We start from the raw sequence: 144179 nt of genomic DNA, 5'->3' as shown, positions 1-144179 counted from the left end.
TGTCTATTCCACACTACTCAAGTTGATTTCTTAGGTTACATCATTTCAAACCATGGATTTATGATGGATCTTAAGAAAATTTAAATTATTATAGATTGGAAGATCCCAAAAATGATAAGATATGTCCAATGCTTTTTGGGATTTGCCAACTACTATCGGATCTTTATCAAGGACTTCTCTCGAATTATAGCTCCACTTACACGCTTGACTTGTAAAGACAAACTCCAATGGAATCAAGAAGCGGAAGTTGCTTTTGAATCTTTGAAGATAGCGTTTGTTTCTGCACCAATCTTGGATCGCGTTGATTTTTCTAAAGCATTCTTTATGGAAACAAATGCATCAAACTTTGCTCTGGGTGCGGTTTTATGACAAATGGGAATAGATGATAAACTTCATGGAGTAGCCTTTCATTCAAGAAAATTCTCAACAGCAGAAATTAATTATGAGATCCACGACAAAAAACTTCTTGCAATCATGGATTCTTTTGAAGAATGGCGTCATTATCTAGAAGGTGCTTCCAGTCCATTCACAGTATATACGGATCATAAGAACCTCGAGTATTTTATGTCAATATGTGTATTAAATCGTTATCAAGCTCATTGGAGCATGTCTTTATCAAGATTCCAGTTCATCACCACTTATCGGCCAGGAAAATAATAAGATTTGTCCGATGCCTTGTCTAGACGTTCTTATCTTACACCAAAAGAAAGAAATGTATCTTTTGAGCAAGAAATAACGGTTCTATTGAAGCCGGAGCAATTTCATCTTTGAGCAATAAAATCAACATTGACAGTTGATTTAACTTTTTTCAAGCAAGTTTAGTTAAGTATGTCTTTAGACCCTCTTATTCATGATATAAAGAATAATTCTTCTAAATCTCATGATCCCTCTAAATTCGAGTTCAAGAACAACCTACTCTATTTCGAAGGATGCCTATATATTCACGAAGGGGAAGCACATTTACATGTTCTTTAAGCTCGTCATGACTTTCCAACAGCAGGATATTTTGGATACAATAAGACTTTAGAGCTGATATCTAGGGATTTTTGGTGGCCTCAAATGTAGAAGGCAGTCAAAGATTTTGTACAATCATGTGATGTTTGTTCCACATCAAAAACTCCTCGTCATCAACCTTTTGGACTTCTTCAACCATTACCTATTCTAGAACAACCATGGTCTTTTGTTTCTGTGGACTTCATCATGGATCTTCCAATCGCAGGTTCTATGACTCTATATTCGTAATAGTAGATCGTTTTATCAAGATGGCATATTTTGTACCATGTCCAAAATCTATCACAGGTGAAGAAACAGCTAAGCTCTTTCTTGACAATATCTATCGCTATCATGGATTATCCAAGGATATTATATCACATAAGGGAACTCAATTTGTATCAAGATTTTGGCGGACTCTTTTCAAGATTCTAAAAGTAGATATAAAACTATCTTCGGCATTCTATTCTAAAATGATGGACAAACGGAGTGTGTTAATCAAGTTTTGGAGCAATATTTAAGATGTACCATTAACTACCAACAAGATGATTGGACAACTCTTTTGCCATTGGCAAAGTTTGCTTACAATAACACAGTACATTCTTCTTTAAAACAAACACGTTTTTTTACTAATTATGATTATCATCCATGACTTGATACTTTTAACTTTTCAGAAGTTGATAATCCTACTACAAAAGATTTGACAATTCATTTTTCAGAGCTACATGCAACGATGAAGGTGCAGTTAAAAGAGGCTCAAGAACAACAAAAGGTCAATGCAGTTGTTTATCAAAAGAAACAACCACCATTTCTCTTAGGTGATAAGGTATGGCTACTTTGTCACAATATCAAGACCACTTGTCCTTATGACAAGTTGGACTATCGAAGGCTTAGACCATTTTCTATTTCTACACAAATCAATCCAGTTGCATATCGTTTACATCTACCGGAGTCAATAAAAATCCATCCAATATTCCACGTGTCTCTTCTTGAACCATACAAGACAGTGGACATACCAAGAAGACGACAAGTTCTACGTCCTTCTATAGAAGTGGACAATAATGAAGATTTTGAAGTAGAAGACGTCTTAGATTCAAGGCGACACCAAAATAAATTAGAATATCTTGTCCATTGGTATGGATATGATATTAGTGAACACACATGGGAGCCAATAAAGAATCTTGCAAATGCAGCAAAGGTGGTGGAGGCTTTTCATCGACGACATCCATCAAAATTAAGATGAAAACCTTCTTTATAAAAGAAACAAGATCCAGGCAAGATATCATTCTACTTTCAATCCTTGTTTGTAGCTTCTTTGTAGTTGTGATGCTCAGGAGATGGAGAACCAACAATCAGTGGATTCGACTCAAGAACCTTGATTTGTTGACTTGTCAGATAAGATATTACGATTATCACAACCTTCAAGATGACGCAATTGAGATGAAGATCTTCAAGAACGACATGTTCTTCCTCGAATAGATGGCAAGATACAACGCGTTTGGTATCACGATTTGGGAAGGGACTCCCGATGTTTGGTGATTTTTCTAGAGGAACAACTCCTGAAGGTATTCCAAATGTTCTATTTGAAGGAAGTTATGAAGGCCTCAACAATGATCAAATAACTGGGTGGTCTTCCCGCCTTAGTATGGGACACTATCAATGGTTGAGAGGCCCTATCAATCATCTTCAAAGAGAATAAAGATTAGAATATGTGGCAAATATAATTTGTCGCATCATAGATTTCTTCCACATATAATGACCGCTCCTCGTGGAACTTGTCCCTAGAAGGGGGGGAGTAATGTCATGGACATACTCATGTAAGCGTGTAATTACATATACAGATAGGTGGAAGTAAGTAAAAGTAGGTAAAAGTAAGTTAATTCAATAGTATTTAATATAAAAGCTTTCTAGAAGCTTCATAGATGCTGCTTTGACTTCATAGGTGTCTTTAATTGACTTTTTGGATTAGAAACGTGGTCAACAAGTTGGCCATGTGCCACACATGTTGTTAGCTTAAAGATCAAGCTAACTATGTGGCCCACACGTAGAAAAACTTGCCTTGTAAGTCAAAGCATGTCTCTTACAAAGTCAACACATATTGGAGGTCCTATAGAACGTCGCCATGTAGCCCTTAATTAGATAGTATATATAGAGACAAGAGTGAAGCTTTCTTCATTCTTGTCAAATTCTTTCTTGCTTCCAATCTAGTTTCAAGGGTCTCTAGTTTTCTTGTCTTTTGGCAATAGCCATTCCAGTTTTTCTTTCAATATACATACTTAGTTATTTATATTTTGTTACCTTTCTTTGAGTGAAGGCTCACTTGTCTGAATTGGTTTCTTTATCGAGTTCTTGTCCTTAATACTTCTTCACATTCATTCATGTTTATTCCAGTCTATTCATGATGCCAACATGTAGTGGCAGTGATGCTTGCTCATTCTCTTCCTCACATTCATTCTAATTTATCCAAAACCATTCGTGATGAAAGCATGCAGTCGTAGTGACGCTCGCTCACTCCCTTCTTCACATTTATTCATGTTTATTCGAGGCCATTCGGGATGGCAGTATGCAGTAGCAATGATGCTTGCTCACTCCCTTCTTCACATTCATTCTTATTTATCCAAAACTATTTGCGATGGAAGCATGCAATCGTAGTGACGCTCGCTCACTCCCTTCCTTATATTGATTCTTATTTAAGCAAAACTATTCGCGATTGAAGCATGCAATCACAATGATGCTTGCTCACTCCCTTCTTCACATTCATTCATGTTTATCCGAGGCCATTTGCGATGGCAGCATGCAGTAGCAGTGACGCTCGCTCACTCCGTTAGTCACATTCAATCTTATTTATCTGAAACTATTTACGATAGAAGCATGTAATCGCAATGATGCTCACTCACTCCCTTCTTCACATTCATTCATGTTTATCTAAAGCCATTTGCGATGCCAACATGTAGTGGCATTGATGCTCATTCATTCCGTTCCTCACATTCATTCTTATTTATTCAAGACAATTCACGATGAAAGCATGCAATCATAGTGATGCTCGCTCACTACCTTCCTGTGATTGCTCGTTTTACTTATTCCAAATTAATCTAATAGAAATAAATCCGTATAGGAAGATTCGAACATGGAAAATGACTAGTTGCTTAAGCGTTCACGTTAGGATCATACAATCAATTATCTCCTGAATGTATCATCTCTATTTGCAATATCTGAACACACAAGGAAACTATAATCTCCTCCTTCACCTTATCGGTCTCTTCCTTACAACAATTCAGTCATACCAATAACTGCTATTTCCACCAATATATTCATCCTTATAATCTCCAACTGTAATACTGCGCCCTCACAGCTTTCAGCACACAATTACCCTCATTCCAATCACTGGAATTCTTCACACAGAACTGCCATTCACATTACGATGTTTCACACAAACACAAACTCATTCTCTTTGCTGAACTATAATCAGATTTCAACATTCAATCTTTCTTTTTTTCAAATAATATCAATCACATTTCCATTCCATAATTCATTTCACAATATTCAAAAACTCTCAATCCTCTTATTCAAAGAAAATAACAAACAAAAGAAAAGAGGTAGCACCAAGCTTACCTCGGCTCACACTATCATAGAGATGGCCCTCGGCTCATGACTATCACAATCTGGCACCCTAGTTAACTTCTACAACTCCTATATACTTTCCCCTGACTCTCTAGATTCTAATCGTAATTCTGTAATTAATCGCTTTTAAGAACTACATCACTCATCTGTCCTCCTGAATTTCTAATTATATGGACTATTAATATATTTTACCAATATCTTTCAAAAATGAATTAATATCTATTCTACACTTCCTTACATTGATTCTTATTTATCCAAAATTATTTGCAATGGAAGCATACAATTGCAATGATGCTCGCTCACTCCCTTCTTCACATTCATTTATGTTTATTTAAGGCCATTCACGATGCTAGCATGCAGTGGCACTGACGCTCATTCACTCCGTTCCTCACATTCATTCTTATTTATTCAAAACCATTTGCGATGAAAGCATCCAATCGCAGTGACGTTCGCTCATGCCCTTCGTCACATTCATTCTTATTTATCCAAAACCATTCGCGATAGAAGCATGCAATCGTAATGATCCTCGCTCATTCTTTCTTTATATTCTTTCATATTTATTCGAGGCCATTCGTGATGGTAGCATGCACTACTACTGACGCTTGCTCAATCCGTTCCCACATTCATTCTTATTTATTTGAAACCAATCGTGATGAAAGCATCCAATAGCAATGACACTTTCTCACTCTCTTCTTCACATTCATTTTTATTTATCCAAAACCATTCGCGATCAAAGCATGCAAACGTAGTGATGCTCGCTCACTCCCTTCCTTACATTGATTCTTATTTATCTGAAACTATTTGCGATGGAAGCATGCAATCGTAGTGATACTTGCTCACTCCCTTCTTCACATTCATTCATGTTTGTTCGAAGCCATTCAGGATGGCAGCATGCAGTAGCAGTGATGCTTGTTCACTCCCTTCCTCACATTCATTCTTATTTATCCAAAACCATTCGCGATGAATGCATGTAATCGTAGTGACGCTCGCTCATCCCCTTCGTTACATTGATTCTTATTTATCTGAAACTTTTTATGATAGAAGCATGTAATTGCAGTGATGCTCGTTCATACCCTTCTTCACATTCATTCATGTTTATCCAAGGCCATTCACGATGCCAACATGCAGTCGCTGTAACGCTCGCTCACTTTGTTCCTCACATTCATTCTTATTTATTTGAAACCATTCACGGTGAAAGCATGCAATCGCACTGAAGCTCGCTCACTCCCTTCGTCACATTCATTCTTATTTATTCGAAACCATTTACAATCAAAGCATGCAATCGTAGTGATGCTCGGTCACTCCCTTTCTTACATTGATTCTCATTTATCCAAAACTATTCGCGATGGAAGCATGGAATCGCAGTGATGCTCACTCACTCCCTTCTTCACATTCATCCATGTTTATCCAAAGCCATTCGCAATGGCAGCATGCATTAGCAATGACGCTTGCTCACTCCCTTCCTCACATTCATTCTTATTTATTCAAAACCATTTGCGATGAAGGCATGCAATCGTAGTGACACCCGCTCAGTTCCTTCCTTATATTGTGTCTTATTTATCTGAAACTCTTTACGATGGAAACATGCAATCGCAGTGATGCTCACTCATACCCTTCTTTACATTCATTCATGTTTATCCAAGGCCATTCACAATGCCAGCATGTAGTGGCAGTGATGCTTGCTCACTCCCTTCCTCACATTCATTCTTATTTATTCGAAACCATTTGCAATGAAAGCTTGCAATCATAGTGACACTCGCTCACTCCCTTTCTTACATTGTTTCTTATTTATCTGAAACTATTTGCGATGGAAGCATGCAATCGCAGTGATGTTCACTCACTCTCTTCTTTACATTCATTCATGTTTATCCAAGGCCATTCGTGATGCCAACATGTAGTGGCAGTGACGCTCGCTGACTCCGTTCCTCATATTCATTCTTATTTGTTCAAAACCATTTGTGATGAAAGCATGCAATCGTAGTGACGCTTGCTCACTCCCTTCATCACATTCATTCTTATTTATTCGAAACCATTCATGATGAAAGCATGCAATCGTAGTCATGCTCGCTCACTCCCTTCTTTACATTGATTCTGATTTATCCAAAACTATTCACGATAGAAGCATACAATTGTAGTGATGATCACTCACTCCTTTCTACACATTCAATTATGTTTATCTGAGGCCATTCACGATGGCAGCATGCAGTAGCTGTGACACTTGCTCACTCCCTTCTTCATATTCATTCTTATTTATCTGAAACTATTAATGATGAAAGCATCCAATCGTAGTGACGCTCGCTCACTCCCTTCCTTACATTGATTTTAATTTATCCAAAACTATTTGCAGTAGAAGCATGCAATTGCAGTGATAATCGCTCACTCCCTTCTTCACATTCATTCATGTTTATCCGAGGCCATTCACGATGGCAGCAAATAGTAGCTGTGATGCTTGCTCACTTCCTTTTTCATATTCATTCTTATTTATCTGAAACCATTCACGATGAAAGCATCAAATCATAATAATGCTCGTTCACTCTCTTCTTTACATTGATTCATATATATCTGAAACTATTCCCGATGGAAGCATGTAATTATAGTGATGCTTACTCACTCCGTTCCTCATATTCATTCTTATTTATTTGAAACCATTCACGATGAAAGCATGCAATAACAGTGACGCTCATTCAATCCCTTCATCACATTCGTTCTTATTTATTTGAAACCATTCATGATGAAAGCATGCAATCGTAGTAACGCTCACTCACTCCCTTTCTTACATTAATTTTGATTTATCCGAAACTATTTGTGATAGAAGCATACAATCGTAGTGATGCTCGTTCACTCCCTTCTTCACATTCATTCATGTCTATCCAAGGCCATTCGCGATGGCAGCATACAGTAGCAATGATGCTTGCTCACTCCCTTCCTCACATTCATTCTTATTTATTCAAAACTATTTGAGATGAAAGCATGCAATCGTAGTCACATTCGCTCACTCCCTTCCTTATATTGTTTCATATTTATCTAAAACTCTTTACGATAGAAGCATGCAATCATAGTGTTGCTTGCTCATATCCTTCTTTACATTCATTCATAGTTATCCAAGGCCATTCACGATGCCAGCATGCAGTGGCAGTGACGCTCGCTCACTCCGTTCCTCACATTTATTCTTATTTATTCGAAACCATTCACGGTGAAAGCATCCAATTGCAGTGATGCTTGCTCATTTTCTTCATCATATTCATTCTTATTTATTCAAAACCATTCACAATAAAAGCATGCAATCGTAGTGGTGCTCGCTAATTCCCTTCCTTACATTGATTCTGATTTATCCAAAATTATTTGCGATGGAAGCATACAATTGCAATGGTGATCGCTTACTCCTTTCTTCACATTCATTCATGTTTATACGAGGCCATTCACGATGGCAGCATGTAGTAGTAGTGATGCTTGTTCACTACCTTCCTCACATTCATTCTTATTTATTCGAAACTATTCATAATAGAAGCATGCAATTGTAGTGACACTCGCTCACTCCCTTCCTTACATTGATTCTAATTTATTCGAAACTATTCACGATGGAAGCATGCAATTGTGGTGATGCTCGCTCACTCCCTTCTTCACATTCATTCATGTTTATCCGGGACCATTTGCGATGGCAGCATGTAGTAGCAGTGACCCTCGCTCACTCCCTTCCTCACATTCATTCTTATTTATCTAAAATTATTTGCAATGGAAGCATGCAGTCAAAGTGATGCTCAATCACTCCCTTCTTTACATTCATACATGTTTATTCAAGGCCATTCGCAATGGCACCATGTACTAGCAGTGACGCTCGCTCACTCCCTTCTTCACATTCATTCTTATTTCTCTGAAATCATTCATGATGGAAGCATGCAATCGTGGTGATGCTTGCTCACTCCCTTCTTCACATTCATTCATGTTTATCTGAGGCCATTCGTGATGGCAACATGCAGTAGCAGTGACGCTCGCTCACTCCCTTCCTCACATTCATTCTTATTTATCTAAAATTATTTGCAATGGAAGCATGCAGTCAAAGTGATGCTCAGTCACTCCCTTCTTTACATTCATACATGTTTATTCGAGGCCATTCGCGATGGCACGATGTAGTAGCAGTGACGCTCGCTCACTCCCTTCCTCACATTCATTCTTATTTATTCCAAACGATTTACAATCGAAGCATGTAATTGTAGTGACGCTCAATCATTGCCTTCTTGACATCCATTCATGTTTATCCCGATCCATTCGTGATGCCAGCATGTAGTCGCACTAACGCTTGCTTACTCCCTTCTTCACATTCATTCATGTTTATCCGAGACCATTTGCAATGGCAGCATGTAGTAGAAGTGACCCTCGCTCACTCCCTTCCTCACATTCATTCTTATTTATTTAAAATTATTTGCAATAGAAGCATGCAGTCAAAGTGATGCTCAGTCACTCTCTTCTTCATATTTATTCAGATTTATTCAAGGCAATTCGCGATGGAAGCATGCAATAGTAGTGACGCTCATTCATTTCCTTCCTCACATTCATTCTTATTTATCCGAAACTATTCGTGATGGAAGCATGCAATCATGGTAATGCTCGCTCACTCCTTTCTTTATATTCCTTCATGTTTATCCGAGGCCATTCATGATGCCAACATGCAGTGGCAGTGACGCTTGCTCACTCCCTTCTTTGCACTCATTCTTATTTATCCAAAACTATTTGCGATAGAAGCATGCAATCACAATGATGCTCGTAGACTCTCTTCTTAACATTCATTCATGTTTATTTGAGGCCATTCGTGATGGCAACATGCAGTAGCAGTGACGCTCGCTCACTCCCTTCTTCACATTCATTCTTATTTCTCCAAAATCATTCATGATGGAAGCATGCAATCGTGGTGATGCTTGCTCACTCCCTTCTTCACATTCATTCATGTTAATCCGAGGCCATTCATGATGGCAACATGCAGTAGGAGTGACGTTCGCTCACTCCCTTCCTCACATTCATTCTTATTTATCTAAAATTATTTGTGATGGAAGCATGCAGTCAAAGTGATGCTCAGTCACTCCCTTCTTTACATTCATACATGTTTATTCGAGGCCATTCGTGAGGGCACCATGTAGTAGCAGTGACGCTCACTCACTCCCTTCCTCACATTCATTCTTATTTATTCCAAACGATTTGCAATCGAAGCATGTAATTGTAGTGACGCTCGCTCACTCCTTTCTTCACATTCATTCTTATTTCTACGAAATCATTCATGATTGAAGCAAGCAATCATGGTGATGCTTGCTCACTCCCTTCTTCTCATTCATTCATGTTTATTCGAGGCTGTTTGCGATGGCAGCATGTAGTAGCAGTAACGATCGCTAACTCCCTTCCTCACATTCATTCTTATTTATCCAAAACTATTTGCGATGGAAGCATGCAATTGTAGTGATGCTCGTTCACTCTCTTCTTCATATTTATTCAGATTTATTCAAGGCAATTCGTGATGGAAGCAAGCAATAGTAGTGACGCTCATTCATTTCCTTCCTCACATTCATTCTTATTTATCCGAAACTATTCGTGATGGAAGCATGCAATCATGGTAATGCTCGCTCACTCCTTTCTTTATATTCCTTCATGTTTATCCGAGGCCATTCATGATGCCAACATGCAGTGGCAGTGACGCTTGCTCACTCCCTTCTTTGCACTCACTCTTATTTATCCAAAACTATTTGCGATAGAAGCATGCAATCACAATGATGCTCGTAGACTCTCTTCTTAACATTCATTCATGTTTATTTGAGGCCATTCGTGATGGCAACATGCAGTAGCAGTGACGCTCGCTCACTCCCTTCTTCACATTCATTCTTATTTCTCCAAAATCATTCATGATGGAAGCATGCAATCGTGGTGATGCTTGCTCACTCCCTTCTTCACATTCATTCATGTTAATCCGAGGCCATTCATGATGGCAACATGCAGTAGGAGTGACGTTCGCTCACTCCCTTCCTCACATTCATTCTTATTTATCTAAAATTATTTGTGATGGAAGCATGCAATCAAAGTGATGCTCAGTCACTCCCTTCTTTACATTCATACATGTTTATTCGAGGCCATTCGCGATGGCACCATGTAGTAGCAATGACACTCACTTACTCCCTTCCTCACATTCATTCTTATTTATTCCAAACGATTTGTAATCGAAGCATGTAATTATAGTGACGCTCGCTCATTGCCTTCTTCACATCCATTCATGTTTATCCCAGTCCATTCGTGATGCCAGCATGTAGCGGCAGTGATGCTTGCTTACTCCCTTCTTCACATTCATTCATGTTTATCCGAGACCATTTGCGATGGCAGCATGTAGTAGCAGTGACGCTCGCTAACTCCCTTCCTCACATTCATTCTTATTTATCCAAAACTATTTGTAATAGAAGCATGCAATTGTAGTGATGCTCGCTCACTCTCTTCTTCATATTTATTCAGATTTATTCAAGGCAATTCGCGATGGAAGCATGCAATAGTAGTGACGCTCATTCATTTCCTTCCTCACATTCATTCTTATTTATCCGAAACTATTCGTGATGGAAGCATGCAATCATGGTAATGCTCGCTCACTCCTTTCTTTATATTCCTTCATGTTTATCCGAGGCCATTCATGATGCCAACATGCAGTGGCAGTGACGCTTGCTCACTCCCTTCTTTGCACTCATTCTTATTTATCCAAAACTATTTGCGATAGAAGCATGCAATCACAATGATGCTCGTAGACTCTCTTCTTAACATTCATTCATGTTTATTTGGACCATTCGTGATGGCAACATACAGTAGCAGTGACGCTCGCTCACTCCCTTCTTCATATTCATTCTTATTTCTCCGAAATCATTCATGATGGAAGCATGCAATCGTGGTGATGCTTGCTCACTCCCTTCTTCACATTCATTCATGTTTATCCGAGGCCATTCGTGATGGCAACATGTAGTAGCAGTGACGCTCGCTCACTCTCTTCCTCACTTTCATTCTTATTTATCTAAAATTATTTGTGATGGAAGCATGCAATCAAAGTGATGCTCAGTCACTCCCTTCTTTACATTCATACATGTTTATTCGAGGCCATTCGCGATGGCACCATGTAGTAGCAGTGACGCTCGCTCACTCACTTCCTCACATTCATTCTTCTTTATTCAAAACGATTTACAATCGAAGCATGTAATTGTAGTGACTCTCGCTCATTGCCTTCTTAACATCCATTCATGTTTATTTCGGTCCATTCGTGATGCCAGCATGTAGTCGTAGTGACGCTTGCTTACTCCCTTCTTCACATTCATTCATGTTTATCCGAGACCATTTACGATGGCAGCATGTAGTAGCAGTGACGCTCGCTAACTTCCTTCCTCACATTCATTCTTATTTATCCAAAACTATTTGGGATGGAAGCATGCAATTGTAGTGATGCTCGTTCACTCTCTTCTTCATATTTATTCAGATTTATTCAAGGCAATTCACGATGGAAGCATGCAATAGTAGTGACGCTCATTCATTTCCTTCCTCACATTCATTCTTATTTATCCGAAACTATTCGTGATGGAAGCATGCAATCATGGTAATGCTCGCTCACTCCTTTCTTTATATTCCTTCATGTTTATCCGAGGCCATTCATGATGCCAACATGCAGTGGCAGTGACGCTTGCTCACTCCCTTCTTTGCACTCATTCTTATTTATCCAAAACTATTTGCGATAGAAGCATGCAATCACAATGATGCTCGTAGACTCTCTTCTTAACATTCATTCATGTTTATTTGAGGCCATTTGTGATGGCAACATGCAGTAGCAGTGACGCTCGCTCACTCCCTTCTTCACATTCATTCTTATTTCTCCAAAATCATTCATGATGGAAGCATGCAATCGTGGTGATGCTTGCTCACTCCCTTCTTCACATTCATTCATGTTAATCCGAGGCCATTCGTGATGGCAACATGCAGTAGGAGTGACGTTCGCTCACTCCCTTCCTCACATTCATTCTTATTTATCTAAAATTATTTGTGATGGAAGCATGCAATCAAAGTGATGCTCAGTCACTCCCTTCTTTACATTCATACATGTTTATTCGAGGCCATTCGCGATGGCACCATGTAGTAGCAGTGACGCTCGCTCACTCCCTTCCTCACATTCATTCTTATTTATTCAAAACGATTTACAATCGAAGCATGTAATTGTAGTGACTCTCGCTCATTGCCTTCTTGACATCCATTCATGTTTATCCCGATCCATTCGTGATGCCAGCATGTAGTCGCACTAACGCTTGCTTACTCCCTTCTTCACATTCATTCATGTTTATCCGAGACCATTTGCGATGGCAGCATGTAATAGCAGTGACGCTCGCTAACTTCCTTCCTCACATTCATTCTTATTTATCCAAAACTATTTGCGATGGAAGCATGCAATTGTAGAGATGCTCGCTCACTCTCTTCTTCATATTTATTCAGATTTATTCAAGGCAATTCGCGATGGAAGCATGCAATAGTAGTGACGCTCATTCATTTCCTTCCTCACATTCATTCTTATTTATCCGAAACTATTCGTGATGGAAGCATGCAATCATGGTAATGCTCGCTCACTCCTTTCTTTATATTCCTTCATGTTTATCCGAGGCCATTCATGATGCCAACATGCAGTGGCAGTGACGCTTGCTCACTCCCTTCTTTGCACTCATTCTTATTTATCCAAAACTATTTGCGATAGAAGCATGCAATCACAATGATGCTCGTAGACTCTCTTCTTAACATTCATTCATGTTTATTTGAGGCCATTCGTGATGGCAACATGCAGTAGCAGTGACGCTCGCTCACTCCCTTCTTCACATTCATTCTTATTTCTCCAAAATCATTCATGATGGAAGCATGCAATCGTGGTGATGCTTGCTCACTCCCTTCTTCACATTCATTCATGTTAATCCGAGGCCATTCATGATGGCAACATGCAGTAGGAGTGACGTTCGCTCACTCCCTTCCTCACATTCATTCTTATTTATCTAAAATTATTTGTGATGGAAGCATGCAATCAAAGTGATGCTCAGTCACTCCCTTCTTTACATTCATACATGTTTATTCGAGGCCATTCGCGATGGCACCATGTAGTAGCAATGACACTCACTCACTCCCTTCCTCACATTCATTCTTATTTATTCCAAACGATTTGTAATCGAAGCATGTAATTGTAGTGACGCTCGCTCATTGCCTTCTTCACATCCATTCATGTTTATCCCAGTCCATTCGTGATGCCAGCATGTAGCGGCAGTGATGCTTGCTTACTCCCTTCTTCACATTCATTCATGTTTATCCGAGACCATTTGCGATGGCAGCATGCAGTAGCAGTGACGCTCGCTAACTCCCTTCCTCACATTCATTCTTATTTATCCAATACTATTTGTAATAGAAGCATGCAATTGTAGTGATGCTCGCTCACTCTCTTCTTCATATTTATTCAGATTTATTCACGGCAATTCGCGATGGCAGCATGCAATAGTAGTGACGCTCGTTCATTTCCTTCCTCACATTCATTCTTATTTATCCGAAACTATTCGTGATGGAAGCATGCAATCATGGTGATGCTTGCTCACTCCCTTCTTCACATTCATTCATGTTTATCCAAGGCCATTCATGATGCCAACATGCAGTGGCAGTAACGCTCGCTCACTCTCTTCTTCACACTCATTCTTATTTATCCAAAACTATTCACGATGGAAGCATGCAATCACAATGATGCTCGTAGACTCTCTTCTTAACATTCATTCATGTTTATTTGAGGCCATTCGTGATGGCAACATGCAGTAGCAGTGACGCTCGCTCACTCCCTTCTTCACATTCATTCTTATTTCTCCAAAATCATTCATGATGGAAGCATGCAATCGTGGTGATGCTTGCTCACTCCCTTCTTCACATTCATTCATGTTAATCCGAGGCCATTCATGATGGCAACATGCAGTAGGAGTGACGTTCGCTCACTCCCTTCCTCACATTCATTCTTATTTATCTAAAATTATTTGTGATGGAAGCATGCAATCAAAGTGATGCTCAGTCACTCCCTTCTTTACATTCATACATGTTTATTCGAGGCCATTCGCGATGGCACCATGTAGTAGCAATGACACTCACTCACTCCCTTCCTCACATTCATTCTTATTTATTCCAAACGATTTGTAATCGAAGCATGTAATTGTAGTGACGCTCGCTCATTGCCTTCTTCACATCCATTCATGTTTATCCCAGTCCATTCGTGATGCCAGCATGTAGCGGCAGTGATGCTTGCTTACTCCCTTCTTCACATTCATTCATGTTTATCCGAGACCATTTGCGATGGCAGCATGTAGTAGCAGTGACGCTCGCTAACTCCCTTCCTCACATTCATTCTTATTTATCCAATACTATTTGTAATAGAAGCATGCAATTGTAGTGATGCTCGCTCACTCTCTTCTTCATATTTATTCAGATTTATTCACGACAATTCGCGATGGCAGCATGCAATAGTAGTGACGCTCGTTCATTTCCTTCCTCACATTCATTCTTATTTATCCGAAACTATTCGTGATGGAAGCATGCAATCATGGTGATGCTTGCTCACTCCCTTCTTCACATTCATTCATGTTTATCCAAGGCCATTCATGATGCCAACATGCAGTGGCAGTAACGCTCGCTCACTCTCTTCTTCACACTCATTCTTATTTATCCAAAACTATTCACGATGGAAGCATGCAATCACAATGATGCTCGTAGACTCTCTTCTTAACATTCATTCATGTTTATTTGAGGCCATTCGTGATGGCAACATGCAGTAGCAGTGACGCTCGCTCACTCCCTTCTTCACATTCATTCTTATTTCTCCAAAATCATTCATGATGGAAGCATGCAATCGTGGTGATGCTTGCTCACTCCCTTCTTCACATTCATTCATGTTTATCCGAGGCCATTCGTGATGGCAACATGCAGTAGCAGTGACGCTCGCTCACTCCCTTCCTCACATTCATTCTTATTTATCTAAAATTATTTGTGATGGAAGCATGCAATCAAAGTGATGCTCAGTCACTCCCTTCTTTACATTCATACATGTTTATTCGAGGCCATTTGCAATGGCACCATGTAGTAGCAGTGACGCTCACTCACCCTTCCTCACATTCATTCTTCTTTATTCCAAACGATTCACAATCGAAGCATGCAATTGTAGTGACGCTCGCTCACTGCCTTCTTCACATCCATTCATGTTTATTCCAGTCCATTCGTGATGCGAGCATGTAGTGGCAGTGACGCTTGCTTACTCCCTCCTTCTCATTCATTCATGTTTATCCGAGGCCATTTGTGATGGCAGCATGCAGTAGCAGTGACGCTCGCTAACTCCCTTCCTCACATTCATTCTTATTTATCCAAAACTATTCGCGATGGAAGCATGTAATTGTAGTGATGCTCGCTCATTCTCTTCTTTACATTCATTCAGGTTTATTCAAGGCCATTTGCGATGGCAGCATGTAGTAGTAGTGATGCTCGCTCACTCCCTTCCTCACATTCATTCTTATTTATCCGAAACTCTTTGCGATAGAAGCATGCAATCGTGGTGATGCTTACTCACTCTCTTCTTCACATTCATTCATGTTTATCTGAGGCCATTTGCGATGGCAACATGTAGTAGCAATGATGCTTGCTCACTCCCTTCCTCACATTCATTCTTATTTATCGAAAACCATTTGCGATAGAAGCATGCAATGGCAGTGATGCTCGCTCACTCCCTTCTTCACATTCATTTATGTTTTTCCGAGGCCATTTGCGATGGCAGTATGCAGTAGCAATGACTCTTGCTCACTCCCTTCCTCACATTCATTCTTATTTATCCGAAACCATTCGCAATGGAAGCATGCAATCGCAGTGACGCTCGCTTACTCCCTTCTACACATTCATTCATGTTTATCTGAGGCCATTCGTGATGGTAGTATGTAGTAGGAGTGACGCTCGCTCACTCCCTTCTTTACATTCATTCTTATTTATCTGAAACCATTCGTGATGAAAGCATGCAATCGTAGTGATGTTCGCTCACTTCTTTCTTCACATTCATTCATGTTTATTCGAGGCCATTCACGATTGCAATATGCAATAGCAGTGATGCTCGTTCACTTCCTTCTTCACATTCATTCTTGTTTATCCAAAACTACTTGCGATGGAAGCATGCAATTGCAGTGATGCTAGCTCACTCTCTTTTTCACATTCATTCATGTTTATTCGAGGCCATTTGCAATGGCATCATACAGTAGCAATGACGCTTGCTCACTCCCTTCTTCACATTCATTCTTATTTATCTGAAACCATTCACAATGAAAGCATGCAATCACAGTGACGCTCGTTCACTCCCTTCCTCACATTCATTCTTATTTATACGAAATTATTTGCGATGGAAGCATGCAATTGCAGTGATGCTCGCTCACTCCCTTCTTCACATTCATTCATGTTTATCTGAGGCCATTTGCAATGGCAGCATGCAGTAGGAGTGACGCTCGCTCACTCCCTTCCTCACATTCATTCTTATTCATCCGAAACCATTCGCAATGGAAGCATGCAATTGCAGTGATGCTCGCTCACTCCCTTCTTCACATTTATTTATGTTTATCTGAGGCTTGATCACTCCCTTCTTCACATTTATTCATGTTTATCTAAGGCCATTCGTGATGATAGCATGCAGTAGCAGTGACCCTCGCTCATTCCCTTCCTCACATTCATTCTTATTTATCTGAAATTATTCGCAATGGAAGCATGCAATAGTAGTGATGCTCACTCACTCCCTTCTTCACATTCATTCATGTTAATCAGAGGCCATTCGCTATGGCAGCATGCAGTAGCAGTGACTCTGCTCACTCCCTTCCTCACATTCATTCATGTTTATTCGAGGCCATTAGCAAATGGCAGCATGCATTTGCAATGGAATCCAAGCATTCTCAGTGGAGTTCCTGCCTGCCTTGGGACTGACTGACTGGACCAAGGGGGGCCTAAGGCTGCTCTCGCTCTTGGCCGTCTCGGCGACACCAAGCTTGGACCAAGAGTGTCTCGATGCCGGCGATTGGGACGATCTCGCTGCGCCTGGATTTCGGCGTTTGATCGGGAGTGATATGCTGGTAATGATTTCGGTTACTGTGTATGATTGTGCTCGAACATTTTCATGGCGAGCCTCTGTTGAACTATACTACTGTTACTCTGTTGGAAAGTGGCTGATTGCCGATTTCATTTCTTCTTCTTCTTCTGCTGCTGCTGCTGCTGCCTTTTATTTGATCTTGTCGTTTTCACGAACTTGTTAGGTTCTTTAAGATTTTCGATTGTCAATGTCGTTGGCGTTTCTGTTGAACAGGTGATTTACTGCTCTAAGGAAGTGCTGTCAGTTTGTCTCTCTGCTGTGGTTGCCGGTCTAGAGGAGGTTGCTGGCTGGATTGGTGAGGTGCTTTTACCGGTGGCAGCCCCCGTCTTATTGCAGTAGACTTTGAAACAGTGTGGAATATTCACTGCTGGACCGGCTACTGTGTGTCCCTTCAATGTCACGAGAAGATTAATTAATGTTGTGTTGTATGATCAGGTGAATGCCCTGCCGAGTTTAGGGCATTGTCAAGAAGATCTGTTCTCCTTGTTTGGCACTTCTGCACATGCTGCGGACTTCACTCACTCTTCATCGAGCAAGGGGATCGAATGAACTGGTGAGGCTCTCAGCTATGTCTGGTTCTACGTGCCAAAGTCACTTTTGCTGAACATTCTATTTTTAACTTGTCATAAACATCGAAAGCTTTGCGACTTACCTCTGTGTTTTTCTCCTTTTTCTTTCCCTCATATTTTTCTTCCAATAATGAGATATATTTTTTCTTCTGCAGGAGATTGAAACTCAGGAAGACTGAACGTGGGGGAAATCCTGATTCATTATGGAATGAATTAGAGTATGATTCACCCAATAGAAAGCAGCGAAAGATCCTTAGAGCCGGCAATGCTTTAAAATCAAAGAACCGCAGTCGACGAGCCCTGTAGTGCCCATGAGGTACTGCGCGGTGACAACCGATTGTTTGTAAAGCATTCACTGCATGTCAAGAACCTAATCACTCCACTATTGATATAATTTATCACGTCATGTATTCAGAAGAAGAGTTTTGTTGGAGTAAATTTGGGGCTGCACTTGACTAATTCTATTAATTGTTTTGTTTAGGCGCAGAAGAATCCTCCCCAACAATATGGACTTGAAAATTTTACCTCAAGATTTAATTAAGAGCTCAAGCAAGGAATCACAAGCTTGATGCTCCTGATTGTGAGTTAATAGCTATGGTCTCCAGCAATAGAGGGATTCAGCTATAACCAAGAAAACAATTACACATACAACCTATTCGTTACATGCCCAATTCCTGATTCTTGATTGAATTTATTTCTTTCTCTTGGTGGAATTGTCGAGCTGATCTCCCTGCATCTCTTACAGTCGTGTGATAGTTGATGCTTTTGTTAATGTGACACATGGGTTATGAATACACGGCACTCAATGTAACTCTTCACTTCTTTATGAGAGCTCTTGAGGAGTAGTAGAAGTACCTAGGAAAGTAATCATAGTTGGAGGAACATCATGATGTCTTCAGTTCATTGCGTAGATATTAGAGCACGAGGCAAGTTCATACACCTTGTATGTCTCATTACTATATTTCAATGCCACTGAGTGACACACAACGCATTTTTGTTGCATCTGTCGATGATAAAAGCACCTGATACGTCATGTTCAGGTTCTGCCGACTTGGCACCGAAGTGCAATAATCAGCATGGTTATTGTTTTACTTCGAAGCCTCATCATGGAAACAGTTAAAGCAACGGACAAAATACGTGAACTAGAAAGAATAATGAAGCAGAAAAGGGAAGTTGCACACTCGACACCGAATATACACAAGAGATGGTCCACAACATGGATACAGGAAACCAGCCAGCCTAAGCACGTCAGATGTGTTAACTTTCAGCAGAAACATCAACTCGTTCAGCAGCGGGGTCTTTGGGTTGAGAGTACAAATTCTCACTACTCAGATAAATGCCAAAAATCGAATCTGAAAAAAAAAAACAAAACAAAACAAAACCAAAACCAGAAAAATAATGTCACACAGCCAGCATTCTGTGGTCAGGCACAAAGCCACTGGGAAGCCCTAACAAGGTTGGGTTAACGATGCTCCCCTTTATTAACTGACCACACCTCAACCCTACTTCCTTGGTTTCAACTATCAAACTGTCTTAATTGATACTGGTTAATTCTAATGTTTGAAGCCTTACTGTCTGCGTGGCCCTATAGTCTTGCGGTCAGGACATTGAGGTTAGGGAGCAGTGATGCGAGAACGATCCCCACAGGGGCCTCGTCATCTTGTAGAGTTTTTAATTTTTTTAGGGGGTTTTTTTAAATCTTGGTCAGAATCCCTTGTGAGAATCATGCAACTTGCAAGGCAACTACGTAACCAATTCAGAAACTAATTAATTTCAAGCTTACCTTAATTTTATTGATTCTCTTTATACCACCAACTTTTATGATAAAACTAGTAAGATTTTGACTTTCTCATGTTTCTGTAGACATCGAAAAACCTTATCTCATACAATTCTAATTTATAGAATTAAATGATAAAATATTTATGTATTATCATATATTTTCATAGATTTCAATTGATATTTCTTCTATGGGTGAATCAACTTATTGAACAATCTAAATGTTTCAAGTAGAAATTTAGAAAGTTACCGACGGTGGAAAAATACTTTACTTTCTACCCAACACAAAGTTAAACAGTTTCTTTTTATTTTAATTTAGTTTGTACATGAGTGCATATATAGAATAGCATATAAAGGAATTTAATTTTTTATCATTCGTGAAAATGATTTCTTTATTATAGAGAATAAACTCTCTTTTCAGTAAAATACAAAAACATCGTGAAAATTAATTTTATATACATGAATGCATATATAGAAAAGCATATAAAGGAATTAAATGATAAAATATTTGTGAATCTGATATGTACATGTAATCCTTGTAGGATCAATATTTTGAAAGGATTTATTTGATTTGGTTCCTTTTTTCTTTTATTCCCTACAAAAAAATAAAAATTATAGAAAAAACATGAAGCTTTAATTACAAAATGACACACAATAAATACCACTCGACTTTTTTGGATGATTGATGTTCAAGATGTACATGTATCATGCATTTCAGGATTCCATGACAAAAATTGATGAGAATAATACTTATTCTACAATTTGCGCATATAAATAGTGAAAGTTTTAAGAATAAAATATTTCATTGCATTAAAGATAATAATACCCAAAAATACAATAATATCGTAATGTTTCTGAATATTTATAGTCTATTAATACAAAATTTGATTACAGAGACTTCAGATACAAAAATACATCTTTGTATTTTTAGAACATATGATTTTGATTTATGTTTAAACTACTTCCAATTAAATCCCTAATATTTTGAAAGGATAAAATAATTGAGATTGAGATGCTATTTATTGATTAAATATAAAATAGATTGACTTTACAAAATAAAATTATATGTGTTATGAAAATTTTGAACTCTTTGCAATTAAAATTGATAAAAAAATAAAAATAAAAAAATAAAAATAAATAAATAACTTTAAATTATTCTGCCAAGTATCTTACAAACTATTGGTTTTAAAGTAATGCAATAAAATTTGATGGTAATGATTTTTCAAAAAGACATCAAAGATGTCTATTTGAAGAAATTTGTAACAATTTTATGTAAGAGTGTGTGTGTGTGTGTATATATATAACCCATAAATGTTGGTATTTGAATGTTAAACAATATACAAGTCTTTGAAAGATCAATATCTAATTGGTGCATGTACACAAATTGATGTATAATATCATCAAATTGATGTATAATATGAAACATATAATGCAATTCATGTTTAGAATCTCTTAAAAAGCTCCAGGTTACTATAAAATTTTCAAAGCCTTTTTTTTCAATAATAAAAAATTAAAAAATTAAAAAACATTAATAAATAGTCAATATAACATATTATGAATAATCACTGCAATTCATTACTTTAAATACTTGATATCACCAATATAACATTTTAAATTTTGCATGATTATAATACATCCATTAACAACATATTAAAAACGCATCCTGGCCAATCATGACCTGTGTCTATTCCAATGTCACGTGCTTCATGCAAACCTCATTTTCCTTTGCATAATTGACATTCTCATCTTTGGAAAAAAGTATTAAACAAACAAATAAATAAATAAATAACACATGTTTTAACATAACACACTGACCGAAACCTTTCAAAAAAAAAAAACAAACAAAAACAAAAACAAAAACAAAACAAAAAAAACAAAACAAAACAAAACCCTAAAATTACACATAAAAACAAGAACTACACTCCAAAAAACTCCTTTTAAAAAGTAAAAGTCGGGACCTGAGTGAAAAGTGGACTACCCGGAAAAGCCGCCACCCCTACTCCCGTGCGGGGTTTTGGGTGCCGTTCGCAGATGAGAACAAGAGAAGGTACATGGGACGTGTATTTGGCCCAGGACATGGACCCGGTTCAGCGGGGGGCTGGGCTGGGCTAGGCCGAGCTGGGGGAATATTCCCCCTTTGTGAAGTGGACCCCCTCTTCATCCACTGAAACTTAAGGACCATGGATGAATGAATGACTCCATGAACGGACGAACGAACACATAAACGGACAGACAAATATATCATTCGTCTTCCCGTCCGTGTCATCCATCGGTCAGTCCATCCATCCATGCAAGGATGCAGATGCTTGGCTTGTCTTTTTCTTCCCCGAGATTCCTTCCTATTTCCTTTCCGTCTTTCCCCTTTTTGTCTTTTCCTTCTCAGTTGCTGTCTTTCTTGAAAGTGGGTCTGTTCCAAACTGTGTGCTGCGGTATAGAAACCAAATACCAAAGGGTTTCTCTCATCCATCCACCCATCCGTTGCTTCCGTTCTCATCCATGATTCTGTCCATCCCTTGCCTCCCGTTCAAGTCCAGGCTGGCCAGAGATTCACTCCAATGAGTATGTGAAACGTGTAGGATGCTTAATATGGGATATGATGTCGACGGTGTGAGTTTAACTGCAAGCATTTAGGTCGACGTCATCATAAGGTGGAATAAATCCATGCAAATAGTTAGTATGGTAATTAGTGTGTGTGTGTTATTATTACTATTCTTATTATTATTCCTGTTCATATTTTATTATTCCTACTATTGTGATTTAGCCTTTACTTTTTTTGAAGTTGGTGCCCCCTTGTAGGGTTTGGATTAGGTTGAGAGTCAAAATGAAGGTGGAAGTCTTGAACCCCCCTTACACAATCCAATACAAGCAAACCCATCACTCTCATCCACATATAATATACTATTATCAATACTATTTTTATTATATTTATTATCATTTGTACCATGTTAAGCTAGTAGCACACAAGTTTGTTTTGTTTCTTTTTGTTATGTAATGGTGTGTCGTTTGCTTAATATGCTTAGCATGTCTTTTATTACCTTGGCCTATATAGTTTACATGTCTTCATTTGTTTCATTACAAGTAATAGTTTATTTCAAAGTCATGCAATATATTCTTTTAAAGGTTAATAAAATAAATAAATAATGATGTTTTGTCTTAAAAAGAGAAGCATAGATCATAATTTTTAATACGTTTTTAATGTGTAGTCTTTGAGTTTGTGGATAATAAACCTCTGATTTGATATTAACTTGTTTTGTGAAAATGTTGTAAAATTTATTTACAGTTGAAAAAGAGAGTATAAAACTACTAAAATACAGTAGTGTTTTTAAAATAAAATATAAAAAAATAAAATTGAAATTGAAATTTTAATTTTTAAAAAGTAATTAAATTTAAATTAATTAGAATTTACGCCTACAGTTCAATAATTAAAACAATAAAATATTACATCATTTAAAATCAAGATATTTTTGCAAAAAATAATAATTTAAAGACAATGAAATGAGTTATACTTTTGATAATTTGATACTAACATCAAGTAAAATAGAAATGCACTTATTAGTTTTTAATCTATTAATTCGATTTTTTTATACAAAATATTACCAAAAAATTGAAATTATATTTTAAAAGTATGTTCTAAAAGTATGTTTTAAAATTTAGATGTATGCTAAAATAATATAATGTGTAATTAAAATTAATTATTAATAATTTGGTGTTTTTTACATGAAAAAATCTACACAATGTTTGTCTTCACTAGAGATTCATCCAAAATTTGACAGATATTATAAATATAATACCAATTAATCATATAGCTTTGATTCTTTTGTATATAAATAATTGTATGTGTGTATTGATACAAAATTTTAACAAGGCTAAATAATTTTAAAATTTATATGTGTGCTAAAATATTTTTGGAATCATAGACAATGTTTTTGAAATATATGAATGACTTAGACTGATTTTTGCATCACCTACACGCAAAGATAACAACAGAACTTGTTAAATACAAAATCAAGGAAAATATCTTTGATTCCAAAAACCATCATAAATGAATAAAATAAATATATCCATCATCATCATTTTGAATTGATCTCATAGTGGTATTATATTATTTAATTTTTTAAATGAACATGAATATCATTGCAGAGAATGAAATTGTTATTTAATGGAATATTTTATAGAGAAATTAAATTTTGGAATTGTTATTTAAGATACTTTATCTTTTTTCTAAGAATATATATATATATATATATATATAGATAGTTTCCTACACTGCAAACATGTTGGTTTATGATACAACTAGAAGGTTATATTTTTATATATATATATATATATATATACATGGTTGTTTTTTGCAACAAACAGTGAGTGATTATTCAACTGCTTTATTGTAAGATTTCAGCAATCTCTTTGTCATTGGTTCAAATTCTTTCAAAAGATAAATTTGGATAATTATTTTTTCTACTTGATTCTTAATATTAAATTTTGTAACGTAATTTTTTTTTCTAAAAATTGAAATTCATTTTACAGGAGGTTTGAAGCCAATGCTTTCTTATCTCTCTTTGTTAAAAGTCATTTTTAATATTTCATACCATTTGGTTTTGTGGTTTGGTAGATACAATAGTAAAATTGTGTCATAGTAGTGTTATTAGGCTTTGGATGATATCTAAATACTGATGACAAATATTATTTATCTTATTCATTACTACTAAAATAATATTATATATTTTTCTAAATATTTAATATTACATAAATAAATAAAAACTAAATGAACAAGACATGTAGGATTTGGCATTGTGCTTGAATTTTTGTAAGAGCCGTACACTAAAAGATACAATTGTGGCTTTGGCATCATTTTTTACTCAATAATGTTTTTTGAAAGACCTTATCATTGACCTAAGGATAGTACAGAATAATATGAATTCTTGAAAAACAATGTCTGATTGGAAATAATTCTTTGAAAAACAATGTCTTAGGAGGTAAACTTTCATGAAGCATAGCATCTAGAATTGTTTGTAGGCTTGGTCAAATTGTTGGAATTAGTTTTGCAAAATATTAGGACTCAAATTAATTTTTGAACATTGGATTCTGTGAATTTTAAAGTAAGTTTAGAAGAATCTTTGGTTTGAAGTTAATTGGGACAATTGGAAGTTAATTGTGGTGAATGGTGTGGATTCATTTGCAAAGTTTAAGCATAATACTTACTAAAGAGAATGCTAGTTACATTTTGAATATACTTCACATCCAAGGAACATGGTTGTTTTACAAAGGAAAGAGATTTGAAGTGGAAGGACATTATGCGTAAAAGCAAAACTTATGGATGACAATAATGTTGAAAACTTTATTTTATAGATATATTTAGAAGAATGATAAAGCAACCCAAATTTTTACTAAAGCAACCCATCCTTACAAAATCATCATTACACTTCCTATGCCTTGTCCATATTCCTATCATTTCCATATCTTGTTCTCCTATCTATTCTCTCATTTCCGAGTTAGTCCTCTCTGATCCAATTCCCAACCTCTTCTTCGGCACAATCAAACTTTGCCGCTCAAGGTGAGAGTTGAATCTTGAAGCTTTGAGTAATAAATTACTTACATGTTCTTTAGACTTGCATGTTTTAATGACGAGGGTCCAACCACATGCTCAACAAGCTCAAAACTAGTTATAGAAATATACCTTGAGCAAGCTGTGCTTGACTATAATCAAGACCTCATTGATGACTACTTAAAATATGGAGTCAACACAAACACAACAAGAAAATCTGAAAGACTAAGTATGCTCTATATTGCTATTATTGATGGCAACATGGATATAGTGAGGTTTTTAGTATCCCAAGGAATCAACTTTCATATCAAGCCTAGTGATGAGACTATCCTTACCACAAACAAGCTAACTGAGAGAAGTACAAATCATGCCAAAATAGCTTCTTTTTTTAAGATTCAATTGGTTTGTGATGAATCATACAATTATACTACGTCTAGAAAGTGAATATCTAATACAAATCAAAAGAGGTTCTCAAGGAAGGAAAGCTCTAATGTTGAATTCTAGGTGCCTTATATTGTTTTCTAGAAGCCTCATCTTCTTCATATAATAGATCTGATGTATGTGTAATTATTCTGAATAAAGATCTTTGACTTGATTATTTATTTATTTAGCTATTTTTATTTCTTTTGAGTGTAGATTGATGAGGTGATATCATCATCTAGTCAAAATAAAGGATTTTTTTGGAGAGTAAACAATACACTCATTAATGCAAAAGCAGTCAACTTGGACCAATCTCATGATTATAAAATAACAAAAAATCCTCGGCCAACAACTAAATACAAACCAAAATCCTTTAGATTGAGGCTTGAGATGGCATGACAATTAAAACTCTCTTTAGACTTCTCCATCTGCTGATAGAGATAAGAACAACTGATTGGAGAATGGAGTAGAGGAGGGTTGATTGGAGAAGGGGGTAGAACAAGGCTAATTGGAGAATGGGGTCAAGAAGGGTTGATTGAGGAATGGAGTTGAATAAGGGATGACTAAAAAAAATATTGTATTGTAATTATTTATAGTATATAAAAATTAACTAAAATAGATAATATATTTATAAGTATTGATGTACTTTAGAGTGGTTAGTAGATTATTTTAAGCGATTTGATTTAAGAAAATTTATTTTGAGGTTTACCTATGTTGTTTATAGTATTTAAAAAATATAAAATTTAAATATTTAGTATAAAATTTAAGGAGAAGTTTGAGACTCAATGATGAAGATCAAAACCTCTAAGAGGCTTATTTGGAGGGATGAAAGTAAGGTATGGATGGATGAAGACTAAAAGTAAAGATCTTTATCCTTATTTGCCGAAAGCCATGCCCAATAGGCATTCAACAGGCTATCTATGACCATAACAAGGATTTTAGCAACTTTAGAAGGAGCATTTGGAAATCAAAAGTAATGATTGTAAGGTTTAGGATTTGGACTACAATTTGTGTACAAATTTTAGAAGATTTGGAATTAAGATGATGAAGTTATAGTCATTTGAAGTTAAGATATCTTTTAAAGATATATTCTTGCTATTTTGAAGATACTAGGAGTTTTATGATAGATTTTGGAGATTAAAGAAGATGGCCATAAGGATGATTTCAAGATCTACATCTTTTGTGATCTTTTTTTTGTATTTGGAGTTTTTATGAAGAAGTTATAGAACGTTGAAGATAGCATATATAATTCAATGGCAATAAGTGAGTTTTTTTGTTGATAGTAATGGTTGAAGCCATACCTTGAGTTTCCAGGTGAATTTTTAGCTTAAAATTTTTAAAAATGTGTGTTATTAGGTTAAAAAGTTATATATCAAAATTTTATGGTGTTTGAATACTTATTTTGTGAGATATGAAGAAATTTGCACACAAGTGTAGATAAACAAGGATTTGAAGCTATTGTTAGGATTTTGGCAATATTTCAAGCTCTGTAACAAATTTACAATTGAAATTTATTACAGTAGTTTTTAAAAGTACATCAATACTTCATGTAAAATTTGGATTTGTTTGGACAATCCAATCGTGAGATATGAGCTGTTGAAGTTCAAGAAAAATTTACTTTAAAGATATATATGGTTTTATAATATTTTTATGACATTTTTGATGATCTTAGATACTTAGGACTTATGTATTGATGTAATTGCCTCTATATGGAAAATTTCATATATAAACTTGGTGTTTTTATTTTTTTTATTTTTTTATTTTTTATATCTTGAGGCTTGGTTGAACAATTAGTAACAACCAAAAGCCCAGTGCTCTCATAAGACAAATTCTCTCTACCCGGACAACGAGGTTGGGGAGGATTGACTAGAAATGGAATTGGAAAAGGCTGATTGGAGAATGGGATTAAGGAGGGCTAATCAAAGAATGGAATTAGAGAAGATTGACCACGGAATAAGAGGCTTGGTAGAAGAATGAGGTATGGAATTGGCAGAAATATGGACGAGACATAGGAAGTGTAATGATGGTTTTATAAGGATGGGTCACTTTAGTATAAAAATTGATTGACTTTATCATTCTCCTATATTTATGACCACAATTAATTAAGTTAATAGGATCTCTGATGTAAACAGTTTCAACCACATCTCTATGGCTTTATTAAAAAACCAGCTTACTATAAAGAAATCTCTCTCTCTCTTTCTTAACTCACATACATACAAATGACTATTTTGTTTTTGGATATATGTTCTTGCCTTCAAAGATGAGTTACATACATATATTAAAGAACATTTTTTTTTAGATATATATATATATATATATATATATGTGTGTGTGTGTGTGTGTGTGTGAGATTAAAAATATGATTAAAGAGCATTTTTTTACATATTTCAACATAAAAATTAATCCCATAAAATATATATATATATATATATATATATATATATATATTTCTCAATTGTATATAAATATTACTTCTAAATAATTAGAATGGTCTACTTCTTTAATCCATAAATTATTTTTTGGTCAAAACCAAAATCAAAAATTAAAAAAAGATATAGATGATTTATATAATAGATTCAGAATTTAGGGTTTAGTGATATTATATTAAAAAATTCTATTTTAAAAGTACTTTGGATCATATATGAGTATTTTCAGATATGAATGTTTAAAATAAATGCAAATTAATGACTTTCTTTTCTATTTTTTTGTAATAAAGTGTACAACTACATGTGTTAATATAAAGTAGTGATAGAAGCCATAAATAAATAAATATACGGAAAAAGTCTCTTTTGACACAGGTAAATATAATTTTAAAAATTCATTAATGACTGATTTTGTAAAAATGGGTTTGAAGATATTTGAAGATAAATTTTGGAATATATGTGGATTCAATAGTTTTTATAGAAATTATTAATGGATAATTTAATAAGGCCATAGTTTAAAAAAAATTATTAATAAAAATACATAATTTTATTATTTTTTATTTTCATATAAACAGCAGAAAAAAAATATAATGATTTTATTTTTTAAAATTTAGTTGATGATTAATAATTGTCTAACAAACATGATATAAAAGAATTGGGCAATGTTATTATAATATAAGTAAAATTTTATATTAAGTTAAGAATTTAAGTATAACTAAAATTTGAAAAATAAAGTTAATACTTTTTTAAAAAACCCCATAATACAAATATTTGCAAGTTATAATAAAATCAAAGTAGGTATTGCTAACTAATAAAAAAGAAGAGAGTTTTGAAGCATGATTAGGTTGTAAGAAAATAATTGATAAGGTTGAAGATGTTGCCTCAATGTTGCTTCTATAATTACTAGTTATCAAAAGATTTCTGTAGAATGTTCTCAAAAAATCATAATGATTGATGAAACTACGTGTTTATTTTTTATTTTAATTTTAGGAAATAATGATTATTTTTTTGTATCAAATAGGATTGTGTTGTAGAGATTAAATGCACAAAATTGAAGTTTTTAAATTTCCAAAAAAATTTAAAGATAGAAAGAAAAAAAAATCAGTGTAGCTAAATAATGTTGTTAACATCAACTTAAAATAAATAAATAAAAGCTGAGGATTCGGGTTTAAATTTCTATTTTAGACATTGAAGTAATAAAGATTTTGAACAATTCAAGAATTCATTTTAAAAAATTATTATGACTTTCTTTTTTGCTTCTCACTAGGAATATGCAGTAAACACATAATTTATTCACTTGAAAATAATAATGGACTTTCTGTAAACAAAGTGTTAAGGGTCTGATCAGAATGATATATTTAACATAGACAAAGATTATAGAAGTGATTTTTGTTGAATATAATATTAAATTTTTTCATTATGAAAATGGCAAAACATTGAAAATTTTCTGGATACCAAACAAAGCTGTGATGAATTGAATTTTGACTTATAAAAGTGAAAATTAAACTTATTTCCAAAAAAATCAACCTTATAGATAGGTAGAGTTTTGTTCAACTTACTTAGTCCAACCCCATAGCATAGAAATACAAGTCCAAGTGAAATGGTCTTATATTTCGATGTGAAATAACTATTTACTTGTTTAGTTCCACAAAGACTGAAAAAACACATTATCCTTGGAAATAGTTCATTCATGTGTGTTGCTCTTAATGAGGGGGATAAATCTGACTACTACTTATAATCTTTTAAACTAATTTTGAGCTGGGTGGAGTAATATCCTCACCTTCAAGCTGCAATGAATGGGATCTACTCTCTCCTCCAATATCTACATACATACATACATGATGGAGTCCGTCCATCTTAATCTTCTTTCCCACACCATAAATCCTTGAATATCAGTCCACTCGGACAATGCAAGCTCCAGAGAATCCAAAAAGAAGAAGAAGAAGAAGGGAATATATATATATATATATATATATATTGAGGTGAATGAGACACTAAGCCGTCTAATCATCCCCGAATACCACCCTCCACACACACAAATGGGCAGCAGCAGCAGGACTCTAAATAATAATGTTAATCATAATAATTATGTTTATTATTTATGATATCCGGTGCCGGGTGTTAGAGAGAGAGAGAGAGTGAGAATCTTCTAATCACATATCCAGGACCAGGTACATACACATACATATACATATATTGGGCCCGACTGACTGACTGACACCTGTCCGTTTCCGATGGAGAGATAACTGGCACCTGTGTGTCATCATGCTCTCCCCTCCCTCCCTCTCTCCCCGCTTCTTTAGGCCCACATGTGACAGCCTCCCTTCGCCTCCCTCTTGGTCTTGTCCACGTGGACCCCCTCCCCCCTACCCAACCCTGTTCACACCTGCACCTCTTCCCCAGGGGGGATGGATGATGAGAGGATGGATGATTAATCCACCGCCTTCGCGAAACTTGCACGCAGAGAGACTTGATCATGTGTACTCGGCCAACACGCCTCCGCACCTCAACTCTCCACGGTACACCCTCAGCTCTTCGCATTTGCACATCATGTCTGCCCGCATGCCTTTGCTTCGGGCTGGCGGGCGGGCAGGGGGGTGCTTGACCTCACTGCCGTCACTGTATTCTCATCCTCCTCCTCCTCCTAGCAAGCTCTCAAAAACAACGCCTGGATTTTCTGCAGGATTTCCACTCTCGTCACCACCACCACCACCCCCCGCAACTCTGTACCCTTCTTCTCAGCTATTGTTTTCAGATTCCACTTTGGGAAGCAAAAGCAAAACAAATAAGAAAGAAAACACATACCTTCACATTCAGACACCACCATGAATGGAATTGCTTTGCCTTCGATGTTGCCGCAGAAAACGATTCTGGAATCAATCTCCCTAAACTCTGCTGCATTTTTCTGAATTGGGATGGCGTGGGATTGTTCATTTCTTTATGGCTTTCTTTTTGTCTTTTTTCTTTTTTCCTTGAGGTTTTTTTGTTCTCATGAGGACATCTAGAAGAAACATGAGGTGATCTTTCCAGTGGTATGCTGACCCTGCCACCTACTGTATTACACAGCCTAATGTTGTGGTTTTGTGTGATTGATCCAGTCTTGAGAGAGCATTGGTAGGAGTCATTAGTTGCTCAATGATTTGCTACCCCCACATTGGGGCTCTCACATTCTATCTCTTTCTCTATCAGAAGAGTTGTGTTGTCTGATTGAGGTGTGTGCTATCCTGCAAGTTTTTTTATCATGTTTTCTTAGGTTCCCAGTCCAGGCCAAGTGAACTAGTATTGAACTCTTTTGTCCACCGCTACCCAGAACTTCATTTCCCACAAACTAGATGCCTCGTGTTAAGAAAAATAATACACAAAATGGATGAGAAAAAGCATTCACCCTTATTTTGTGCCATCTTCAATAGATGTCAGCAATTATTGCAAACCAAGATGAAATTTTTGGCAACATAATTTCTTATTTGATTAGGGTTGCTTCACAAGGTGGCCAAAGGAAGCTCCTAAACACAGTCACCAAAGGCTTGTGCAGCTACATTTGAGCAGCACATTCTCTTGGTTCTACTGAACAGCATCAGGTCATGGCCCCCATGTCCAAAGAGAATAAGAAAAAGGGGGTTGGGGATAATTTTGCATCCAGTTTTGATTGCTTGGCCAGCATCTGTTGGAAACAAGCAACACATCTTGCACCATTGCATGTGAGATTGTGACCATATTCACATTGTTCATGTTTTTTTTAACCCACCAGTCTTTGTCAATAACAAAACAATAACATCCATGCTGTGAATAAGAACCCTGATGCCAATACTTTGAGGCACTCACTCTCTGATAATAAGTTCTGAATATGGCATCTTCGAGAAGGCAAAAAAGGTCCATTGTTGCTTGAATATCAATGTAAACCTCACAAAGACTTATACTACTTTTTGACTCAAAAGAGAAGGAAAACTTTTGACTGAAAGATAGAGTGAAGACAAATTGCATACTAATGTGGGCAGGAATAACATCTTGTGGGCATGCAATTGTATTTGGCTTTCCCCAGCTTCTGTGAATGATCCAATGATGAAGCCTCCAGCCTCTAAGATTCATATGTTCCTTCCAAGCTTTTCTGGAATGCTTTTTTAGGTTACATTTGTAGAAAAATTTAAAATTGAAAATAAGTCAAATATATGGATGGTACTTTATGATTTATATTACTGTAGGCTTAGCATTTTTATACACATACATGTATTAATATTAGACATTTAAACACGAAAATTGGAATGAAAAGAACTTGAATATAGTACCATAGACAATCATACTAAAGTACACCAAAATTACATGGAAACACAGTCTAACTAAAAGAAGGGGGGGAAAAAAATTTGTTTGAAAGAAAAAGCATGTGTTTGTGAAATGAAAAGGACAGTAATTAGCCCATAACATTGCATGAAGATAATTCTACTTGTCTTGTTAAAAGGTTCTTGCTTGTTCACACACAACTCCCAACTTCCTCCACAACACAGTAAACTTACACATAGCCCCCAACAACAACGTGTAATTAAACAACAGGAACGTGGCAGAAGTTAATTAACCATGAAGTAATTCTCACAATTTCTTAGCGTGAGTGACAAAACAAGACTCCAATTTATGCACTGCCAAAGCAAAGCAAAGGCACCAAAAAGGGCAGGAAATGAACCCCACCAAATGGATGATGCTGCTGTATGAAGAATTACTAATAATCTACGTCACACATAGAGAGAGAGAGAGAGAGAGAGAGAGAGAGAGTGTGTGCGTGTGTATATCGCAAAGTGAAAAGAGTGGGTCTAGATAGCAACACCTCTCTCTCTCTCTCTCGCTCTCTCTCACTGCACAGCACAGCACAGCACAACATCATCTCAAAGATGCCATATTCAGAACTTATTATCAGAGAGTGAGTGCCTCAAAGTATTGGCATCAGGGTTCTTATTCACAGCATGGATGTTATTGTTTTGTTATTGACAAAGACTGGTGGGTTAAAAAAAACATGAACAATGTGAATATGGTCACAATCTCACATGCAATGGTGCAAGATGTGTTGCTTGTTTCCAACAGATGCTGGCCAAGCAATCAAAACTGGATGCAAAATTATCCCCAACCCCCTTTTTCTTATTCTCTTTGGACATGGGGGCCATGACCTGATGCTGTTCAGTAGAACCAAGAGAATGTGCTGCTCAAATGTAGCTGCACAAGCCTTTGGTGACTGTGTTTAGGAGCTTCCTTTGGCCACCTTGTGAAGCAACCCTAATCAAATAAGAAATTATGTTGCCAAAAATTTCATCTTGGTTTGCAATAATTGCTGACATCTATTGAAGATGGCACAAAATAAGGGTGAATGCTTTTTCTCATCCATTTTGTGTATTATTTTTCTTAACACGAGGCATCTAGTTTGTGGGAAATGAAGTTCTGGGTAGCGGTGGACAAAAGAGTTCAATACTAGTTCACTTGGCCTGGACTGGGAACCTAAGAAAACATGATAAAAAAACTTGCAGGATAGCACACACCTCAATCAGACAACACAACTCTTCTGATAGAGAAAGAGATAGAATGTGAGAGCCCCAATGTGGGGGTAGCAAATCATTGAGCAACTAATGACTCCTACCAATGCTCTCTCAAGACTGGATCAATCACACAAAACCACAACATTAGGCTGTGTAATACAGTAGGTGGCAGGGTCAGCATACCACTGGAAAGATCACCTCATGTTTCTTCTAGATGTCCTCATGAGAACAAAAAAACCTCAAGGAAAAAAGAAAAAAGACAAAAAGAAAGCCATAAAGAAATGAACAATCCCACGCCATCCCAATTCAGAAAAATGCAGCAGAGTTTAGGGAGATTGATTCCAGAATCGTTTTCTGCGGCAACATCGAAGGCAAAGCAATTCCATTCATGGTGGTGTCTGAATGTGAAGGTATGTGTTTTCTTTCTTATTTGTTTTGCTTTTGCTTCCCAAAGTGGAATCTGAAAACAATAGCTGAGAAGAAGGGTACAGAGTTGCGGGGGGTGGTGGTGGTGGTGACGAGAGTGGAAATCCTGCAGAAAATCCAGGCGTTGTTTTTGAGAGCTTGCTAGGAGGAGGAGGAGGATGAGAATACAGTGACGGCAGTGAGGTCAAGCACCCCCCTGCCCGCCCGCCAGCCCGAAGCAAAGGCATGCGGGCAGACATGATGTGCAAATGCGAAGAGCTGAGGGTGTACCGTGGAGAGTTGAGGTGCGGAGGCGTGTTGGCCGACACGACGGATTACTACTCCTCGAGCATCCCCTCTCCCTCGCTCTTATAATCTTCGCCACTCCCCCGAGGCTCTACGAATCTCTCTCCGTGTGTAAGTAAGTAAGTGTGTGTGCCTCTTTCATCGGAGCTTCTGGTGCTCACCGCTCCATCAGCCATTTGGTTTTCAGAGACCATGAGGGATCTATCTGTGGAAGCATCTCCTGGTTGGAAGAGCTAGACAAAGTCTAAGTCGATCAGGTTTTGAAGAGGGTGGGTTCCGAGTGATAGGATTAGAGTACCTGAGTCTGTGCAGCGGCCACGGATGATTGCTGCTGCTGCTGCTTCTGCTGCGGGTGGACGTTCTGGTTGTGATCCGTGTCTTTTCCAGGGTACACTTCCGCCATCTAGCTCTCTCTCTCTCTCTCGCTTGTGCCTGCTGTGGTTGTACATTACAATTTAATGTCATTTTGAGGAGTGTATCCGTTTCGCCTGATCACCTTGGTGGAGAGATATTTTCAACAAAGTCTGCGAATTTAGTGGTTCGGAGTTGAATCGGTTCTTTAGGAATTGGGTCGGTGAGCACTGTTATGGGTAAAAAATGAATGCATCGATCAGTCGCGGGGACGAACGAGAAGCGGGAAACTTTGGGTCTTGTTTCTGAGTTTGTGGTTTTTGTACATCTCTCAGATGTTTTACAAGGAGTTTGTCTCTGGAGTGTTCAGTACTAGTAAAGCTTTTTTCCAAATGCCCCTCAATATTTCGGGAGAAATATAACTTACGAGAAAATTCTACAAATTTCAAATATGCTAGAGGATTAGAAGCGTTCAGATCCGTAACTTCGCTACACCCTTGCCAGTCTCAGGCATTTTTGTAACCCTTAAATTTGCTGTTGTTTGCTTCGGCATGTGCGGTGGCTTGTTCAGCACTCAACTTGGGCTGAGAAATCCTCCTTTTGTCGGTTTCAATCTCACCCCCATCGATATTCTCTAGATTATGCAGAAGGTCGAAACATTCTATGCGTTACACTGCGGCAACCTTCTTAATGACACGCCTTTTGACGCGCTGCACTTCTGGTACAGCCTTGGGTGTTAAATCACCTCCAGTGGCTCGCCGGCCGCAGCTTGCCGAGTTCATCTTCATCAGACAGTTTTGATCTAAATGAGACTGTCTTGTCCTGAATTTTTGCCTAGTCATGATAGGATTTCTGTAATTTCGCTGAATCTACCGCCTATGATCCAGGGCGCCCAGATTCCACGCCTGTTCTATATATAGCTCTGACTTGGAATATGCTCTTGGGAACGATTCCAAAACGTATTGATTCCAATGTGTGAGAATAGAAGCTTCAATTGGAGTGGTATCTCGTGCTCCAATCACGTATTCTGGGAGCACGGGAAGAATTTTCAATTTACAGCGATGGGAAAAAGCTAAATAGTAAGATCGTACAGTATGAATGACACACCTTGTCACAGCCTTAGGGGACACATCCCATACCAATCTCTACCAAGTGAGAATGTCGCGGTGCTCGATGTAACTACGGTGGCACTTTAAAAGTAAGAACCAGCGGACGTGTTCAGATATAGAGTGTGAGGATTAGTGAGACTTCCGGAACCTGTATGCACAGTGAAACAATTTTTTTCACCTTACAAGATGCACATAAAACCTGACATGACTGAGACCTCAACGTGGCTCCGCGTTCCTTGTTTTGTTTTGTTTTGTTTTGATTTTTTTTTTTTTTTTTTTTTTTTTTTTCTCTCTCTCTCTCATGTCCCTCTGCCACAATATCCAAAGCTGTGCTTGCGGGCCATATGCCCAGCTCTCGTGCCAGCTTCTCTACTGGTGCACTGAGCTCTGGATCATGATTCAACTGGCAAAGAAACTGTCCTTCCCCTGCGCAGCCTTGGGAAGTGCTGCTGCCTAGTCTTGTGCTGTCCCACATCCAATTGTTCCCGTAGCACTCGAGCACCATACGGTGGATAGCATCTGCGCATGGAAGTGCTGCACCACATTCTCTAGGACGTGGTGGAGATTACTATGTACATGATATGATTGCTGACGTTTAGTAGCGTATGTTGTTGTATTGTTTGTCTATCTTGTTGCTGAAACTGCTGTCACCAGAGGTGGAACTTGCTATGCGAGGATCGCCATCCTGATGACATGTGCATATTCCATATCCTTCTGATCGGGCGTTTTTCTTGATGGTCATGATATTAAAGCTTGAAGCCTGTATGAAAGATTACGCATGTTGGGTATGGCGGTAACTCGTATAGGTTCTATTGAGACTTCTGGTGGTTGTAAAGCAAGGAACGTAGTTCTCCACCTGCATTCCTCGAAGGGTTCCAGCAGCAGTGCGGAGTGTGAGAGGAGGATGTGGCAGATCGAATGAGGAGGTGAGCGCATTTTATGACATTTACAATATAATTCCTAGTAAATTTTCGGTAGACGAGGAAATGTATCTACCCATCATTTGCTGAGTCACGTCACACTTGTACAGAATCTAAATCCTGTACAAGCATGAGGTTTATCTTACTGGTGTTTCGGTGTCTATGTTGAGTTGTCTGGGTTCTCTCGCGCAGTTTTAAAGTCGCATGTCACGGATGTACCCACTAACTGATGTATACCAGATCTAGTCATTGCTAAAGTGTGTTGGTTTGTCAACAGTGATTAGACAGCGGTCGAGATCGAGATATAGACAACGTTACATGAAAATAAATATTGATTGGTCTGTTGTTGTACAGTTGAGTTTGTTTTTTTTTTTTTTTTTTTTTGCGACACTTGGGATTACCTGGATCACGGAGCACTTTGACTATTCTCTCCGGATGTTAATCTCGAACTGCGGCAAACAATCGCAGCAGCTTTCGGCTGAATTGGTGGGGGTACACTTGAGATTATCGAAGTGTGCAAAATGTGACCACCGACCCGTGCGAGGCTCGGAGCACCACAGGAAGATTCGTATCATGCACATGATTTTCCATGTTGAAGGATAGCTTTCGGTTAATTACACTTGACATGCGAAAGTTTCCATGGTTCCGCGTTCGCCCTTCCAGCTTCCACGTTTGAACCCTCTTCTCCTCTTCCTATAAAGCACGTCCTAGAACTAGACTCCACCAATCATAACCCAGTTTCCAAGGTAGCAGCAAAAAGGTTGCCTGTCAATAGTTCCAGAATAAAGTTGTACTGATCAACTTTACGATCTACATGCGAACTCAAAGGCAATCTCTAGTGTTCAGGGATTAGGGAGCTTTTCTCATCATGCAGTTTTTACTTTTGGATTTACTGCTGGCCAACAGAAGGAACTCTGCACGAGGCTTGTCATCAAAGTGTCTGATATGTTTTGCGATAATTATAGTAGTACTCTATGATAACTTGGTGGGCTTCTGCAACCCCCGAGTATCTTCCGCTTCGGATCACTGACGTGGCTGCGGAGGGTAGGTGGTAAGAACAGCGTGTCTGTACAAATCCTTTCGATGTCTGCAGGATAAATAACTCCTCTTCTTCTTGAAGAAGCTTGATCGTGTGTCCCACAAACCTTGTGCAAGGGTGTTCGTTTCTGCAGCTTCATGTGAACTCATAGCAAACTGAGTAGGAGGTTTACCACCAAAGTACACCGATTCGATGGTTCTAGATCTTTTGGCACTATGATACGAATACGCATCGCATGTTTCTCTAGCTTGTGTCACTCTTCATCCTCGGGACCTCCGCTGGAAGAGAGTTTGTGGTCGGTAGCTGAATTCCCCAGACTTTCTGTTTTTTGCGCACGGTTTCCGAGAGGAATGCGTTGTTTTCGAGGTAGGAGTTGGTTCGTCGTTGGATACAACACATTGGATATTTTTAGTGTTCTGCACTCTTGTAGTTCCTATTGAATGGTGCGAGAGTGTGCGGATGGCATGCTGATGTGTTGTTGCGGTGTTGACTTGTGTAATTGTAAGCAGTGTAAGAGTAGTGATCCCTGCAAGATGAGCCGACTAGCTCCCAAAGTTCCAGTAGGTTTTAGATTCCACCCCACAGAAGAAGAGTTGGTGGGATATTACCTCCCTAAGAAGGTCAGTGACAGGAGGATCGACCTTGACCTCATTCGCGAATTGGATCTGTACAAGTTTGAGCCATGGGATCTTCATCGTGAGTGCAAACCATCACACTCTGATGCATCTGTTCTTGTGATAGATGCAGAGAATTCAGGATTGGATTTGGAAAATCAATAAGGGCTTTAAGCTACCATATTGTTTTAGATTTTATCGGTGTATACTATTGTGCACTAAGATTGCCGGGACTTGGCTTGACATGGTAATTGCTGTTGTGATTCAGAGCTATGCATGACTCAAGGTGGCTCAAACGAGAAGCAAATCGACTACTATTTCTTCAGCCGCAAGGGAAAGAAGTATCCCACCGGCACCCGAGCCAATCGCGCCACCACCATGGGTTTCTGGAAGGCAACTGGACGCGACAAACCCATTCACACTAAGCTAAACCAAACTCTGATCGGCATGCGCAAAACGCTCGTATTCTATCAAGGCCGTGCTCCACATGGCATCAAGACTGACTGGATTATGCACGAGTTTCGCCTTGACGACGGATCCGAACGACCAACCCATGTAAATTCCTGCTCACCTTTCAATTTCTGTACTTTTCTTACTGTTTTTTCCGTCTTTGTTTTTTATGACAAGTTTGCAGTTCGTATTCCAGGTTTTTGATAACCTATTAAATTATTCACTGGATTTTCAGGACGGTGGGTGGGTGGTCTGCCGTGTATTCAAGAAGAACAAAAACCTGATGATGGAAATGCAGCAAGAAAGAGCTATTTCTTACGAAGGGCAAATGGGTGCGCTGCCTCCAGAAGCGGCGGGCACTCCCAACGTACTACCTGGAGACGACCAGTTAACATTTCTTGAAAAATCTTCCGGAGTCAAGCGAGAAATCATTAGCCTTGACGACTATCAACTCCGTCAGTCTAACCAGTATCTGAACCAGCGGGAGCTAGGATACCCCTCAAGCTTGAATAGACCAGACGATGTCAACTATTTCATGAATTCGTATCAAGAAACGTCAAACTCGGGCTTGTGCGAGTTTAATGATCCCCAGACTTCTAGTGGCAGTGACGACACGGAGCTGAACCACGAAGAAACAATCTCGGGATCCTTCCACGACGTCGATTGGAGCGCTTTGTTACAGGACCCTGTGCGTCCAGCACCAGTGCTGAAAGCCTCGTTGCGGTGCCCTTCAATGACCAAGCTTGTCCACGACGACGTTACAGGTGTTCTCCCCCAGCTCAAGCGACAAAACTCAGACATCGTCTCCTCGCTTGATCTGTGGAATTACGCTCAGATCGCCCAGCCGATGTGATCTCCAGCGGTATGTGGGAATACATTACCAGTCTAGTCGCGGCAACATAGGGAACTTGGTGTTCAGCGCCTCACACATCCACCCCGTTATTGTACATGAAGGTCATCACACATTCCCGAGAGGAACATCAAGTTTGATCGATCGATGATCCCAAACAGATCCTTGAATTGCACCGACGCCATGCAAGCTGGATTTGATCTCAAGCAATGGTGAAGAGCTTGCAGCACCCTTTATACTGACTCTTGGTGCAGAAATGTTTTCTAATACGCAGAAGATAGATTCATGACTTGCAAGTCGCTAATTTACTTGCTTGGCATCTCTCTCTCTCTCTCTCTCTCTCTCTCTCTCTGATTCACATACGGTTATCCGCAAGCATGTATCTCTTTCTCTTGGTCTTACGTACTGAAAACGGCACACAAGCGGAGAAAATGGAGAGGGGAACAGAAAGCGGTGCAGTCCCAGTTGCATGTTGAAGCGTTGAGGGTAGGATTTCCTTGCATATAGTCACCAACTAACTTTTATCTTGGCCCTTGATAGAGAGAGCCCAGGTTTGGTTGCGTCGAAATCCAAGAGCAGTTAAGAAGTGGGAAGGAGATTGCGAGAAAGTTTGCATCAGTAGTTTACAGATAGAAATGTGAAATTGAATTGTACATACAGAAAAAATGACCAATATCCTCGTGGTGTGAGGATTGTTTACTACTAGCACACCTCCTGTCCACACATTGTGGATTGTCTAGATCCCTTGTATCAATACACCACCTGCATCATTGATTTTAAAACAGGGAGTGTCACAACACTCCATGTCTTCTTGCATTTGTGAATTCATGCTTTTGAAATGTATCTCACTGAAATTTTGGACGTTTTTATGTGGACCCATAAATGTATGGGACGGGAACCTGGAAATTTTGTTTGGTGTCCAGGTTTGCTAATTTGGTGCTCCTCAATATGTTATGATATCATATGTTGAATCCTCATATGAAAAACATTCCGAAAAGCTGAGAATTTGAAGTCCATCAGGGTAACGTTGAGAAAATCTTGATTTATAGTTGTGATTTTGCATGTAGCGATTTTGCATGCAGCAAGTGGATAATGATAGATATTCCATTTTGGGTGGTGTTTGCATCCTGCTGAGATATTTGACTTTTCCTTCTTCTTTCTTGCACTGCAACTTCTGTATGACGTATCAATATTTCCTGGCCAGCTCTCACACACTGAATTCGAACGGCATAGTGAAGGTCAATGAAAGTCTTGTGACGGACAGAAGAATTGTGGTAATGTCGGCATTTGGGCAATGATCTGCATTGCAAAAACTAAATATTTTTTTAGCTTTGGACAAAGTCTGCAGAGCTGCTACATCAGTGAAACAATGGTCAGTTAACAGTGTGTTCCTCATCTACCTTCATATAGCTCTCATGTATTCCAACTCACAATTTGCAGCACCTTATTCAACAAGTAGCAATAGTAGAAATTCCAATTGAAAACGGCACCATACTTGGAACACTTAAGGTTCAAAGAAATTGTTTGGTGCTTTGCAATGTGTGAGAAGTTAGTTTTTTTAAGCCAAGAAAGACTAATTCTTTAAATCTTAAAGATTTATATTGAGTTGGAAAGACATCTTCTATCTACTTGAATCTCTCATCTTCAACCTCACATTTATATTTTAGTGATTTTACATGAAATTGATCAATTATATATATATATATATATATATAATAATAAATTTTTTGTAGAACTAGCAACATCTAATATATATATATATATATAGTATATGATTAGATGTACAAATAATAAGTCATTATAGGAGTTGGTCATAATCAATATATATATTGGATGATGTTTTCTAATTTTTAAAAACAAAACAACAAGAATTATTTATTATAGTTGAGAATTTTATCACTAGATAATTGAATTAAAATAAAATTAATAAAGAAAAGAAGGTTTAGAATGTGTTTAAAAGAAGACATGGTACATGTTGAAAAGAATTCTATAATTTAAAAAATAGAACACATTGTTAAATTAATTGGTGGTTAGAAAATTATAAAATTAAAAGCTAACTAATTATATAGAACCAAGTTGATTGTAAATTAATTTAGAAATTAAATCAAAGAAGTGGTTAGTTTAAAAAATATTTAATTTTAGAATTTTAGTATTGGATATAAAGTTTTTGCAATTATTTTGTTTGGTGGTGTAGCATGAATGAATGTATACAATTTAATGAACTAAATTACCATAGAGTTTAGACAAGGATTGTGATGGTATCTTAAAATAATAAATTAGATTATATGATGTGGAATCTTCAAAGTCTTTTCGATTGAGATTTTAAACTTATAAAGATAGTAGTGCAAAATGGATGAGATGTTGGAGTTAGTACCAAGTAAAATATTAGAATAAATTGTTTTCAATACAAATTCTTTTATCAAGTTAAATCATATCATAACAAAAAAATGACATTCTTAAAAGTGATAGAGTAATTATTGATGTTATCAAGTAAAAAAATCTAAGATATTACTATTATTTTATCTTTTTGTGGAGTTTATACAATATTAGATTTTAAACAACTAGATGTTATATTGTAACAACTTATGTTTGAAATCTATTTTTTTAATTTGATTTAATTTTTATGTAAAATTGAAATGGCCTAATAGTATTAAAAGAATCAAATTAATTTAAATGTTTGACCTATATCTATATTTTATATTTTTTTGGTTATTATTTTTTAAATTGTTTCAATTATTATATCTACTTAATCTTAAACATGCTTTTAAAAAAGCACATATTAAAATTAAAATATCACAAAAAAATCAGATGAATGTTTTAATTGATACAACAGGTTTTATTGTATTTTACCATATAACAAGTTTTATTTACAATATGTTGTTGTGCACTTTGCTTTCAGAATTGCTTGTAATATTAAAGAAATAAAATAAATCTAGAATAATATTTAAAAGATGTAAAATTCTACAAATTTAAAATATATGATAAGACAACTTACAGTCTTTGAATTTAAGGTTTCTAACAATCATTTAACTACGAGATAAAAACAAATAAATTTGATTTTGAAACAAAATTATCATTTGTTTAAAAGTTTGTAATTTTTTTAATATTCTTTTAATATTCATTTGTTTAAAAGATTGTAATTTTTTTTTCATAAATTGTGTGAAAATAGACTAGAATTTCTTGAAAACTCATCAAGTGATTTGTTTAATGCTGTATATACATATACATTTTTCCAACAAAATGTGTTTTGCAATAGATATATATATATATACGATCCAGGATGGAAAGAAACAAGATAAGAAAACATGGTAAATTGTAAAATGATGCTAAAAAAGATAGTTGTTATTTATCTTTATTGTCATGAAATGTATTGAATGTTAAAAAGAATCTTGTGGGAGGCATAACTTTTGAAGCTAATCCAAGTAGGTTCGAAGGGTCTCCCCAAAAAACCACAATGGGTAAGATTTAATGGGATCTTGTTGCCACAACTGGACCATGAAACCTAGTTGAGTCCCAGAAGTGTGAAAGAAAAATGTTTGATGTGGGAATCTGCAGTCTTAATCTTCAATTTAACTGCGTTATCACATTCACCTAACAAACAAACAAAAGTGAAGCCTATTTTATAAGAGCAGATGCAAACGTGTTTAGAAACCTTTCAAAAAAAAATTGCATGTCACCACGCACAACAAGAACCTGTCCCCAACCTAGTGAAATGCAAAGAGTTGCATAGTATAATGACTCTGCCCACACATGACTTACACCACATCTCATTCCTTCCAAAAACTCTAGAGATGCAACAAAGTTAGGTTCAATATAAAGAAATCCTTTCAATCCTGGCAAATTCACCAAGCGTGAGCATCTAACACTGGACACAGTATACATTACCTTAAATCTCAGTTTTAACAGCACGAAATGAGAAAAACTAAAATGCCATGTTATCGATCCTTACTCTTTCTCCTCTCCATTTCTTCGATGTCAAACTTTTCCTCTACAGACCGCTCTCTGTGCTTGTGCTTACGGTGACTTCTGTGACGTTTGATTCCATCTTCTTCTGGGTATCCTTGGTCTCTGTCTCTATGTTGGTGTGTCGACTCACTGTGTCGATGCTTCTTTTCACTGTGTCTGCTGGGTTTCTTGTGATCACTCGGCTCCTCCCACCGATTTCTCGGCTCAAGATCTCGACCATGAGCATCCCAACGCTCGGTATCTCTTCTACTACGAGACTGCTCGGATTCTGCTTCTCTCCATTCAGATGACTTTTCTGAATGGTAATCTGAGCTCCGGTTCGTCTTCGCACGATATTGTGGGTCATATCTCCAACTTCTCTCCGCTGAGTGCTCCCTACTATCTTCTGCTTGCCGCCTTTTATTTTGTCTCCTTTCTTCCTCATACTCGTGCGATGCATGAGATGGCTCCCTTCTACGTTTCCGTTCAATCGCCTCTTCACCATAATGTGTATCCTCAGTTCTTTGGTCATCTCTAAACGTTTTAGGGTTTGATCTCTTGCTTTCGAACTCAAAACCTTCGTATTTAGACTCTCTTGGAATCTCCTCCTGGCCACGATCCTCAACCATAACCTTTCGGTAGCTACGAGACTGCTCTGCTTCATCATGGTCCCTGTGATCAACTCTCCGCCGCCTGTGCCAGTCTCTTTCTCTTGCTTCTCCAGATTCACTTCCATGGCCTTTATTGGACGCATGTTCATTGACCTCCCTACCGCCTACATCTTTTACGCGATGGTGTCTCAACTCACTAAATTTGGACCTATTGTCGTACTCACTGGTTGTGCTGTGCATTCGCTGTGGTAGAGGCGGAACCTACATGCACAGGAAAAAACTTACTAATAAGAAACCTAATATTCACACCACCATAAGACAGATGGCAGAACGCCTGAATACAGGTTTCAATTAGACCGTCCGCATATTCAATGGCTGGACTGAACTAAGCTTCATCTGAACAATACTTGGTACAATTTACTCACACGTAGGTGACCTAGTGATACTAGGACTGTTCGTGATAAATCTTTCATATGAAATCAACAGAACGAGACCTTTCAACTCCCATGACTTTAGCTCAAGGGCAAGTAGCCTTGAATTATACTCATTGCTTCACAACATACCATTTAGCAAGAGTACAGCATAATCATCGAGACACAGAAAGTATTGAAGAAAAAGATACCTGAAAGCGAGTCATGTAGTGGCCTTCAGGTGGAAGTGGAATACCCAACTTTTGAAGTTCCTCGTGTGGTATGGGTCGCCTGCAATGCCCAAACCACCTTCGTTATTCCAGTTGTATGATGCTAATAATGCTTCAGTAAGACATCATTTACAAAAAAATTAAAATTTTAAAAAAAACGTCCACAAATGTTGGTTCTAAGAGAAGGGCTCTTTGCCCGATGAAACCAGGCAGCAAGAAATAACTTCAAGAGCAGAATACTTTTATTTACAACCAAACGGACGGTGGAGGGAAGTACAATGGTGCCCTGAAAGGGCGATCTCGGCCACCAAATCTGAGCTGCCCTGATTCTTTTTTCCCTCCCAAACCTCCCCCTGCTCATACAACATCACAAATTTGAATCAACTCGTGGAGAGTATTGCAACCTATTTATTAATCGACACACTTCTACCTGAAAATATGTTTGCTTCGATGACAGCATACCTTCATCAAAACCGTGGACGAGATGAGAAAAGATACAGACTACTAAGGCTTAAAATGGTGAAGGACAAAAACGAAAGTTTGGAAGTAATTTTACTGATATACTCATGACGTAGATATAATGACTAATGCAACACAACAATCTCAACCATCAACATCAATGAATACCCACCAAGACGTCGAGGAATCCATCCCGGCATTAATTGTTGACGATTATAGTCCACAAGTATACTGGCTCCATCCAACTTAGAAAGATGTGCACCCTGCACTTACAAACATCAAATCCGACCGAAATCATAATCGTTTAAGTCATTAACAAGTTCTAATCTACAACTCTTGCAAATTCTGTGAGACTAGGTGGAACCACAAAAAAACTGTTGATCAGTGCACATTAATTGTTTGTTATGACAAATCAAGCCTATTGGTTACCCAAGCAGAACTGCTAACAGGCCAAAGTATGTGCAATCGATAGTATAGAAAAGCATACCTCATACGCCATATACATTTCTTTCTCTGTCTCAAACTCGACAAATGCATAGCCACAGGAAGCGCCTGTCACTGCCAAAATCGAGACACGATGTGAAAAATCAAACCAGCTAGGAATAACAAGCCATCGTGTTTTCAACCACTTACCACACCCAGTAAAATGAACCGAATATATTTATGAACATGACCAAAGATGGAAAAACGAAATCAAACCTAACAATGTAGACAAATTCAACTAACCTATGTGACGAACCAGTCGGAGGCTCTTGATTCTGCCAAATTTTGACATAGCCTGCAGTCCAGATCACCATAAAAGCGTCAGTCATAGTGAGGTCACAATTTTCTCACAGGTCATTTTACAAGAGACCAATCCTTGCTATTCCGTTGATATTCCTAGTATGATTCAATCCAATTCTGCTGTCGTATCACTCCTTGCAACTGGATATCAATACTCAATGGCAACGCAGCACATGGAAGTGATGTACGAGTGAGCATCTACATAAAAATTCATGAACTTAAAACAATTCAAAACTCCAACTCCAAAAACTTGTACCAGTGTATGATCTTGGCGAATAACTGAATACCATACCTTATGGAGTGACTTCTCATCAGTTTGGGTTGAAAGTCGGCCCACAAACAAAGAACAATATGGGTCTCCTTTTGCATTAGGATCTCCGAGAGGATCGTCTGTAGACCAAGAAAAACATCACAATAGCGATCCAGAAGTTGACTACTGGCAAGATGGATCTCATCATGTAGCTGTGACATCGTAAGCATGCTTCCCAGTATGTCATTGTGTCCACTTTTTCATTGAACACCAAATAAAGATGCGAACCATGATAGGTTACAGTTAGTCGGCAACTCATTTCAAAGACTAGATTGTGACAGATTCTGGCAGATCGCAGCTAACACCTAACTAAGTCTTGTAAACGAGTTTGGTATAACATATGCCCTAAGAAACTTTAAAACTGCAAAATGATTGCCAAAGATGAACAGGAATGTTTAAAATTACTCAAACATTGAGTTATTCGAGGCAGACATCAGATGACGTGAGAGTGGTAGTATTCTGTATTTGTAACCCTAGACGTGTTTCCAATTATCAATCAACCTGCCAATCCAGCCAAAACCATGGAGAAGAAAACTCACAGAGGCCAGTTGTGGATGCCAACAGTGCTCTATAAACTCCATTATCGTGCGCTGTGATGTCAGTGCCGTCAATGCTGCCGGCTTGAATTGGATGGTATGAAGTCGCATAAAACACTCCATTCACATTGTTCACCATCTCGACTAATTTCTTCCTGATATGCGCTTCACATTTCTGACAGTACTCTCACAAATTAACACAAACTCTGTTTCTCGGAATTTCGACTCCTGAACCAGCAAGCTTACAAAAAACCGAAGATAAATCAGATCAGGTGACTGCAAGAATCACGTATGACAAGGACAATATTGAGTGATCAGTACAACAACCCAACTTACCAAGGCCCGCAATATAGGGTTTGGCGACGACAAAAAGGCAAGATCCCATGAAAGCCTACATCAGCACAATGTTGGAGTGGTGATGGAGAGCTAGGTGGTTCTCAGGAGATAGTACATCAACTCTGACAACATTTTAGGGTTTTCCGACAGAACTAAAAGGATCCGTTATGAGTACCTGGGGGCTGTAGGCAAAGGCGACATACAGGCTAAAATCCGACACCAGAGCTACTCCAACAAGATTCCAAACGCGGCGTGATGCAAAAAAGTTCAATCACTTTCTGAACCCCTCGAATTGGTTTGAAGCCTTAATGTGGTTTCATCTGGGTATTGCAGTTTCCATGTTCTGCTACACGCTGGCTACAGATTTATGGAGCTAGCACGAATTGCACGAATGCTAAACCCTTTTCCATGTAAACTCAGCGGGGGAGACCTCGACCTATAAACCCATTACGGAAGCTCCACCCCACTGCACTCCATAGCAAGATTAGGGTTTCCAGTTTTCACCACGAAAGACGAACAGTGCTTGTGAAAACTGGCTATGGACGTCAACCCACTTCATTGGTTTGTTAGGGAGCTTCAAGGTCCATGAATTAGGGTTTTTAGTGCTGGGATTTCTTCATGGTGCTTGCGCTATGCAACCTGCTGTAATGTGAGAGCACTGTGTTAAAGAATGAGTGGATTATTACACATTTTGAATACTGTGATTGCAATAATCAATATAATAGTGTGTTGATTGTTTAGCATTTCACAAGTTCAACCAAACTTGCAAAAGTATTGACAAAGTAAGTAAAGAACAAGAAGGGATTTAGTCTCGCTCTAGTTTATGTTACTTCTAAAGGATTTTTTGAAAAGAAAAAAAGAAAAAACTTTTTGTCTAAGTTTGTGGGGACTTGTTGCACATATTATTAGTAGTAATTTTTAAATACATTTTTTTAAAGAAGATTTTAAAATAATCTAAAGGATTTTAATAAGAATGTAAAATAAAATAAAAATGTTTGTTTTATTTTATTATTAGATCTAACATTGTGATATATCCATTAGTAAGTAATTGTTTTAGATCACAAAAATGTCATTTAAAAAAAATCAGTACCCCAAGGTAAGTTTTGATTCCTCAAATGACTACATTTTTTAATTTTTTTGATAAGTGGTTAATATATAACACATTATGAATTTGAGCAATTTAATTAGACTTCTTGTAATGAACAAATATTGACATTCTTTTAATTTATCATACCATGCAAGAGGACATACATATATATATATATATATATATATATATCAGTTTGATTGTTATACAAACTCACCTCGTTTGGATCATATTTACAAATAAATTGAATAACATATAAAATTTTAAATAATTCTCCAACAAAACAACATACAGAACGTGTGCTATGTTTAACTGCAATCAGCGTCTTTTGTGTCTAGAATCAATCGGTGATATTTCTGTTTGAATCAGAATCATAATGAGGAGCTCATCGTGCAGAAACCAGTGGACGCAGTAATCCAAATGCCCCTCAATACGTACTCCGGCAACGTGCATAACCATTTTTTCTCTATCAAACTCTAGTAAAATCTATCTTTTCATATTTTCATTCTATCTTTGTGTTAACATTTCATAATGGTGTGTGTAGCTCTCAAGCATTGATATCACTGAAACATGCTCGGCAACGTTTGTCAGGGCTTCAGGTTTATGCAAACCAAGGTGCAGGTGTCGGAGGCGTAACCTTGCTTGTCCCAAGTTAAGCATTCACCAGTCAGAGGTTAATCATCGCTTCAGGTTGACTTGCGTAAAGGCTGCTGAGTGTCGTAGCAATTACGTGACGTCGCACCTAGAGAAATTGTGCAGAGATGTATGCAGTGGAAACCATTACCAGGCATATACTTCGACGAAAGGTTTGTCTCACGCTCGCCGTAACATGCGGGTCATCACCAACTTTTCCAGGGCACAATCCAAGGTCCTCGATGACATATCTATGAGAGTTCTGAGATACTTGAGTTCCCATACAATTGTAGAAAGATAATAATGAAAAAAAAAAAAAAAAAAAAAAAAAGGGGGAAAAAGGGGGAAAAAGGGGGAAAAAGGTCGGTAGTTCGCTATTTGAAGCAAATGCAAGCCCCCCTTCTAATCACACAGAACACCAGGCCAAGTTAGTTTAAAACTGTCGCATCCTTTTGTGATTTCTTCAACCTCACAGCTACCTCAGTGCCTCAAGTAGGCATTCACCAGACTTGATTCAAAGTCTGTGTTCAGGAGTTGTGTTACAGCTGGTGTTGCTGAAGTTGCCTTTGTTTCTATCTCGTTGTCAACACAATTTCAATTGGGTAATTGACCTGCTACATGCGTTGATGTGTGCAGAGAGGTGCTTTTTATTACAAGCATTAACTATTGATAATCATATGTGTTGCAGAAAATCATTGACGACATATTGGAGCCTTCACGCCTCGCCAAGCTCCTGACCTGGAGACAGTGACCAATGCATCTGAAGGTCATGTTACTGTAGCTCTTATCTCTGCAAAGTTTCTACATTACAAGTACGTCTAATGATAGTTGTTCATATTACGATATCATGAAAGTTGGGTATGTTGTTCACAGATTCTATTATCCGTGAAAAACGCACTTCACAACTGCATTCATGCGGTATGGGATCTTAAAGAATAAACTGTTCGTACCAGACAGACATTTACTTGACTTGGTAAGTGGACTCTGTTGTGTACAAAGTGACGTGGCGTCAACAAAAACGTTGATAATAAATGTATGATGTCTAAGATTGTGACGATATTTTTACTTGCATTAAAAATGATTTATGTCTTCGAGCTCTACCGTCTTTCATCAGACCCATACTAGTGTTATCATTTCAAAGCGATACATCATTCTGCTGAAGTGGTGACCAACCCCACTGAGCTCAACATGTTGCAGGACTTCCTAAGTGTTCAAGTATGCTCAAGCGGCTGCAATAAATAATGGATGATTCCAGCATTGGGATGCTAATTCGGAAGCTTCTCTACCACCGCAATCAACCTCCAAGCTCCAACCTAACAATGAGACCGAGGTTAATGTGTTCAAAGGTGCCTACAGTGAGTGAAGGAACATTCAGGCCTAATGGGATGGGATAGTGTGAATGGTACAATTCAAATACTAGGATAGTCTCTTTGCACTCGAAACCTGTCTCCACTTAGGTCTGTCCCTCTCGTATATTAAACTAAGTTGTTGCAGAGCCCATGATCCTCGGTCTGTTAGTCATCCTTTGACCAGAGCCTGGAGCTCTAAGCATTGTCCTTGCTGGCGATTAAGTCGATAGTTGAGCAACACGGGTCAAATCGCTACTGATGTTGGATTAGCTCCAGGAAATGGTTGTTGCTATTACCAGGCTTGCCACAAATTGCCATCATTATAACTTTATGGACTTGGTTGAAGTTCCTTTGCTCTCACTTCACAGTTTGCTGAGTGTGTTCTTCGTGAAGCTTATAATGGAGCGACAGTGGCCGTGGCAGACAGGACAATGTCAGTTGCACCAAGGCCAAATTCTGCTGCAGCTGTTACTGTTCCTCTCCAACCTCCTGATTATCTCACTGGCATGCGCCTCATCAATCTCCTTGAACATGGTAGATTCTTCTTCAAAGGGAGCACTGCTGACGAGCACAGACGTTGGCCTGGTGTTGCAGTGAAGAGGAGCAGCGTTGTGATAAACCTCTTTTACTTGAAGATTTTTTTGTGTTTTTCTACGGAGCAGTCTGCTACATATTGGGCTTGAAATTATATGTAGATCGTTGCAGCAGTGTAGAGAGGAGAAGAGAGCGGGGACAAGTGCCACCTAGTTCGCCATAGATGGGTGTGAATAGCTCAACCGAGCTAAGTCATATTTTTATCTGTTGTGTTCTCTATGTTTTGCTCCACTCTACGACAATCGCGTCCTAACACGTCTGTAGAGCGGACAAAGCGTGTCTTAGTATCCTTCCCGCATATCTATGGCAGGTACAGGAAAAGTAATTTCTGCTGCATCTGACAGAGCACCAGAAACTAAAACAATTTACAGGGAATGTAATGTTGACTGTCATTCCGATGTGACCGCATTAAATTTGTGCTTGTCTTTGGATTTTCTACCGTCCGTAAGAGTGGGATGTGACATCAAAATCAGCATCTCTACTAGATCAACAACGTGAGAAATTGAAGAATGCCTGGCAGAGTGGAAGTTACAGGAGCATGTAAGCTCAAAACTGGACTTCACTTAGAGGAGGGCCTTGCAGTGCATTATTACTTGCAGCAAAAGCTGGTAAAGCTTGAATGCAGAGTCCGTTTGCAGTGCAATCTCTGACAAGTATTTGTCCATGTAAAATAGTATTACATCTGTAGATGACTAGCCTTTCTGGACATATGGGGATATTGTGGTTTGTCCACCATCAGTAACTTAGATATGTGAATTTTTTTGTAATCTACACAAACTGATAAGTTGATCTCAGAGAATTTTGAGTTGTCTACTTAACAGTGCAGTGCCAGGTCTGTAACCTCTGTGCCAAACACACACACCCAAAATACCAGAAGCTGCAGGCTTGGGTAGTCAGTTCTAAGATGCAAGAAGATGTCCTGTGTCGTATTAACTGAAGTGCTCCAGGCAAGCATCATGTTGGCCCACATAATATCCAGCAGCCTGGTCATTAAGTAATCATTTTCAATATTTGCTGCAGATTCCTCTGCTTAGGTGCCTAAGGATTGAATTGCAATAGGACAAGCACTAACTTGTCTTCACACCCATGGAAAATTGTATAATTGTCAAACTTTCCTGGATCAAGTCTGCATACAAATGAGCAAGATAGGTAAGGATAATGATCGAATGTACTACCCTAATAGCCCCCTTCATGCATCCACTACACCCAAGTTCCTCCTCACCCAATCCATCTCTCTTCTGTTTTCAACTTTTTGGGGAAGTGGGTGAATCAGTGTATTATGTAAATTGAGCTACACACAGAAATTGCCCCCACTTTTATGTGCTAAGCTTACCTGCTCCTGCAATCCAGTGCTAGCCAACAGAACTTCAACAGGATTTTCTAAGAGTCCAATTTACAAGCCACAGAGGGTTTGCAATCATGTTGGATGTGATACAGGGTTAGCAAGCTTGGTGTTGTCATTATTGTACATTATAATACATCTCAGGGAAGAAATAGCTTACTCAACTCTCATGGTGAATTAGTTCCAGGACACTGGATAGTAAATTAATTTCCAAATTCCAAAAATCTACAGATTGTTCACTGAAGGCCATGGTAATCACTGTTAAGGTGAAGTAAGTCCAATGATCTGCTTCAACTAATGATGATGATGATGAGGAGGAGCAGGCTGCATGGTGGTTATTAACTGTTGTGGTTACATACTTATACCACAATTTAATGGAATTATTTTGATGTACACGCTTTTGTAGTCATGGATAATACAGTACTGTTTTGATAAAAACACTGCACATATCAACAGCACTTCCTGCTCCCACAAATGGACCCTCCTACACACTGGTACCTTTGATGCTCCTAGCTCTCTGTTATTTTTGTTAGATCAAGTAGATTGATTAGCTATGAGGGTACCTCAACAAGACATACTTGTTGGATACAGACACTCCTGCAGAGTATGAAGTAGAACTTGGTTACAAACACTCCTGTACAGTGTAAAGCTGTACTCTATTTCTTCAATTATCATGCATTTTTATGCTATTCTTTGATTATGTTATTTCATAGAAGTATAAACATTGTATTAACAACATGCCTTTGATGTTTTTTCTTTGCTCAATTGTAAGTAGTTCTTTTTGTGTTTGTTGACCTATCCTTTCATGAGACTCATTGTTCTTTACACTTTGATAATATTTGTTAGAAGCACCTGAGCCTTGTAGCAACAACATTTATCCAAGAATACTTTAGGGCCAAGTATTGCTCAAATAAACATTCCAAATTCCCCTTTCAACAAGTTCAATCATGTCATACAAAATATTAAAATTGAGATTTTTTTTTTTTACCTAAATTACAAACTACTGTGGATGACACCAAAATCTTCTTTCACCTTTTCAAATGTCGTGGTCTTGCAATCTAACAATTCAAGGATTTCAAAGCTTATTCCAACCTACTACTTTGTTGCAATACTTTGTTTGGTACCTTCCATCTATTGTGCTTTTAATTTCAAATTTTTGCAGCCTTGTTTATATCCAAATGACTTTGCTTAATAATTACAAAAAAATTGGATGGGTTTTGATAATAGAATCAAAACCTTTTTCTCACTATAATTACTTTATTTTCTAAATTAAGTTGCATAAATTTTATATGAAATTTGTGAAGGTATTCTTTTAATCCAAATTTTGTTCAAATGTAATTCGAGCACAAATTTTTACATCAAACATTATTGCTCATGTATCATTATTCTCACTTTGATAATTTAATTTATATATACAATAGCCAATTATTCTTGAATTTTAAGATTTTTTTCATAGAAATTCTTTAAAATCTACAATCAAGATATGTAATATTATAATGTGGATCCACATCTTTATCAAATTATTTTCTAATATCAAATACTAAGCTTGTTTCAATGACACCAACCTCATTGCTTCTTCCAATACAAAAGAAAGGGATACTAAAATAAATAATATTTATTTCTTCAATCTTAGTTTACATTTCAATTAAAGAGAGCATGTTAGATCAAATAAATTGATCAATCACAATAATATACCAAAGAAATGTACCCAAAGGTTTTGGATATTTGTTTGGAATGTAAAGTATTAGTCTCTTTACCCAATTAATAGATGTTGTTATACTATTCATTTATTCCATAGTAAGATTACATAGAACACACTTTTGAATGTATCATGTCTATTTCAATTACTAAACAATCAATGAAATGTGAGGCTTTTGCCATTTAGAGGATAGAAAACCTCCATTGTTCAATTCCAAGACCGTTGGAAAGAAAGAGGTGACACAATGATGCTTTAAAGGTTTTGGTTGCATAGGGAATGGGTGTCCTAAAAATAGTTTTGTATACATTATGTCTTTAGGTTATTGAGCATTCAATTGAAGTAGAAGAAAAAAGTAACAAAATCTTGCTCAATTCCTTACTATATTACTTGTTGTCGTGTTGTATTTGGCTACCATGTGAAAATAATATGCATATATATTTAATATATAATTTACTATATAATGTAGTGAGAGCTATGTTATTAGATTTTAATTGGTTACAAAATATGATTAGATTACTACTTTGAAGTAGTTAGTTTAAAAAGGCTATTACTGAGGTTGTTTTTATGTTGATATAGTTTTCATATATTTAGAGCCACCTTTATTAGACATTGATGATTCTTGAAACCTTGTTTTATTTCTTGTATTTGATATTTAAGGCACATGCCATGCAAAACTTATTAGAAAAAGAATTAAAGAAGGATTTTTGTATAAAAAAAGATAGTTAGACCAATCATATAGATGAATGGAGATGGATAATAAATTTTTTTTATTTTTATTGGCCAAAAGTCTTGTCCAATGGACTTCAAGGAGGCTACCCAAGGCCTTATTAGGAATTAAGGTTTCTCTTTTAATACCATTTAAACATCAGAGATTAAGATCGTAAAGTTTAGGATTTTAGATACAATTTTGGTAAAAAGTTTATATGATTTGGAGTTTTTATAAAAGAGATATAAGCGCTCAAAGTTAAAGTGTCGATTTTGTATCTATTGTCATTATTTGGGGTATAGCACATGCGTACAAAGGGCTTTGGAAGATTGGATTGTGCAATTAAAAAGTTGGTTTAAAAAACTACATTTTGCATGCAAAAAATAAATAATTTTGGAGTTGATTTAGAAGAGCAATTACTACTTGAAGACAATGCTTTTAATTTGAAGTTTGTCAATGAACCAATTTCATGAGATGTTTGGTTTTAGCCATATCTTAGGCATTTGGATGAATCTTTAGCTAAAATTTTTTACAAATGTGTATTATTATATTTTAAAGCTACACAACAAATTTTATAATATTTAAATTTTGGATTTTTGAGATATGAAGAAAATAGTATTTAAATGCTTCTAAATTAGGATTTAGAGTAGCTACTAAGGTTTCTAAGATGCCAAATAATTTATAGTAGCTTTATTTATTTATTTTTATTTTTTTTATAAAACTTAAGAATATAAACTATATTATCTAAAAATTTGAAAAAAATAAATAATTAAATTAAGAGATATGAAATTCTAAAGTTTAAAAAGGAAAATCCTTTGCAAGAAGAAAATATTTTGAAAGGATTTTATTATAATTTAGACATTTTATACAAAGTAAAAGAATTTTTGGCAGTCAAAATATATATATATATATATATATATATATAGAGAGAGAGAGAGAGAGAGAGAGAGAGAGAGAGAGAGCTATAATAAAATTATGATATAAATATGAATTTTTGAAAAGAGGTTATGGTTTTTCTTTGAGATTATTGAAAATCTAACTTACAAACAAATGATTAGCTATGATTGGGTATAGCAAAAGATGTTAGAAATTTTTTAGATTCTCTAAAAAATCTTATGTATCAATCTTCTTAAATATAAAATATTTTATTAATAGAATTTTTTTATATTACTATATTTATTTATCATCTATAATAAGAATAAATTATTTATTGGAGCTTGGTAAATAAATTAAAGCTAAATTCTCTATAGCTTGGTATCTAGTATATTTTTAGATAGAAAATCACACCATATAATAAAATTATTTGTAAAAAAAAAAGAATGATTGAAATGGAATTGTGATGTAATTAGATTTTATTTGAGTAAAAAATAATTAAGCTTATTACTATAGCAACACAACCATGCAAAGGTAGTAACAATATGATATTGTATGCAAATATATTCAAGTCCAAAATGGTCCACACTCAAGTGGTATCTATTTTATTAGAAGAAAGGAGGCGGATAGAATGAATGCAATAAGGTGATAGAATAGAATTGGAGTTGATAGCCTCCATAGACAACTTGGATAAATTTACACCTATTAATCCTACTTCCATGGTCCTAAGTGAGAAATTACTTGATGGCCTGACTAGAAGCAATATAAGGTTTTTATTAAATATATACATAATTAAAGTTAGATTAAACAAAAAAAATAAAATTTGAAATAAATTACTTATAAAGGTATATAATAATAGCATATTTTGAAGCAAGTTGATCTACCACAAAGTTCCAATAAGAATGGATTGGATTATTAAAAACAATGCCAAAAGAAGAGATGTAACTTAATTGGAACCTTGAATATAGGTTTTTTTAGGTAATAAAGAAAGATGAAGTAATGTTGCAAAACATCCTTATAAAAATCTTTCACATCTCATTGTGGAGTACTTACATTTTCTAGCTATGAATGGCAAAGTTCAATCCCAATCAACCTATTAATATGAATCAATACCAAATGAATTTGTAAACACTACATGTGACATTGTCCAAAACCTCAATATTGTAATAAGAAGGAATAAAAGTAACAAATACAAGGCAAACCAAAGGTTTTGTATTGCACTTATAAATGAAAGTTTATACAATTTTATTATAAGAGTATTTAATCCAATATCTAGAAAGATTGTCTACATACAAGTCGACTATGACAATCTTCTGATTACATGTAGGTATTATTTATCTATAGCACACTTAGTAAGAAAATGCTCAATAATTCATCAATAGAAACAAATAGTAGCAACAAACATGCAATCTCTAGCAACTCTATCTCTAAACTAGCAAAAAACCATAAAAAAGTCATGTATCTTAGGATAAGAGAACTAGGATAAAATGGGGATGTATGAAATCCTTCTATTACTTCATAAATAAAAAAAAATAGCCCCTCTACTTGAAATTTTGAATATGGAGTTTGTTGCAAGCATAGGCAGCTTAATGAGGAGTGGTAGTCAAAATCTTTTAAAAAATATAGGTCAAAATTTGACATAGTAAATAACAAAGATCTGTAGCAAAAGAGTTCAGAATGGATGACACAACTAAGCAAGAAAAAGAGTCAGAAGTAGAAATCTTCTCTTAATTTAAGCAAATTTTATAATATTAATGAGTTGAATGAAATAAAGAATGATTTGAATGGCAGAAAATGTAATGCATTGAATGATATAGCTATGACAATAGTATCACAATTGGAATAGGAATGACAAGGATCCATTGCTCTTTTGGTCAACTCTAAAACATAATGACTTGAAATTAAAAATGTAATAATTGAATTTAAGATGCAATCAATATAATATGACCAATATATTGTCATTAATACACAAATTAGTAGCATGCTAATGGAAGAATAGTATTAGCTAGTGACAATTAAAGACCTCCAATTCAACCTATAAATCACCTTGAGATAGATGGACTAGACAAAAGAAGCTTCAAGAATAGAAGAAGTTAGGGAGTTGAAAGAAGCAATATCAAAGCACATCTATCAAAAGACATGATGCCAGAACCGCCATTGGTACCTTTTGGCTTTAAGGCAATGCAAACATATATCAATCTCAATAAAAATTACATGTCTTGATTTATATCTATAGAAACTCAATAGGATAATAACATCCAATAAATTGATTCTAATTAATTAATGAACCAAGACACACTATTGTTTGATCAATTAATTAATGAAGCATCAAAAAAATTCTTCTAAAATTAGATGTTAAATAAATAATTACAAGAAATAATTAATGATTGAACTCTTTGAAGTACAATTACTCTCTTTAGCTCAATCAACAAAAAGAGATGGAAAAAGTTTAGAAGAAAAAAATAGATAGCAATCTTAGAGGTTAAGATATCTTCCTTCCTTTAAACTAATACATAAAAATTATATTATTGATTCAAAATATACAAAGATTAAATGATATATATCAAGAAAAAAGAATTAAAAAAATATTTTTGACAATACATGGCAAAGACAACTGTCATATGCAAAAAAGAGCATAAGCTGCATGGTACTAAATTAATTTAGACTCAAAACATGTTATGGTTGAGAGTTAATTTCTTCTACAAAAAAATCAATGTTACCTATAATCATATGAATAATGAAGTAGGTGTGGAAAGCAAGGAAATAAAAATATTTATTTATCCATTTATATTACAACTTGTCACATTGTTTGGCTACTTCTAATTGGATCCAATACAATTAGTGTGCTTGTAAGAAGTGATTGAGCTTGATATTTCAGTTATAAATATATACATATATATATATATATATATATATATATATATCTACTCCTAACTTCCCATAAGAATTGAGTGAATTATAAAACAAACTTTTGGATAGTCTTATCACAAACTATATGTGAATTATGATATACAATTGAAACTTCGTAAAGAAAAATTGATATAAGTCTATTATACAAGGATGGATAATCACAAGGATAAAAAAATAACTATTTAATATATTGAAGGTATTTTTGCAAGTTGTAGATAACTTTTTGGCATTTCATATACTGCAATTTAGTTAAGACAGCAAGAGGTAGAATAAAACCCACATGCTAGCTTAACTGGACTATGTATATATGTATGTATTGATTAGAAAAACTTAGCTAGTACAAATCATATTAGGTTGGATGACAATATGTATTTGGATTAATTGGCAGTAATGCCCCAACTATACTTACAATCTAAAAATAAGATAAAGTCCATATATGTGATGAGTTCATAATTCCTCATAGATTTGTGGATATAAAAAGAGATAAGAAAAATTCAAACATCACATCCAATGTATCAAGAATATGAAACTTGAAGAAGAAAATCTCAATACATTCTTGTGTCACTCAAAAAGACTAAAAAATCACTCTAAGATGATATAATATTAAACTAGAATGGCTATTATTAAAGAAAAAAAGATTAGAAAATCTTGAAATAAGACTAAAAACTAAAAAAGAATTGATAATTATAAAAAAGGCTTTATTCTTATCTCCAAATATATTTTTAACTAGGAGCTAGGTTATAATGTCCTATAAGACCTCCAAAACATATTGACTTTGCAAGACACATATTTTAATTTGCAAGGCAAGTTTTTTATATGTGCATTATATAATTAGCTTGTTTTGTAAGCTATCAACACATTCTTAATTTTTTGACTAAGTTTCTAACCTATTAATCAACTACAAATATATGTAAATTCAAAATAGTATCATTAGAAAATATTATAAAATAAGTTTATTTTTATTTACCTCTATTTAATTATATAGGTAAATATTAGAGTAAATATATATATATCTATGGCATTCTTCTCTTTCTAGAAATAAATTTTATAAAGAGCAATCATCATCTTTCTCGGATCTTGTAATTCTTCATCTTGATTTTGATGGATGTTATTCATAAAAAGCCTCAAGTATCACGGATATACATTCATATGCTAAAAAGTATCTATATAATTAGGTAAACATAAGTAAAAATAGATAAAAATAAATTTATTTCATAATATTATTTAGAAATGCTTCTTAAAAGCTTCATAGATGCTACTTTGACTTTATATGTGTTTATAATTGATTGATAGGTTAAAAACTTGATCAACAAATTAACCACGTATTTTTAACTTATAGAACAAGTTAACTATGTGGCTCACATAAAGAAAACTTGCCTTGCAAGTTAAGATTTGTGTCTTGCAAAGTCAACACATTTTGGAGGTCTTATAGGATATTGTTACATAGCTCCAAGTTAAGAATATATATAGAGGCAAGAGTGAAGCCTTCTTCACTCTTTTTAATATCTTTTTAATCCATAGTCTTATTTCAAGACTTTTTAGTTTTTTAGTTTTTAGCAATAGCCATTCTGGTTCAATATTATATCATCTTTGAGTGACTTTCTAATTCTTTTTAATGATATAAGAGTGTATTAAGGATTTCTTTCTTTGAGATTCATGTCCTTGATAGTTTGACAAAAATTTTAACTTAATATTTTTGTCTTATTTTAGAAATGAGTGGATTATCTTACTTTTCTTATTATATTTTGAAGATTATAAATTACTGATCTTTAAACAAATAATCTTATTTTCTAATAGTAATATTTTCTAAAAAAAAAGTAGATTATCTTTCTTTGTAGAAATATTCATTTGATATTAGAGATTTCAAATTATCTTCTTTTAATTTAACTTTTTGAATTTATTTGAGTCGACTATAGAAGGAAAGATTATGGATACTAATCTCAACGGAAGTAAGAATAGTTTTACAACTATCAGAAATCTTCATGAGCTTATCAATCTTCTAAGAATAGAAATTTTATATATTTTTAATATGAATAATAGAGGTACTATTTGTATGCTTATGGAAGAAGTTCAGAGTTTGTGGTAAGAAGTTATGCAAATGAAGGAAGCAAATAGATTATCCTCACAACCAAATCCAAGGAATTTTGCTTATATAAGTATGGCAGGAACAAGGATTGATATTTCTGAGAAGTTTGATGGAACAGGATCAAAATTTTGTAGATTTTTGTAACAAGTTAAGCTCTATCTAAGATTGTATCCTTTCTAATATCTTAATGGATTTACTCAAGTCAGATTTATAAGGATGCTTCCATTAAGAAGTGCTCTTTTTTCCTTTATTTTTTTAATGAAAAAAGATTCACCACTCTTTTATCATTTGAATTCATTCCTAGAAGTGAATATAGCTATATTTAGAAAAAATAATAAAAAAATAATGGCAAAGATCAAGCTCTTATTTTTTCAATAAGGATCATGATTAGCCACCATATATGCTGTTGAATTCCAAAACCTTATTTGGGAAGTGGATTGAAATAACAAAGTCCTTATCAATCAATTTTGATATGAATTGAAGGATAATGTCAAAGATTTGTTATTGACAATGCTGAAGGACAAATCTTTGAAATAATTTATTATTCAAGCTATTATATGTAATAAATGATTATTTAAAAGACATTAAAAATAAAGACTTGATTGAAGAGAAATAAGTCAAATAATAATGGCAGCTCTCAAGTTTTCAAAAACTTATTTATCATGGCCAAAACTATTACAAATTGTTATGTTATATTTTAAATTTTTCACAAAATAGAAAAAGTCTCAATGATATTAAGAAGGCTTATGCTTATATTATGGAGAAGCTAAACACACTACTCAATATTGTCTAAAGAAACAATGCAATGATAAAATAAGAAGCATGGTTGCGAAAGAAGACAATGTATCAAAAAATAAGTTTTTCCAATTATAATAAAGACCATATGGCTGGAATCTTATATAACTCCTAATAAAGGTCTTATTTTTTCTACAAATCCCTTATCTTATTTTATAATAAAATTTTATTTAGAACAAAAAAAAAATCACAAAGTCTTAACCTTTTTAGATTCAAAAGCTTCTTTCTATTTTATAAACAAAGATTTTGTCAAAAAACAAGAAAAATTGTTAGTCAAGAAAATTAAACCTATATATGTAGAAGTCATAGATGGTTGTTTGCTATCTTTTGAAGATTTTACACATGATATTATTCTTTTAGATGTAGAAATTAAAGATCATAATAGCTTAGTAATATTTAATATAATAAGATCTCTATTCAATCTAATTATTTTAAAATTATCTTGATTAAGAAAATATAATCCTTAGATAGATTATATTTCTTATAACCTTAATTTTTTTGATAATTTAATCTAAAATCTCATTAGTCAAATAAAAATATATAAGTCTAATATATCCAAATCCTTACTGATAGGTGCGAGAGCTTTCATGTATGTTGCAAAAGAAGGAATACCTTTTGCTATATATATCACATCTATTTTTGATAGTGAAAAGCCATCAAGTAATATTCCTAGCCAATATCAAGATTCTTAAGATATTTTTGAAATAAAAAATATAGATATTCTTCTAAAATATTGTTTTTATGATTGATCCATCAATCTTCACAAAAGAACTTAACCACTCTTTGAACCAATCTATAACTTATCATAAAATAAGTTGATTACATTCAAGGAGTATATTAAGAAGAACTTGACTAAAAACTTCATACACCATTCTAAATCTCTAGTTAAGACTCATATATTATTTGTGAAGAAAAAGGATGGATCTCTATGGATGTATGTGAACTATTAAGGACTCAGTAAGATTACCATCAAAATTAGGTATTTTCTACCTTTGATTTCAAGACTTCTTGATCAATTCAATCAAATAAAGATTTGTACAAAATAGATCTATAAGGAGCATGTAATTTGGTACATATTAAAAAAGAGATGAATGAAAAATTATGTTTTGAATTAGGTGTGGGTATTTTGAATATAATGTCATGCCTTTTGGACTCACAAATATATTGACTGCTTTTCAATATGTAATAAATGAAATTATCTTAAGTTTCTTGATGATTTTATAATCTATTATTTAGGTGATATTTTAATCTATTCTAAGAATATAAAAGAGCATGAAGTTCATGTTTGTTGTGTATTACAAAAACTTAGAGATACAGGATTATATGCTAAATTAAAAAAGTATATATTCCATATTATTTAAGTTAACTTCCTAAAATACATCATTTCCAACAAAGGACTAATGATGGATCCAAAGAAGATTCAAACTAACATGGATTGGAAGATTCTAAGAACAGTAAAAGACATGCAATGTCTTTTGAACTTTACCAATTACTATCAAATCTTTATCAAGAATTTTTCTTAAGTTGTATCTTCACTTATACGTTTGATTTGTAAAGACAAACTTAAGTGGAGTAAAGTAGCTAAAACATCATTTGATGCTTTAAAAAAGAAATTTACTTTTGGACCAATCTTATACTGTATTGACTTTTTCAAAGCATTTTTCATGGAAATAGATGCATCAAACTTTGCCTTGGATGTAGTATTATTACAAATAGGAGCTAATGACAAATTTCATCTAATAGATTTTTATTCCAAAAAAAATTCAACAACTAAGATTAATTATGAGATTCACAACAAAGAGCTCCTTGTAATTATAAATTCATTTCAAGAATAGCATCATTATTTAAAAGACACCTTGAGTCCGATCACCATATATATATAGATCACAAAAGTCTAAAATACTTCATGTGAGTATATGTTTTGAATAGTTACCAAGCTCTTTGAAGTATATCTTTATCAAGATTTGATATTAAGATCATTTATCAACTTGGAAAACAATACGGTTTGTTGGATGTACTTTCTAGACATTCCTATCTTGTACCAAAAAAATATATATCTTTTAATCAATAAAGAATGATTTTCTTGAAGTTGGAGCATTTTTATCTTTGAGCAATAAAATCAACATTGATTATTGATTCAATATTTATGAAGCAAATTCAATAAAGTATGTCTTTTGATCTTTTTGTTCATGATATCAAGAATAATTCTTCTTAGTTTCATGATACTTCTATGTTCAAATTCAAGAATAATCTATTATATTTCAAGAAACAATTATATATTCTAAAAGGTAGGCCAAAATTATGTATTCTTTAAACTTGTCATGATTTTTTAATAGTCAAACATTTTAGATACAACAAGACTTTGGAGCTAATATCGAAAGATTTTTAGTAGTGTCAAATATGAAAGGCACTCAAAGACTTTTTATAATCATGTAAAATTTATTCAAGATCCAAAATTCCTTGCCATTGACCTCATAGACTTTTTTCAGCCATTACTTATTTTCAAACAACCATGGTCTTCTATTTCTATGGATTTTATCATAGATCTTTTAGTCTCAAGTCCATATGTTTCTACATTCTTGGTAGAAGATTGTTTTATTAAGATGGCATATTTGAACCATACACAAAATCTATCATAGGTGAAGAAATGGCTAAGCTTTTTTTTAACATGTATTGCTATCACAAATTAACTAAAGATTCTATATTGGATAAAGGGACTAAATTTATATTAAGATTTTAAAGAATCTTTCTTAAGATTTTAAAAGTAGATATAAAGCTTACTTTGACTTTTCATCCTCAAATTGATGGACAAATAAAATGGGTGAACCAAATTTTAGAGCAATACTTGAGGTATACAATCAATTATCATTAAGATGATTGGACAATTTTTTTATCATTAGTAGAGTTTGTATATAATAATTTAATATATTTTTCTATTCAATAAATATCTTTTTTTGTCAATTATGGTTATCATCCACAACTTGATACTTTTGATTTTTTAAAAGTTGATAATCCTACGGCATAAGATTTAGCAAACTGTTTGACAAAGCTACATGCAACAATGAAGGAGCAATTAAAAGGAGCTTAAGAATGACAAAAGATTAATGCAAATGCTTATTATAAGAAATATCTATAATTTAATGTGTATGATAAAATATGGTTACTTCATTGCAATATCAAGACTACTCGTCTTTGTAACAAGTTGGACTATTATAGACTTGAACCTTTTTTTATTTGTGGACAAGTCAATCATATGGCTTATTGATTATATCTATCGGAGTCTATGAAGATCCACCTTGTATTTCACGTATCTTTTTTTGAGCCATATAATATAATAAATATCTCAAAAGAAGATAAATACCACTTCTTCTTATAAAAATGGATAATAATCAAGAATTAGAGGTTGAAGAAGTCTTAGATTCAAGATGGTGCCAAAAAAGATTGGAATATCTTATTCATTGATGCAGATATAATATTAATAAATATACATGGAAATAAGTAAAGAATCTTACAAATATAATAAAGAAAGTTAAGGCTTTTTTATTGATTACATCCATTAAAACTAAGATGAAGAAGAATAAATCTTTGATATAAAAGAAACAAGATCCAAAGAAGATAATATTTGACCTTCTATCCTTCTTTGTAATTTATGTATATTTGTGACCCTAAAGAGATGGAGAACCAATAACTAGTAGTTTAAACTTAAGAGCTTTTACTTATTGACTTATCAGATGAAACATTGCGATTATGAGAACTTTTAAGACAGCATAATCAAGATGAAGATCTTCAAGAATGACATGTATTTCTTCTAATAGATGGCAAGATATAATGTATTTGATATTATGACCTTGGAAGAGACTCCTAATATTTGGTGATCTTATTAGAAATGGTGTAGAATAGATATTAATTCGTTTTTGAAAGATATTGATAAAATATATTAATAGTCCATATAATAGGAAATTCAGGAGGACGGATGAGTGATTTAGTTATTAAAAGTAGTTAATTATAGAATTATGGTTAGAATATGGAGAATCAGAGAAAAGTATATAAGAGTTGTAGAAGTTAATTAGGATACCAGACTATGAGAGTCGTAAGCCAAGGGCCAAACTGTGAGAGTCGTAAGCCGAGGGCCAGACTGTGATAGTCATAAGCCGAGGGCCAGACTGTGATAGTCATGAGCCCAGGGCTATTGCTGTGATAGTGTGAGCCGGGGTAAGCTTGGTGCTACCTCTTTTCTTTTGTTTGTTATTTTCTTTGAATAAGAGGATTGAGAGTTTTTGAATATTGTGAAGTGAATTATGGAATGGAAATGTGATTGGTATTATTTGAGAAGAAGAAAGATTGAATACTAAAATCTGATTGTAGTTCAGCAGAGAGAATGAGTCTGTGTTTGTGTGAAATACCATAATATGAATGGCAATTCTCTGTGAAGAATTCCAGTGATTGGAACGAGGGTAATTATGTGCTGAAAGTTGTGAGGGCACAGTATTACAGTTGGAGATTATGAGGGTGAATATTTTGGTGGAAATAGTAGTTATTGGTATGACTGAATTGCTGTAAGGAAGAGACCGATAAGGTGAAGGAGGAGATTATAGTTTCCTTGTGTATTCAAATATTGGAAATAGAGACAATACATTCAGGAGGTAATTGATTGTCTGACCCTAACGTGAACGCTTAAGCAACTAGTCATTTCCTGTGTTCGAATCTCCTTATACGGGTTTATGCTGGGAGGTTTCTTCTGGAATAAGTAAAACGAGCAATCACAAATGAGAACAACTCTTAACAATGTTCCAAATATTTTATTTGAAGGAAATTTCAAAAGCCTCAATAACAATCAAATAACAAAGTGGTCTTCCTATCCTAATATGAGACACTATTAACCATCTTTGAAGAGAACAAAGGTTAGAGTATGTGGCAAATATAATTTGTGGCATTTAAAATTTTATCAATACATAATAATCATTCCTAATAGAACTTGTTCCTATAAAAGGAAGTAATGTCAGAGATATACATATATATTTTAATAAATATCTATATGATTAGATAGAAGTAGATAAAAGTAAATAAAAGTAGATTAATTTCATAATATCTTTTAGGAAAGCTTCTTAGAAGCTTCATAGATGCTACTTTGACTTAATATATATTTATAATTGATTAGTAGGTTAGAAATTTAATCAACAAGTTAACCACATATTGATAACTTATAAAATAAGCTAATTATTTGGCACGCATATAAAAAACTTGCCTTATAAGTTAAGTTATGTATCTTACAAAGTCAATATGATTTAGAGATCCTATAAGACATAGCCATGTAGCTCCTAGTTAAGAGTATATATGAAGGTAAGAGTGAAGCCTTCTTCACTCTTGTCAATGCCTTTTTAGTCATTAGTCTTGTTCCAAGATTTTTTAATTTTTTAATTTTTAGCAATAGCCATTCTAATTCAATATTATATCATCTTTAACTAACTTTTTATTTATTTTCAATGACACAAGAATGTATTGATGATTTCTTTCTTTGAGATTTATGTCCTTGACATCAATTCTCTTTGCTGCATTTGTAAGATTCTTTGTTTGCTCCTATATGCATTTATTAATATCATATCCGTACCATTGAATAAGATATTTTAATCCATTTTGGCTTTGCCTTAAATCTAAAACTTCTTCCACCTTGAATTCTTGATTATTATCTACTTTTATAAGAGGAAGTAGTATTTTTCTTCTTCTGAAGATATTCACTATCTTATATGGATCAAAAAGAGACACATAGAATATGGGATGGATCTTCATAGACTCAAATAGTTGTATTGATAAGCAATAGGATTGACTTGTTTACAAATAAGAAAAGACTTAAACCTATGATAGTCCAACTTATCATAAAGACAAGTAGTCTTAATATTAAATGAAATAACTATACCTTATTATCCACATTGAATTATGGTTGTTTCTTGCAATAGACATTTGTATTGATTTTTTGTCATTCTTGAGCTTTCTTTAATTATGCCATCATTGTTGTATGTAGCTTTGACAAATGATTTTCTAAATCTTCTATTGCAAGATTATGAACCTTTGAAAAGTCAAAAGTATCAAATTATAGATGATAATTATAATTGGTAAAGAAAGGTATTTTTTGAGTAAAAAAATATAGCAAATTATTACACGCAAACTCTGCTAGTGATAAAAGAATTGTCAAATCATCTTAATAATAATTGATGGTAGAGCTCAAATATTACTCTACAATTTGATTCTTTTATTTTTTTTGCTCATCAATTTGAGAATGAAAATTCAAAGAAAGCTTTATATCCACCTTCAAAATCTTAAAAAAGGTTCTCCAAAATCTTGATATTAATTGAGTCCTCTTATCTAATATAATATACTTGAGCAATCAATGATAGCAATAGATGTTGTCAAGAAAAAACTTAGCAATTTTTTTACTTATGATATATTTTATATAAATTATAAAATATACCATCTTAGTAAAATGATCTATTATTATGAATATAAAATCATACAAATCTAAGATTAAAAGATTCGTAATAAAATCCATAGAAACAAAAGACCATGGTTGTTCTAAAATAAGTAATGGTTAAAGAAGTCCATAAGATTGATAATAAAGAGTTTTGGATCTTGAACAAATATCATATGATTGTATAAAATCTTTAACTTCTTTCTACATTTGAGGCCACCAAAAATCCCTCAATATTAGCTCCAAAGTCTTATTATATCCAAAATGTCTAGTTGTTGAAAAATACACATTCTGAAATTTAAACTAAAAAGTATCATGAAACTTAGAATAATTATTCTTATTATCATGAATAAGAAAATTAGAAGACATACTTAATTGAATTTACTTAATAAAGGTTGAATCAACAATCAATGTTGATTTTATTGTTTGAATATGAAAATGCTCCAACTTGAAGATAATCATTCTTGGTTGATTAAAGATACATCTCCTTCTTTTGATACAAGATAAGAACGTCTAGAAAGGACATCTAATAAACCTTGTTTTTTTTTAATTCTATAAATGATCTTAAAATCAAATCTTAATAAAAACATACTCCAATAAGCTTAGCAACAATTCAAAACATGTGCTCACATGAAGTACTTAAGGTTCTTGTGATCCATATATACAATAATTAGAGTAGAAGTATCTTCTAGATAATGACACCATTCTTGAAATGAATCTATAATTGTAAGTTCTTTATTATAGATCTCGTAGTTAAACTTGATTACTAAAAAAATTCTAGAATAAAAAGCTATCAAATGGAGCTTATCATATGCTCTCATTTGTGATAAAATAACATCTATAGCAAAGTCTAATACATTTTTTTCTATAAAGAACACGTCAAAAAAATCAACACCATACAAAATTAGTGCAAAAATAAATTTTGTATTCAAGGCTTCAAAAGTTATTTTAGCTTTTTTGTTCTACTCAAGTTTGTTTTTATATGTCAGACATATAAAAAGAGCTACAACTTGAAAAAAGATTCTTGATAAAGATTCAATAATAATTCATAAATTCCAAAAAAAACTTTATATATCTTTGATTGTTTTTGAAACCTTTTAATCCATGATAGTTTGGACCTTCTTAGGATCTATCATTAATCTTTCATTGGAAATGATGTATCGTAAGAAAACAACTTGAGTAGTGTAGAATACATACTTTTCTATCTTAGCATATAATCTTGCATCTCTAAGTTTTTTTAATATATAACAAACATAAAATTCATGTTCTTCTATGTTCTTATAATAGATTAGAATATTGTTTAAATAATAAATAAAAAAATCATCAAGAAATTCACAAAAGACATCATTCATGAGATATTAAAAAGTAGCTGGTACATTCGAGAGTCCAAAAGATATGACATTATATTCAAAATGTCCATACATACTTTGAAAAGCAATCTTCTACTCATGTCCTTCTTTGATGCGGACCAGGCTGTATGTTCCTTGTAGATCTATTTTTGTGAAGATCTTTGCTTGATTAAATTGATTAAGAAGTCTTGAAATCATAGGTAGAAGATACTTATTCTTGATGGTGATCTTATTAAGTCCTTGATAGTGTATGCATATCTGCAAAGATTCAACTTTTTTCTTCGCAAATAAGATAGAAGCTCTTGCTGGAGATTTTGAATGATGTATGAAGTTTTTAACTACGTTCTTGTCAATATACTCCTTTAATGCAGCCAACCATTTTTGCGATAAGCTATAAATTGGGCTAAATGGTGGTTGATCTCTTTCTTGTAGATCAATTGAATAATCAAGAAATTAATGCTTTAAAAAAATATTTGCATTCTTCTTTTCAAAAATGTCTTCAAAAACTTGATACTATGTAGGAATACTACTTGACATCTTTCTACCATCAAAAATGGATGTGGTATATATAGCAAAAGATGATCCTTCATTTGCTACATGCATGAAAGCTCTTGTACCTACTAGTATGGATTTGGATGTACTAAGCTTATCTATTTCTACTTCACTATCAAAATTTTGGATTAAACTATAAGAAAAATTAAGATTATAAGAAATCTAATCTATTTGATGATTATATTTTTTTAACTATAATAATCCTAAAATAACTAAATTAGAGGAAGATTTTATCATATTAAATATTACCACACTATTATAATCTTTAATTTTTATATCTAAAGAAATAGTCTTATGAATAATATCTCTAGAAGGCAACAAACCATCTATGATATCTATGTATATTGATTTATTTTTCTTGACTAAAGATATTTTTATTTTTTGACAAAGTCTTTGTCTATAAAACAGACTAAGACTCTTGAATCTAACAATGCAAAGACTTTGTAAATTTTAGGTCCTAAATATACATCTATTATAAAACAAGGTGAAGAATTTGAAGAGAAAATATGACATTTATTAGGTATTGCACATGATTCTAGCTGCACAATTCCTATTGTAATTAGAGAAACTTATTTTTTGACACATTATTTTTTTTGGCAATTGTGCTCATCATTTTGTGCTTGCATTGCTTCTTTGGATAATATTGAGTAGTACTTAGCTTCTCCACAATATAAGCACAAACCTTCTTAACAACATCAAGACATTCTTTCTCAATGAGAGATTTAAAATATATTGTATCAATTTGCATTGGTTCTAGCTTTAATGAATAAGTTTCTAAATACTTAGAAGGTATTGTCATTACTTAGCTTGTTTCTCTCAAGCCAAGTCTTTGTTCTTGACATCTTTAAAATAATTGATTATTACATATAATGGCTTGAGCAATAAATTATTCCAAAGGTTTTTCTTTTGACATTATCAATAATAAATCTTTGACATTATCTTTCAATCGATATCAAAATTGATTGATGAGGGCTTTATCATTCTAGTCCATGTTGCAAGCAAGGTTTTGGAATTTGACAACATATATGATAGTTGATTGTGATCCTTATTGTAAAGATAAGAGCTTAGTCTCTAGTATTCTTTTTCAATCAATAACTTTGAATATAATCATAAATACTTCTAAAAATGAATTTAAATTATAAAAGAGTCATGAATCTTTTTCCATTAATGATGCAAACTAAAAGAGTGCACTTCTAGATAGAAGTGTGTCTATGAATCCAACTTGAATAAATCCATAAGGATATCAGAAGAAATGCAACCTTAGATAGAGCTAGATTTATTACAAAAATCCTTAAAATTTTGATCTTGTTACACCAAACTTATTGAGCATATTAATTCGTGTTCCTATTGGACTTGTAGAAGCAAAACTTCTTGAATTTGGTTGTAAGGCCAATCTACTTACTTCTTTCAATTGCATAACTTCTTGATATAGATTTTGAATTTCTTCTATAGGTATAGGATTAGTATTTGCATGGTTGGTATTGGTGATGCATGAAATTTCTACTCTGAGAGTATTGACAAGTTTGTGAAGATCTATAATAGTTGCAAATCTATTTTCACTTTGACCAAGTATAGCTTTCATGATTTTTTCTTCTATTTCAAACAACTTACAAATCTACAAGACAAATTAGAGGAAGATCATGAGCAACCACAATTATTGAATGAAAATTTCTACAAAGAGGGATAATCTACTTTTTTTGAGGAAAAAATTAGTGTTAAAAAACTAAACAACTAATTTGAAGGTGGATAATCCACAATCTTCAAAATACAACAATAGAAGTAGGATAATTCTAACCTATCACTTCTTAAATAAGATTACTCACTTCTAAAATAAGATAAGAATAATAAGTTAGCACTATTGTCAAATTATCAAGGACATAAATCTTGAAGAAAAAAAACTTCAATATATTCTTATGTCATTTAAAAAGATTAAAAAATCATTCAAAGATGATATAATATTAAATTAGAATGGTTATTATCAAAGACAAGAGGACTAAAAAAGTATTGACAAGAGTGAAGAAGGCTTCACTCTTACCTCCATATATATTCTTAACTTGGAGCTATGTGGCAATGCACTATAGGACCTTCTAAATGTGTTGATTTTGTAAGATACATATCTTAATTTGCAAGGCAAGTTTTTTATATGTATGCCACATAGTTAATTTTTTCTGTAAGCTAAAAATATGTGGTTAATTTATTGATAAATTTTCTAACCTATCAATAAATTATAAATACATATAAAGTCAAAATAGCATCTATGAAGCTTTTAAGAAGCATCTCTAGATAATATTATGAAATAAATCTATTTTTTCTTATTTCTACTTAATCATATAAGTCTACTTAATATTAAAGTATGTATATATGTTTGTGACATAATGTTATCATTCTTTAATAAACTAAAAATGTATATGCTCTTTTATTGTGCCTTCTCCAATAGCAAAGCAATTGTAAGGACATAAGAAGGAGAAGCCTCGTATTAACAACTCACAAAAGCCATTGACAAGCTATAGAATAATTTCATGAACAAGCAATAGTAGGTGCAATTAGCAAATTGTGTTGTTCAATTGTAACATTTTGAAGCCACAAAGACTGCCACTCAAGACTTGAGGACTAGATTGAAATGAAAGATGAAAGAATACAAGTATATAAGGGCCTTTTTTTTTTTGCCCATAGAGAAAACTAAGGCTTCACAAATCACAAAACTAACGAACATGTAAGGACAAATGCATTGCGATCTGTATGTAATGATTCATATTTGACAATCTATCTATAGCAACCTATACAAAATCCATCCTAATATATCTATTATAAAAAGAGCCAAATACTAAGTATTTATAAGCATAGAAGACCAATTAAGCACAAAAGAGAGAATATAATTAAAGAGGCCTATATCACTAAAAAATGCTTGTAATAATTATGCAAAAAATGAAAAGATGTAAATTTCTTAATCTAAATGGTGTCATCTTAGAATTCTATGAATAATTTTGGGATATATTGGGACTGATTTATTTAGTGATGATATAAGAAAGTATTCAAATAAGAAGACTTCTATGAAGAGTAATCTAATAATTAATAGCATTGTTGTATAAAAGAAGGATAAGGCATGATTTATTAAATTAGAGACCAATTATTCTTCTTAATATTGGATACAAAATGTATACAAAGCCATGCAACTAAGACTTCAATCCGTACTTATGAATATTATTGGTATAGATCAATATACTTTCTTACTTAGTTGATCCATCCTAGATAACATATTATTGACATATGAGACTATGGTATGGACAAAAAAATCAAATATATTACTTTTTTTTCTAAAAATAATTTTTTTAAAGACATATGATGTGATAGAATAGAAATTTTTCTTTCATATTATAGTGGCAATTGTATTACTAATTGAATTTATTTACATGGTGAAGCTATTATTTAATTATGTAAAGATATGTATAAAGATTAATGGGTCTTTTTTTGAACCTTTAAAAATTAAAAGAGGAATAAGACAAGGTTACTCACTTGTATCTTATCTATTTATTATGGTGGTGGAAGATTTTAATACAATAATAATAAAAGAAGCAAGATTGGGATTAATCAAAGGAATACAATTGCCAATAGATTGGAGGCAACAAATTATGGTACAATATACAAATGACAAATTCTTGACTTTAGGAAAGAAGACAATAATATACAACATGTTAACTATACATTGAAAATCTATTATATGAGATTGGGCCTTATCTTGAATTGAAATAAATCAAGTGATTATTAAAAAAGTGTATATGGTCCTACTTTTCTTTTATAGACCAATAATTTAGGTATTACATGGATAGATAGAAATGAAATAAGTGAATTATTGGATACTCCATTTGAACTTTCTTTAATATCAATTGATGATGACATCTTTCTACAACAAAGAATTAAAAAAGAATTAAACTATTGGAATTCAATGATAGTTAATACTATCAAAAAAGGGATTATTGTCAAAAATATATTATTATCTACAAAAAAAAAAAAATTACTTCTATATGGAGATGAACTAAAAAGATATATTTAAGATTAAAGCACCATAAAGTAATTATCTTATATGCAAAACAATACAAAGAGCTCGTACTAAGGTAACATGGCCATAATATTGCCAATCATTCCAAAAAGATATCATTAACGTCATCAACTCATCAGATGCGATCATTGCACTAATGGTCAAATGGATTGTTAAAGCATTAGAACCATCTGGCTTTAATCTGTACAAGATGCTAAGATATCAATTCAACCAATTCCAATCTTACTCAAAAAGAAGGTGGCAATCAAGTCGTGAATTCTTCAAACATGTCAAGCATTAGAATAAAAAAAAGATCAAAGGTACAAAATAAGATAGCAATGGTATGGAAAGTCCTACTCCTAAAAGTGATATACTCCCTTTCAACATGTCATTAGGAGTGGATCAATTGTAATATTTGGCAAAGTCAAGAAATTAATAGCATTGGCTTTGGATTCTTCAAAACAAGAACAACAACATTATACAAGCAAAGTTTACAAAAGTATGATGATATATGGGAGAATGATAATTTTTAAACTTCTCAACTCTACAACAACTGTATAGATTAAAACAACAAGAAGAGGGAGCATGGGAGGTACTATCTAACAAGTTAGCTCAACAAAGGCTTCGCCTAATCCCAAACTTATCCCAAAGGCTAAGAGAAGGGGAGTGGGTGGGAGTGTTTCCTGATGAGGTAACGGTCGACCTTCTCTCCAATGAATTTTTGATCCCTCATCAGACCCAACTATATAAAGGAAGGGGGTGACAAACTCTGTGGGTGGTCACACAAGAACCAAGGCCGACATTGCACAGGGAGACAGAGGACGGGACATCAAAGGGCTCACATGTTGTGGGCAGCCCTAAACGGATCAGAGTCATCACCATGGTGAAAGGGCAGAAAAAGAAAACTACTTACCTCCGCCGAGAGAATCGACCGATTGGTGTGAGACCCTGGAAGGTATCAATGGACGGGATAAGTCCCGTTCATGCAACACACAGCCCGGTTGGGACGAAAACTGCTTAAGCAACGGCATATCATTCTGAATGTCATCTCGCAAAAGTGGAGTGGTATCCTCCCGTCTAACTATAAGCTTAAATGGGCTAGTATGTGCGATGCAGAGAGAGCTCGGAAGGAGGCGGGCCTTTTGTGGCTCACGTGGCACAGAGCGATTGCAGTAAACTCTTGGAGAAGAAGAATTAGCAACGCAATCGACCAGGGCTGCCCAGTTTACATGACGGGTGCACGCGAAACGGTGCTCCACAGGGCATAGGAGTGCAACTCCGCAGTGAGAACGTGGAGATGGGGGATACGTCTCCTTCAGCTCCTCACCCCTAACTCGGAACAAAATGCGAGGCCAAGACATGCGCTCAGCATCCATGCACACGATGCGAACCACAGCGAGATTGGGCACAGGGCACAATCGGGCACTGCGGACGGTACTAATCAAGGATTAAGGCTCACACGATTTGCTCCATCGTGGAAACATTGTGTCATCGCATATAGGATCCCAGGAAGATTTAAGAGTTCTGTCGCATCTGGTTACTGATGCGAGGGATTATCATGTGGGTGCTGTGGATTGAGAGGAATGACGCAGCATTTAACGGGATTTTCTGGGAACAGGAGCAAGTGTTTCATAGGATGTGGTTGCAACTAGTAGATTATGGGAGGAATGCCTGGTTTAAGACACAGGAAAGAGTGAAAAGTAAACCGCGCCAAGCAGCAGAATACGTTGAGCAGTTTCGTCAGACATGGTGTATGAACTACGCCCTTTCTGTATGGCGGACTAACCATCCAGGGTGGTAGTTATCATACCCGAAAAGTAACTAATAGGTAATTCTAACATGTAACTTTCTTCCCTGACCAGACCTGGTTGGGGGTATGTAACCTATCTTACTCGCAATAGAGAAAACTCTATTTGTGTGAAAAAAAAAAAAAAAAAAAAAAAAAAACTCCAAGGCCGTTGTGACTTGAATTGCAGTGCTATACCAAGCCACGCGTGTAACATTTTTTTAAAAAACACCACCATGGAACAAGCACATTAGATCCACTTCCACAGATGTATGTATGTATGTGTACATATATATATATATATATATATATAATTTTGTTTGCAAAATTCTTTTTTGGTTTCAGCTTTTTTACACGCATTTGATCATTCAAGAGTGTGCTTACACTGTGCAAAGTGGGTGGCAGAGCAGTAGATATCGTCTGCACAAGGACACTGCTGAGTAAACAATGGATAGTTTGAGCTGGAAGTGATATCGCTCCCAGTGCACTAAGCTGCTGTAGAGAGTGAAAACTAGACAGGAAGTGATTGCAGCTCTGGAGTTTCTAAGGTTTTGCACTGTGGGTCTGAAAGATGACACTGACGACCTGTTTGAGTGGTCATTGTTTAGATTTAGCTAAGTTGGGAGAGTCTTGTTGTCTAACCAGCCAGCTGGTGTGCTGCGGGAAACAGAGAGCACATGAGGTTTGTGATTACCACGGCAGCTAGGGTGCACAGAAGAGGAAGTTGAGGGACTTACTGGCATTTTATTGTGAAATGGAGAGGCTGAGCGTCAGCATTGAAGCAGGCAAGCTTGGAGAATAGGGGCTGCGTAAGGGTTGTGAGGTTGTCCGTTCATTCAAGAGTACAGTCTGCGTGATTGATGAAGTGATCAAAGAAGCTCCTATCAAGCTATGTCCAAGACCAAGCTTTAGCAGCGTACGTCGCGATTCAAGTATTTTGCTTTCAACTGCACTGAAACGACCATAACTTTTCTTCTCAGCATCTCTTGCCAAGTTGCTGGAATATAATTCACTCTTTGAGTCTGTTTGTAACTAATTGGCGCACTTTTTCCTAAGCTCTTGTAGCAGGCCTCGTCTGATTGAGTTAGTGCACCATTGTCCAAGTTGGTGTCAGAACGGGGGCCTTCAGTTTGTCTAGGAGAGGGCTGCAGCTGGACTAAAACCTATGGTTTAATGGGAGTGTTCCCTCGAGTTTGTTGTGGCCTCTGACGTTTGCGTCTATTTCACTAGGAAAGTTCTTGCATGATTTGCGTAAAACGTTCACACATATTTGAGAAGACTTATGGGCTTAAGCATTTGGAGAATGTTTGGGTTCTTCGGAAACTTTTTTTTTTTTTTGCGCTCTCCCTGTTTACAGCGCAGAACGTGTCTTTCAATGTCAACCGTGTGTCAAAAGCTTCTTCATTTTTGTGCTTAAGACTTCCGATTCCTAGGAGTGACAGAGGCATTGTGGTTTGAATCAAAGTGAGTTCGCATTCTGTTCAATCGGTGCTTAGGACGTTGATTGCTCTTCCAAAGTCCGAGGTGTTCCATATCTTTTATTTTATTTCAAAGTTTTTGCCTGAAGTCGTCGCGCCATAACAAACTGCAGTAATCACTCATCTTTTGGGGGATCACGACTTTTATTCATGGTGGGTGGTGAGTACTCTACTGCACTTCGGCAGATTGGTTCGTTCTTGTCTAAATAGTCTATCTCGCACATGCTATGATAGGGAGTTAGAGACCCAGAATCTTACCCAGAGCTTTCTTGGAGATCATATAATGTACATTATAGAGTGAGGGATTATGATGCGCTTGATCTGTAAAAGATTTAAAGAGACTGGGCTACTTTTGTGGAATAAAAATCTAAATAGAAGATCTAGAAAGGTTTTTTCAATCTTCCATCCGGGAAACCAAAAAATAGCTGTCATATTACAACTCGAGAATACAGCTGATCCAGATATATGAATCTACGAAATTACTCCGAAATTTTGTTAATAATCAACAAAGTTTTGCGAACGTTAAATCTTGTAATATTCCAAGACCAAACCTGCGGGGTTGTTTTTCTCGTGAAGTATAGATAACTATCGTTGCTCGGTGCTCAAATCCTAAATACATTCGTCAAGTTCACCGATATTGTATGAGTAGAACAATCACTAGTGGATGTCTTTGTATTTACTGGCCAATGCATCACTTCATTTTGACGTTCTGTTGTGACACTGGTTTATTTTCTGAAGCAGCTTAATGAAGCTAGCCGTCCTCATAAACTCTGAATTGGAGGACAATCTGTTAAAAAGAGAAACTCTTGGTAAGATGCTTGTCATTGATCTGAATTATCAAAGCTGATTTATGGTGAGTAGATTGCTGTCGTCATACAATGTTCATCTCCAGAAATCGAATATTAAAATAGCTTTAATCAGAAACCAAAAATATAAACTTTCAGTATCAGAAAGACTAAGAATTTGATTTTGGCATTGAAGCGAAATTTTTGGATACTTCATTGTGCAGGAGGTTGATTGTAGCCGAAAATTGAAGCTGAGAAAAGAGTGCAATGGGGAGATCAAACAAGACTACGGAGTGGTTCAAAGCTGTGAAAAAGGTTTTTCGTTCACCCTCCAAGGAGAGGCCTTCCGTTCCAGAGGATTTGGTAAGATAAAGGTGCACCTATGTACATTTCTTCGATTGCCCAGTTGGCAAAGGAATCACACTCACAGTTAACAGTACAAAAGTGTCGGGTAATAAGCACTCCAGTGTCGAGGACATAATCAAGCTCAGTGAAGTTTCTTCTCTTGTCATGCAGAAGGTCGATGAAGACGAAAAACCATTTGCAAAGCATGACCTCTCATCAATATCTCAAAAGGCGCAGACACCTCATTCTGTCCCACCAGCTGAAATTACCACACATGATGAGGTCGAGTCTGAACACATTCGAGAGCAGCCCATGGTTACATCAGAGGTGGTTGGTCAAGCCATTTCTCCATTGGTTTCCCACAAGGAGAACAAAGTAACAGAAGAGGATAATTCAAGCAGTACCGTCGCTCATGAGTTGCTGCAGCACCAATTTGACGACGACGACGACGACGACGAGAGTACCGTGAGTGAAGAAGATGAGGCAGCTGTGAGGATCCAGCAACGATTTAATGACCCCGCGGTATTACACAATATTGTACACTCCATGATGATTACTTTAAACAGGAATTAAGAGTGATAGAATAGACAATTTATTATATCCTTTCTACTGCTTGTGTAAAAGTGGAATTATACATAATGGTATTAATGGTTATTTGTTTCGGTAGGCCTCGATAGGATTGGTAAGACTTCAAGCATTGGTTCGAGGGCATCAAGTACGAAGGCAAGCTGCTACAACTTTACGCACAATGGAAGGAATTGTTCGTGTACAAGCTGTCTTTCGAGGACGTTGTGTTCGGAAGTCGAAGGTTGGGAAGGCTGTGCGTAGCAGAATAGCATGCACTCGAAGGCTAAGTTCTCGAGGTGGAAAGCTTGGTGTAAGTTGCTCATATTTCTTGCAATTGTTTCGCTCCTGTATCCTCTGAACAATCCTAAGCTTACAGCAAACATCAACCAAAACCTGATGGAGAGTATACGGTTACCTTTAGAAGTGATATAGCAGTTCTTATACATATTATCACTCTGTTTCTGGTGATCACTGCTCAGGATGCTAAAAGGAGTGACAAACAGGACAATGAACCTGAATCAAATGGAGGTGAAGGCAAACCAGACAATCGTAAACGAGCGGTGCCATATCTCTTGACTCAGCAGGTATTTTGTATTCTTATGTCCCTTGTCAGTACAGTCAGGATTGTAGTTAATTTGACTTAGTATTGGTAGAGGGGTAGTACCTAATGATGCTCTCTAATTGGTGTTCCTCATCGTAATTCAGATACTGTTTACTCTGTACTACTGTTTTATTCTCAATTCCATGTCCTTTCCAAATTTATGCATGAATCTTACAGAATTTTGAACTTTGTCACAGTTAAAGAAAAACGCACCAAAGAGGAGGTCGCACCAGTTACTCGTTGACTATGACCCAGATCAACCTCATAGTGGTTGGGCATGGCTCGAACTATGGACAAATGCCAGGCCTTGGGAAAACCGAAAAGCTCAGGACCCATTAGTCCACAGCAATGAAACGATCTCGTCACGAAGGAACTCCGAATACGCCACTAAGGAAGTTGATGTCAACACTCTAAAGGTGAAGTACTACGAAGACTCCTTGTCTAATCCGACTCCTGCAAAGCCCTTCGGTTCAAGCACATTGAGTGACCAGAAGGAAACGCCTGAGTGGGTTGCACTAACGTCTTCACCTGCTCCAGCACATGCTCCTCCATCAAGGACGACCGCATACAGCCACCGCGCCCATTCAAAACAAGCACCCATTGATTTTCTTGTTCATCCAGGTGAAGAAGAAGATGAAACTTCGCAGTTGAAGCAAAGAATTCAAGAGGTCCAGATATCGCTGGGTCATGCGAAGACGACGTCCGCATGTCCTGCAGGCTCAGAGGATTCAAATCCCATACCATCATCGCCGCAAACTTCAGATACATGGCTTCCTGAGCTGGAAACGCCTCCAGGACTGGATGGTTCATCGGAGGCCATGCAGCAGTTGGTGTTGCCTGAAGCGCACAGATCAAAGGAAGGAGATAAGAATGGAGCTTTACTGAGTGATAGTTCCAGTTTGGCGCCCTCAGCCAATCGTGAGCATCAATCTGAAGATGTAAGCACACCAAATGGCAAGGACTCAGGCTCAGGTAATCAATCCCACACCGACTGTAGTTGCAACGAGGTCCTGTTTGTGCTCGTGTAGTAGTGCAAATGGGTGCAAGCCTTCTTCTAAGAAGTGCTGTTGCTTTGCATCATGAAGCTATTGAAACTTGCCCACTTACACTCAAGGTTGTTTCTGTCTAGAGGTGGCCAACGGACATACAAGCAACGTTCACCAGGAAAATGGTGACAAGAGAGCCACACCTGTCGAGAAAGCTGGAGAAAACGGAGATAGTCCCATCGCAAGCAAGAGAACCACATGCCGCTACATGACCGCCACAAAGTCAGCCGTGGCCAAGTTTCGATCAGCTAGCAATCCCAAGACAAGGGCTCCTGACACACCCGAATCACCTGCCGGTGTACAGAAACGGTATTCTTTTGGGGGTGCAACGTCTGCCAAGGCAGCGGAGAATTCTGCCAAGGGCACCAGTGGCACCAGAAAGTCCAGTTCCTTTCAGGTACTCCCCACAAATCCCGCAGCATTTCAACACCATGCGATAGTTCTGAACCTAAAACTAACATCATCGAACAACAATGAACAGTGACGCCTACGTTAGTGACAGTTTCAGTTTTCAAGATAACAACCGCCTCAAGTGATCTGCAGAACCGACGAAGTCCAAGTCCAAAGACAGAGAAACCTCCGAGTGCCGAGGCGGTGGCTGCATCACCTGCACGTCGAAATTCGTTAGGAAGTGCGGAAGGCAAGAGGTGGAGAACCTGAAAAGCAGGACCCAGCAGCCCATCCCACGTATTTTCAGTACTTGGGGTCCACTGCTCACATGCACCAACATCGTTTCCAGTTGATGCAACTGCACTCAGATCTTTGATCATTTTGGAGGAAGTCATGTCACATTGCGTTTTTTCTACACCAAGTGGACTTTCTGTGGAGTAGATAGTTGTATCATAAATCATCGGTTGGTGACATCGTAGTGTTGTTGGATTTTGCTCGAACACTGGCGATGGTTGTGTGGAACTCTGATCTTCAATTTCACGAATGTCTGCTAACGACTTCATTAATCCTGGTGAGTGGAAATGATTTTCACCTGTTATCTCTCTTGCTCTCTCATCACTAGTTGTTTTCTTCCTTTTTTATTTTGGTTTTTGATTGTTGGGGAGTTCTATTTCGTGTACAGCCCTTTGTGAGGGAGTTCAATTTTGGCCACTGAAACAACTCATGTTGCTGATTATCGTGACAACTGGAATTGATTAGTGACTCATACATGGACTTTGTCATACTCGGATCTTCCTCGAACTCACATCTTTGGGTACTTTATACCCTGTGTTGAATCTCCGCTCTAGACACCTCTGCGTTAATATTCTTGATCTTTTTAGAAAATGTTTTGGTGGCTTTGTGAGTTTAATCCACCTTTAAAGGACTCTGTATGTTTGTGTATTGTGGTTTTTGTTTTCATTTTACATCCAGTTTTTTATTCGCTATATTACATGAAGTGAGTAGTTTCAAAGCTGCAAGTGATTTTCACATTTACACTTCATTGGCATTGTATCTTTCTTTGGATTTCTCACTGAGAGATGGCCTAAAGTCATGAAATTGAAGAGAGTTCTGATTATGAATTTTAAAATCTGAAAATGATCATATGCCTTCGTATCAATCTGATCAGATAATGTGATCATATTATGATACAATTTAGATGAATTTGTTTAGATGTTTTGATTGGAACAAAGGCTTGGTTGATTGAAACAATGAACGCAACAAATATTTTCATTGAATTTTCTTACGTATCATGCATTTTACTTACTCCTGTAATACTTGGCGTATATTGCAATCTCTACATGTGAACGTTTTATTTAGAAAGTTTTGATTTCAAAAATAAATTACAAAAATTACAACTATTTTAAAATTTAAGTTAAAAAAAAAAAAAAAACCAAAAAACCAAAAAAACCAAAAAAAAAAACCAAAAGCTCGTTATTTAGCTTTTATAATCCTGCATCTCAATTTGCTAATTTTGATAGTACTACATTTTATTAAATATTGATGCACTCAATCCTAATAAGACAACACCTTTAAAGTGATAATTCAACACCTTTAAAGTATCTTTTTATTACAACATGAAATTTTAATACATAAATTAATACAAAATAAAATCAATAAATACTTTTAATTAGAAAATAAAAACAGTCTACAATAAATTATATAACTTTGCATGCATGTACTTTGATTGGACTTTTGCATAAAGATGCTTGTGTATTTATTCAAAATTATGGTAGCAAATTAATTTTATCATAACAATAAATTATACAGCTTATCTACATGAAGATGTTGTTTTCACTAGATTTTGTTATATATATAAAAAATATATATATATATATAAATGCATTGACATTGTTTTGTGCATTCTATATTGGAAGTTGGAAACTAAGTCTCTTTAAATAGAAATTAATACAACTAATATTTTGATATCTTAACATGATTAATATCATATTTTTGTGATGTAATAGGGGGGTTCAAACATGGCACTTGTGCAAAACCAAATAATTGATGGAAACTGCAGTGTACAAAGAGCACATCAAAAAAACTTCTTACCAAACCCCTTTGAAGTGCTCAGTAGCATCTGTAACAAAACTAAGACTGCTGGGAAGGAGGATGTAGCAAATGACACGCAGAAATTTTTGGGAATTTGTGTTTTAAATTTCAGGAATAATGAATAGGCTTTTAATAATCCACATTCTGACTCTTGAGATAAGTATAATCGTCCACAGTTTTATAAAATTGTAACATGGTTGGTTTGGGACCCTAAGCAACCCTCAAATAAAGGTACATTTTTCAGCTTCAAAACGTCTCACAAGGAATGTCGCAATTCCCAGAAAGTAATAGCTTTCAGACACAAATACTATAGCAAAGCTTTAAAGCACTGGTCGATGCACTAGAAACAAATAGTAAGCCCCTTGACCCTAATGGCAAGCAGAAGCCATATAGGTTTTGACTTCCACCCAGGTTTCAGATTGACAAAAACATATATCTGAATATGAAATACCAAAATAATGACTAAACTAGTCTATCTGAGATGTATTTGTAACAAAACTGCACCACGATTGCCTAGCTGAGCCATTCAAAGAGATTACAATAATGACTTGTTGATACTTAAATAACAATTAACTCCATCACATGAAATTGTAGTCATCTATTGCATCATATGAAGCGCCACCCAATTCAGCATCGTCATCAGGCTTATCAACAATAAGTTACTTCTTTTTTGCGCCTGTAAGATCCAAACCAAGAGTTAACAAATGTGCATCCGAAATCTGCCACATCGACACAGAAGACATTGCAACTCAAGCACTAAGGACAGTAACGCACATACGTGAAATGCAGAGACACATGATAATTTGCATCACGAATCAAACCCATTTCCTCTGATGCAAATCTTCAAATAACTCCTACAACAGCATCGCCTTTAAGGACACAAACATGCAGTTACATACCTGTCTTCTTGTTTCCTGCAGTAGTGTCTCTCTCAGGCTTCAACTTCTCATTAGCGATGACAGTCATACTTGATGCAACCTCCTTGGCATCAGAGGCTTTCATGTTTGCAACTGACAGTCTCATAATTGCTCTAAGGAGAGTCATGTAATGAAAACTTTTCTGTTAACATTGTACACAACATATAAGAATGAATGTGACAATCTGACTAAAACATTGGCATAACCTACGGAAAGTACTAAACAGTCCACTTCAAATTCTTATCAAATTCGCTAATAAGTTCTAAACCCAGACAAAATAGCACAACAGAGTTAAGGACATTAAAAATTTGTAAGCTACAATCAACAAAACAAGAAGACTAAAATTCCTAGGAAGTGTAACAAAATCTTTCAAAACCAGACTTTAACTAAAAATGTAAAAATTCAAGTAACCTCAAGTAGGTGAGACTGCAAATATTCTACCTCAAATGGTCTTATCTTCTGCGCAAGTAGTTCAGCATACTCCAGAAAATCATCTTCGGACGTTGGAATAAAGTCCTCAAAACTAGGACCTCCTTTTAGCTTGCCTCCAAAAAGCTCCGATGTGTTCTGAAAATCAGCTTCCTCAACCAGCCTGTTGCACACCGCAGTAGCTTAGTCAGCACACTGGCACAAATTTAAAACTTTATGTATGTTTCATGCCGTGCTTAAAAATATGAGGCGGAATCAAACAAGACAAAAGTTCACAGATTCGCACTGTTTGAATAAGCCCAAGTGAGTATGCACAGCACCTCACTACCAAAGGAAAAAGCTAAACGAACAACTGTCTCAACATAAAGTATATATCTTTGTTGTCGCAGCTTCTCAGCCAACGGGTCGGAAAGCACCCCATCATTGTCATCTACCTTCTTGGACTTCTCCTTATTCTTCTCAGTCTTGGGTTTGAGTGCAGCCGCCTGAGGCAATGGTAACCAAACAACATTTTTATGCCAATTATGCTTGCAACATCACCTGAAATATTCAAAAAGTACTCGGTTCCAATCAAAAAGCTAGATAATCTGAATATTTGGGGCGTTATTTCTAGGCAAATATATACCTTCAATCCCTGCTACGCTCATTTTCTACAACCTGTAATATAGATCTCAATCCCATGTTTCACAGTTTTAGGAGACCACGTACAGGCTTAGGTTTCTCCTCTTCCTTCAGCTGCTCCTCTGCATCTTCATCATCCCATGGATTCTTCACTACAGGTACCTCCTTGGCCAACACTGGTGGCAAGGGAACAAAATCATCGGCACCTGCAAATACAAGCAGACGACGTGCCAGATCTGAGTTCCCGTGTTCCGACACGAACAAATAAAAATGAATATCTTTTTGTGCTTCTATGCAAAGCCACATGAACAACCACGAGAGAGGAAAAAAGTTAAGGCTCCTACCCTAATCATCATCCATGATGCCTGAAGCTCCTCGAGAAAAAAGTTTGAAAAGCCTTTAGATACTTCAAAAACTTACGGAACTAAAAACTTAAAGAGCGCTTAAAGACCGAGATGTATTTCACGCTCCCGAGGAACAACCCTTTAATAAAAAATAAAAAAATAAAAAATAAAAAATAAAAAATAAAATTGCCGACTCCTCAAAAGTCTCAAATTTCACCTGTCAGTGCAAGAAAGTTCATCACAAATGTGTACATGCATGAAAATAGTGTTGGTAACCTAAAACCCTAAACCTTGCCACCAAACAACACTGATTCCAAATAGATTGGGTGAACAGTTTCTGGTTGGAGAAAATCTGCTCGGAAACTGCTCCAATGCCAAATGCAAAATCTGGTCATTTAAATAGGACATTCGAAATTCGTACGCAACTGTCTGTATACTAATGTCTAGGCTCTTATCGCCATCAACCACAAAAAGAAAGAGTAACAAGCTTCCTGAAATATACATATCTGGATTCTACTCGTTTAAAAAAATCTAATAGCAACCTCAGGAAACCCAGAATTAAATCATGTAGTAGTGGCCTTCCGACAATGCGATTGTGGGTGACGTATACGTGATGATAATGCAGAACATGACATACAAGCTGAAAAGGACGAATAATGCCACAACGAAAAAACGAAACGGTGTCCTAGAAGCAACCACTGCAAGACGGTCAGAATCGCTAACAACACAACAATAAACGAGGAATTGGCACCTAATAAACATGTTGACAGATGAACACCAATTGAAAATGCGAATGGTAGGTGGGAAAACAAAATAATCATAATCCGAACCTCGTAGACATGTGTCCTAAAAGATGAACTCCTATGTAGTTAGAGAAATGCAAAAAAGTAGCTCACCCTAATCCAAGTCTACAATTACAAGAGAAATAGGTTAAAGTATCAGCTTTCCACAGAGATACAAAACAAAATATTTAGAAAGCTCACGGAGGCTGAGAAAACAGAGAAGAGCATCCCACGGAAATGACTTTGACAACCATTTGTCAACAACAGTGTTTCGAATAGAAGTTCAAAGGCCAAGATTAATAAACAATACGGGAATAGCTCCTAAACCAATGTGATTAAAAACGTAACAAATCAACCAAGCCTAATCATGATCATGCCCCAAGTCGTTAAACAGTGATCCGACAAGCCACCAAAGGACTTACAAAGACCAACATAACGTCAATTCACACTGTGTAAGATGGAATTCCAAACACGAGCCAAAAAAACAAAATGCGAAGCACTCACCAGGCGATTGGACAGCTTCTCTCCAGCAAAGGAAACTCGTACCGCAAACTGGGACGGACCGACTGACCAAAAACTCGCCAGTATGTCAACCTTACAACAAAATTAACGTGACAAAAACGAGAAGTGACAAGCAGGGAAGTGGCCACTACGAAAGGGCAAAATGCGAGGAAGGTGCAGCGACAGCGATACCAGGGCAGCAACACACGGCACGGCACCAAAGGCGAACGAGGCAAGCTACAGAAAATGTCTACAACAAAGGCAAAAATCTCATTTCCCTGGACCTTATTAAGATGAGCCTCCTCATATTCTGTATGAGAAAGAACACCTTGAGAGTGAGAGAGAGAAGATGGTATGGAGTTGGATCTTGTGTGAAAAAGTGTCTCGATGATTGGGTAAATCCCATTACATGGACGCACCCGGCGGCACCGTTATTCTGACAATTGCCATTTGGGAGGGAGGAAAGGAAAGGGACCCCTCCCTTACAATTTACTTGTTTGGAAGCATGGAGGGCATCCGATGCCCACCTACATTCGCCACCCGGCGCAAATTCTCAGTCTCACCGACACTCACAGTCTCTCTCTTACATGCACACACACACACACACACACACCGACAGACAGACAGACAGACAGGGTGCCGCTCCTTCACAGTTCTATGGACAAATGAGGTCATTCATCTCCCCATATTTGGATGGGCTCTGTTTCCGCGGATGAATGAATGGATGGATACAATCTCGTCACCGAGTTCCACGTTTGGATGAAAAAACATGTCATGGGTTTGACATCGGTGATTAGGATTCCCACGTAGATTTCAGAGCTTATTTTTATTATGTTTTGTATTTACTGTTATTGCCTCTTGATTCGTATTAGCGCTAGAAAATTACTGCAGGAATTTTTCTAAACTGCAGGAAATCAATGTTTGAAACGACTTTATTTTCTTGCCTTTGAGATTTGTAAGCATTGGAGTTGAAAAAGGCGACATATATCTAGGATTATTTGTTAGAGATAAAAATTAGTTTAATTAAATATTAATAGCTCAGGATATGATATTTAAAATTTTAAAAATAATATAAAAAACTCACAATTACATTTTCTTGGATAAAAACTTATATAAATAAATAAATTATTCAAGAATTTCGTTTTTTATGTTAATGCCTTAAAAAGTATAATTTTAAAAAGTTTTGATAATCACAAGTAATATTACAATCATATACTACAGTTGTTTCAACCAATGTATTTTATTTTTTTATTTAAATTTTACACTCAAGTGATTTTTTATAAGTATAAGATATTAATCATAATAGATAAATCTATATACATATAAGTTTTATTTCAATTAAAACTAATAAATTTTTTAGAGATAAATATATGTGTATATATACTAGCAAAAACTCATGTCATTGAGCACCAAACTAAAAGCTATTTGGAGTGGTCTCTTCTAGACTATGGGCCTTGGAAAGCCCAACGTTCATGTGCTCCTACATTCTTCAAGTTTCCTTGTACCCACATTTCTTGAGTTTCCAATATTCATGTGTTTCCTTCTTTACAACCAATAAGCTGGCTTTTATTTCTCTCCATGTTATGTCTAAGTTTTTTTGCAAAATAGATACACATATTAAATTTAGGAAATTTTTATATTATCTTCTTAATTCTATTGAAATTTTAATCTTAAGAAAATAATGATACTGAAATTTCTTATTTACTAAATTTTAAACTTGTAAACACACATGTAAAATTTATATTTTTAGGAATTAATTTAATAATAAAATAAATTATCAAACTGTATTTTCTAAAAAATTAACAAAACTTAAAATATAAAGAAAAATCAAAAATTAAAAAGTTTAATAAGTCATTTCTTTTAATTTTACAATGAAATTGATAATTGGAATTTGAAAAAAAAAGTAAAAAATATAGATTTCTAAAAATAATAAAAATAATAAAAATAATACAATTATAGATTTCTAAAGAAGTTTGCAATAAGAGGATAAGTTAGGCTAGTTATATCAAATTTTGGGACATGCATTCTTAACTAAATTCTGTAATTAAACAATTAAAGATAATTATGACATCATATATTTTTCATTTATTTATTTTAAGGTAGGATATATTAGAGTAAAAAGGAATACATTTTATCCAAGGCATGATTCAATGGTCTTCTTGATACAAACATTAATATCTTTTATTATTTTAATAAAACCATATACATATATAATTAAGAATTATGAAACAATTTTAAAAAATATCAAATTCTAAATAAGATATAATATAGAAGAATCATACTTATATCTATGGTTTTCAAGAGCTATGTGATATTTTGGTGAGTAATATTGGACAAACAATACTAATTCAAGTGGATTTTTAACATATATATAGAAAAATGTTAAATAGATTCAGGCTTTTATTGAATTAATCCACTCATCATGAAAAAAATAAAATGACATCTAGATCATTTTTCCATTATAGGTTCCAAAATCAATGAAAATCAACCATATTTATCATAATCACCATATTTGTTTATCATGGATAGGTCGATTTAATAAAATCTTGGGTCTATTTAACATTCTCCTAGATATATGTATATATATATATATATATATATATATTCTAGAAATATTCTTTAGTTTCACAAGAGATATTATAGATTAGTTTAAAAAATATATAATGATGCTACTCAAAGAATTTTAAAGCTTGCATTTATTATTATTCACTACTAATGAAACTCTTGATTTTTTATCATGAATGTATTTAAGTGTGTTCAAGAAATAATATGGTCTACATTTTTATTTGAGAGCAATCAATGAGTTGTGTTTATTTAAAAATGGTATTTTAATCAAAATAAAGTTTAAATATTATATAAAGAAAGTAATATAAGAAAAGATTAAATTTACATCTTTAAAATTTTGTATATGAAAAAAAATATGAACCATAATGTGGACAATTTTTTTTATTATTATTGTATGGATATCCTCCTACATATGCACCTCCACAAAAAATAACTAGTTTTGATTTTAAATTATGATTAATAATACATTTATTACTTCAATAAAAAAATTTCATATATCCTTATCTATTTGTATTCTATAGTTCTATATTATCTTTGTCTTCAATTATTTTTTATTTTTAAAATATTTATAAAAAATACTTTTTGAATAATAAAAATATAGAATGATATATATTTTATTATTATTATTATTATTATTATTACTATTATTAATTTTTAAAATATATTTGTGGAGGTATAAATGCAAGATGGAGGAGTGTCCATTTAATGATTGTAAAATAATAATGGTGTCAATATTTATTAATTGATTAGATATCGTTTTATTTATTCAGTAGAAGAATTATAAAATAAGATGTATACATGTGAATAAAACATTATTTTATAACATATCAATAAATAAATATAAATTTATATATATATCATATATTTATATTAATTCAATATTATTTTTACCAAATTATATAAATTAATTAAATAATAATCAAGTAAATTACAATTATAAGTAACATACAATATAAGTGAACTCACACCATTGCTTTATCTAAGTTTTCTTTAACTATGTTAAAAAAAAAAATACAATATTACACTTGTATAGAGAAGTCAACACAAATATTGCTATTTTACTAAAATTATATCCAATATGTGCAATTGGGATCCTACTAAGGTAAACACCAAACATGCTAAAATTCCCATAGATTGTCAAAAGTTATCCTAAATTCCATAAAAAAAAGGGTGTACATCATAATGCAAACAACTTACCATTTTTTTCTTAAAAAATCTTTACAAAGACACTTATTAATAGTAAACAAATCTACCAATATTATAAGGCATAACCAAAAAAAATTGATCTATAAAAACTATAAAATTAAAATCAAATAATTTTGAAGCCAATTTCTAATATTTGATGATAAAAAATAAAATCAAATATTTTAATTAAATTTTATAGTTTTAAATTAATTTATATATATACAAATAATATTTTCAAATGTTCATAAGAAATTTTAAGTGCACATTAATGTTGGTGACGATTGGAAAAGTATTGTGTGTATAGAAAATATATTATAATGTATACATTTTGAATAAGATAAAAAAAAATTGGAGAATGATAATCTTGCTGTAATAATAATATTTAAGGAAACATCCAACACTCTAAAGCCTTATAATGTTCTAAAATATTTAGAAGAAACCTTAAAATAAAACTAAAATTTTAAGAACTACATTGGATATATGTTATATGTCCAATTAAAAGTATTAGTCTCTCTTTAAACAAAATTTGATGATTAATTTTTTTTTTATCCTTAAAGTGTGTAGTTTGATTTAATTTTAGAAAAAATAATATTTTTTATTATTAAAAATAACATAATTTCTAAATAATCATAAAACTATTAGAAGATTTCCTTTTCTAAACAATATTTTAAGTTTGAATGTAAATAGAAGTTTGCACCCTATCAAATTTAATTTTTAATAAAAAATTATTATAATTTTCAAACCAAAATTTTCAATAAAATAAAATAAATTAAATTATAAAAACTTTGTTATTGCATTAAAAAAATACTTAAATTGATTATTTTTTATTATAATATCAAAGTGCAATAGCAAATGAATAATATTTATATTTCAATTATTTACATAAAAAATCAAGATTTTTTTAATATATTATAAAACATATATCCTATATAGAAAATTACAAAACATATGTTATTAGATGAAGAAAATACCATTGATAAAATAAATATAAAACATGCATTTTTATCAAAATGTGATATTAAAGTAAAATTTAGAATTCTCAAAACATACAAGAATATTTATTTTATGACCTTCATAATAATAGTTATTGCGTAATATTTACAATAAAATTAAGAACAGTAATTTCTAATGATAACGATTATATTGAGCATAATATCAATGATGTTATAAAGAGTTATTTTTTGTTTTGATTGGTCCATTTATAAATTCTGAAATAAAATACATTGTCATGGATATACATATTTAAATTAAAATAACATCTAAAAGATTTTTTATAATTTTTTTAAAATTAATATATATATATATATATATATATATATATATAATTTTAATAGTAAGAGATGCACTAGATTTTTGGTTGGTCAATCTTATTATTGTTGTAATTTTATTTTTATTTTTATTGATATTCAGAAATTTTATTTTTATTTTTATTGGTATTCAGAAATTTTATTTTTATTTTAAAATAAGCAATAGAAAGTATATATTTTACATTACTTAATTTCTAATCATTTATTAATTTTTCAAAATGAATAAAATTTATTTTATAAAATAATTAAATTAAAAATTATTTAGACATTTTACACTCGAGCCATGCAATTTAATTGTAGAACCATTTTTATTTTATTATATTGATTTTTAAAAATTCAGTATACTCATAGATTGAATTAATATTTTTAATATTTAGTTTTATTCTAAACTATATATTTTATCTTATACAAATATTAAAACACCAAAAACTAAAAAGAACAAGCATCAAATTGTGTTACTACTTAAATCATTTTGACATAGTTTACATCTCAATTTTATTTTTGGTAAAAAAATATTTGTTTGTATTTTTTAAATTAATTAAGTTTAATGTAAATTTTTTAATTTTTTAATTTTTTTATTAAATTGACATTATGTATACAAATATAAAACATGAAGTTGTAAAAACAAATTAAATGAAAGTTTTTGAATTATTATAATAGAATTGCTATTCTATTTTACATAAATGTTAAGAATAATTATCAAAATAGAACAATAGTAAAAATTATCTTTTTATTTTTACTTATAATATTTTAAATTATTATTAAATAAAAATTACAATCATTGAGTTAAATGTATATGATATATATATATATATATGTTTTTAAATTTTATTTTTTTTATAAATTTTATTTATATTAATCAATAAAAGACACATCAACAATAACAATCAACATCTAAAAATTTGTATTACCAAAACAAATAATAACCATCTATTTAAAACTAAAACATCTAATTCTATTTTCTTATGAAGTTTGAATAATAAATCTTTAGTTTCTAGGATAATTTGAAGTAGAAAAATAAAGAAAAAAATGGACAATTAATTAGATGTCTTTTAAAATAAGAGATATTATTAACACTTTAAAATAAAATAAAATAAATTTAAATTTATTAACTTTCTAAATTTAAAATATGACGAACTTATTTTAGAATAAAATACTTAAGAGTTAATTTATTAATAGTATTATTTTATTAATTTTCTAATTTTATTATTAAAATAGATTTTAAAAAATACTTATAATTTTAAATCTTATCAAGATATTTAAAGAAGATAATTTTATTTTTTTATTATTTATTAAATACATTGCTGAAATAATTGTTATATAGAAGTACAATATTTTTGGTACTTTGAGAATAATTTTGCATGATCTCATGATATTTTTGAATATTTTATAGATTTTAGAACTTTTATATACTATAGAAGTTAATTTATAGAAGATTTTATTAAAATTTGATTTTATGTATGTACATATGAAGGACATGAATCTTGAAAAATTGAAAGATGAAGATACTCTTGTGTCACTCAAAAAGATTAAAAAATCACTCAAAGATGATATAGTATTAAACTGGAATGGCTATTGCTAAAGACAAAAAGAGTAGAAAGTCTTGAAACAAGACCAAGGAATAGAAAGGCATTGACAAGAGTGAAGAAGGCTTTATTCTTACCTCCATATATACTATCTAATTAGGAGCTATGTGGTGATATTCAATAAAACCTCTAACATACGTTGACTTTGCAAGACACATATCTTAACTTGCAAAACAAGTTTTCTATATGTATGCCACATAGTTAGCTTTTTTTACAAGCTACCAACACGTGTGATACATGATTAATTTGCTGAACAAGTTTCTAACCTATCAATCAACTATAAACACGTGTAAAGTCAAAATCACATCTATAAAGCTTCTAAGAAGCTTTTCCAAAAGATATTATGAAATTAAACTAGTTTTACTTACTTCTACCTAATCATATAAATAATTATTGGAATAAATATGTATATCCTTGATAGTACATTTACTTTAGAATCTTTTTTGAACTTATAGGTAATTACAAAATTAGCTTTGTGGTTTTTTTAGTATGGTATATAAATGATATCAAGGAATCATGATTATTTACTTATATATCTAGAATAAATAACTATATCAATAATTATTTAAATAAATAAAATTCTATTTTAGTATTAGTTTAATACATGATTTAAAATATATTGTACTTCAAGTCATATTATGGATAGTTACTTATAAATTAACTTTAAGTAATATGATTTTTTAACCAACATAATAGTCACAGTTGACATCTTTTAAATTTTGGTCTAACATGTATTTTGTAAATTATAAATGAAAAAGATAATATAATACAATATAATTTTTTATTAAATAAATAAATATTATATTTTAAAAATTATTAAAATTTAATTTCATCCTTCAATTAATTTAATTTAATTTATTAAATAATATAAATATTTCTATTGGATATTGTTTTATTTTAAAATTTAAAATTTATATTGATAACATAAATACATGTTAGATTAAATTACTTAAATTGATTATTTAAGCTTATAAACCTTCAATAATCTTCTAAAAATTTTATACAAAAGTTTATTTGAACTTCTAAAGAATTATAAAGTTCTTAGAACATCTTATGTAAGTTTTGTTTGAGTCAGTTGCCATAGTATAAATAATAGAGCAAGATAAGTAATACCTCAATCTTGTCTTAAATTTTTTTTGAAATAATTTAATTTAATTATTATTTTCCAATCTTACTTCTAATATAACATAGTATTTTTTTCATATTTCTTAATACTTTGTGTTTGTGTCCTTGACAAAATTTAAGAACTAGCCACAATTTTCATATTTTTATATTTCTTTTCAAATTCATGTATAACTTTACTTAAATAGAGATTGTAGGTGATTTAAAATTTATCAATTTTATAGTTACAGTATAAAAAAATTACCAATTATATTATTTATATCACATTTCATAATATTATTAAAAAAACACTTGTCATTTTGAAAATCAACCACCTCAAATATACATTGTTCCAAACACAAGGATATTAATTTAAACAATATTGAGTTGAAGGGTACCTTAAAATCAATTTTACATACATAAAATAAATAAACAAATAAAGACATTGTTTTGATATTCTTGAAAACTCATATTACATTGTGTTGGTCAGAGGTTGATTCTTAATGCGGATTAGTGGATATTATAAAATTTTATAAGATTTTAATATAATATTTTGACCAATTTTGCTGCATTATAATATTTGAGTAGTATGAACGTACTTGGCACGAATTAATTAATTTTGTTGTGATTATGCATTCCAACAAAGAAGATAGTAAGTAGTCAGTCAGTTAGTCAGTCACCAAGCCAGGTAGGGTGGGTCTGGGACTCCTTTCTCGTCCTCCTCTACGCGTCTCAAAACCCTATTCCATGCCGCAAGGCTCCCGCCGCCGCCGTCCTTGTCCACTAATGTACCGAAAAATCCACCCGAAATGCAGATCTTTTAATCCAAATCAACGTAGATCTACCCGTACTGTTACAATCGTCAAATTCCTAGATATAAGGATTTGGCTGCGTAGTGATGTTGACAGGGACGCGGCAGCGGGAGCACTTCCACGCGAACAAGCTTTATACGCTGGGGTTTAAGATTGCCCGACTTTCTTGTTGATAATGGGATTTTCTGCTGCTTCTGCGGCCTCTTCTGTCGGGCGTGGACGCTGGAGTGGTTTGAATGATTTCAAGGTCGCATTTCGAGGAGGTTGAAGTCGGAAGTGTAGGCAGTGGTATCATTTCGGTGCATTGTGAATGTGGCTATGGTAGGGTTTAAGGTCGAGTAATTCACTCAATTTTTGCGGAGAAGTTTATTTTTCGCGGTGACAAGAGGCGTGGACAGGTATTCTTTGGTGAGGTTGAGAATGGTCGGGATATCCTAATGCTTCTTCTGCCTCGGCCAATTTCTCTGCATACTTGGGCATACAGGTGTATTATGCCCCCTACCATGTTTCAATGGCGAGCGTTAGCGACATCTTTCTCTGTGCTGCCGTCGGAAGGGCTGGTGCAGATATCTGCGAAGGGGAAGCTGTTGGATGCGCGTCTTTCTAAAAAGAGGCTTGTTCCGGCGGACCGAGCCGTTTTGTTAAGACCCTGTTATGATGGTGGGAATAGTAAGCAGTTGCAGAGGCGCAGCAAGCATGCTGCTTCTTTAGTCAAGAGTTGGGGTGGAGTGACGAGCAATTCTGGTAGGAAGAATTTCACCTACCCAGGGTTCTTGTCCGTGTATAATGCAGATGGGAGTCTCTGTAGAGGTTTCTGCACATCGCTCAAGGCTACCGAGAAGGTTGGTGGAGCTGCAATCGCGACTACGGAAGCTGGAGAGCCTGTAGAATATAGTGTTCTTGCGGTGCATGAGGTGAGTATTTCCGAAGATCGCCATGATATCACCGGCGCTGAGTCTTCTGAAGCTGATAGGGATGTCGAAACTGATTTTGATGCGCACAAGAACACGGATGCAATTATTGCAGAGACCGATGCAGGCGGTAATATCTTAACCCTCACCAGTGTGCATAGATAAATTCATACTGTATTAAATGTTGATAGTACGTGATGTTGTAGCCGGACATGCACTTTATGGAGTTCATTTTCTCGAGTCACTTTTTCTGCATGTATGTGAAGGATAGTGGTACTGAATTGTCACAAGGTGTGTTACGTCTTATTTGCAATGAAGATATCCACACGCATAGCGCGCATATGCTGCAATTATAAACTCGCATGTAATACCATTACAGCTGTCCTAATTGGACTCAAGCGCGATTATCGGGTCGTAGTGTTAAACGTGCTGAAATGAAAAAATTCTCATGTTGCAGAGAGAATGCGAGAACGTAGAAGACGGTCGTTTGGAGCAAGTGTTGCGCGACATCCAAATGAGGCATTCCCTGACCTTCTGACCGTTCCCGGGATTGGAATTCGCAACATGGAGAAGTTAGTATCGAAGGGAATTGTAAAAGTATCAGAGCTCAAGCAGTTGTATCGTGACAAGGTCAGTGTACTGTCTATCGTGTAAGACTGTTGATGGGAAGATATGTGGTATATATTATGGAATTCTTGCCAGATTTATGTTTGTGTTCTTCCGTTCCTATTTTATTCGTACTCTTGTTGCGTTAGCTGATTTTGTGATACATTTTCAAAGAGAGATTAGAGTTTCTCATTATCCTTGCTAGTTTGCGTGTAGTTTCGTGACAATGGCTCGGAGAAGATGGTGGAATACTTGCGGAGTTCTGTAGGCATCATTCACAAGCACCACGCAGCGAGCATCGCCAAATATATCAGAGACAAGGTGGAGGCTGAGCTTGCTCCTAAAGACGAAGGATCTCGCCCCAGGAAGCGATTGACCTTCTGTGTGGAAGGTAATATCAGCGTCGGCAAGTCTACATTCCTGCAGAGAATAGCAAGTGAAACTCTTGAGCTGCAAGATCTTGTTGAGGTATAGTTTTTCCCTCTTTCAATAACTGAAATCTGTTCTTCAGCGGCACTTTCTAGTGAAATCTTTTCTTTCATGTCCATGATATTTCACTTCCTGTGGGGGATAACACTGATTTATGTCGTCATCATGTACCTGAATCTGGGTTTTTCATACAGATCGTGCCCGAACCTGTTGGGAAATGGCAAGATGTCGGTGCCAACCATCACAATATCCTTGAATCGTTTTACAAGGAGCCCGAGCGGTATGCATACACATTTCAGAACTACGTATTTGTAACTCGTCTAATGCAGGAGCGAGAGTCTGCTCATGGTATCAAGCCTCTGCGTTTGATGGAGCGGAGTGTCTTCAGTGATCGAATGGTAAGCTCCATGACGTGGTTGTTTCATGCTTTTCGGGACGCTTGAATTTTTTTCTGTTTTAAAACTACTTTTTTGATATGGATGTCTCTACTTCGTGATGCAGGTCTTTGTTCGTGCAGTACACGAGGCGAAGTGGATGAGTGAGATGGAAATCAGCATATATGACTCGTGGTTTAATCCAGTTGTGTCAGAGCTTCCCGGATTAGTTCCTGATGCCTTTATCTACCTTCGGGCTAGCCCAGACACATGTATGCAACGCCTACATTCTCGAAAGAGGTAAACATTTAAAATCCATGAATTATTAAGGTCACAATGTTCTCATCCTGTCTAACTGGTTTCACACTATTTACATAACTGGCTTGATGTGTTTATCTAAAATCGATTGCTTATTTTGTAGGCAACTTCAAAGTTTAGGGTTAACGGTTTTTAAGTCGTTTACTAGCCTTGAAATATTTTTGTTAAAACCTCTTGTTGGTGTGTAATCGTTCCCGAGGTAATGGTGCTGGGTTCTATGTGATGCAGACCAGAAGAAAACGGAGTAAGTCTTGAGTATCTTCAAGGGCTTCATGAAAAACACGAGCAATGGCTTTTACCTGTTCAGTCGAGCAGTGGAGGGATTCTTTCTATCAATCCAGCCCTGAGAGAGCCAATGTCACCTCGAATCCGTGATCGGGTGTTCTACCTGGAGGGTGACCATGTCCACTCAAGCATTCAAAAGGTTAGTGTTTTCTTTTCTTTTCTTTTCTTTTTTTCTTTTTTCTTTACCTCCAAATGATTTCTTAGTTACCAAAGGTGGCCCTCTGTATCATAGTCCCTTAAGGTTGCTCCAGTTATGTTTGCTTTGTGTAGCCACGGGTGATGAAACGAGTGCAACGAAAGATTCTTGCTATTTTTGTGTGTCTACGACGATTGTTTTGAATCAAGCATATGACGCATGTTTGACTGTTGAATGATGCTAGCTTCAACTGTCACTACTATTGAGGTCCATCGATTTTTAGTTTTGTCGCTTTCGATGGGATACCAGTGATGTGTATTGAACAAATGAGGAGAGCTTGAAATTGCTCCGTGACTCTCTATTTAATTGTCACTACCACTGAGGTACTCGCCGAAGTGTCATTAGCGTGCCTCTGAAGATTTCTGTTGTCAGTGCGCCTGCTTCTGTTCTTATACCAATGTCGACAGTTGAAGAGAACCCATAATGGCCCTCTGATTCTCCTTCAATTTCTACTACCAAGAAGGTGTTCTCTGTCGTGTGCAGTAATGGTTTTCAGTGCTCATGATTGTCGAGGAGTATGAAAGTTTATTAAATTCGATGAAACGTTGTTATAATTTACATTTGCAGGTTCCTGCCTTGATGTTGGACTGTGACACTAATATTGATTTCAACAAAGATGTCGATGCCAAAACAGAGTAAGTTGTTTCAAACTTGGAAGTATGACCCCCTCTCTTCTCTCAGATGCCTACAAACTGGGTTGAAAGCTTTTAGTCAACGTAACAGGATTGTCGATTTGGTGCGTAGACATTGTTTATTTTCTCATAATCATCGAGGGTTAGAGTATTTTTTACCGCTTGTAGGAAGTTTGCTTACTTGCCTGTAGTTCAAGTAATTTTTAGTGTACTTAGTCACTAGAAAGGTTTCTGTGAAGTTGTTCACGATGGCCTCAATTTTGAACTTTACATAAACTGATCTAATGTAACTCCGGATGAAGGTACGCAAGACAGGTAGCAGAGTTCTTCGAGTATGTGCATCAAACAAAGGAGAATCAATCGGAGTCTGGAAGTCAGATTGCTGTTCCACGCTCTGTAGGATTGCTAGGACCTGATGGAGCCGAACTTTTGGGCAATACGCAATTGGATGCAGCAGACCTAAGCCGTCGAATGTCTTCTCTCTGTGTATAACCGGCAAGAACATATTTTCTATTCCTGACAAGTTGATAAAATTTGACTTCCCATTAAATGGAGTACTGGGAAGCTTGGACTTGGACTCAGCCAGGGACTGGATTCATACTGTATAGCTGATCATCGAATTAAGTCTCGTCTTTATTAGCAAGGGCGAATGTGGTTAGAGACTTCTGGGCGCATGCATTATTGCCGTTACGGTTCCAATTGAAGCTCTAGCATGTGGACACGACGTTCAGCAATTATTACTTCGACTATCACACGGCTTGATTTGGCAAAGGTTACAGGAATACGGATAGACACTGCTTAGGAGTCTTAGGGGCTCTAGACCGGATTAGTCTAGTATGCTTGCCTCGTCATCACAGTTTCAGTTTTTGACAGGTGCATGCCAGGGTACTGTCAAAAGATTGTTGGCAATCAAGTCCTTCTGGCCCTTCCAAAATATTGGATCAGTTTTTAGGAAATCTCATTCTTTTTTTTGAACACTGGTGTGGCGTAGCACTGGATTCTGTACTGGTTTGGGAGTCATCCAACCTGCTTGTTGTAACTCTGAGATTGCCCTTTAGTTTTAGCTTGTAAAGGCTTGGGTTCTCTGTTCTTACTGTGTTTTGTGAACATAACAATGTACAAGCAGACACATTTGTACCATTGCTGCGGCATTTTTATTTCATTACTCTTGCCAAGTCGTCAAAGGGTGGTTTTGGTATGCAGCCCGATTTATTTAGTCTGCTGAAGCATTTTCTCATTGGTGCTGTTTGTCTGCAGCCTTAATCAACAGTCAGAACTAGTCTTCTCATCCTGTAGTTAGGTGATGTCTTGTGGTGTAAACAGATGCGCTTGGAAAGCGAAGGGCATGGAATTATATATTAGATCTGTGTAAGAATACCGCTATGCACATCGTCAGTAACATTGCAACTGGAACATCTTCAAGAAATAAGTCAGGCCCACCATGAACAAGCTGAAATATGAAACTCCGTTCTGCAGCCAGCTTTTCGTGGTCATGTGAAGCTTGACATGTGGTCTTGCCGAAATTGACTAACGTAAGGCATCCGCCTTAATTAGATGACGGTTGCAGATTTGCTGTCTCAGACAAGAGAAGGCCAATGGCAATGGTCTGGAGGTCCAGTCGGACTAATGCAAGTGTTGTGATACCTCCCTGGACTACAACTATAGACAAGGAGAACTGTATCACGACTGTGCCGAAAAATCTCCCACTTTCTGCCTGATGTGTGTTAACGAGACAGCCAGAACTGCTCTTGCAATTCTTCGATGGCGCTACTAATGGACTGACGACAGACATATATCAAGGATTGTCTGGAACAGAGTTGAGGTGGAAAATGCACATACAGTAGACCTGACACACTTTCGTCGACAACTGCTACAAAATGAGATAAGACAACTTTAGTAATATGATAAAAATGAACTTCCAGATTAGAATCGCTGAAACAGAAACCTGGCGTGAGCAACATCTCAAGATCCTCATTTTTACCATGTTATCCTCTCTAAGATGAGAAAAATAGATCTTCCAAAGTAGGGGTCCAAACCAGCAACAAATATGTGTGCACAGAAGAAGCTAAAGGCAGCAGATAGGAAAATAAGTGCTCATCAAATAAATACCTAGTGTCATTGATTGAAACGATAATCAGAAAAGATGATTATGGAGAGAAAATTTATGTTACGATCACCATGAATTATTAGACTATGGGAGTGAGAAATTGCTGGATCATACATCAACCTTAAACTTATGCAAATTCAGTAGCCGAGTTGTGGCATGAAACCCAGGATTGAACGTGCGCAATTTCAATCCAAATGAATGTTAATACTATCCTTAACTATTCAAGACCTCAGATCAAGGAACCGATTCTAACCTTGGCTTAAATTGAAACAATCCTTCTACCCTTGCCTGACGTATCTTATCCGAAAAAGCCCCAGTGGGAGGAAATCTCCAATAATTCTCTGCCCTTTTATAAATAGCAATCCTAAAACTTCCATCTCTAGTATAACCAGTGATGGCTAGATGATTTCCACTAGCAGCTATCTCAACACCTTCCTCGTCCTCAACAAACTTATTCCTGATTTTGTAAGGAATTTCAATTCCAGTATCAACCCACCTCTTAGTAGCAGAATTTCTTTCAAAGATTGAGATTCGGTAAAAATCTTCGTACATGTAGAAACCGTTAGTAAGCAAAGGCATAGCTGTCATCACACGCCCATCCCACTCGAAAATCTCCATGCACTCCTCGTCAGTGATTTCTTCATGCCATTGATCCTTCTTGATGTCATAAGACAAGAGAATGTTCTCATTTGACGTTCTTGTAACAAAATAGATTACATCATCGCAACGCACGCCTCTCTTAGGAGCTTGATTAAGAGGACTCAGAGGCAGCTGGAGATTATATGGTGAGGCTTCTCTCCAGGTATCAGTTGCTGAATCGTAAATCTCCGTCACCAAGCTTGTGTCGGTGTCGGTATATTGGTAAAGATGCTTCTTGGGATTATGAGCCATCAAGATTTTATAGGACTTCGTCGTGTCATCGGAAAAAGCGTGCACAAAGTAAGTCCCTCGATTGACAGTTTTATGCTTGCACGAAGGAAGTTGCTTCCACTTGTTCGTAAGAGGATTCCACACTTGCCATGGCAAATGAATTCGAACCTTGGCCTTTTGCTTCCAGAGCATTAAACACAGAAGCCCATTCACCGAGCACACGCTCAAATCAACACGATCGTGCTCAACTCTACTTTGAGGAGGGAAACTCCGCATAATCCTCCACCTTTTGCAAGCATAGTCATATGTCGACCACTGTAAATAATTCGGATAATAAGATCCTATATAACAAATTGAAGGACTGGGGTCCTCTGAGCTGTGCATTGCATCGTACACGCTGCGAAAGCCACGGCGATGAATTACGTATCGCCAATCTCTGCAAACGCATCGAATCTGAAACAAATCCCGAAGAGGCAAGTAGCTAAAAACCTTGTGTTGCAACTCCCGCGGTAATTTGGTCCACAAACAAGTATCCTTCTCCTCAATTATAGCAAACCCCACAGTACCCCTGCTCGTCTTCTCAGGCTCCCCTTCAGCCATAGCCATGGCCACCACTTTGGACTCAATTGCGGAAGTAAAGAAGACGGTCCCACACTTGGGCGGTAAAAGAAAACCCAGAAATCACAAGGCTTCAACTGTACACCTTCCTGAAACATCAGAATCAGAAAGAGTTCAAAGCCCAATTCACGAACACCCTAAATACCCACGCCACATCGGTATCGAATTCTCCGTTGATCCAATAGTTTCCAAGGGCAAAAGATCGCATAACTAGAATCCTCAATCAGGAATGAAACAACCACCGCATCTTCGATCATCCTCCACAATATCCTTCCACTCTACCGAAATTCAAGCAACTCAAGAACTAAACCAATCTAAAAACCCAAGAATCCATTTTAAAAAAACCTAAGTCCGAAACGAGTTGAAAATTGGACGGAGCTCGAAATTGCACCACCACAATGCATGGAAAGATCGATCTCGAGGATCAAAGCCCTATAAACCTCTCAACCAGAAGACAAAAACGTGAACTCGACCACATACTGTTGCCGTCCAGTGCTCCGTCGGAGCGGACAGTCTGCGAAACCTTACCGACTCCCATGATATCGACTTACCGGGTAGTGAAGCGGCAGGAAATGCGATCCAAAAGCGCGTCGGCAGGCATGAATCACTCACTCAATCGAGCTAGCGAGAGATGAAAGCGTGGCTCCGACAAGAAGCTAGAGAGCAGTAACGATGCTGATCCATGTGAGGGGAAAAAGAAAAGAAAAAGAAAAAGAAAAGCAAGACCGGGCAAGGAAGCAAAGCAAAGCAAGCATTGCGGACAAAGGCAAAGTCGAGCCAGGCCAGGCCTCGGCATCGCCCCCACCCCCCATCACCGTCCCTTCCTCCATCTGACGTGGATAACTCCTACCCCTATAGAATTCATATTCGATCTGGCACCCCCTGACGCAGCAACACCCTGCGTCACCGTACCCGGTTTTCGAGATACCCTGTGCTACATACCCGGGGATGAATTGATTCGAGTCTGATTCAGTGCATCTCAATGTTGATCAGATTTATTCGGATTTGGTTTGGATGTTAATGAGGTAATAGCCTCTTACTCCAAAAGCACATCATTGTTAGTTCAAGGTTGAATTAGCATTTTACAATTTATATATATATATATATATATATAGAAGGATGGTTTTAATTTTTTTATTTGGATTATTTGTTTAGTGTTCTTGAGAAGAGTGGTGTTTGTTTAGATGAGTACCAAGGTTGTCTCTACAAAGAGCTCTTTACCGTTTATGCATTTTTATGCTTTGTAATGTTTGTTTCTAATATTATTGTGTCTCTTCTACTCTCAACAGAAGTTTCACATAATTTTTTTTATCTTTTGATTAAGTTAACTTTAATGTTGAATATTTCTTTTTTTAGATCTATCACTTGCTTAAAAAATTAAAAAACCAATTATTTTATCAAAAACATAAAATGGAATTTTAAATTTTACATTTTGGAGTTTTTTATTGTTTATTTTTTTTCTTATTCTTCTTGCACCTTTATAGTTTAATAAGACTATAACTAATACTATTTTTTAAAATAATATGTTTTAATTTATTTTTTTCATTTCCACTAAAATCTTGGAATTTTTAAGTTACAAAAATAATTAATTCTGTAGTTATCCAAAGTGCATCTTAGAATAAATTTAACTTACAGATTTAACATCAAAATTTATACATTATATATACTATATTAAATTATTGTATGTCAAAGATATACATTTTAAATTGAATTTTTAACACATTTGATAGAAGAAATTTAGAATAAAGATTTTATTTATTTGATAATTTAATGCACATATATATATATATATATATATATATATATATATATATATATATATATAAACCCTTAAATAAACATAAAAGTTAAGTTTTCAAATTTAATAATAATTTATTTCTTATTTTAATAGTATTTTTACTATTTCTAACATTCTTTTAGAATTTCAATTCAAGTCTTGTGATTTGAACACTTACTTTTTAAGTCTTTTAATTTAAAAAAAAATAGAAATTAGAAATTAGAAATTAAAATATTCATATGTATCATTTGTTGTAAAGGTCAAAATGTGACAATCAGTCTAAACATAGAAGTTAAGAATTCTATGCAAACATATCACTTTAAAAAGTAGAATCAACATTGAATTCATCAGCATCAAACAACGCAATTCAATGACTATTCTATGATATACAAAGTTATTCAAAAAAGCAAATAATAGAATAAAAAATAATTCAAAAAAAATTCAAAGACCAATTAAAACTTCCATTCATAAACTAAATCAATTATTATTAGCTTTGGAGTTTTTTTATTCATTTTAAAGATTAAAAATATAGTAAAAGCTATATTAATTATATAATTATTTAGATTTTTTTAAAAAAGTTCATTTTTATGTTGAGAAAAAATAGTAGTGTATGGTTATCTAATGTATATATATATATATATATATATATATATACACACACACAATAATTTGTACAAATTATTAGATTTCTTCTACAACACCTAAAGAAGTATTCTAGAAGCCTTTATAACTATTTATACTTATATTATTTTATTTCTTTTTATAAGTTTTAAAAGTATTTATACTTATTTAAAATTATAAATATAAATATTTCTATATTGAAAATGATTGGAATAACAAAATATGAGTTAATGTAGGTTCACAATTTTAGTAAAAATCTTACCTAGAGATGTAAGTGATCATTTATGGGTTATACAAGGTGTTCAAGATTTAAGATAATAATGTACTATAATTCTTTTGAAGTATCTATTAGCTCAAGGTTTTGCTGATTAGTGGTGCGCTATGAAACAATAACATAACTGCTTCCTTTGGCAAGGTATTTCTTTGCTACACTATTGAGTTTTTCAGTACCTGAATGACAATCTTCTCTTTTATTCATTCAATTACAAAACATTACAAGGTTTTGTTTGGCCACAACTTACAAAAATGCAACAAACAATCCTATTGTTTTCACCCACATGTGAACATCTGATTTTTGAGAAGTGTCCCTTCACTAGTTCTTATAATGCCTAAAATGTTTCCTATTTACCACTTCTATCCTAACTTTGGAATGGTGGTATGATCAATTGCATTTCTATTCTATCTTCTTACTATATTATCATCCTTTCCTATTACTGTATTTACTAAAGATTGATGATATCATTCAGGGTGCTGATAGTATCAAATATATAAATGAGAATATTTTTATTATAACATGTTAAGATAAAATAAGATAAAAATATATGTTTTTAATTTTTGATATTACTAATAGATAGATATACAATAATAATTTGTGCCATTTGTAAATATGTCATGCTAAATAAGTACACTATTAATTTTTAAAATAAATTTAAAGTTATCGAGTTCGTTTTTTAACTACACAATTTAAAATTTCTATGGTATTTTTGAAGTAAATCAGTTAAAATTTAAAAAAATTAATCAAAATTTAATTTTTGATTCTTATTATCTTATTCAACCAAAGGATTCTATAGGAAAATATAGATTGTTCTAGGATTGTGTTCCATATAATTTTGTACACTTGTAGAAAAGAAGAATAATGGTATTAGTTTCAAAGTCTTAACTTTTTACTATATGTGATAATATTAATGATTAGGTTTTATTCATATGGTTACTATCAAAACATAAATAAGTATAAAAATACATAATTAAATTTAAAATTTTATAATAGATTGTATGCAATAGGATGTCATTAATTTAAATTATAAATAAACTATAGCATATCTACATACTTATTAGACACAAGTAAATTGATAAACATTGCTTTCAACAAATTAATTTGAGATGTTGAAAAGTGCAAGTTATTTGGTGTATTAAAAAACATTTTAAAGAAATAAAATATTATTTGAATATTACTTTTACATGTATATAATATGTGAAAAATTGATAACATGCAAAAATTGATGAAATTTAGTACCAATATTTGAAAAAAGTTGTAACTAAATATTTTACATAATAAAATATCAAAGTACAAACTAATAACTTGAAATAATATGGCAATATATTTTTCTAAATAAATCACAGGAAATTAGCATAAATTTTGTAATAACTACATATATATATATATATATATATATATATATATATAATTGTGTAAGAAGCGATAAAAATAGTAAACTACATAAATTAAAATTGTGCTAAATAATAAATACTTAAAAAATATTAAAAGACATGTGATTGTTGAAAATAAGTTTTTAAGTGAAAAGTTTTTTGGAAAGATTCTACAATGTTTTAAAACAAGAAGATGAAAACAAAAAAAAGGACTAATTTTTTAATATAAATTCTAAATTTTTTTATATTATATTTAATAGGTATTCTTTAATGTGTTATATTACAAAAATATAATAAGAAATTAATGTGGCAACATTGCTTGTATTAGTGCTTTAATATTAGTCATTGTTTTAAAAGTATTAATTTCATAGGTCTTTCTTTATTCCTTAAGTAATTTTATATTTCAATTTGACAATCAGTAAATTCCAATAAAGATATATCTTTGCTAAACCACCACTTTACTAAATGTAGCCATATATTTTTCTACTCATATGATAATATGATATTAATTTTAATAATTAAAATACATGTAAACTTAAACATCTAATTTTGATCAAATAACTTAGTGATTTTAGATAATAAAATATTTTTGGTTTAATAAATAATAATTAACAGCTTTGGGTACTTTTAAAATTTTAGTTTTATAAAAATGAGAATTAAATAATATAGATAATGTATATCTATTATTAGGATTTATACTAGCATAAGTGTGAGTTTTATTATTTTAATTTAATATTCAAGAATAAATATTTTAACAAGTAAAACTCAATACCAATACATAAATTTATATTAGTTTGCACCTAATTTTTTAATTTTAATTTCAATTTTAGATAATTTTTTTATTTTCATATGTCAAAGAATATGCAAATAGTTTCTAGGATATAGAGTCGAGATAGATCTATTTTTAATTTTTTTCTATAAATATTTATAATTTTCAAATAATGATGCACATTAATCAAGAAAAGCTCAAGTTTTAAATAACCAAGGAAATTGATGTAAATATATAAAAAGAAAAATTCAAATTGATAATGAAAGTCAACGTTGTAGAAACAGAACAACAATATTAAAATAAATTTCAGTATTTCAGCAGAAGTGTGTTATCTTTTTGAAAGAGTTAAAAAGATTAAAAAAAATATTTCAAGGATATTAAAAAAATATCATAATTATATACATTCTTTTAAAAAATTATATAAAATCATAAAATTAGAATGAAAAATAATCACAAGAAAAAGTTAATTTAAATTATCAATAATAAAATAAGATTTGAAAGGTAAATTTTCTTCTAAAATTCACTATTTTAAGTATTGTATTAAAAATACAATGCATTGGGAAAAAATTGAAAGAAATAAAATTAACAAACACATAATTAACTATTGTAACTTGTAAGATTTTCTTAAAGAGATATTTGCAAGTGTTGTCAAACTCATTATAGTAAGAAAATAAAAAAAATAAAAAAATGATTATAATTGAAAATATATAAAAGATTATAATTGAAAATATAAAAAAGATATAAATAAGAAAATATATTATATTAAATTAAAATAAATCAAAAGATTATAATAAGATTATATTAAATTAAAAGGAAGTTTTTGTTGAGTAAATATAATATATTTTCTTAAATCTAGATGTAAATTTTAAGTACAAAAAAATAGTGAATTAGATACGAGTTAGATTACAGAACTAAACTCTTTTAATGTAGACTTATTTGGGCACAATTTTGATCATTAGTTTAGTATTTTGAAAAAAAAAAAAAAATCAATAATATTTGTGTACTGTATCATAAAAAAACTAACACTACATCATAAAAGAGTGGCTATCAAAAAATCTGAAGTTTTGGCTATTATAGTAGCTGTTACATGAATAAATATTATGCGCAAATTTAAAAAATAATAAAATGGCATTATATTTTTAATTATAAATGAAACCTTTTAGAAAAATACCAGTTCTCTAGAACTTATTGCAACAAAATAGTAAGACGTTCTATCAATATTTATGCAACATAATAGTAACAATGGAACACTCACATAAAATAATATTAAGGATCCCTTAATGTTAACACTCAAAAAAAACTTTGAAAATATATCAAAAAGCATTTTGAAGAGAGAAAAAGTAGAAAAGAAAATTACAAAAGGTTTCAAAACCATTCCAATGTCATTAAATTAAAGAAGAATATTAAAATCCATAAATTATAAATAGTTAAAACAAATAAAATATCCACAAAGATGCTATCTTGGTGGTGGATGTACAAACATGTCTTTTCCTAGTCAACCAGTCACATTGACACGGCATCTTGTCATCTCTAATTTAGATCGTCCACGAGTTTGCGATGTCTTTGCAAAAGCTCACTAGTAGTGGTATGGCCAAACCAAATGGATTTGCAAGTTTTATAATTCTTTCTATCTTACTTTGGAATACAGACAGTCAACATGCATTTACACCATCAACTACCAGAGATCTGCATCAGATGTCAGATCTGGGGTTCGATCCGTCCACATCTGCGTGCTGAAATTACACCCTCACGTATTAAAAAGTGTGATATAGTGCAGCTGCTCACGAGTACTCAAAAATATTTGCGAAGTGATAGATTGATGTTGTGCTAAATATTTCTAGTTGTGGCTTCAGAAAACACTTTTGTTTTTTGCAGTGCCTGCAGGTAGCGCATGTGACGCCGGATTGCTTTGGTTTTGCAATTTGCCCTGGTGTTGGATTGCGATTGCCCGTAATAATTCGGAAAAGGGACTTGGTCTGTGCTTCACCACCCACTGCAGGGGTGGAATCGTGGATCGATCGAAAGTTGTTCCGCTCATCTGACGCCTAGTGATCGTGGTTGACTTTGGTAAGGTTCTCTGATACTCACAGCTATTGAGGTAATCAGACAAGCAATGTGTCGTTGGGTGCATTGGTGTTGATCCAATCGTGTGCTTTCTTGGCCTGAGTTGGTCGATCCTCGTTTCCAGTGTTTAAAATAATCGCGGATTTTCTATTAAAAAATGACAGTCCAGGTTTCACTTGGACTTTTTTTGTGAAGACTCTAGGATTGCTCTTCACTTCACAAGTCTCAACTCATGGTGCAGAGCTGCTCTGATGTTGCTTTCACATGTAAAGACAAGCCGAGGCGCGAAGTGATACAGTAAACAGACTGTGGGGTAGCTTGGTGTTTCTGTTTGGCAGAAGCGAAACAGCATTCACTGTTATCTTTGAGAGCCTCTCCTTTCACTCAGCCATCCATGCAGACCATCCTCATTGTATGATATGAACGTTAACACTCCGTTGAAAACACATACTAATACCGATAGAGCAGTTCGGGCTAAGCTCTCCCTGTTCCTCAACTCGCTGCCTTCTCTTCTAGAATGAAATGGTTATTTTACGGAGTTTACAACCGGACAGGATTTAGGACAGGAATACTTGAAGCCAATAACCTACAACCTACGGGGACGATGCTGAGCTCGGATCATTCGCATTAATCGTCTCTTTCGCATGATTGTTTAGATTATTGTAAATTGAAGATCCACTGTGAATCCAATCCTGACTTCAGGGGATTGAATTCCTGCCGCTTATTAAGGATCTGAAACATTCAAGATATTTGCAGGTGTCAAAAAGTTGCATACCACTAGGCCACTGAGCCATATGGACATAGCGCCTTGTTACCGATTCTTAAGTGCTGGTGTGTTGATTGGATGAGTTGACGCTTGTGAGTGAAGAAGCAATGCATGCCAAAACACCACTCAACGTATCTTTCCCCTCTGTCTAGAATGAAGAGAAAAATCAGCAGGTTTCACCTATTGGAACAACGAAAATGAGTGTAAAGTTTCGCCTGACAGATTCTAAGAAGTGCAGTTAGTGTTCAATACATTCATCATCTAGAGACCAAAAGTTAGCATATTACTATCTGGGTTAGAACACATATAGAAGCATTCAAGTCGCAGCGTTAGGTTTCAAAACACATATTTGAAACAAAGTACATCCAGAGGGCAGACGCTTAACTAGCACATGGTTCGTTGTCGCATACCCAATGTTCTGTATATAAATCTTTGCTTGAGCTGCTTCCGTCAACGGTTCCTAAAGTTGTCCAGTGAGACCCCGACGTGCGAATTGTCAGGATCTCGGAGTGGCTACAGTGTGCAGTACTTCCAAGAGTGCTTCTCTTCGGACGCGGTGATCACATGATATGAGAACTGCCCAGCATCTTCATGATTGGATCCAGCAACTTGATGTTGTCATTGACAGGGTACCGCTGATGGGAGTCCTCGGCGCTTCCTAAGCATGAAAGCAAAATGTCGGCCAGTTCTACCTAAATACAATGAAAAAAAATATCCTCCATACTTGGAGTAAAAATAGCTCTGTTAGCTCTGTCACCTGTCGTACAAAATCAGACCATTTTTTTCCCTTTCTGTGTGCAAATATCCAAGTCTCGAAGTCTTTAAACACGCAGTGTAACTTTTGTTACAGCAATCTACCGTTTTAACACAAGGTGAATGCTGAAACAAAAGCAGGTTTTCTGCACGAGATGCAAATTTCAACAAAGCCTTCCGTGTGAGGAGTCGTGCAGCATTGGTTTTCGCTTTAATCTGCACACCCAAGTCAACCCATGAAGCTATTATTGGATGAAATTAGAAGCAGAATAAATAAAGAAGAATATTCACTCAACACTCCATTGCCAGGATCAAGGTCCATAAGACTGGACGAGTCCTAATGAAAGAAATCAAGCTGGAAACCTGCCAGCTGATAATGAAGCATCCGCTACTTTTGTCACGTTGATTCCATGCTGGTTCCTCTTCCAGAACTGATGTACATAAGACAGTACCTTACAAGCTTCTTTTGCCGACTCATGTTGGCCACCCCAAATGTGGTATAAGAAGAGCTACTAGATCATCAACTCAGCAGCTTATCAAGGTGAACAACTCTTATCACGTGATCGCAGAGCTTCCGTACATCACAGTTTATATTCATTCACGACGGTACCAAGTTCGCAAAACATGTTCACCGCTTCTTCACAATATGTCCTGAAAGAACGTAGTTACAACCGGAACAGGTCTCCTCCGACACCACGTTCCCGTTCGCCATGGCCAGTCAACAGTCCGGAGTAATTTTAGGCGGAACTCCTGGTCAATACTCCTCTCCTTGGACCCAGATTCGCTGCGATGCACATTTCCCTTTGATATGCCCAGTCTACGCACCAAGCCCATGGACTTATCAACACCGCTTCTGGTATCCCAGTTGAAAGCTGGATAGATTTTGCATAGTATGGCCGGGAAGATTGAACAGACTCCGAACATGATCAATCATAATCTCTGTCGCGCGTTAGTCAGGTCAAGGTGAGCGAAACGAACCTAGAGTCCACTGACCTAGTAATAATCTAGTCGGATAGGATCGGCCTGAACTGGTCTCGCATCGAAGACGCATTTGGAAATCCCAAATGCAACCCCCACATTCGAAATAGAGCACGGTAAAAGTGTTTCCAACAAGACGCATTCCAAAGAAGAGCAAGTAGCGCTGGTTGCTGAAATTTCGATCGAGGTAGATTTCAACCAAACGCATAGAGGAAGTGACTAGTGTAAATTACAAAATGAAGTTAAGGTCGGAGAGGAATAATCGATGCACTGAGGAAGTATATAACCAAATGTGAAGTTGCATCATGCCGAATATCTTTCTACAATGTTTACGGTCTGAAAGTGTGGAAAGGATCTGTGGGTTTTCGAGATTCTCCCTGGTGGAGCCAACATTCAGTTTACAATGAATTCTGTCTACAGTACTAGGAATAGTAAATTACTATACGGCAGCCTTTGGAGCCACAGTAGACTCCTGAGAAGTGCTTAGGGGTCGTGCAAGAAATGTTGGCTGGTCTTCCCCAGCCATGACCACGTAGGTCAATTCGACTTTGTTGTCGCAACCTTTGCCATCAGAGCTCAATTTAGGTGCATTTGGAGTTATTCCATCTGGTTGCGACGGGGTTTCCTGCTGTGTTCGTTCCATGCCCTCTGCTTCCCAAGCACGTTCGACTACAAAGATTTGTTCTAGGTCTCTAAGGGCTTGTCTGACCATCCTTTTGTGATACACATACTGAACGCATATCCAAAGGAAGATGAGAGTAAAGATCCCGGAACTGAGCATGATCAAGAAGAGTACATAAATAGGTACATTCCTTGATGAGTCTCCCCGCAGGTTGATTGAAGGATTCGAAGTCCCAACGTCGTCACTGCTAGGCCCGCTAATTCCCCCAGACTGCGCCATTTCAACAATCTTGTGTTTATGTGCAGGGACTGTTGAAATTTTCCGATGACCTGCTTCTTGTTGTCCTGCATCTGTGAATCAAGACCATTGAATGTAGATTCTGAATCAGTACAAAATCCAATCATCATATTATTTAACAGAGCCATAAAAACGAGGATAGGATACAATCTTTTGTTTGGTCAGTCAATGAGTATTGAATCAAATTGAAAAAGATTATTGAGGTCCACTTGACAAAATTCAAGAAAGGTCTGTGACATCTGTAGCTCGTGATGAATGGCAATGATCTGAAACGGGCAGTTCAGCAGCAGTGTATGGTCCAGTAGAACTCTTTTCAACTTAGATGTATTTATCTTCGCAACTTGAGTGATAAGTTAAAAATATGAGAACAAGATGTAAGAACCAATGACGCAGTGCAGGACCTGCTTTGGTACTGCGATGCATTAAAACAAAATACATAGATGGTAGAACATGGCTGAAGGGTGAGCGAAGCCCAAGACTTAAAAGATGAGCTCCATAGGTCGCTCTAATCAATTGCCGGAGCATTCCAATTCATCACTGTCCTCAAACAAGAGTGATACTCGCTCCATGCGTTACAAAAAATATCAAAACAAAAAAGCTGCAACTGCACATATACAATTGGAGAATCCTCTGCTTCTACTTTCAGTCTTGCAAATGAGGCCAAGCCAGCAAGCAAGCAAGCAGGTGTGCATTACTGAGGTACGACATGCCCCGAAAAAATAAACCAAGAACAAAAGATTCAGGTGTCCGACACATATGCAATGGTATTGCCAGATTCCGATCAATCAGCAAGTGCTCTCACGAGAAAGGTTTAAGTGCAAATTCAGAGAGCTTGCCTGCAGGAGAATGATACAAACCAGGCGCGATCCCATAAACATCCAGAAACCTCGCCGAGAACTTCAGAATTGATCCTCGAGACCTAATGTCACAATCCACTTCCCACGAGCACCGAATTGCGACAAACCCCTCGCCACACGCGGCTCCATTCTCAAAACTCCAACACCTCTTCCGCACGCATGCTTTCAAAAACCTCGAGCGACTACATTTGCAAGTCAACACCGAGTCCGAGATAGTCTTGCAAAATCCTCACTAAACAAGAGCGATTTGCACCTGGTCGTTAATTGAGAGCCCCCTTCTACGAAATCCGCGAGATCGACGAAGGAAATGGCCATAGCCTTCGAATCATGGTCATGGGCGTTGAATAATTAGCCACCGTGGGGGCCTAAGACAGGTTCCTTGGATGGAATAAGCCACATCGACTTCATCCAGTCATCTGCTGATGAGTCATTACAAGAATCCAATGCTGTGTTTCCACGTGGCAAATGATGATGTGTCGATCATCCACGTGGCCTCTGATGATGGGTCGATCATCCACGTGGCACCTGAGCCTCTTCGGAATGTGTGGGAATGGAATTGATACTTTGGTGTGATTCTTAGCTGCTTCATTCTAAAGTGGTGGGGCCCTTTCGTTGGTTCTATACATATATATATATACACGCTTACTATGTGATCTGGTCAATTTTTGTACATGTAACATTGTTCTGTATCTAATATCGTAGTTTGAATTTAAATTTTGTGTGAGTGATTTTTTTTTAATTTTTTAATTTTTGCAAAATCTAACATGTAATGACTAACAAAGTCGTTAGCATAACCCCCATATTTGATAAGTCTAAAACAATATTGTATTATATCTTTAACACATAACATAAGATTAATTTAAAATCTTTTCAATGGTATACTACAACTTACAACTATAACATGTTTTTGAAATTACATGGTTGACTCTATGTTGATGAACAAAATAGTAAATTTTTATTTGATGAAAATAATAAATAATAAAATCACAAATACAAAGATACAAATAGAGAATAGAGTTCTTCTACAAGGATCTTAAACAACAGACATCTACAATCACAACTCTACCAAGCTGAACACTAGACAACAAGAACTTTCAAAAATTGTCTAAAATATATTCAAAGTGCCCACTAAATAAGACATACATTGTGCTATAGATAGCACTGCTCTCTACTCTTCTCCTGGAATGTCCATAAGAACAACTTGATTATATAACATGCAAGTCCACCATGATACATATATTAACTTAAAAAATATATAAGAAATTTCCACAAAATTATTGGTAAAATAGTCAACATAATATATTTTAATTAGAAAAATTTGTAAACAACTGCAATTACATCTATTTGCACCTTATTATCATAAAACACAAGAAATTACAAAATAAATGTTTTGAATGGATACTAGTTATATAATTCTAAGCCACTTTGAATATTTACATATACCATTACAGATGATCTAAAAAGAATATTTAAATTTTGGACAAGTACATTTTGAATTTTTTGTTATAATGTAGATTAAGGACTTTGACCTTGTAGAATAAAGCAAGAATTAGAAATAACACATAATTTGGCAACCAAAATATTTTTCTTTAATCATTGTGATCCATATTTATTGTCACCATTTCGAAATAATATTTTATAAATGTCATTGAATACTAAATAGTTTAACAATAAAAATATTTTAAATAAATAATTATATAAATAAAAAATACTATTTTTATGTATAAAAATTAAAAGATTATACATTTTTTTTATACATGAAACAATGAAGAAATTCACTATATTTTAAAATCTACAATCATATTTATTTGGATGTGTTTTGTTAAAGTACCTATTTAGATAATTTAAAACTTCGATGTAATAAAACTATTAATGACAATAAAACTATCATAAAATATACAAGTAAAAAAAGTAAAAAATAAATTATATTTACTTGTTGTAATTAGTTTTATATTTGTGATAAAATTGAAGACTAATTAAGTTATGAAGTTATTACTAATCTTTGAATCAATTTATTTAAATAATATTTTATCAAATTTAATACTATAATTTATTAAATTTAGAAAAAAATTATGACAAAAAGAAATCTATTGTTAAAATCTTAAAAATTATAGATAGATACAAAATCTTTAGTATAATCATTAAAACTATAAAGAAAACAATAAAAAATATATTTGATTAAAAAATCTTAGAATTAAAAATTAAAATAATATTAAATTAATACATCTAAATTTAAAATATTTTAATATGATTAATAAATGATATTATGCTATCAATTTTTATTACTTGCTATCTACTGAAATACAACAAAAATCTAGCAAGTCTATATATTATTTGGATTAGTGAAGGATGTGAATATAAACAAATTAATTAATACGTAATATACTTATATAGTACTTATAAATACTAAATAATATTAGAGTATAAAAAAGACATTGACAAGATTAACAATAGCCTTAATTTTATTTTTTAAAGTGAAAATTAACAAGATTATCATACAAAAGCTTCCAAAACAATTTCAAATTTAGAAGTTCATTGTGCAAAAGAAGTTTGTTTTTATAATAGCTTTTAAAAAAAATTCTACAACCATGCTTTATAATAATAAGCATCTTTAGATTTGATTTGTCTATAGAAAGCTTTCTCACTTTATTTAGGAAAAAAATTCTAGCAAAGAGGAAATATTTGTTTTTATTTACTTCTATTTTTTTTTTATTTATATAAGTATTTTTTTCAATATCTTTAATCCTTAAAAAAGTCTAAAAAAAGTAATATTATATTATAATACGTTTATTTAAAAAAATTAGATAAAATCCAATATACATGGAAATAATTCAAGTTTAAGTCCTTTAATTATGTTTATGCTTATAAGCTAATGAATAAAACTTATGTACAAAGTCAATTTTTTTATTCTTAATTTATATTAAAAATAATTTTATTACTTTTGTATAGCCATAAATAAGTCATGATGAGGAATTTTAGAAAAAAATAATATAATTATGGCCAAGGATTTTATTTTTATAACAATGATAATAATAGTAATATCAGTAAAATTAACACTTAGGAGATAATATTTTTCACAAAAGATCAAAATCTGACATTGAAATGGAAAAATAAGGACATGTAACAAACAAGAGTTTTGTTTAAAAAATAAAAGATAAATAATTAAGAATTTTTATTAGAGATTATGCTTAAAAATTTCTAAAGATATAAGATTTAGAGGATTATGATATAAAAGTCTTTCAAAAAAGCAATAAAATTTATATTTTGTACACAATAAATATTTTAGAAAAATTAAAAATAGTGAATAATTTAGATACATTTTTAGTACTTAGTATTTGTTTTATAAGTAAATTTTCTTATTGTACAAATAAAAATGTAAGACATATTTTACTTAAATTTAATAATATCTCAATCAGTAAAATTAAGAGATATTTGATATGTATAAGAAGATAAGAAAATTTGGCAATACAAAGTTAAACACTATTTTTTTAGAAATCCAAAGATCCACATGTTAAACAAAAAACAATCTAAGGCACTAATAAAAGTTGTCACAACAAAAGTTAAAACCAAATTAGAATAAAAATTAATGGTTAAAATGAGGGTTGCATCAACTGGAAACGATGTTGGTGCATGTGAGCAGTGGACCCCAAGTACTGAAAATACGTGGGATGGGCTGCTGGGTCCTGCTTTTCAGGTTCTCCACCTCTTGCCTTCCGCACTTCCTAACGAATTTCGACGTGCAGGTGATGCAGCCACCGCCTCGGCACTCGGAGGTTTCTCTGTCTTTGGACTTGGACTTCGTCGGTTCTGCAGATCACTTGAGGCGGTTGTTATCTTGAAAACTGAAACTGTCACTAACGTAGGCGTCACTGTTCATTGTTGTTCGATGATGTTAGTTTTAGGTTCAGAACTATCGCATGGTGTTGAAATGCTGCGGGATTTGTGGGGAGTACCTGAAAGGAACTGGACTTTCTGGTGCCACTGGTGCCCTTGGCAGAATTCTCCGCTGCCTTGGCAGACGTTGCACCCCCAAAAGAATACCGTTTCTGTACACCGGCAGGTGATTCGGGTGTGTCAGGAGCCCTTGTCTTGGGATTGCTAGCTGATCGAAACTTGGCCACGGCTGACTTTGTGGCGGTCATGTAGCGGCATGTGGTTCTCTTGCTTGCGATGGGACTATCTCCGTTTTCTCCAGCTTTCTCGACAGGTGTGGCTCTCTTGTCACCATTTTCCTGGTGAACGTTGCTTGTATGTCCGTTGGCCACCTCTAGACAGAAACAACCTTGAGTGTAAGTGGGCAAGTTTCAATAGCTTCATGATGCAAAGCAACAGCACTTCTTAGAAGAAGGCTTGCACCCATTTGCACTACTACACGAGCACAAACAGGACCTCGTTGCAACTACAGTCGGTGTGGGATTGATTACCTGAGCCTGAGTCCTTGCCATTTGGTGTCCTTACATCTTCAGATTGATGCTCACGATTGGCTGAGGGCGCAAAACTGGAACTATCACTCAGTAAAGCTCCATTCTTATCTCCTTCCTTTGATCTGTGCGCTTCAGGCAACACCAACTGCTGCATGGCCTCCGATGAACCATCCAGTCCTGGAGGCGTTTCCAGCTCAGGAAGCCATGTATCTGAATTATTTCCTCTTATTTCCATTAATAATAATTATTAAAACAGCAATTCGAATGTAGATGTGATTTTGATAAATTTATAATTTGTCTAAAAACGGAGTTAAATACCAAACTTTGTTCAGAGGAGCTTGTATATGCCTATACATTGACTTTGAAATAGTAATATGAATAATTTTTTTGATCATGCGTGATTAGCCGCTAAGAGTTTAAATTAAATAGTGTTGAAACTTTTGACCATGTAAAGGGATGATTAGCTATCGTAACCTGATTACCTAGCATGTAACTGCCTGCTTCAATTTAAAACTAAAACAACTAAGTGTATTGTTTGTAGTTGTAAATCAGCTCATTATATTCTAGCCAATTCAGAACACTAAAAAGTTTTGCAATCATATATATTACATATTTTACAAAAAACATTTGTTATATTACACAACACTTTGTTATATTGTAAACATATTACAATATAAATGTAGGGATTTTTTAATGCTACATCCTCACTTGATATTGTTGCACCTTATGCAACCTCCTTACAAATTAAATTGACTAAAATGCACATTTCTATGCTTAAGGCACATTTGCAATCCAATAATTAATCCCAGTATCGATCTTAAAATAGATTCAATTAAAAAATAAGTTTTGTGTATTTTTGATAGCCAAATAATAATAAAAAAATTGGAATTAAACAATTTTGAGGCAAGTAGTTTATTTTTTTAAAAAATGTTAACAACCTATTTTTTCTTAAAATATTCATAATCTCCCTTTCAATTACCAACATTTTTTAAAGTAAAGAAATAATAAAAATGCACAAAAGAAAGATGCATATTATTACCTAGTTATCTATAAGGAAGATTAGTGGAGTGTAGCAATATCAAATAGAGATGTAGCATCAACAATTTTCATGTTTTAATTGCACAATATTATATAAACATGTGTTATACAAACTTAGGAAGATTAGACTACAAATTAAACCAAAATCATATATATTTCACATATCTTAAGTAGATTTATTAGAATGTATTATTGCATAAAATTATCTAATTATAAATCCAACTATTTAAAATACATAGTTTAAAATATTATTTTTAAATTTAAGATTTTAAATTAATTCTTGATAAAAAAATGTTTTAAAAGTTGTTGATCTACTTGTGTAAAAGACTTGTAAAGATAGAATAAAGAGTTTATACAAAAATAAAATCTCTTAGCTTTAGTAATTTACACTAATCTTTGTAATATATTGATCTATCTTTTTAATACATTTAAAAAATATTTTTTGCATATATTAATATAATATAATATAATAATTAATTTGAAACCTAAAATATCATTTATAAAAATAAAAATAAATGAAAAATATTTTTTGACAAAATAATTAAAAATCTATAAACTTTAATATTAATTTTTATGTTCTTTTTTATAATATTTATAAAATATATGATATCAAGTATCTAAAAGCTATAAATAAATAAATTTAACTCAAGAAAAAGATACTTGTCAGAATATATGAAAAAACTGACACATGAAAACTATTAATTGCATATGTATAATCCCATATCTTTGTTCTATTTTTGATAGAAAAAATACCACATAAATCATGAAGAATATTATTATTTAGGTTTTATGCAGAGATAATTATCATCATAAAGAATTTAAATTGATTTGAACCAAAAAAAATGACATATTTCACCAATATTATTTACATCAAAAATAAATAAATAAATAAATAATTCATTGAATAAAATTTCAAAACCTCTCAATCATTTATATTGTTTTGTTTTCTTCCTTCTTTGTTTAAAACTACAACCACAAATCCATGTAAGATAATAGATAACTGCATATATATAGGATATTGTTAATGTCACCATACTTTTTGCTAGTGCCACCATAATTCACTACCCACTTGATTTTTTTATTTTATTTTTTATTTTATTTTATTTCCATCAACAAAGTAATTAATATCTCTAATATGATTTTTTTAATTATCTATAAAAAATAGTTTTAATAAAATTAGAGTTAAAAAAGTTAATAAGAACAAGACAATGGGATTAGCAACACCCTCTCTCTCTATATACATACACATACATATATATATATATATGTATGTATATATATGTATGTATATATGTATAACCTTCATATATAACATAAATGCAACTACAACAAAAGGTTTGATGACATTGTGTGGGATCAAAACAATAATAGATTTTCAATGAACCAAGCAGAAGAAAGTAGTAGTAATAATAATAATAATAATAATATCAAACATGTGACTTGTGACTCAACGTAGAAGCAGCCTATTCCTCACAATCCATCACACATCACCGAATTTTTTTGATCTCTAGCGGAAAACAGTTCTTTATGCCAAGATCAGCAAAACCACTTCTGCTGGTTCCAACTCCCACTCACCATTTTCCACACACACAACAAAGATCCTGAGATCCACACGAAGAGTCCATTTCCTTGCGAATCCTTCTTCACACAAACAAAGGCTCTAAAAATACAAAAATGAAGGTGGCTGGCGCTCCAGATGCGTGGCCACAACGACACTGGGAGTGCCTTAAAATGCTTGCAGAATGCGTGGTGAGAGAAGAAAACGGAGGAAAGGACAACGACGACGACGAGGAGTATGCGAACGAATACGCATTTATTAATCTACTCAGCGAGGAGGGAGGAGCGGCTATTTTTGTGCATGAATCTCTACCTAAACCCGATGATTCTTCACTCCACTCCGAGCTGGATCCAGATTGCCTCCCGTCCCAACTTCCTTGCGCACCATCTGGTTCAATTTTACCGGCACTGATTTCGGCCGCGAGGTAGCTTGGCCGCTTTACCGACCGAGGAAGCTGAGACTGGAATAACCTTGCTCCAGATTGGGAAACATAGTAACAAGCGACGATGCTCTTTCAAAGGTTTGTTTTTTTTTTTTTTTATTTTAACCGCGGTGGAAAATTTGTGCAACGCGATACATTGATCAAGGCAAGTCAACGGAGATGTTTTATTTTTGCACAAGTGGTCGGGGTACGGTGGCGAGGCTCCATCGCATCGACGACGACGAAGAAGACATATTGACAAGATGCAGCAGGTATCGATTCAAGGCCCGAATGAACAGTGCGTCCCTGTAGTGGGACCAGGCTGCTCTCAACTCGTTGGGACATCCGACTTGGACGAAGAATTGCTTGTGCCGCTAGACATTCGGGCCACGTGCTTTGTCGCGCGCACCCGTTGGACCCTTACGCACAAGGTAGATTTGTGCGGCGTTTGTTGTGGCACGAGAATCGAAAGCTCACGTTCCGGTGTCAGAAACCATCTATCTGGTAAGAGGGTCAGTGAACCAGCACGACGGGAATCTGGGTTGATTTTCGTTTTACCTGCATCACAGGTTCGCAGATCTCTCGATACGGCTAGGGCTGGAAGTCGCGACGATATTGCTAGACATCTTCGGGTCCAGATGTAGGGCCAGGCAGTTATCTGGGTTGGTTTCTCAGCTGGAGTCTCATGGAGCAACACGGGACGCTGCGTTTCTCTCCGCGTTAAGGCGACTGCGTCTGAGAAGATGGGTGACAGCTAGGACGAAATGCCTGCGTCGAATACTAGAACTTGACTGCACCACGGGGGTGCACCCAGCTCATGCTGAACGGGGGAGGGGTTTGGTGGGGTTCAGCAGCAGCGATAGCGGGAACCCGTGTCAGACCAGGTGCGTCGAAGGTGGTATGCATGGTTTGCAGTCGCTCTCTTTTGTTCGGATGACAATTCCTACTGCACCCTAAACTAGGGAGAATATGCATGTGTACCCTGAAGTACCTCTGTGCCTCGGCGGTCTGTTGTCGAGCATTCTCTGGCTTTGCATGGCGCCGAGGAGTAGCTCCGGTGTGGCCTCGCTTTCCTGCTTGCTCTCTACTGCAAATCACACTAATATATATATGTATGAATAGTTTTTTCGTATTTTCTTCGCACTGGTTCTTCTTCTTGTGCCTTTTTTATTCCTGCCTTTCCCGTTTTTCTTAAATAGCATCTTTGGCCTTTTTGCCAACAAACACTTGCTCTTTGACAATCCTCATATTCTCCTCATACGCATACTCATATTCAAAGTGTCTTTGGCAATCTCGTTTCCTCCCTTGATTCTCTAATTCTGTATCGCTGTTTGTTCATATTTGATGGTGTGCATCCTCTATTTTTATTTAGTTATTTATTGTGTGTGTGTGTGGTTTTTAAGATTTTTCTTTACTCCATATATAAAAACACAAACACCCAATGTCTTGTAAGCGAAAATTCTGGATTTAATCTTAAATTTAATTCCAACACAATATATGTCTAACAGTGGAATAAAATTTAAATAAAGTAATATAAAAAATTCATATATATATATATATATATATATTATTTCTTCCCTACTTGAAAAATAAAAATAAATTCCATTTTGTAAAAAGGGCATACAAAATGTGGCTACCACAACACGGTTGCAACTAGGAGTCAAAAGCACAAATACAAACAAAGAGAAATGAAAATAGAAGCAAGAGATGCGATGAGATCGAAACCACAGAAAGAAAAAGATACGAGAGCAGAGGAGTGAGAATGAGAAGGGGCAGGGGCGTTTGTGATGCAACAAGGCGGGCTGGGTCGAGGAGCTGTTCCTCGCCCTTCTTCGGGACCCGATCGCGGTGAGCAAACCCATTGGCACACGCGGATTGACTCCGCGCAACCTGCCATCATCCCGCATCTTCGCTTTCGTGACTCTGCTTCGCCACTCCAACAGTCGGAATTTCTAGACCCTCTTTCCTCATGCCCAGTTTAGCAAACTGCAGCGTCTCACCAACAGGATCCGCGATTTCCTAGGTACTCGCCCAGTTCCCGAGTGTATTAATACCGGGACATCGCTTCACCTCGTCAATCTTACGTCTATGTTCCAACTGATAGTCTCCAGTTGCAACTGCGTCTTAGAGACATCAGCTTGCTTGCTTCGGTTGTGTGTTAGTCTAGTTCTAGACTGCTTCTAAGTTACACCGTGTAGTTTCCTGGTTTGTTTACATATTTATTTTCGAAACTTATCCGTTTTTGATATTAAATATCATTGAGATCGGTGATATCTGGTGAATCTAGAGTGGGACAGGAACATGGGATCGTGGACTGCCACTCTTGTGGTGTTCGTCCTGTTGCAGTGTCTGATATCCTTTGAACCAGTTGCTGCTCAAGGCTCTTGGGCATTATTGAATAAAAATGCAGGTATTTCCTCCATGCATACCATGGTCACTCACTATGGCACGGCGATCATGCTCGATCGGACCAACATTGGACCTTCGGCAATCAAGCTTCCTGGCGGTCGGTGCCGCAAGCAGCCTGCGGAGCGTATTTCTAAGACGGATTGCTACGCGCACTCCGTGATGTTCAACCCTTCCAACACAGTCCGCCCCTTGTACATATACACAGATACATGGTGTTCGTCTGGTCAGTTCTTTGCCTCTGGAATGATGGTGCAGACTGGTGGCGATTTTGAGGGGAACAGGAAGATCAGGACACTGATGCCTTGTCCGCCATCTGGAAATTGCGACTGGACTGAGTTGGGGGAAAACCTGGCAACGGGGCGGTGGTACGCTTCCAACCAGCTCCTTCCCACTGGCCTGCGACAGATCATCGTGGGAGGACGTAACACCCCATCTTATGAGTTCTACCCGAAGAGGAAAGTTGGAGAGAAATTTTTTAATCTGGGCGTGCTTGGAGGCTACGACAACTTGTACCCCTTTGTGTACCTTCTGCCGAATGGAGACTTGTTCATTTTTGCCAACAGGGACTCTGTGCAGCTCAATTGGAACAATGGCAGAGTTGTGAGAGCCTATCCTCAGATTCCCGGAAACCCCCGTAACTACCCTTCGGCTGGGTCCGCTGCCCTGCTCCCGCTCGTATGGCAGAACAATTTTGGGCAAGCAGAGATCATGGTGTGCGGAGGTGCAGCTACTGGCGCCTCTAGGACCGGGAACGCAAATGCCCCCGCTTCCGCCAGCTGCGGAAGGATTGTTGCCACTGCAGGGGCTCCGAAGTGGGCGATGCAGAACATGCCGATCCGGCGCACAATGGGAGACATGATCAATTTGCCAACTGGAGATGTTTTGATCATTAATGGTGCTCTGAATGGATACCAGGGATGGGGAAAAGCCAACAACCCCGCTTTGAACCCAGTTAACTACAATGTCGCTAGGAAGACGTTCCAAGTTTATGCCAAAACAAACATTCCTCGCATGTATCACTCCACAGCCAACTTGCTTCCCGACGGAAGGATCCTCGTTGCTGGAAGCAACACTCACCAGTTCTATACATACAGAGGAGCATACCCTACTGAACTGCGAGTGGAGGCCTTTTCTCCACCCTACCTGGCCGGCGGGTATGACTTTGAATTCAACTCAGCTTTGTCGAGTGCTATCATGATGATAGGTTAAGAGAATATTATGCTGACGCTAATATTGTTTCGTTCACAATTTTCTTCTAACGGAGTGTTGTGATCTACAGGAACGGCGCTGTGAAACCAGCCATCAAAGCGTACCCGAAAGCGCTCAAATACAAGCAGAACTTCGTTATCACTTTTGGAATAGGCCGAAGGGTGGGCGGAGTAGAGGTTAACATGTTGAGTGCACCGTTTGTGACTCACTCCTTTGCTCAGGGTCAAAGGCTGATGAAGCTGAAGACTGCAGCACCTGTGAAGGCAGGTGCAAACTGGTCTGTTGGGGTTACTGCCGTTCCTGGGAATACCATCGCTCCTCCGGCATGGTACATGTTCTTCGTGGTCCAGAATGGTGTTCCATCCAAGGCTGTCTGGATTAAGCAAAATAACTAGTGTCATACACAAAGCCTTAAGATCTTAAGTCGTTAAAAGTCGATTTGTTGTTGACAGAGTGCCAACAGTGTAGAGAGGTCATAGTGAATGTCCATGGTGGGAGGTAGTCGTTTTTAATATACCTGGAACCTAATAACACGACTTGGTTATTGTTAAAAACCTGCGTAGTCTCTTTGGAATAAGCTTCTCCAGGTTCATGAGGCGGATCTGGACCCTAAACCACAGGAGGTAAATCCAATTTATAGAGTAGTAAATAACGGAGCCTGTGTACATTCACGAGTAGTGGTGTTTAGTTGTAGTGTTCATAAATAATTCATTTCAACGTCAGATGATGGACGAAGTTGAGTCTTAGTTCGATAGCCAAATCTTAGTAGACACGATTTGTCACCCCATTCATATATTCTCCTTGCAGAAACGATTTTAGTTTAGATGTCAAATAAAGTGGTCGAGACATAGTCTTCAGAGCGCACAAAGCGTTGTACATTCCCACTCAACAGGTGCGAGGTTTTCTACAGTAACCATTGGTTTTAGTCCTTACGGAAGCGGTTGTGCTTATATTGGCAGTTACTGAAGATTGTAGCTAGTTCGAATCCTTTACTACTGAACTGGAAATAATGACATTCTCGATCATAATAAAAGTTCTCGTCTACACCACCTGAATCACAAATCAAGTGGGTTTCCAACTGTCAGTCACTTATGCATGATAATTTTAGTATCCCGTGAAGTCTGTCGAACATTCCATGATTTTCGGGTCCGACTAGTGACAAATGACCGCCGATGAAAAGAAACTTTTTGAGGTTATTTTTGCATACACGATCCACATATCAAGGACTCACAATATGTGCAATGTGTAAGTGACACAACCGTTCCTCACTTTTGCATCAGTCAAGACTGCAAAGTTCATTATCCAAGCAGAAACAGAATGTAGACAGTCTGGCATGATTGAGTCATCCGGCATCGACGACTATCTTAAGTTAGGATCGTATGTGGATATCCAAGACATCTGTGCTGCAAACACTCTAAATGAACTCGAGCAGATTCTAGCATTGAAGAATCCTTCAGAGAGTGTGTCTGATTCCAGTGAAAGCAACATTTAACTTTATCGCGGCACAAACAGTCTGGGAAGTTTCCCAGTCACCCCTGAGTTGAAATCACATCTCTACAATGCCAATTCTGAATTTATTTACTCTCAAACAACCAACTACAAAACCTGATTTCTGGCAAACTGAGATAAAGTACATGATGAGATCATGCAGGTCTTGTTGTGCTGCCACACATACATCACAAAATCCCGAATCCCCATAATAACTTATCCACCTACATGAAAGTCCCAAGTGACTATGAAGCATATATATCTCTTCACCATCAGCAGAAACAAGATAATTTTTCAACATGGGATATCACACTATATTCTCTACCGACACGCCAGGAAGATGAGGGATGTTTGGGTAAAACATAGTAACTTAGAGTAAATGCTCGAAACCAAGCTACAATCACTTTGCTGGTGATCGAGCTTCAAATATTAGTGAATCTTAGCTGAACAAGCCTTCGGCATATGTGACTCAGTGTCACCGACAGTGTTACAGTTTGATGTGCACTGTCCCTGTCAGAGACCAAATTGGATGCTCAAACTTTGTGTGAAGTTTCCATGGAAAATCACACCGTTTACCAGAGTATGATAAAGATTTTGAATATGAAATATGGACGGAACAAACAAATTTTTACAAGATGCAATATATTGTAAGCTTTTACTGTCTGCATATCATATAAAAAAACTTTTCAACATGAAGTGTATGTGAGTGATTCCAAAATGACTCCTATGAAATTCTTAATGCATCTATGCTATACCAACCCAAGTAGTTTTGATATTGAATGAGTTTTTAATACATCAAAAGTCGCCTTCAATTTGTAAAAACTACAAATCGTGAATCAAAGGTTTGAATTGCAGGAAAAGTAAAATAGAACATTCTTTAATGCAAGAGACAAAATAATAAAAAATAAAAATATAAATAAATAAAATAGAGGATTTATAGAAGGAAAAATATCACACATGCCCTTGAACTTTCTTGAAATATCAAGAATAACCCTCAACTTGATAAACTTTGATAATATCTACTCACAACAAGTATATTAAGAATATCACACATGCTCCTCAATTTTGTGATAATTGCAAATTTGTCTTTTGGACTAATAATCTATCTACTCTTATTTTCTTATAGTTTTTATTGGGGCTCAAAATCTATGTTTTTTTACAATGCCTAAGCCTTGTACAAACCTCTTGCCTTTATTCTTATTGTAGTTACACTAGCAGCAGTCCAACTTAATTCACCTATATCTTCATCACATCTCTCTTTACACACTCACATACTCTCATTGAATCAGCATGACATGTTTGTCATTGCCTCCATAGGTTCCTATTTAAATCATACATTAGCTTCAACTTACAACAACTATAATGGATCCGTACACATCAATACCACCACATGCCAAATTAGCAATTCATAAAGCCTATGAGTATGGAGGCCTAGATTCTGCCTACACATCTTCAATTTTAGTGGGAACTATCCAATTAAAAATTTGTTGCAAGATTAGAGAATCTACTTTGCAAGTCAATCATCCAAGCTCTTCCAATAATTGAACCTTAAAAGATACTTTTGGTGATGCTGATTCTAGTAACACATCCACTGATGGGTTGTAAAATAATTTTGGTATTAGCAAGCATAAGCTCCAAAGTTATTTGACTAATAGAATCCATAGTGTTGAAGAAAGAAAGATTATGATGGAGTTCAAGTGTATCAAATCCTAGGCTTGTTTATTATTAATGTTGTTGGCTCCAAAATACAGCAAAACTTGAGCTTGAATTCATCGCAAATTTAGGCCTTTTCATTGCATCATTCCATTGCATCTTCTTTTTTTGCATCTGCATCCACATCTACTTTAATTATGTTGTATTATATCATGTTTTGGCAATCACTATACATTGAGAACTTGAATTCATTATTTATCATGTATATTAAAATCCATCAAATTTTGGAATGCTTATTTTTCATTTATTTTGCAAGATTTTGTATTTGGATTGTAATTTCATATGCGTTGAATCCTATTTTGCTATATATATATATATATATATATAGACATAAAAGTGGTGTGTATTGTATATGATGATTATTTTGTGTTAGTGGTTTGTAGGTACAATTGTGTGTGAGAAGCCATAACTTGATTCACAGTTTTAACAAACTGAAAATAATTCAGGGGCATGTGTTGTATTTTTGAAGTTTTTGTGAGTTGAAGCTAGTATATGGTTTGTGCAGGAATCCACGGAGGCCATGACAAACATATTATGCTGATTCAGTAAGGGCATGTGAGTGTGAGTGTTTGAAGGGAGGTACCAGAAGGAGGATGTAAGTGAACTAAGCAACAGACGGGTACTAGTATAATTGTACCAAGGGCATGGGTAGGAAATATGGATAGATTCCAAATATTGTGGAAAAGCATAGGCTTTGGGCTCTAATAAAAACAATAAAAAATAAGAACAAATATATTATTAATTCAAAGAAAAAATTATAATTATTACAAAGTTGAAGAATATATCTGATATCATCAAAACTTGAGAGATATTCTTGATATTTCAAGAAAATTCAAGAGCATGTGTGATATTTGTCTTTTATAGAATTTTCAAAGTGATTTATTTATTGATGAGATTTTTATGTGATTATATTTTTTCAAAGATAAAAATATTTTTCTCTCAATGAAATATTATTATTTATTTGTGTTTTGTATAAAAATATATTTACATGTAAAATTTTACAAATCAAAATATATATTTTTTAATAATAAGAGAATGGATTTTGTAAACAATAAACAAAATTTTTATTTATTTTAATGCCAAAAAGCACTTAATGTCTTAATGGTTTTTAAAACTTTATAGAATCACGTCTCACTTATTTTAGCATAAAATTCTAAAAATAATATATATATATATATATATATATATATATATGTATATATATATAATTTATTTAATTTTTATATAAATAATATTTTAAAAAGTTTTATTTATTTATTTATTTGGCTTTATTTTAAGATTCATGCAACTTTATCAAGTATTTTTTATTAAGGAGTATTAGATAATATTGGATAATGTAATAATATGAATCAAATAACTTACTAGTATAACAAATTCATTAAAACTCATATAAGATATTCAAGATGATTACCACCATATTTCTAATGACTATAGAGCCTTACCAAAATATTATATATAATAAATTTTGTTTTTCATGGCCTTAGAATTTACATTGTTTAAATTCAAGAAATGAGAGTTTTAAGTGACTACAACTACAAAAAAGAAGTAATATAGAAAAACATAAAAATATAAATATTATGATTCATTAATAATTAAAGGCACTAAACATATGAAATATTAAAAAAAAACTATTATATTTGAAGAGTAAGTAGTTTTTTTTCTTTGTTAAAGTAATTTTTTATTAAAGAATCAATCTCATATGTTTTATTGAATAATTTTGTGTTACTTAAGTACATGTAAATCCTATAGTTATAAGGCTTGAAGAATCAAATGTCTTTGCCTATTACTTCAAAATTTTGTGATTTATTCATCTATAGATTATATTATGATCTTTAGATGATATTCTCAAGATGATGTCATTGTAGCTATTAGTAAAGTATTTTGGAGCATTTACTTCAACATTTTTTTTTGTACCAAAATTCTTTTGTTTTGTTCTTAAAAGTTGGTAGTAATGGATTAATTATAGCAAGAATTTGATAAAAAATATATTATAAGAATCTACTCAACATCTTTTTTTAATTTTTTTTTATAATTTATTGGCAACGTTGTACTAATATCATTGTAGTATAAACTAGTTTTGCTAAGATTTTAGTTGATTGTGATAGAATTTCATCAAATTAGATCAATTTTTTTTTTTTTTTGGTTGTAGGATTAATGGAATATCTATTCTAATCTTCATTAAGAAGTAAAGTTGTATGAGATGCTCCCTTTGAATTAGTACAATATCAATCAAATTTTAAAATAAACAAATTTATTTGTACTAGAGTAGGAATTGATAAGTTCTATCTAGTTCAAGTAAGGATTTGTCTTGAAATCTATAAATTATAGAGTGAGTACTAAATACAAATGGATAGATTTAAATTTTCTAAATTTAATTACTTCAAGAATTATAAATTAGATAAGAATTATTTAAAGAAAGAAATGTAGATAATACTTTATTTGAATTTTGGTTTTAATAGGATGTTTATTGCTTCTCATATGTAATAGTTGATAAATTTTGAGATTTACTCAAAATATGATCGTATTGCTCAAATATGGATATATAATCAACTAATATGTTCTTAGCCATATTTTTTTTAAAAAATAAATTAAAAATTAATATCTATATGTTTAATTTATAAATTTAATATTTTATTATTTATAAATTTGATACAACTTTAGTTGTCCATAAGGATTATAGATAGATCAATATGACAGATTTTCAATTCTTACAATATTTATAGATATATGCTTAGTTCAAAATCAATAACAAGCCTCAAAATTACAACATACAAAAGTCTTCCTAGTAGTGATTGATTCTCATGGACATACACATGTAAGCCAATAATTACCTGTATAAATAGGTAGAAGTAAGTAGAAGTAGGTAAAAGTAAGATAATTCTATAATATCTTCTATAGTAGCTTCTTAGAAGCTTCATAGATGCTGCTTTGACTTTATAGGTGTTTATAATTGATTTTTTGGGTTAGAAAAGTAGTCAACAAATACAACATGTGCCACACATGTTGTTAATTTGAAGACCAAGCTAATTATGTGGCCCATACATAGAAAAATTTGCCTTGTAAGTCAAAGCATGTGTCCTACAAAGTCAACACATATTAGAGGTCCTATAGAATAATGCCACATAGCCCCTAGTTAGATAATATATATAGAGATTAGAGTGAAGCCCTCTTCACTCTTGTCAACTCCTTTCTTGCTTCTAGTCTAGTTTCAAGAGTCTCAAGTTTCCTTCTCTTTTGACAATAAGCCATTCTAATTTCTTTTAAATATACATACTTTTTTATTTCTATTTTTTCACTCTTTCTTTGATATAGATTTCATTGGTTTATACATCATCTTTTAGTTCATGTCCTTGACATTGATATATATATATATATATATATATATATTTATTTATCATCTAAAATTTATTTTATGTCATCTTAAAGGCAAATATTGGAGCTTATAAGAATTTGAGCTAGATTACAATGTGATATGTTGAATTTATGCAATATCTTATTGATATAATTTTTTTTAATACAATCATATATCAAAAGGATTTCTTTGAATTTTTGCTCTAAAATAGATAATAACTTCTCCTAATTCAATCATTTCAAAAGATTTTAGCAACTATGATATTAATTTTTAAATTTTTGATGAGTTTTTTTTCTATAAAGATAAGATCATCTATATAAAGAAGTACAATTATATATTGATTGCTATTGATTGAATAATACAAGTTGTAGTTGGCTGAACTCTTGGTATGTCTTTTTTTTATGAACTAGGTATCTATTTATTAATACCATATCCATGGTACTTGTTTAAGTCTATATAGAGCTCAAATATACTTACGCACTTTTTCTTCTTATAGTAAAGTTTGAAAATCCAATGGTATTTTCATGTAAACTTCTTCATTTAATGTGACATTTAAAAGGATAATTTTTATATCTAATCATTGTAATCTTTAGCTCTTTTGAACTATAAGTAATAATATGGATCTAATATTGTTCTATTCGACAACTAAGGCATATGTATCAAAATAATAAATTCTTTATCTTTATTTAAACCTTCAAGCAATTAATCTTTTCTTTAGTTTATTTATTATTATTTTTTTTTCTTTGTTATCTTAAAAATCCATTTTAAAATGATCATTTGTTTTTTTTTGTTAAATCTATGATTTTTTAAGTATTATTTTTTGTAATTGAATTTATTTCTTAATATATGGCTTTCTTCCATCTTTTCTTTCTAATAGCATGATTGTAATATTGTGATTTAATTCTATTTTTTTATAAAGAACTTGTTATATATAATATAAGACTACTGACTATTTTCATAGTGTTACTAGATTTTATCTTAGTTTTAATCTTAGTATTAAATTTGATTGTAATATCCAGTTCTTAACTTGACTCAATTCTTGATGTATTCAATAATGTGATCTATTGGTCATTAAAATCGATTTTATTAATTTTATTATTTTCTATATTTTAAAAATTAATATCATCTTATTCTATATTGGTTGTAGTTGTGAGATGTTAAAAGCCAAATTTAGTCTCATTTCATATCACATCTCTAAAAATTAGTATCTTTTGAATTGGTGGATCAAATAACTTGTAAGTTTTTATTTTTTGCCAAAGTCTAGAAGTATGTACTTCTTAGTTTTTAATACCAATTTTTTTCTTTGAACCTTTGGTATATAAGTAAAGGCTATGCATCCAAATATTTTTAAGAAGCTTATATTAGATTTATAATTATAGTACCTTTTATATAAAATGATGCTATAATTTGTAGTGGTGAAGCTTCTGACTACACATAAATTCATTGTATTAATTGTCTTATACCATAAGTTTCTTCAAAGATTTGATGCAACTAATATGCATCTTGTCCTTTCAAAAACTATCATATTTTGATACTTGTAAGTTATCAAAATGACTTACAAATTGTTTTAGGATAAAAGTATATAATAAGAATGTGAAATGACAAGTGTTGATTAAAGATGAGTATAGAAAATACTAAACAAAAGAAAAATAGAGTCAATAGATTAATTATAGTAAGTATAAAAAATTTAGTATAAATTTTTAAGTAGCAAGTATCTTTAAAGACATTAAATAGTTATCTTTTTGGCATTGCCAAAGCCTCTTATAAGAATCTAGCATATTTAAGATTTTAATAGTATAAGATTTGTAAATGATATAGATATATCTTGAATTATATAAAGTATGATATAAATATTATAGTTATATGAGTAGGAATATAATATATATCTTGTTTTAATATAATTTAAAGAGAATAGAGCTATGGTATATGAGTAGAAATATAAATATAATAAATATGTATTAGATAGAATATTGATTTAATATCAATACAATATAAATACATTACCATGTATAATATGAATATGGAACCAATAGGAATATAGCTATAGTTCTATAGTTGGACCACGCAAGTATCAACCATGAATGTTGATTGGATATATTACTACTAGAAATGGAAAATAATCCTTGTTAAATGAGCCAATAGGAGACCTTTCTATCAATAAGAGTTTGAGTTGTCTCAAACCTCTTTTCTTCATTTTTATTATTTTTATTATTTTTTTTTTCTACATAAGCTTCAATCTTTGCAACATTGCTCATTTATCTCTTAGTGTACTATGGAGGAGTTTAGAACTTAGTAGAGACGGTGCTATAGTGCAACATTGCCTTCTACTACTGCAATGGACAGTGGATATGGGCATATTCATTGTAATGCTCTCCGAAGACAAAGGTTTTAATTAGTACTTCACTAATGGCATTGAGCATTGGTGGAAAATATCACTTAATTCCTTCTTGAATTGATAAAAGTTACAAATCTAGAGATTAGGATATAAGAATTCAATATTTTTATTTATTTATTTATTTATTTATTTTTTATCTTTTTTTATTTATGAATGGGATCTTGTAGAGTAATGCACCTACTTCTCTAGTTTTCCATTGCTACCCATCTAACTTAGAGCTTGGCATTATAATAGGCTTCATTGATTAGTTAAAAATTAGTTTTGGCTTTGTATCTACTGAAGGATGTAAACAATCTCTATAATTTCATAATAAAAGTAAAAGGTAGTACTTGCTTTGTTACAATAGAAGTTAATATCATGTGGCTCAGAATTATTGTAGCAATCTAGACAAGTCGAATAGTAGTGTGAAATCTTTGTGATTGAATTTGAACTATTGATAATTCTTTTTGGTAGCTAGTTGACTTCTTGCAATGCGGATGTTGACGGCTAGAATGTTGTGGCAATGCAATATTACTACTACTTGTTTTCTTTTATTTTAACATTGTGACTCTCTCTCATGGTGGTGTACTTTATAAAAGTAATACTACACATTGAATAAGGAGAATAATTCAATTCTTCAAAACATCCTTTCATGTAAAGATCATCAAGTTCTATTAACTATTAAGAAAGTTGTAGTTGAAAAAGTTTTTTCTACTGACAATTCAATTCTATTCTTGTATTGTCTTGTCATTGACTAACGTGCCAATTGTTTAAGAAGGAAGTCCATTATTTCAAGTTCTAAAGATTCTAATTGATTTTTTTGCTATAAAACATTTAAGAAGCAAGGAGGCCTTTGGATTCCTTTTAATTTCTTTTGTCTTATAATTTTGTAGTGGCAGTAGATAAATAGTTGATTAGTCTTCTAATTAATAGATAGTTACTTCTACATTATTAAATTATGTATTGTCTTATTTGAAAATGCATCCGGTTTGTGATTGTAGAAGGTGAAATTGGATTTTACAAGTATTCAAGAAATCCTAATAGGTTTTATCCATACAAATAGAATTAAATTTGAATTTTAATTCAAAAATATTTAAAGCTATTCCAAAATACTTAAAAATATTCTTTTAAATAGCTTCAACTATATACAAATTCCAATAAGTTTATTACTTTCATAATTAAGTAATTCTGATTTTCTTTATAAATCCTAATCCTAATCAATGAACTTTAGCAAGTTGTAATTCCTAATTTGGTTGTCTAATTCATGCAAAAAATTTCATACAAATGCCACTATAAATCTTCTAAATGTTTTAAAAAATTTAGTCTAATGCAATTTATAAATTGTGAGAAAATGTCCAAATAATTGCATTGATGTTACTTGGTCGCCAACTTAAAAGTTAATATAGATATTCCAATAGCAATTTCTCCTTCTCCAACTATTACCTTAAGCTCAAAATTGGTATGTAGCTTGATCTTTAAGTCCTCTGATATCATGCCAAATATCACCTTATTTGAATAAGTAGATCTTTAGATATCATAGAAATCCTATCTAATCTCAAATTGCTAAATTTTGATACCCTCTTATATCAAAAACTAGATATCTTTCAATTTTATTATTAAATTAATATAAAATTTTATACATACTTAGCACATCTAATCAATTAAGCATTATCAAATTTTGAATTATAGATGTAATACCAATTATACAAATTAGCCAAGAATACTAGCCTTAATTGTATTATATAAATCCAAAATTACTGATACAAATCCTAACTTTGAATAATAATTACAAAACCATTCCAAATTCTATGAAAACAAACTTTATGCTTTTGAAAGTAGCTTAAAGCAAGTTCTTCAATCCTAGTTGTCAATCTCCAAATGCCTTCATACTTTGTCCTAGATGGCCATTTTAGTGGCTTGAATCTCATCCTTCCAATGCTACTATATTTTACTAAAGATATCTTTTAATATAAATCTGCATACTACTTTTATAGTCTTGGTTCTCAAAGCCCTCCTTTCAACATAATTTGATAGCTCTTTTCTTGTCAAAATTAAGTATTTTATACTCCAAAGTCCTGATAGCATAGCTACTAAATCAATTACTTATTAAAAATGTATAACAAGTGGATAAGTTGGATGTAATCCATCTCTATACCTAATCTCAGATTGTAATTGATATTCTATGCATGAGCTCACAAAATCTTCTACATCCTTGTATAAGTCCTTCTATTAATATCTTTTCTTGATCTTTATATATGTGGCTCAAATTCCTCTATGTCCTACCTAAAATGTATCATGACATTTTTTTTAACTTTAAATTTAGTTTCAAAGTCTTTAATGGAATTTTTTCATCTCTTTTTGGCCTCTTCCATAGAAATCCATTTTTAAGCAAATAATCATAAGATTGGTATCTAATATCTTTGAAGGTTTTATCCACCTACCCTTCTTGTTTTTTTTATTGTGCTCAAATAAATTCCAATATCTTTTAATTTGCCTTCATACAAACCTTTATAGAAATTTTGAATCTCTTATCAAAATCCATTCCATTAGTAGCAAATGAATTTCTATAGCTCTTTTCTTCTTGATCTTTACTTCTTTTATGTATGATTATCTCCTCTTTAAAAACATATCCAATTCCAAATAACATATCTACTACAAAGTTTTCTTTATGAATAACATCTATTAAAATAGGGTTTAATATTTTTATGTAGGTTCTCCATCTTAGTATAGCAATGTCTATAATAGTACAATTAATTTTCATTCTAAGTAATGGCAAAAAATTTATTTCTAAAACCATACTTATTTTAATTAAATAATTCTTCTCACCCTTTAAAATGGTGAATGTTCTTCAAATGTCTCTTTTAATTTGTGGATAAGTCTTTCTCCTCTCTTTAAAAACCTTGGCTCCAAATCTTATAGCAAATCATTTTCCTTCCACATCATCTTGTCCAATAATCCATCTAGTTGCTATAGAACTTGTATCCACTATTACAACCACTGGTCTTTTATATTGATAATCTATTTGTCTAAACATAGGTAGTAAATTTAACATCAATTTTAGATTTTTCATAGCTATTTTTTATTCTTCTTTTCAAATAAATTTCTTATCCTTCTTTAATAACGTATATAGTAGCTCTAAGATATGGGCAAAGTGAGGCACTCAAATGTGATAGAATACACATGCATCTAAAAACCTTCTGATTTTTGTAATACTTTTATAAGATGTTATTTTAAATATAGCATCAACTTTATTAGAGTTTAGTTTCCTATCATATTTTCCATATATATATCCCACTATTAAAATCTCATCAACTCCAAAGCTTGATTTCTTTGAAGATAATGTGAGATTAACAATCTTTCTAATATCCTAGATACAACTTCAATATGCCTCTTAACAAATTTTTTGCAACTTTCAACTTCTATGGTCTCATTTTTTTTATTTTTTATTTTTTTATTTTCTTTTATAAGTATATTATTTAAAAATAGAATATTTTATTTAAAAAAAAATTCTTTCAATATTTGATTCATAGTATTTTGCATATGAGTCACTCAGTTGATTGCACCTTGAAGTAAGGTATACATCTTCATTAAATCCAAAAGAGTCTTCATAGTAATAAAATCTCTACTTTCTTCAGCTAATTGAAATTGGTCATATCTGAAATACAAGTCTCCAATAGAATAAATGGCATGACCTACAAATTGCTCAACTACTTCAACTACTACAAGACCAAATTCTATGTTTCAAATAGTCACTTTTTTTGTAGATTGAATATCCTGAATGAACCTTTATGCCCTTGATTTCTTAAACACTATGAAATATCTATTAGAATAAGAAGTAATTGAAGGTTTCAAAATATCCATCTTCATCTTTTCTTTTAATAATTTTATTAATTTTGGAAGCAAAGTTCTAGGCACAAGTGTAGACTTTAAAATCCAAAGAACATGTGGCATTGTAAAAATTAACATAGGTACTACAATACTAAGATCCACACATCCAATGTCATTAGGAGTTAAAAAAAATGTCTTACTATGTTTGATCAGCATTTCTTCAAATATATTTTCTTCCATTAATGTTAAGAAATTATCCCCTTTGATTTTCAGCTTAGCTAATGATTCTTCAATAATTGATATCCTTTACTAACAACAATCAATCTCTATGACCAAAATAGTAGCAAGAAGGAAAAAATAGATTCTTCCTCTCATGTTTATTTATAACCACTTAAAAATAATAATATAAAATTAAAGGACATCGAAACATACAAAGACCAATTGCAATTGTAAGTTGCTACCAATATCATAACACTGTAGCAAAGTGCCACCTTGATGACTACACAATATACCAAAAAGAACTAAAAAAAATGCAATACTAATAGAACAACTAATTTTGTTTAATTCACAAGGAGGTTAGAATTCTAACCTCATAAAGAAATTAGTAGAATAACTAAAAGCCAAATAGATGTGAATTATTAAAATGATTTATTTAGATATTATTAAAATGATTTATTTAGATATTATTAAAAAAGAAAATTATTATACTTAAAATCACAATATATAGTGAGTAGCATAAAAATCTTTAGATAATTAAAATATTATGATATTATTTGTAGAAATGGAGTCTTATCTTAGTAAGTCTTACAAGCAATTATTTGAGTTTGTTTAATATTTTTACTTATAATTGAGTATAAAAGATTAATTATTTAGATTAATATTTATATTTTTCTTCTATTTATATGTATTACTTATAAAAAACTGTAAATAATAGTTAATAGTTACAAGAAGCATGACAAGAACCTCATGTCTTTTTACTTATTGATATCAAAGATAAGATTTATAGTTGATTTATATTAGTTTTATTATTATAAAAAATCATTAAATAAGGAAAATTTAGTATTAAATTGAAGTTAAAAGAATAAAAATATTATAAGAATTTTTAAAATTTATTTAAAATTTATTTAAATTTTTTTAGGAATTTTTAGAATAATTTTTAATACTTTGATAAAAATGAATTTTATCACTTTCAAAGCCATTGTGAAGAAATGGATGAAGATTTGAAGGCCACACCACATTACTATGCTAATTTGATATTTGTGAACACCATGGTGAAGTCAAAAATACAAAATATTGATTCTACAAGTAGAAAATAGGAGGACCAACAACTAGTATAGTCTATATAGGAAGGGAGATGCATAAGTTCCATATGGATTATAGCACCTTAAATGTAGTTATAAGGATAAAACCAAGGCCTTGTGGCATCGCTTAGGTACCTATGTATACTACATGTGAGCCTTGATGAGGCTCAAATCCTTGATCTATAAGCAAATTATCCTTGAAATAAAATATTTTTACTTAATTTTTTTAATTATTTACTTACTATCTTTAAACCTTCATAACTTATTCATAATAACTTGAATTTAAATATTTTTATATCATTGAAAATATAATAAAATTAACTATCTAAAAAATATAAATTTTAATTTTAATTTTTACTTAATAAAAATCCAATCATTAGATTAAGACTAAGTGTTGAAGTGTGTATTTGCTTGCATACATTTTTTTTTTTACTTATTTTGTATTTTTACTTCTTTTATTCTTATTATTTTCTTATCTCACTTTATACCACCAATTTCAAGTAATTTTTAATTAAAGCCATCTTGTAATTTAAATTAAAGGATGAAATTTACCTTCACAATGGGTCTTTTTATATATGACCAAAATCAAGAACAAATAATGATGTCTTTTACAAAGCATTTTCAAAACTTTTTGCTATATGTTAGATGAATCCTTTATATATAACATCTTGATGCAAACTTATAATTTTATCAATTTAGAACAACTCAACTCATTAAGCCCTTGATTATATGATGCTTAACCTTTCCTATGGATATTGCAAAAACTAGAATTTATTATTGCATAGGACTTGCAACAATAGTGGCACAAAACGAATAGTAGGACCAATTTATTGATAGTCACTATACTTTGCCACTTTGAAAGAAAAAAACTAAATACCAAAAAAAACTTATTGAAGTAACTAGCACTGCAAGATTGCAACAATCAACAAGAAACCTTCTATACTATAATGTTGCTACCAATAATAACATACAATCAAGAGAAAACAAAACATCATTGATAAAATCAATACCATCGCTCAAATAAGCAGCATCAGTGCTCAAGAAAAACCAAAACATCATTGACAAAATCAACAATGGTAATACCAATATTTGCATATTGTAGCAATGAACCTACTTCCCACAAGAGAGTGTTGCACCATAATATTTTATTGAAAAATATGAATATATAGAAAAAAGCTTGAATTTCCAAAGTTGAGAAGTGCAGTGTCAAAAAAAACAAAAGTAAGAGAGCTCTATAAGGATTGAAGCTCAAAAATCCCATAAGAAAAAAATAAAAAATAAAAAATAAAAAACACACAAGAAGAAGTGGGATCTAAGGTGGCCCAAATCTTATAAGTAGAAAGATTTTTATAGATTAAAGGCAGCCTCTTATCTTTCTTATCATTTTTTTTTTATTTTTTATTTTTTTATTTTTTAATTTATCTTTTGTATTTTTTAATTTTTTCTTTTTCTTTACTTTTTTCTTTTTTAATTTTTTAATTTTTTAATTTTTTGATCCTTCTTCGATTTTATTTATTTATTTATAATTATTTCTTCTATTTTTTAAATCTTTTTGAATTAACCAAATCAAGTTTAGATTTAGCTCTTAATTCAATGAATTTTTGATAAAAAAATCTATTATAAAAAATATTATAAATTTATATTAGCTAAATTAAGAAATAATTATTTATTTTAATACTCTTCTTTAAAAAAATCCTATTAAAGATTTCTTCTTGCATTAACATCTTATATTTTATTATTATTTTTTTAAAATTTCTTACATTAGTTTTTTAGACTAGTGACGTTAAATACCACAAGTGTATTTTTTTGTACTAAAACATACCACTAAGTCAATTTTGTAACTTATATAATTCAACCACTTCTAATGATCAAGTGAAAGTCTATCCCTATATAATAATTAAGTCACAAAAGAATGACTATAAAATCCAATTTCATGATTTTTGTAGATTAAAAAGCTTGCACCAAGAGCAAGCTATAATTGTGCAACTTGCTGTGATTCAATAAAGATAATATATTATTGTTAAAAAAATTACAATATTAATACAAAAATTTAAGTCAGATCCTACTTGAATCTCTATTGCTAATTGTTCATGTAAATTTCAGGTAGGTTAATAATTATCAATAATTAGCTAGATGTGCAACCTTCTACTTATGTTAGAAATTGTGCTATGGTGTAACTATATTATATGCTCTACTAAGGCCTTTGTTCTTGATGTAATTAACAATTGATTACTGATGTGTTTTCAAGTGCCGCCTATTAGAAAAAAAATAGCAGTAAGGATCATTATTCAATCAATATATGTGAAGATAATTGCTTCTTCTTTGTTGTATATCTTTTGGATTGGCTTCTAATCATGAATTACACTCTTCTTAGCTTTATAGTAGAATAATACAATAAAAAAAATCAAATTTGAGGAACATAAAAATAATGCTTATAAAGCAATCACTTCGAAGAAGAATCCGTAATGTACCCAATTATCTCCAAGCACTACAAGAATTAGTAATATTAGTAGTCATTGAATTGGAAAAAAAAATAGACGTGGTTATAAGAAGTTGATTAAGGCAATTTAATGCTACAGCTCTATACTTGAAGATAATGCTACCAAAATGTTTATGCTTCTACCATAATATAATAGTAATCTATATCATCAATAATAATTTTTCTTGACTACCAGTTAAAAAGATCAGTAAAAAAAACCAAAAATAAAGAAATCCAACAGAGTAGTAGCCACTTCATCATTCAAAAAATATGAATAATTCAATAAGAAAAAAAAAAAATAGCCTTTTGACCACAATTTAATGATGACTTCTCTAATTGCTTCCTATTGCATTGTTGCAATTACACTTAATGCAAGATAAAAAGAACATAAACTGATACTCTGTCAAAATCAAAGCTTACAATACTACATCTTTAAGCTCCACCTACAAAGGAAGAATTGTTGTCTATTAAGATTCAACAATGTAAGTAATAAAAAAAAGAACATTGATCCACTTTTACTACATTATTGTCTTCAGTGACAATTCGAACTACAAAAGATGAGCAAAACACCATATATCCAACAATGATTAGTGCCTCCATAGAACTAAAGAAACTATAGTGACATCTCTATCTTAGATAAGAAAAGAACAAAGACTACTATGTAGCATGACTACAACACATTGTCATGGATATATATATTTATTCCAATAATTACCTATGTGATTAAATAAAAATAAATAAAAATAGATTAATTTCATAATATCTTCTAGAAAAGCTTTTTAGAAGCATTATAAATGTGGTTTTGACTTTACATGTATATGTAGTTGATTAATAGGTTAGAAACTTGGTCAACAAGTTAATCATGTATTACATGTATTGGTGGCTTGTGAAACATGATAATTATATAACATACATATAAATGACTTGCTTTACAAATTAAGATATGTGTCTTACAAAGTCAACATATGTTGAAGGTTCTATAGAACATTGCTATGTAGCTCTTTGTTAGATAGTATATATAAAGGCAAGAATGAAGCCTTCTTCACTCTTATCAATACTATTTTAGTCCCTAGTCTTTTTTCAAGACTTTTTAGCTTTCTTGTCTTTGGCAATAGCCATTCTAATTTAAAATATTATTATCTTTGAAAGATATTTTAGTCATTTTTAAGTGATACAAGAATATATTGAGATTTTCTTTTCTTAAGATTCATGGCCTTGATATATAACTACCAATTGTGGATCTTCAAGACCAAAAGGAAAATATATATATAAAAAAAAAAATAGCCAAGAAGAAATCCCTATTATCCAAATTTTACAATAGTGGTATCATAATGTAACACAATTAATAGGTGAAAAGGGTGAAGAAATTATCATATTATAGAAGAACTTATTTCAAATATTATAGCAAATAATCTTAAAAAATAGACAATAGTCTAAAAGAAAGTAAAATTTAAGGTGAAAATTCTATCATTTTATAAAGTAGACTTCTACTTACTTTGTAAGGCCATAAATAAGGCAAAATAAAATAGATTGGAAAAATAAAAAATATGAGCATATGCAAGAAGAAGTTAAAACTTGATTTTAGCAAAAATTAACTCAAAAGAGAAAAATTTAATATTTGAAGAGGACCAGTTATCAACCTGGATCAAAATAAGATCCTAAGGCACAAAATTGAGCACCTATGGCAACTTTGGGATTCTTTTGTAGATCAAAGAGTGGAATTTGAAAGTAGACTTAATAAGATTTCTTGGACATTAATTTTGAGAGATTTGAATGTGTGATGATTTTGTAAGAGCTTTACAAAGTCATAGTTGTTTTGGGTGATTCTAGAATTTATGAAATAAAAAGGATATTACGTTTTGGAGAATTTCATGAATTTGGTAGTAGACGTACATTTCAAATTTTGAAGACTTATGAGAATAACTGTCTAAAGTATATGCTGTAAGTTTGAACTTGATAAAATAGTTGAAATGAAGATTATTGAATTTCAAGTAGTTTAAGGTCTTGAAAATTGGACTTTGAAGGATAGTTAGGATTTCTAATATTTTTAGCAATCTATAAGTTTGATAGGAGTGAAATTTATGTATGAAGGTAATAGACTTGATTTGCTATATATATATATGAAATTTAAAAATAACTAAATATTTTAAAAAAGAGATATTGGCATTGGAAGTTCAACATTTAGATTGGAGTAGGAAGCTCGCCAATACTTGAGTTGGTTTTAGGATTTTTCTTCCATTTGATAAATGCAATTATCTTAAAATTTGTTGTATTATTTTTTAACTAAGAGATTAAGAGGTGTGTATATTTTTTTAAGCAAGATCAATGGTTTAATCAATAAATTTTAGGGTCCTAATTTGCCTTAGGATTTGATTTAGGATTTAGGATTTCTTTAAGATTTGATTTAAGGTTTAGGATTGTCTGTGATAAAAATTATTTTTTATATTCTTTATATCTATTTCCAAAAGTTCTAGTATAAAAATCTTTTCCATTAAGTATATGCAATTAAAGTAATTTTTTTGAAAAGACTTTATTAACAAGATGAAGATCTAATAATAGAGCATCAAACTTCTCCAAAATTTTTTATCTTGTAGTAGCTTAGAAGAAGACTAATATACCAAGTTAAAAAGTGCTAATCTTATATTATTTATCAAAGGTAATTTTATTTTTTTATTTTTTTAGCTTTTTTATA

At 33.8% G+C, this 144179-nt stretch overlaps 10 protein-coding genes across 29 annotated transcripts; 5 read left to right on the top strand and 5 right to left on the bottom strand.

The window, feature by feature from the left end:
• The first annotated feature begins 16776 nt into the window (after positions 1-16776).
• Positions 16777-19070, top strand: LOC112289982 (uncharacterized). 2 transcript variants are annotated; one of them, XM_073537880.2, is made up of 5 exons: positions 16808-17759; positions 17990-18071; positions 18212-18329; positions 18501-18661; positions 18827-19070. In XM_073537880.2, exons 1-4 carry the CDS (start codon positions 17547-17549, stop codon positions 18649-18651), a joined length of 564 nt encoding a protein of 187 aa, XP_073393981.1. In that variant the 5' UTR covers positions 16808-17546; the 3' UTR covers positions 18652-18661; positions 18827-19070. The 2 variants fall into 2 exon arrangements, with proteins under 2 accessions (XP_073393982.1, XP_073393981.1); XM_073537881.2 differs by lacking the exon at positions 18827-19070 and having other exon boundaries at positions 16777-17759; positions 17990-18076; positions 18501-18639.
• Positions 19071-34354: 15284 nt separating this feature from the next.
• On the top strand, positions 34355-40879 carry LOC112289241 (NAC domain-containing protein 30). Of its 6 annotated transcripts, XM_090254870.1 has the most exons (5): positions 34355-34429; positions 34558-35118; positions 38659-38845; positions 39032-39318; positions 39449-40879. In XM_090254870.1, the coding sequence occupies exons 3-5, from the start codon at positions 38683-38685 to the stop codon at positions 40064-40066; spliced, it is 1068 nt and encodes a 355-aa protein (XP_090110996.1). In that variant the 5' UTR covers positions 34355-34429; positions 34558-35118; positions 38659-38682; the 3' UTR covers positions 40067-40879. The 6 variants fall into 6 exon arrangements, with proteins under 6 accessions (XP_090110996.1, XP_024390076.1, XP_024390074.1 ...); XM_024534308.3 differs by lacking the exon at positions 34355-34429 and having other exon boundaries at positions 34524-35118; XM_024534306.3 differs by lacking the exons at positions 34355-34429; positions 34558-35118 and adding an exon at positions 36481-37116.
• A 2495-nt stretch (positions 40880-43374) lies between these two features.
• On the bottom strand, positions 43375-48198 carry LOC112289194 (uncharacterized). Of its 7 annotated transcripts, XM_024534199.3 has the most exons (11): positions 47859-48148; positions 47684-47738; positions 47351-47522; positions 46794-46891; positions 46445-46496; positions 46206-46276; positions 45891-45981; positions 45537-45612; positions 45242-45320; positions 44013-44880; positions 43375-43654 (listed from the first exon to the last, which is right to left on the bottom strand). In XM_024534199.3, the coding sequence occupies exons 1-11, from the start codon at positions 47882-47884 to the stop codon at positions 43566-43568; spliced, it is 1677 nt and encodes a 558-aa protein (XP_024389967.2). In that variant the 5' UTR covers positions 47885-48148; the 3' UTR covers positions 43375-43565. The 7 variants fall into 7 exon arrangements, with proteins under 7 accessions (XP_024389967.2, XP_024389971.2, XP_024389970.2 ...); XM_024534203.2 differs by lacking the exon at positions 47684-47738 and having other exon boundaries at positions 47351-47575; positions 47859-47999; XM_024534202.2 differs by lacking the exon at positions 47684-47738 and having other exon boundaries at positions 47859-47999.
• Positions 48199-76376: 28178 nt separating this feature from the next.
• LOC112289156 (uncharacterized) lies at positions 76377-81721 on the top strand. 8 transcript variants are annotated; one of them, XM_024534111.3, is made up of 10 exons: positions 76571-76859; positions 77535-77581; positions 78163-78230; positions 78431-78569; positions 78723-79073; positions 79219-79428; positions 79598-79702; positions 79917-80691; positions 80849-81162; positions 81309-81721. In XM_024534111.3, exons 4-10 carry the CDS (start codon positions 78474-78476, stop codon positions 81423-81425), a joined length of 1968 nt encoding a protein of 655 aa, XP_024389879.1. In that variant the 5' UTR covers positions 76571-76859; positions 77535-77581; positions 78163-78230; positions 78431-78473; the 3' UTR covers positions 81426-81721. The 8 variants fall into 8 exon arrangements, with proteins under 8 accessions (XP_024389875.1, XP_024389876.1, XP_090110993.1 ...); XM_024534112.3 differs by having other exon boundaries at positions 76661-76859; positions 78160-78230; XM_024534107.3 differs by lacking the exon at positions 77535-77581 and having other exon boundaries at positions 76377-76859.
• Positions 81722-83538: 1817 nt separating this feature from the next.
• LOC141046031 (uncharacterized) lies at positions 83539-86925 on the bottom strand (the record flags this gene model as incomplete). The annotated part of the gene is made up of 6 exons (XM_090254499.1): positions 83539-83922; positions 84146-84305; positions 84605-84755; positions 84913-85077; positions 85301-85419; positions 86844-86925. Coding segments are annotated over 4 exons (375 nt in total), but the record flags the coding sequence as incomplete, so codon positions are not given.
• Positions 86926-95585: 8660 nt separating this feature from the next.
• On the top strand, positions 95586-100309 carry LOC112289314 (uncharacterized). The gene is made up of 8 exons (XM_024534440.3): positions 95586-96437; positions 96765-96937; positions 97130-97381; positions 97537-97740; positions 97844-98016; positions 98263-98458; positions 99083-99150; positions 99450-100309. Exons 1-8 carry the CDS (start codon positions 95834-95836, stop codon positions 99637-99639), a joined length of 1860 nt encoding a protein of 619 aa, XP_024390208.1. The 5' UTR covers positions 95586-95833; the 3' UTR covers positions 99640-100309.
• A 1038-nt stretch (positions 100310-101347) lies between these two features.
• On the bottom strand, positions 101348-103431 carry LOC112289315 (F-box only protein 6). Its single transcript, XM_024534441.2, has 2 exons — positions 103294-103431; positions 101348-102831 (listed from the first exon to the last, which is right to left on the bottom strand). The coding sequence occupies exon 2, from the start codon at positions 102728-102730 to the stop codon at positions 101489-101491; it is 1242 nt and encodes a 413-aa protein (XP_024390209.1). The 5' UTR covers positions 102731-102831; positions 103294-103431; the 3' UTR covers positions 101348-101488.
• Positions 103432-112400: 8969 nt separating this feature from the next.
• On the bottom strand, positions 112401-114234 carry LOC112289160 (uncharacterized). Its single transcript, XM_024534121.3, has 2 exons — positions 113873-114234; positions 112401-113089 (listed from the first exon to the last, which is right to left on the bottom strand). Exon 2 carries the CDS (start codon positions 113016-113018, stop codon positions 112557-112559), a length of 462 nt encoding a protein of 153 aa, XP_024389889.1. The 5' UTR covers positions 113019-113089; positions 113873-114234; the 3' UTR covers positions 112401-112556.
• Positions 114235-117477: 3243 nt separating this feature from the next.
• Positions 117478-118552, bottom strand: LOC112289469 (uncharacterized). Its single transcript, XM_024534709.2, has 3 exons — positions 118318-118552; positions 117847-118160; positions 117478-117700 (listed from the first exon to the last, which is right to left on the bottom strand). Exons 1-3 carry the CDS (start codon positions 118550-118552, stop codon positions 117584-117586), a joined length of 666 nt encoding a protein of 221 aa, XP_024390477.1. The 3' UTR covers positions 117478-117583.
• A 4870-nt stretch (positions 118553-123422) lies between these two features.
• On the top strand, positions 123423-126030 carry LOC112289887 (aldehyde oxidase GLOX). Its single transcript, XM_024535591.3, has 2 exons — positions 123423-124897; positions 125023-126030. Exons 1-2 carry the CDS (start codon positions 123636-123638, stop codon positions 125345-125347), a joined length of 1587 nt encoding a protein of 528 aa, XP_024391359.1. The 5' UTR covers positions 123423-123635; the 3' UTR covers positions 125348-126030.
• The last annotated feature ends 18149 nt before the right edge of the window (positions 126031-144179 follow it).

Source organism: Physcomitrium patens, chromosome 12 (assembly GCF_059467195.1).
Source record: "Physcomitrium patens ecotype Gransden chromosome 12, ASM5946719v1, whole genome shotgun sequence".
Lineage (NCBI taxonomy): Eukaryota > Viridiplantae > Streptophyta > Bryopsida > Funariales > Funariaceae > Physcomitrium > Physcomitrium patens.
The sequence above is the reverse complement of the archived record's forward strand: the minus strand, read 5'-3'. Positions and strand labels throughout refer to the sequence as shown.

Coding starts and splice junctions, on each gene's coding strand:
- LOC112289160 (XM_024534121.3), bottom strand. CDS start 113,018: ATGGCGCAGTCTGGGGGAATTAGCGGGCCTAGCAGTGACGACGTTGGG.
- LOC112289887 (XM_024535591.3), top strand. CDS start 123,636: ATGGGATCGTGGACTGCCACTCTTGTGGTGTTCGTCCTGTTGCAGTGT. Junction 124,898..125,022: donor CCACCCTACCTGGCCGGCGG/GTATGACTTTGA, acceptor TGTGATCTACAG/GAACGGCGCTGTGAAACCAG.
- LOC112289314 (XM_024534440.3), top strand. CDS start 95,834: ATGCTTCTTCTGCCTCGGCCAATTTCTCTGCATACTTGGGCATACAGG. Junction 96,938..97,129: donor AGCAGTTGTATCGTGACAAG/GTCAGTGTACTG, acceptor GTTTGCGTGTAG/TTTCGTGACAATGGCTCGGA. Junction 97,741..97,843: donor GTGTCTTCAGTGATCGAATG/GTAAGCTCCATG, acceptor TTCGTGATGCAG/GTCTTTGTTCGTGCAGTACA.
- LOC112289469 (XM_024534709.2), bottom strand. CDS start 118,552: ATGGAAATAAGAGGAAATAATTCAGATACATGGCTTCCTGAGCTGGAA. Junction 118,161..118,317: donor TGGCAAGGACTCAGGCTCAG/GTAATCAATCCC, acceptor GTTTCTGTCTAG/AGGTGGCCAACGGACATACA. Junction 117,701..117,846: donor GAAAGTCCAGTTCCTTTCAG/GTACTCCCCACA, acceptor AGTGATCTGCAG/AACCGACGAAGTCCAAGTCC.
- LOC112289241 (XM_024534304.3), top strand. CDS start 38,590: ATGGTGCGAGAGTGTGCGGATGGCATGCTGATGTGTTGTTGCGGTGTT. Junction 38,846..39,031: donor TGAGCCATGGGATCTTCATC/GTGAGTGCAAAC, acceptor GTTGTGATTCAG/AGCTATGCATGACTCAAGGT. Junction 39,319..39,448: donor GATCCGAACGACCAACCCAT/GTAAATTCCTGC, acceptor CTGGATTTTCAG/GACGGTGGGTGGGTGGTCTG.
- LOC112289315 (XM_024534441.2), bottom strand. CDS start 102,730: ATGGCTATGGCTGAAGGGGAGCCTGAGAAGACGAGCAGGGGTACTGTG.
- LOC112289194 (XM_024534199.3), bottom strand. CDS start 47,884: ATGTCGCCTTTGCCTACAGCCCCCAG. Junction 46,497..46,793: donor ATGAGAAGTCACTCCATAAG/GTATGGTATTCA, acceptor TCTGGACTGCAG/GCTATGTCAAAATTTGGCAG. Junction 45,321..45,536: donor CGCCCTTTCAGGGCACCATT/GTACTTCCCTCC, acceptor TGGGCATTGCAG/GCGACCCATACCACACGAGG.
- LOC112289982 (XM_073537880.2), top strand. CDS start 17,547: ATGGCAGCATGCATTTGCAATGGAATCCAAGCATTCTCAGTGGAGTTC. Junction 17,760..17,989: donor TGATCGGGAGTGATATGCTG/GTAATGATTTCG, acceptor TCTGTTGAACAG/GTGATTTACTGCTCTAAGGA. Junction 18,330..18,500: donor CAAGGGGATCGAATGAACTG/GTGAGGCTCTCA, acceptor TTTCTTCTGCAG/GAGATTGAAACTCAGGAAGA.
- LOC112289156 (XM_024534107.3), top strand. CDS start 78,474: ATGGGGAGATCAAACAAGACTACGGAGTGGTTCAAAGCTGTGAAAAAG. Junction 79,703..79,916: donor CATATCTCTTGACTCAGCAG/GTATTTTGTATT, acceptor ACTTTGTCACAG/TTAAAGAAAAACGCACCAAA. Junction 80,692..80,848: donor TGGCAAGGACTCAGGCTCAG/GTAATCAATCCC, acceptor GTTTCTGTCTAG/AGGTGGCCAACGGACATACA.